General features: G+C 35.6%; 6 protein-coding genes and 1 pseudogene across 7 annotated transcripts; 5 read left to right on the forward strand and 2 right to left on the reverse strand.

Moving 5' to 3' along the window:
- The first annotated feature begins 14688 nt into the window (after nt 1-14688).
- Nucleotides 14689-32473, forward strand: LOC125838885 (uncharacterized; annotated as a pseudogene).
- Nucleotides 32474-53565: 21092 nt separating this feature from the next.
- On the forward strand, nt 53566-55037 carry LOC125838752 (uncharacterized). The gene is made up of 2 exons (XM_049517792.1): nt 53566-53971; nt 54591-55037. The coding sequence occupies exons 1-2, from the start codon at nt 53580-53582 to the stop codon at nt 54913-54915; spliced, it is 717 nt and encodes a 238-aa protein (XP_049373749.1). The 5' UTR covers nt 53566-53579; the 3' UTR covers nt 54916-55037.
- A 2430-nt stretch (nt 55038-57467) lies between these two features.
- Nucleotides 57468-61043, forward strand: LOC125838607 (ultraviolet-B receptor UVR8). Its single transcript, XM_049517662.1, has 5 exons — nt 57468-57583; nt 57665-57832; nt 59316-59351; nt 59467-59582; nt 59652-61043. The coding sequence occupies exons 1-5, from the start codon at nt 57484-57486 to the stop codon at nt 60957-60959; spliced, it is 1728 nt and encodes a 575-aa protein (XP_049373619.1). The 5' UTR covers nt 57468-57483; the 3' UTR covers nt 60960-61043.
- A 1254-nt stretch (nt 61044-62297) lies between these two features.
- Nucleotides 62298-97249, reverse strand: LOC125838546 (nuclear pore complex protein NUP85). The gene is made up of 18 exons (XM_049517591.1): nt 96719-97249; nt 95228-95330; nt 95027-95137; nt 94841-94924; nt 80268-80339; nt 80080-80136; nt 79186-79305; nt 78916-79116; nt 78641-78751; nt 78515-78552; nt 78248-78404; nt 77660-77761; nt 77466-77522; nt 69227-69373; nt 64200-64270; nt 64008-64095; nt 63657-63713; nt 62298-63111 (listed from the first exon to the last, which is right to left on the reverse strand). The coding sequence occupies exons 1-18, from the start codon at nt 97105-97107 to the stop codon at nt 62917-62919; spliced, it is 2160 nt and encodes a 719-aa protein (XP_049373548.1). The 5' UTR covers nt 97108-97249; the 3' UTR covers nt 62298-62916.
- Nucleotides 67972-68815, forward strand: LOC125838547 (uncharacterized). 2 transcript variants are annotated; one of them, XM_049517593.1, is made up of 3 exons: nt 67972-68080; nt 68185-68278; nt 68360-68815. In XM_049517593.1, exons 2-3 carry the CDS (start codon nt 68213-68215, stop codon nt 68807-68809), a joined length of 516 nt encoding a protein of 171 aa, XP_049373550.1. In that variant the 5' UTR covers nt 67972-68080; nt 68185-68212; the 3' UTR covers nt 68810-68815. The 2 variants fall into 2 exon arrangements, with proteins under 2 accessions (XP_049373550.1, XP_049373549.1); XM_049517592.1 differs by having other exon boundaries at nt 67981-68080; nt 68160-68278.
- A 6621-nt stretch (nt 97250-103870) lies between the features above and the next one.
- LOC125838747 (uncharacterized) lies at nt 103871-105701 on the forward strand. The gene is made up of 2 exons (XM_049517787.1): nt 103871-104597; nt 104956-105701. Exons 1-2 carry the CDS (start codon nt 103898-103900, stop codon nt 105699-105701), a joined length of 1446 nt encoding a protein of 481 aa, XP_049373744.1. The 5' UTR covers nt 103871-103897.
- A 777-nt stretch (nt 105702-106478) lies between these two features.
- Nucleotides 106479-113393, reverse strand: LOC125838496 (protein unc-13 homolog). Its single transcript, XM_049517533.1, has 5 exons — nt 112738-113393; nt 110482-111351; nt 109048-109503; nt 107933-108122; nt 106479-107852 (listed from the first exon to the last, which is right to left on the reverse strand). Exons 1-5 carry the CDS (start codon nt 113299-113301, stop codon nt 106930-106932), a joined length of 3003 nt encoding a protein of 1000 aa, XP_049373490.1. The 5' UTR covers nt 113302-113393; the 3' UTR covers nt 106479-106929.
- Nucleotides 113394-127910: the final 14517 nt, after the last annotated feature.

A 127910-nucleotide genomic window follows, 5' to 3' on the forward strand; every position in this document is an offset into this window, starting at 1 on the left:
ACCTTCTTCTTTAAGAAGTAACCAATAACAGTGAAATCCTCAAATGGAGTCAAATATTCATATCAGTACATCCCTACTTGAGGGATATCGGTTACAATATGCAAGTTCTACCTTCCCACTAGCAAGGGCAATATCAGTAATTTTAAGAAAAAAGAATTCTCTAATGGTGTGATTTATGTTTCGTAAAGTAGACACATTTGTTCACAGAGGCGTATCTAAGGAAGGTCACCGAGTTCATATGAACCCATGGTCCCCTTCCGAGGTCATATATAGTAGTGTTATATTTTTAAAAAATATTGAAATATAGATGTGTGAATCTACACTTAAAGTATCACATAATGCGATTATGACTGGGAGTACCTCTCTCGGCGAGGTTAGAAATTTGAATTTTATATTTATCTAGTTGTATTTTTCTTTCTTAAATTAGATAACACTTTTCTAAGTGGTAATTAGTGTGTGTGTGTGTGTATATATATATATATATACACATAAATATTTATAAGAATTAATTTTAGACCTATAATTTTAAAATTTTAACAGTTTTCAATAGTAAAAAACTAAATGTCGAACCGATCAAATTTATATCATAGATCAACCTTTTTATAATAGTGCACCCATCATCTCAAAATCCTAGATACGCCTATGTTTGTTCAATCAATATTTTACTTTATATACAATAATCATATATTTTTATCATATAAAATAAATGCATCGAAGAAAGAAAAAAACTCGATTGTTTGTAGATATTGTCAAATGTTGGGATCGTTCATGGTAGAATCCCAAAGTTAAACAAATAACATTCAATTAACTTATCAAAAAATAAAATCTTGAACAACATTGATAAAATTTCTGGCTCCACCACTGAATAGTCACTCGAATTTTAAGAAATTAATAAATTCATCTATCTCTTTAACCCTTATTTTCTTAAACTTACAATTCCAATTCTATAGTGATGAAATTTACAAATATAAATATTTAAGTTAAGTTCAGAAAAGTTACCTTCCACTTCTATTTCTCCTATTAAAATATCTTCCAACACCTTTAGCTTCACTCGAATGAATGGCAGATCCACGATTTTCGTTCTCCTTCTCGCTTTTGACAAATAGCTGCAGCAACTTCCTTCAACAAAGACTCCAAATAGGGTTAGGACTTTTCCCTTTTTTTGTTTGACGCTAGGTTGCAGCCTTTTCTTTTCATTTTATTTGTTTCTATTTTGAAAAATACTTTTTGGTCAATAAAATAATTTGTCTTCTATTTCTTTTTAATACTAAAATGGCATATATGTCCTTGCTTCAGAATATAATATTACAGTCTTTGACCTTCCTTTCACTCCTTTCATTCTTATCTTCTTCAATACACATTATTTAAGATAACCTTATTATCTGATCTCATTACTTTATTTTTAAATTTTTATATTGATGCAATATCTGAATTATTAGAGAAGTAATTAAAATAAATTAAAGAAGGTGAGCGTAATAATATGATAAACTACATGAAATATAAGCTTTATGAATCCAAAAAGAAGTGTTTGAAATAATTCATATTTTCTATTGTTCTCTTTAAAATACTTTCTAAAATATTTTACATATATGAGGGAGATATGCCTTTCAGAAGTTGGACTGTTGGATTGAGGAAAGTCCCAATCCAGATTTAGGGAAGGGCAAAGTAGTCTTTTCTCTAATTCATTTTTAGGGATTTATTGGGGTAAAAACATAACTTAATTCAGTTTTGGGAAATTAGAATACGCTTAGGGCTTGGAGAAAAGAGAAAATAAGAAACAAAGGGAGAAAAGCCAAGATTTCGCCCAGAACATCAAGCGTTTGGAGTGGAATTCGTCGGGGGTGATCCCTATTAAGGTATGTGAGATCTTTTAGTGATGGATTAGTTCACCCACACACCAACTTTTTTCAATTCAGCGATTTTGAGTTGTTTACATGTAAAAGTGAAGTTCTTGAAGGATATCGTTAAGTTCTTGATTGGTTGTGTTATTAAAGTTTCTTGTTGATTTGATTCGTGTTTCCGGGTGGATTTTCGAGTTAGATCTGTTGTAAATTGAGAGTACTAATGACCCTAACTGCTTGGGAAAGGGATTAGGAAAGATTGTAGGGTTTAGAGATGAAAAACGAAGGAGAAAAGTTGGAGTTTTCTGGGTAAATGGGCGGGGTGCCGCGCGCCCCAAAGCTGTGTCTGACGTTTTGGCCTTGGGGCACCGCGCTAGCCAGCGTTCCCCAGCATGTTCTCTGAGGTTTGGGGCCTGGCACCCCACGCCTCTCAGAGCGCCAAGGACGTCAGTTCACCCCATTCTTCCCCCATCTTTTCGTAGTAGTTCTAAGCGATGTACCTACGTTTTCTAGTTGATTCCAACATTCTAAGGTACATCTAAACATCATGAAATCATCCATAAACATGAGATAATGAGCCTTGAATCCATAATCCAATTCAAGGAAAGTTAAGATCAAACTCAAAGAAGTTAAGAGTCAAGTCTAGAAGTTTAAGAAGCAAGTCAAAGCAAAGTTCTTAAAGTTTTCAAGAGTCTTTATAAAAACGTTTTAACTTCGTTTTAAGGCTCAAGTTTCAAGTTAAGCAAAGAGTAAAGATTTGAGTTCATTTCTCAGAAAACTATTAGGGAGCTAAGTATTCCCAAAGAGTCTATAAATGTTTTCACATTTGAGTAAGAAAAAGGGAACATCGATTCCAAAAGAGCTTTTAAGCTAAGTTTTTGAGTAATTATCTCAAACCAAAGAATGAAGTTATGTTTTTAAAAACATATGAGCTAAAGTATATTTTGGGAGTAGTATTGAGCACCAAATATGGGGATACGAGTTCATATTAACTCAAGTCTCCATAAACCATGTACCCATCATGGGTAGTAAAGGATCATACTTTTAGATGAATCCTTAAGATGCTTTTAGCATAGACTAGTGGATCCACTAAATTAAGTATTCTATATGACGGCAAAGTATAGGACAGTTCTGACAGCGTGGACAAGACGTTGTATCACCACTTAGGCTCATAGTGGTGGTTGTCGGTTAGAGAATCTCCCACTAAAGTTATATTACTTTTATATATAAGTAAAGTTGAGTTTGTTATTACTATATCTTTAACGAACTAAGTTGTTTACACTGTTTTACAAGCTTTATATATATTGCATGTGTCTTATTGCTTTATTTTGAGTTCAGTTATTCATGAGTTAAACAGAGTCAAGGTAAGTGTTCCTTTGTACTCCTTTCAAGCTTAAGTTGTGGTTTAGCATTCCAACTCGCATAATCGTACATTTAATGTACTGATGCCAGTTGACCTGCATCTTATTATGATGCCAGTTGACCTGCATCTTATTATGATGCCAGTTGACCTGCATCTTATTATAATGCTGACGCAGGTAACCAGGATCAGCATCCAGTGCGCCGTTGATCCATTTGAGCACTCCAGAGTCTGTCCCAACATCCATCTCAGTATTATAGAGGCTTCATAGACAGTTAGTTTTGAGTCTCTCACCTATGTATTTGCAGATACTTTGCTTTGAGACATAAGTTGCCATTTTGGCTAAGATGTTATCATTTAAACTATTACATGAGTTTATTTTGTTGAGTTAAGTCTTCCGCTGAGTTAAGTAAGTCAGGCCAAAGGTTCGCTTGGGGCCAGCAATGGTCTTCGAGTGTCGGCCACGTCCAGGCTGTAGGCTCAGGGCGTGACATGAATACTTAGTTCCCATATATCAGTTTAAAGAAAATGAACTTTACACTTACTATTTACTCAACTTCAAAGCTTAAGTCTTAAAACAAAGTTTAAACATTTCTAAAAGACTTCTTAAAATATAGTTCATGCCGAATTAGGGACATGAACAACTCAATGCAAAGTTTCTAATAACCATAGATCGAACTCAACACTTGGAACTCAAGAACTTCAATGATAGTACTCATTTCTAGAATGCTCAACTCAGAGGGTTCATGCGGAATTATGAGCATAAACTACTCAACTCAAGGACTCAAAGATACTTCTCATCTCAAGACTAATAGACTTATAGTGTTCATTGCAGAATTATGGGCATGAAATATTCAACTTAAGGACTTCATGGGTAACATATAATAGTCCCATAATTAAGAATATAATCTCAAAGGGGATTAGGAACTCAATATTCAAGACTTAGAACTTCAAGATACTTCTCCTCTCAAAGGTACTCAACTAATGGAGTTCATGTGGAAGTTATGGGGATAAATGACTCGACTTGAGGGTCTACATAATAGCATGGAACTCAAGTATACAACTCTTCTCATTCTCTTACTTACTTCCTCAAAACTAAGTTCAAATCGATAGTTAATCTCAAAGGATTCACAATTTAACTCAAAGGCTTTTCTTGAACTCTACTCTTAACTATCTCTTGAATATGAATAATGAATTCATGAGTTTTGGTTCATGACATGGAGGATCTCATGATGACAAGGTAGACTCATGAATACATTCTCTTCATCCTCATAGTCACTTGCTCGAGTCTTGAAACAAGTTACTAGAAGTTGTAAAAGACTATGCAAAATCTTAGAGGGACTTTCTTAGAATGTTTGAAATAATTCTCAAAACTTAACTCTTAACTGTACCTTGAATTTGAATTATGAATTCAAGGTTATGATCATGTTAAGAATGATTTTAGGTGTTTAGAAATAGCTTAGAGTAGTTAGAATCGAAAAGGATGAAGGTGCACTTTAAACGAACTCAAACGGGGGAAACTGACGACAAACTAAATGGGGCAGGTGACCCTAGCGCTAAGGGTGACACAGGGTACCAGCCCCTAAACTTCAGAGGAGTGTTTGGGGCGCTCTATCTGGCGCATCGCGCCAGGCCCCAACCAGAAAACGCGACGAATTGCTTTGCTCGTTTTCTCACCCTAACTCGCCTAGAATCAAACGGTTTCTTCCCCAATCACTTAGAATCAATTACTTAACAGAAGTAAACTCTAATCTACTCAATACAGCCCTTAAAACACTCACTTTGATCTCAAGAAATTATCAAAAACCCAACACAACAAGATTTAGAAAGAACTTCAAGGACACCTATCAAGAACTCTAATCTTTCAACTTCAAGAATGAAATTTGCGCTGAAAATAGCATGTTTGGCGTGTGGATGAACAAACCCAACACTATGGAAGCTTACATACCTCTTAGGGATCAAACCCATGGCGAAAATCCACAACACACGCAAGAATCTCGACGAACACTTGATCCTCTCCTCTTTTCTCCTCTTTTCTCCTCTTTTCTCTTCTTTTCTCTTCTTGAATTCTCAACTAAAACCCTAGGCGTATTTTAGGATTAGAAAACTGAACCTAATAGGATTAGACCCTTAAAATATTACAAAAAATGAATTAAATTTGATTGGGTAAGGAACAAACCAAAATACCCCTCTAAAATCTGGTTAACTTTCCTTAACTGGGCAGCCTAACTTCAAAAGGCCATATCTCACTCATCTGACCTGTAAACTTAGCAAACTCGGCAGTGTTGGAAAGATAATTCAAAGATCTTTCCTACAGTATCTGGTAGCACACTTAACTCATTCTGAGCTAGGTGTTATGGTCATTTGAAGTTAACCCAAAACTCATAACTTAATCATTACCTGCAAAATTTCAGATTTTTCTATTTCCAATTTAACTCTTTTTGGAACTCAACGTGCTACATCTAGTGACCTTAACACTTAAGAAAATGTAATTCCTCGGTAAAATACTACTTAAAACAAAGGATGGTTCAAATCTTAGCTCAAAAAAATTCTGGGGTGTTATAATATCTCCCCTTTGGGATCATTCGTCCTCGAATGACGACTGGACTAGGTATGGAGTGGGGTTACTCTTACTAAGGTCTGAGTATAATGGTATACTCTTACTATATTCAATCTTAACCCAAATCCTTAGGTTCGGATTCTATACCTCTTTGTAAGGAATCTCCTCCCTAGACTATTACTCTTTAACACCACATTCCAGCTTAGTATTCTAACAACTTCATGGACTCCTACTAACTAATTCCTTCAGAACCAACTAAGGGCTCTCATTTAACTATTTCTCATACTAAGACCTCATCCTCTTCTTCCTCATTGTTAATAACCTTAGATGGAATTATCACACCATCACTAACACGATAAGAACATCAACCTCCTCTTTTTAACATCACTCCATTACAAAAAGGAGCTCTAAGAAGATATCCCCCAAACTATTTAGAATTCATTACATTTTAATCTCAAACACTTGACTCGATTTCTCATCTTGTCATCTCCCCCTTAGGTCTAAAGCTAATAATTGAAAGATATGGACCTATTTCATCATCTCTAACTGGTGTAGATCCTCTTAATGCTCTTTTTACTCTTGTGACTTAGCCACACTTCACTGCCCTTATCTAAAGGTTAGGGTCTCTTACTTGTACCACTCATATTCATTGGAGTTAACATTTCAATTCCTCACCTACTTTATGCCAAGTCTAGTCTACCAGATCAAATCTGAAGACTAACATCATCAACCTTATGTTGCCATTCTTTTGATCGTGACACTCATCTCGAATTCAAGCTTAATATTTATGACTAAACCCGAATATCAATATGATTGCTCATTTACTATACTAACTTACAACTACTAGATACAAATTCAGAAACACTCATCCACTAGTTACTTATGACAAATAGCCAATTCATCACCTCTTAGTCTTCATACTTACAATTACTATCACATTCGACTTTGCAACATAAGTACTATTCACCCATTCAATATACATCAATGCCTAATTAGTTCTATAACACTTTGAATATTATGGGCTCTCCCTCAAAAATCATAAGCCTAGCTTAGATCTATCACCTCATGTATACTCATGCTCTTCTATCCAACACTTACACTTGGTCATTACCTATACAATGACACTTCATCACAAGCTCCTTTCTAGCTACAACACACTCTACTTCCTATGATGGAGTATTCACAACTCATCACTTCTTAGTCTACCCATAAGGGAAAACTCTTCATTAATAACTTACTAGGTGCATGACTATAATAACATAGCTTGTCTCATCACTATCTCCCTTTCTAAGATTACTAAACCTCTGCATATTTTCCTCTAACTCTGGGCTCTTTCACTACTATTGCTCATGATCTCATAACTCATGTTACCTTTTTGGGTGAAAATACTACTCAAGCTCTAAACATACCTCTTAAAAAGGATCTCAGTTGAAACAAGGCTTAAGGAAAAGACTACAACTCACTTTTAGCTCAAGCGCACGATTCATATGAATATCGATGCATTCCTCTGAAACTGAGCACTTAACTTACTCTTGGACTTCTCTTAAGCCCCTCTGGAGTCTTATGACTTCCTCAAAACTCTTTCTAAGAATATCTCATCGACAAAGAACTGACTCTGCTTTTCAGCCACCACTAGTATGATGGGTAGTCGAATGAATCTGAGAAAGGCAGAAGTATGAATAAATCTCTATGACATAGCTCTATTGCACGATTAAGAGTATGAAAGAAGGGAAACTTTTCTTAAATGTCTGCAGTCCCTCATTTTAGAAGTGGAGACCTCACAACCTTAAATAATATCCAACTTGACACGGCTTCATAGACACCCTAGGACACTTGAACTCTGTGCTCTGATACCAAGTTTGTCATGACCCGAGCCTACACCCTGGACGTGGCCGACACTCGAGAACCATCGATGGTTCCCAAGAGAACCCTCATCCTGGCTGACTACAAGCGGAAGACTAACTCAAGCATACAAAAGCTTAAAAACTAAATAAAAATTCATGAAACTAAACTACAAAACTTTAATTCAAATGAAAAACTCTGAATATAAAAATAATATTCAACTCACCATAAAATAAGCAACTTAAGTCTTTAAAACATTTAATAAAATAAACGAATAATACAAACTTCTCAACTATAATGACTATCTATGAAGTCTCTGACTGAAAAAGATGGAAGTCGGGACAAGACCCACGACATCCTGACTAAACTGAAAAGTAAATAAAATCCTCCGGAAATAAGGAAGCTCACCATAGCTAACTCAAACTTCCATATGTATCAACGGAGCTCATGTCGATGATCATGAATACCTGTGTCTACATCATGAGAAGCTGCAAGTCAAATGGCTGAGTACGTGGAATATACGAGCATGTAAGAGCAATTCTAAAGCATAAACATAAGCTTGAAACTTGATAAAAAGGAAACATACTTACTTCTTTTCAAACTTACTCAACTCAAGGAATACTCAAAACTACTCAAACTTACTCAACTCAGAAGATTAGATACTCAACTCAGAGATAAGATACTCAACTAAAAGATATGATATTCGACTCTAGGCACTCAACTCAATATAAAGCAACAATACACATGAAATATATGGAAAGCTTTATAAAATAGTAAAACAACTTAGTTCATTAAAGAAAATGCAATAACAAACTCAACTTTACTTATATTATAAAGTAATATAGTTTCTGTGGGAGTTTCTCTAACCGACAACCACCACTATGAGCCTATGTGGTGATACAGCGTCTTGTCCACGCTGCCAGAACTGTCCTATACTTTGCCGTCATATACAACGCTTAACTTAGTGGATCCACTAGCTTAACTTATGTGATCATCTAAAAAGTATGACCCATTAATACCCATGATGACTACATGGTTTATGGAGACTTGAGGTAATATGAACTCGCATCCTCATATCGGTGCTTAATACTACCCCAAAAATATACTTAGCTCATATATTTTACAACAACTTCATTCTTTGGTTTGAGATAATTACTCAAAACGTAGCTTAAAAGCTCTCTTGGAATCGATGTTCCCTTTCTTGCTCAAAACTCTTTTGGAAATCTCAGTTTCCTCTCATCTTAAATGTTAAAACATTTACTCTTGGGAATACTTAGTTCCCATTTATCATTTTGAAGAAAATGAACTTTACTCCTACTCTTTACTCAACTTCAAAGCTTAAGTCTTAAAACAAAGTTTAAACATTTCTAAAAGACTTCTTAAAATATGGTTCATGCCGAATTAGGGACATGAACGACTCAATGCAAAGTTTCTAATAACCATAGATCGAACTCAACACTTGGAACTCAAGAACTTCAATGATAGTACTCATTTCTAGAATGCTCAACTCAGAGAGTTCATGCGGAATTATGAGCATAAACTACTCAACTCAAGGACTCAAAGATACTTCTCATCTCAAGACTAATCGGCTTATAGTGTTCATGCAGAATTATGGGCATGAAATATTCAACTCAAGGACTTCATGGGTAACATGTAATAGTCCCATGATTATGAATATAATCTCAAAAGGGATTAGGAATTCAAAACTCAAGACTTAAAACTTGAAGATACTCCTCCTCTCAAAGGTACTCAACTAATGCAGTTCATGCGGAAGTTATGGGGATGAACGACTCGACTTGAGGGTCTACATAATAACATGGAACTCAGGTATACAACTCTTCTCATTCTCTTACTTACTTCCTCAAAACTTAGTTCAAATCGATAGTTGATCTCAAAGGATTCACAATTTAACTCATAGGCTTTTCTTGAACTCTACTCTTAACTCTTTCTTGAATGTGAATTATGAATTCAAGAGTTTTTGTTCATGACATGGAGTATCTCATGATGACAAGGTAGACTCATGAATACATTCTCTTCATCCTCATAGTTACTTGTTCGAGTCTTGAAACAAGTTACTAGAAGTTAAGACTCCGCAAAATGACTCAAAGGGACTTTCTTAGAATGTTTGAAAAAATTCTCAAAACTTAACTCTTAACTGTACCTTGAATTTGAATTATGAATTCAAGGTTATGATCATGTTAGGAATGATTTTAGGTGTTTAGAAATAGCTTAGAGTAGTTAGAATCGAAGAGGAATGAAGGTGCACTTTAAACGAACTCAAACGGGGGAAATCGTCGACAAACTGGATGGGGTAGGCGACCCTAGCGCTATGGGTGACGCGGGGTGCCAGCCCCTAAACTTCAGAGGAGGGTTTGGGGATCTCTGTCTGGCGCATCGCTCCAGGCCCCAACCCAGAAAACGTGACGAATTGCTTTGCTCATTTTCTCACCCTAACTTGCCTAGAATAGAATGGTTTCTTCCCCAATCACTTAGAATCAATTACTTAACATAAGTACACTCTAATCTACTCAATACAGCCCTTAAAAATCTCACTTTGATCTCAAGAAATTATCAAAAACCCAACACAACAAGATTTAGAAAGAACTTCAAGAACACCTATCAAGAACTCTAATCTTTCAACTTCAAGAATGAAATTTGCGCTGAAAATAACATGTTTGTCGTGTGGTTGAACAAACCCAACACTATGGAAGCTTACATACCTCTTAGGGATCAAAACCATGGCAAAAATTTGCAACAACAGGCAAGAATCTCGACGAACGCTTGATCCTCTCCTTTTTCCTCTTTTTTTCTCTTCTTTTCTCTTCTTGAAATTTAAACTAAAACCCTAGGCGTATTTTAGGATTATAAAAACTGAACCTAATAGGATTAGACCCTTAAAATATTACAAAAAATGAATTAAATCTGATTGGGTAAGGAAAAGACCAAAATACCCCTCTAAAATCTGATTAACTTTCCTTAACTGGGCAGCCTAACTTCAAAAGGCCATATCTCACTCATCCGACCTCTAAACTTAGCAAACTCGGGTGGAGTTGGAAATATAATTCAAAGGTCTTTCCTACGGTATCTGGTAGCACACCTAACGCATCCTGAGCTAGGAGTTATGGTCATTTGAAGTTGATCCAAAACTCATAACTTAAGCATAACTTGCAAAATTTCAGATTTTGCTATTTCCAATTTAACTCTTTTTGGAACTCAAGGTGCTACATCTAGTGACCTTAACACTAAAGAAATTTTAATTCCTCGGTAAAATCCTACTCACAACAAAGGATGATTCAAGTCTTAGCTAAAAAAAAAATTGGGGTGTTACAATGACCCTGAACACATGTATCTGCATTATAAAAAGATGCAGGTTGAATGACGTCAGTACATTGAATGTACGAGCATGTAAGGGCAAAGCTGATGTAACATCTCGCAATTTGAAATAACTAGGAAGAAGCTTATAATTGGAAATAGTCATTTTTGGAAAGAATTAAAATCTGGAAATTTGGTTAAGTTGGGAAAAGATGAGTTTTTGGTCAACTTCAAATGGCTATAACTTCTAGATCAAGATGAGTTAGCTGTAATTCCAGTTATGGTTGGAATGATCTTTCCAACGCCGCCGAATTTGCGCAAATCCGAGTTCGTATGAGTGAGTTATGCCCTTTTGAAGTTGGGTTGTTGGATTAAGGAAAGTCCAATCCGGATTTTAAAGGGTAGTTTGGTCTTTTCCTTACCCTTTTATTTTAATTCATTTTTTTGTAATTAATTAGGGGCCTAATCTGAATTATATCAGTTTATGGTTTTGGAAAAAGGGTTAGGGTTTTGAGAGAAGAGAAAAGAAGAGGGGAAAGAAGAAGAATCGCCAAGATCGTTGAAGTTTAACTTGTGGAATTCGTCGAGGTGATCCCTACAAGGTATGTGAGATCACATAGCATTGGGCTCTTTCACCCACGCACCAATCATGATTTATTCAGCGTAATTTCGTTCTGAAACTTAAGGATTTAAGTTCTTGATGAGTTCTTGATAAGTGTTCTTGAAGTTCATTAAGTTTTGATGTAAGATTCTACTTGGGTCAACTTTAAACGACCATATCTCTTAGAATATAAAGAGTTACGTGATCCATAACCTATCCAATTCAAGGTAGTTGAATCTACTTTTCAACGCCACCAATTTTGCGTCAATCCAATAACTGAGTAAAAAGTTATGACTATTTTAGTAACCTATACAGTGCTGTTACGAATTTGCCGACGGGAAAATATAAAAAAGAGTCGTTTTTGTCTTTTTACCTCCAAGAAAATCATAAATGAATTTCTTGACTAATAAAAAGCTCAAAACAATCAGATTTTCATCTTCACTCATGAAAATAATAATTTTTGGCCATAGAGATTTGAAGAAACCAATTCAAAAATCTCAAGAAAGGTCTTCTTGATTGTTTACCTTCAAGCTAGGGTTTCAAGGCTTCTAATCAAGTTCTTCTTCAAGATTCTTCAAAAACCTTGTTTTTTTCAAGTATGTAAGGCTATCATAGTAGTGGACTAGTTCGTCCTCATGCCCTACATCTACTTTCAAATCAGTAAAAGAGAAATCTAAGATTCTTTCCCTAGATTTGAGTATTCTTGAGATAAGTTGATTTTGAGTTCTTGAGTTCGTGTTTCTTTTAAAAGTTCCATTCCTAATTATCGAATTGATATATTGTTATTGAGATCATCCATAAACATGAGATCATGAACCTTGAATCCATAATCCAATTCAAGGAAAGTTAGGATCAAAGTCAAGAGAAGTCAAGAGTAAAGTTAAGGGAAGTCCTTCAAAGTTTTCAAAAGTCTTTTATAATTTGTTTTAAGACTTAAAGTTCAAGTTAAGCAAAGAGTAAAGAGTCGAAGTTCATTTCTTCAAAAGTATATGGGAACTAAGTATTCCCAAAGAGATTGAAAATGTTTGCACATTTAAGTAAGAATGGAAACTGAGATTTTCAAAGAGCCTTCGGGCTAGTTTTCATAAAAGAGAAATAGCTTTCTAAATGAAGCAAGTAGGGAAACTGAGATTTTCAAGATAGCCTTTGAGCTAAGTTTTTGAGCACTCATCTCAAATCACAGAAGAAGTATGTTTTTAAACATAAAGAACTAAGTATATTTTTGGGAGTAGTATTGAGCACCGATATAGGGATGCGAGTTCATATTAATATGGGGATGCGAGTTCATATTAACTCAAGTCTCCATAAACCAGTCATCATGGGTAGAAAAGGGTAATACTTTTTAGATGAATCTTTTTCGCATAGACTAGTGGATCCACTTAGTGAGTTAGCTTCCTATATCATGGCAAGGTATAGGATGGGCCTCGATAGCGTGAGGTAAAGCGATGTATCATCACTATAGTTCTTAAGTGATGGTTGTCGGTTAGAGAAACTCCCACAGCAGTAGTAGCATGGTTCCTAAAGTGGTTCTGCTTAGTGTGAATGTGGGTATGGGACTTCATTCATGCATTGCACAAGTAGACTTTGAGAGGGAGAATGGTTTTTCTTTTTATGATATTATGATTATGAATTGACAGCATGTTTTCAATAGTTTTTCTTTATATTGCACTTGTTTTAAACTGCTTTATAATGAAATGAGTTTATTTAATTATTCAGGAGTTGAGAAGAGCCAAGGTAAGTGTTTCTTTCATAACCTCTTTTGAGCCTACGTTGTTTTAGCATTCCAACTCGCATACTCATACATTCAATGTACTGATGCCAGTTGGCCTGCATCGTATTATGATGCAGACACAGGTAACTAGGATCAGCATTCGGCGCATTCGTTGATCCAGTGAGCAGTTCAGAGTCTGTTGGTGAGCCTCTGCATTCCAGAGGACTCCTTTACATTGCTTTTAGTTTTAGTATTAGTTCATTAGGATGTCGTAGTTCTGTCCCGACATCCATCTCAGTTGTTTAGAGGTTTCATAGATAGTCAAACAGTCAGTTAGTTAATTCAGTTGTCTTTACTTTTCATTTCATATGTTAAAGACTTGAGTTTGCCTTAATGGCCAGTTGAATGTTCCTTTATTACATTCTAGTTACTTCATAAATGTGTATGTGATGAGTTAAGTCTTCTGCTGAGTTAGTAAGCCAGGCCAAGGGTTCGCTTGAGGCAAACAATGGTCTTCGAGTACCTGCCACGTCCAGGGTGTAGGCTCGGGGTGGACAGCTGAAAGTAATAGATAACTGAACGGACAAGGCTGGAAAAATACTCAACTCACCTCAAGTCAACTTAATATGAAAGCAGCAATAAGAGATGAAATACTTAAAGCTTTTAAAATAGTAAATATCAACTCAAAATGTATAAAAATACAATAACAAACTCCTTACTCTTATTTGGGAGATTCTCTAACTGACAACCATCACTATGAGCTACTTGATGATACAACATCTCGCCCACATTGTCAAAGTTGTCATTTACCTTGTCGGGCTATAGAACACCTCAACTAAGTGGATCCACAAAGATATGCTTAAAAACAATAACGAATCATATAAAATGTATGATTCTTTTACCCATGTTGGCATAGGTTTATGAGGATTTTTAGCTGTCTGAACTCATTCTCATATTGGTGATCAACACTACTCTCAATAATATATATAATTCATGCTCAAATGTTTAAAACACAACTCTTTCTCAATTTGAGGTAATTACTCAAAAGATCCTCTTAAAAGAGGTAATACTCTTAAACTCCTCTGAACTTATAAACTCATTTAGAAATCGATGTTACTCTCTTTTAAATGTAAAAGTATTACATATTTGGGAATACATAGTTACCTTATGTTCATTTTTAAACATGAAACTCAACTCTCCCTCATTCTTGTACTCATATACTCAAGACTTAGTTCAAATCTTTATTTAATTTTAGTTCAAATCTTTAGTTAATTGTAAAATGATTCTCAAACTTCACTCAAAAGGACCTCTTAAACATTCCTCTTAACTTTACTTTAATTTGAAATGTAAATTAAGAGATGTGATTAGGATATGCATGATCTCTCAAGGATTAATGAATATTTCAATAGTGAATATCAAGAAGAGAACATAGGTACGATTCGAGGGAACACACACGAAAAGATGGATAAAACGGTAAGGGACTTGGCGACCATGGCGTACTAAGTGGTGGAGGGAGCCAGCCCCCAAACTACTAGCAATATTAGGGGCTGACTGAGTGGCATGGCGCACCAAGACCCAAAGTACTGACCAGTAGTTTGGGCGCTATGGCTAGCGGGACGCCCCATGTGTTGTCTAGAAACCCGATGAATTTTACAGCTCGAATTCAAGTTCTAAGTCATCTAAAATTGAATAATTACCTCCCAACTCTATTTGATTCAAAAACCCAACACAATTTTGATGAAATCCACACAAAATCCACCAAGAAATAACACTCATTCATCAAACCCTCACCTCAAGAACTCAAAAACCTCCATTTTTAATGAACGGGGTTAAAACTCAAGAACTTCTCAAGAATCTCTATATAAACAATCTCATGGATGAATTAGTGAATGAAATTACATGACTGGAGTGAGGGTGAACAAACCCAACACTATGAGAAGCTTACATACCTCGAAAGAACACTTGTTCTCGGCGAAATCATTTGTTCTTGAAAGAACACTTGAAACCCTTCTCTTTTCTTCTCTTGAACTTGCTCTCAAATCCCTAAACATTTTCGGAAAGACTGTCTAAAATATCTTAGAGTCTGATTAGACCCTTAAATTGGGTGTGAAAAACGTCTTAGGCTTAGTGGGGAAAGGAAAAGACCAAAATACTCCTTCAGTTAAACGGATGTAAAGTCTTAGCTAGAGAAGCTTCACTCAAACAGTTATAACTTTTTACTTGGAGCTCGCAATTTAGCAAACTTGACGGTAATGGAAAGAGGACTCAAAGACCTTCGGTTTGATAGACCTCATAGGCCACCTAACTCTTTTCATGCTAAAAGATATGGATGTTTGAAGTTGACCCAAAACTAAAAACTGATCGAAGTCTGAGGTGTTACATAATGTCTCACGAGGCATAAATGTAATTGTTAAAGAGAAAAAAATCATTGACTAGTCAATTCTAATGACAAAACATGCAATTTTATATAATTGGTTCATTAGTATCAGAAAGAAGAAAAATAGTTTCAATATCCAAATATTTATATGTGAAAATATTTATAGGTATTTTTACCCAATCATTTCCCAAAAAGGTTGCAACATCATATAAAAGAAAAGGCACCACATTTGTGTTCACAATAAATAAAAGACTATGAGCGGCCAAAAGTTCTCTGTTGTCACCGGGATTATTCATAAATTTCCTAGTGTTTTCAAGAAAATCTTTTGGCATGATTGCATAAAGCGCTACTACTTCAATTTTGGCGAGACAAAATTGATAAAAAAAAATTGTATCCATTAGCATCATTTAAATAGTTGGTTCCTATGTCATTAAAATAAATGTTGCATATTTCATTGTACTTTTGGAGGGTAACAATTTTTGTTTATTTAGTCAAATTGAAAAAACACATCTGTTAATATTAGAGGAGTAATTTGTGTTTGACCAAGGTTCTAAAAGTGTTGATGGAAGAGGTCATCTCTTTGAGCTATTGAAAAACAAAATTATCAAAATAAAAAAGAAACAAAACATGACCTATAATAGAGTTTTTAGAATTTGAGAAGATAGGAAGCTGACATGTTGTAATGTTGGCGCCTCCCGAAAAATGCCTAAGGAAGTGATATGAACTCCTTATAGACAATCTCATACCACAAAAGAAAAAAAAAATACTGATATTGGAGAAGATTTGTGACTGACTATTAATAGCATCAGGGGTGTGTTTGATATTCGGGTAATAAAGTTGTCTTAAATCTCAGATAATGAGGTTGTCTTAAATCATGTGTATTAAAGAAGATAAGCACAATATGAGTTAAAAATATGGTGAACGAAGTGGGTTAGATTTCTAAATCTCACACAATGACATAAAGAAACTAATTTATTGTTATCTTTATATCATTATGTGAGATTTAAAAAATCTCACCCACTTCTTTCACCATCCTTTTAACTCCTATTTAGGTTATCTTCTTCAATACACAAGATTTAAGACAATCTCATTACCCAAGATTTAAGACAACCACATTACCTCAATATCAAACTCACATTTGATACTAATATTAGTATCACTCACAGTTCTGCTAGATTATCAATACTAGTTGTTCTTTTGACGAACGAGCTCGGTTATAAGAAATTCAAATGACTCTCTTAATCATTTTGTCTGAGCCACCACATTGCGGTTGTTCAACTTCCCTATCTTCTCAAGGTTAGAAAATCCTATTATCTATGTTGTCTCATTCCATTCAGATTATTTCCCGATTTTTATTTTGATAGTTTTGTTTTTCAAAAGTTGCAAAGTTAGTCTCTCCCCGGTAATACTTTTGGAAACTTGGCCAATCACAACTTACTGCTCTAATATTTGTAAATATGTTTTTTTCAAGTTAGACAAATAAAAATTGTTACTCTCCAAAAGTACAATAACATAGGCAATGATTAATTAAATGAACTAAGCAACAATTATTTAAATGATATTTTGACAAATCCATAAGATTTTGCTGATTTTACCCACCCAAGTTAAAGCAGTAGTGCTTTATGCAACCATGCTGAAAAATTTCTGTGAAATCACGAGGAAGTTCATGAATAAGCCGGAGACAACGATGATTTTTTCACAGTCCATACTCTTTTAATTATTGTGAACACAAATGAGATGTTTGCACTTTTGTATGATGATGCAACTTTTTCAGAGATTTAATGGCAACAAATACCTACAAAAAATTTCACATAATAATATTGGAATATTGAAACTATTTATCTTCTTTTGGATACTAATGAGGCAATTATATAAAATAGCATGTTTTGCCATTTGAATGAGTTGTTCTTGAATTCTTTTTAACAATAAATTTTATGCCTCATGAGACATAAGTTCTTCAAAACAACAATCCAAATGAAAGAGATTAGGACGGAAAAAGTAGTTGGTTTTGAAATATATGGGTTGAGTGAGGATATTCTGTTAGACATTTATTACTAATACTATTCTATAAAATTGTATATTAACTTACTAGGCATACATGTGCAACGACCGAAGAACTACTTATAGTAAAACCATCCATAGCAAACCAATTAAAAAAAAGACATTTTCCTATAATAAATAGAGAACAATCACGACAATAGATAGCTATCAATTTAAGAAACTATTTTATTGTTAGCATTATATCATAGTATAAGATTTAAAATATCTCACATGCATTTTTGTCACTACCCAATTTAGGATGATGAGCGGCGCTAAGTGAGAGAATTCCAAAACAAGTCTTAACAAAATTCTACAGAAAATCGGGTAGAGTTTCCTTTATTTTTGGGCTTATCCTAATTTTTCTTGTCTCAAAAATCAACAACACAACTAATAACAACTCTCAAACCAGACATAATACCCATCGATAATTTAATCGCCAACACAAAAATACCAAATCATCTCCAATAATAAAAAGAAGTTCAAGGAAGTCCCATGACTACAAAACGAAGGGATAATCATGACTCTAATAAAGGCAGGGACAAATGGAGCTATTCTAAGATTTTTGAAAGAAAAGAAATCAAAGCCATTCTATAAATATATTTCTACGCGAAGTTACTTGACTCACTAGATTATACTATTTTACACTCTCTAGTTAATGAAATCCTCGTTAATATCAGTTGAGTTCTCTGTAAAAACATTTAGGAAGGAGTGAGACGCTAGCTCAGTTAGTAATAACACTTAACCACAACCATTTTAATGAGGGACAAGTCAAAAAACATGCTAGTTAGATAATCAGAATTATGTAATAAATGTATTTTTAAAGGAAATAATAACCATATTCAATCTTATGTGTCTAATATAAGCAAAATCAATGTAAACATTTAATAGTAAACTCTTAAAAATACTTTCATATCAATCTTATAATTGAGAGGTTTTTAAGAATGAATCAGTTAATCATTGTGAACTCTTCTTTAAGAAGTAACCAATAACAGTGAAATCCTCAAAAGGAGTCAAATATTCATATCAGTACATCCCTACTTGAGGGATATCGGTTACAATACGCAAGTTCTACCTTCCCACTAGCAAGGGCTATATTAGTAATTTTAAGAAAAAAGAATTCTATGATGGTGTGATTTATATTTCGTAAAGTAGACACATTTGTTCACAGAGGTGTATCTAAGGAAGGCCACCGAGTTCATATGAACCTGTAACACCCCAAAAAAAATTTCGAACTAAGACTTGAAACATTCTTCATTGTGAGTAGGATTTTACCGGGGAATTCAAAATTTCTTAAGTGTTAAGTTCACTAGATGTATCACCTTGAGTTCGAAAAAGAACTAAATTGGAAATAGCAAAATCTGAAATTTTGCAAGTTATGCTTAAGTATGAGTTTTGGGTCGACTTCAAACAACCATAAATCCTAGCACATGATGAGTTAGATGTGCTACAAGATACTGTAGGAAAGACCTTTGAATTATCTTTCCAACGACATCGAGTTTTCTAAGTTTCGAGTTCAGATGAGTAAGATATGACCTTTTGAAGTTAGGCTTCCCAGTTAAGGAAAGTTAGCTGGAAATAGTAAGGGGTATTTTGGTCTTTTCCTTACCCAATCAGATTTAATTCATTTTTAGTAATATTTTAGGGGTACAATCTGATTAGGTTCAGTTTTATAATCCTAGTTTACACCTAGGGTTTTAGTTGAGAGTTCAAGAAGAAGAAAAAAATAAGAGAAAAGAGGAGAGGATCAAGCGTTCGTAGAGATTCTTGGGTCTTGTTGCGGATTTTTTGCCATGGGTTTAATCCCTAAGAGGTATGTAAGATTCCATAGTGTTGGTTTAGTTCACCCACACGCCAATTGATATACCGTGAGTTTATGGTATTTCTAATACATTTCACTTACAAGTTGTGTGTGTCTAGGGCCTTTTTATATTGGTTTTTATGTATTCTATCATGTTTTGCAGGAAAGGTGTTCAGGCGCGGAAGTTTAGAGACAGCTGAAGGAAATGCAGAAAAAGGCATCCACGGAGGTCATCTACGGACCGTAGTTCCATTCACGGTCCGTAGGTGATGACCGTAGACCAGCAGGAATGTGTTGAGGATAAATCAGGGAAATCTGACCAAGTGTGGAACCACGGTGCCCATTTACGGTCCGTAGATGGATCTACGGACCGTACTGTTGATCCGTAGGATGAGACTGTGAGGGTTCCAGTACCTGATTTTTGAAGATTCTAAGTATGGAGCTACGGAAGGGATTGACGGACCGTAGATCGATCTACGGTCAGTGCTGTTGGTCCGTCGTTTGCTTCAGCGAAGCTGATTTTTGGATGCCGAAATATTTTCTAAGTCCCGAGTGACGGAAGGGACTTACGGACCATAGATCAATCGACGGTCCGTAAGTCAGTCTCGTGGATCGAAGACGCGTACCTGAACAAAACTTTCCTTAATTTGTTTCCTTTTTTATTTAGGATTTGTTTTCTATAAATAGGACATGTAAACCTCGTTTTTGGGGGTTAGACACTATTATTCTATTGTTGCTGTGTAACTTTGGAGATTAATTTGCAACCCTAGCAATTATTGATTTCCCAAGTTCGTTTTGAAGATTTTGGCTTTGCAATTCAAGTTAATTTTCTGGGTTTACTATTCTCTTTACGTAAGTTCATGATTTCTCCATCTACAATTATGAATTGTGTTCTTGCTAATATGAGTAACTAAATCCACAACTAGGATTGTGGGAACCATGATCGATTAACAAAGTATGAATAGTAAATAAACAATTCTTGACTAGTATTTTGCATGCATTGATAATTCTTTCGTTTAGAAGTCTTTTTAACGGTGGCCAACGTTAGAACTCGCCTTGTTACTACTTGCCGGACCAAGGAGGTAATTAACAAGAAAAGAATTATCAACATAGATTTAGTGTGATACTATCTAATAGGCTAGTGTCGATTGGTGCGAAGTAATAACTAAGCCAAACATCGATTATGATGTCTAATATGAGGTAAAGGTAAGGGTTAGTAAATTATACACACGTAGCCGGACCAAGGTGCGGGGTGAAATTCTCTAGATGCCGGACCAAGGATTTAGAGATACCTAACTTATCACTTTGCATGTAATACACTAGAAGAGGATTGCTATTACTAGAATTACTGCGTTATGAGATTATGGGGAACACGTATACCCTAGTTATTTCTCTTATCTTGATAACAACCAAAGTTGAGTTTAATTATTGATTACAATATTTCGTATTACTATTTGATTTACACAAGCACAACCCCCCTTTTTATTACTTGTTTCTGGAAATAATTTGACTAATCGAATATAATTGTCGGTTAAAAGTAAAGTCTAAACCATTTTCCTCGTGGGATCGATCCCAACCTACAAGTTGGCGCTGCTGCCGGGGGAAATTTTGGCTTTTAGATTTAGTTTTAACTACAATATTGAACGTTAGTCAAATATTTCCTAATTTTATTTTTTTCTTTGATTTTGTCTCTCTCAGGTTCAGACTCTAGTGTATGCCAATTACACGGAGCCAAGGAGAACCACTTACTCCGTACGATCCAGAGTTGAACAGAACTTTGCGAAGAATGAACAATCAAGGACTTCCAGTTCATCCTATCGGAGGAAATCTAGATGAAGCAGTTGAGTTACAGCAGCCAAGAGTAGTTGGTGGAGAAAACCGGGGTCTAGCTGAAAATCAATTGCGAGATGCACTGAGAGTGCATGGTCCACCAGGCCCGCAACACCATGAGAACTATCGGGGCAACGTCGACATAGCAGATTCCGATGGACCCATCATCCTACCTCCTCTACCTCCAGGGCACACATTTGTGGTGACTAGTAGTTTGATGCAGATGCTTACAGCAAGAGGCTTATTTTCAGGATCGCCATCGGAGGATCCACATGCTCACTTAGCCAAGCTCAGGGTGGTTTGCAAAAGTTGTGTAGGCAGACCAGACTTGGATATGAACGTCATTGGGTTACGAGTGTTCCCTCTGTCACTGACAGGCGATGCTGCAGTATGGTTCACTGAGCTTCCTTATAACTCAATTATCACATGGGACCAACTAGCAGAGGTATTTAAAGCAAAGTACTATCCAGTATCTAAGAAGCTCAATCACAAAGATCGGGTCAACAATTTTGTGGCATTACCTGGAGAGTCTGTAAGTAGCTCGTGGGACAGATTCACTGCCTTCGTAAGAAGTGTCCCAAATCACCGTATTGATGATGAGTCACTGAAGGAATATTTCTATCGAGGTCAGGATGATAACAATAAAGCAATACTTGACACTATTGCTGGAGGTTCATATGGTGATTGTACATACGCACAGATTGCTGAAAAATTGGAGAGGATCTCTCGCAATACTAAAGCGTGGAGCACTAGAAGGTCAGATACTGGGAGAAACACATTTGCTGTTCATAATGCTACTGTTAACTTGCAGATGATATTCGTGAGGAGATGGCTCAGATGAGGACAGAGTTAGGGTTAGTATTGAAGCATGTGAGTGGAGGAGCAGAAAAGGTAAATGCTGTAAATTACTTAACTAGAACTCCACCACCAGTTGAGGAGTGTTACTATGAAGAGGACACTTATGCAGTGAATGATCAGACGGGGGGTTTCCGACCAAACGCCCAAGGATCCAACACGGAAAATTGGCGCCAAGGTCGGAACTATGAAAATTACAACCAAGAGGGTCACTATGTCCGAGATGGGAACTTCAATCGTGACAACAACTACAACAGGAACAACTTTGGTAACAGAAACGATCGGGTTGGACCCTATGTTCCCCCTCAAAATCGGGAATCTGGTGCTAGGGAAGTTGGAGGTAATATGACGCGTATTGAAGATATGCTGCAGAAGATGATGAGAAGGTTTGATGCCACTGATGAGAATGTGAAGGAGATGAGAAACGACTTATCTGGTATTGGTCAAAAGGTTGATGCCCATGCAGTGTCAATAAAGCATCTAGAGCAGCAGATGACGCAGTTGTCTACTACAGTGAACCCGCGTCAACCTGGCACTCTTCCTAGCAACACCATCCAGAATCCGAAGAATGATGGGCATTGTATGGCAATTACCACTCGAGGAGGCAAGCAAACCGTAGATCCACCTATGCCGTATATGGTAGAAGTTGAGAATAAAAAGAAGATGATGTGGTGAAAGTTAGAGAGGAGTCAGAGGTTGTGACAGAACAAGAAGTGGAGGTACCTCAGAAAGTGGTTCCCATACCTAGACCTCCACCACCTTTTCCTCAAAGGTTAGTGAAGAAGACTGAAGATGGGAAATATCGCAGATTTATCACTATGTTGAAGCAGCTTTCTATCAATGTCCCTTTGATAGAAGCCTTGGAGCAAATGCCTGGATATGCAAAATTCATGAAAGATATGGTGACAAAGAAAAGGTCTGTGAGTTTTGAAGATGATGATAGATTGCAGCATTGTAGTGCTATTGCTACAAGATCTCTGGTGCAGAAGAAGGAAGACCCTGGTGCTTTCACGATCCCATGTACTATAGGGTTATTACACTTTGCTAAGGCATTGTGTGATCTTGGTGCTAGCATCAACCTCATGCCTTTATCTATTTACAAGAAGTTGGGTCTAGGGGATCCAAAGCCCACAGCGATGCGGTTACTGATGGCTGATCGGACTGTGAAGAGGCCCATAGGTGTGCTCCATGATGTTCTAGTGAAAGTAGAGTCTTTCATCTTTCCGGCGGATTTTGTGATCCTTGACTGTGAGGTTGATTTTGAGGTTCCCATCATCCTTGGGAGACCATTCCTTGCCACAGGGCGTGCGTTAGTTGATATGGAAAAAGGACAGATGAAGTTCAGACTGAACAATGAAGAAGCAACTTTCAATATCTGTAGATCCATGAAGCAGAATGGTGAGCTACAAACAGTATCTGCTATAACTTACAGAGTGGAGAGTGGGTCAGAAGTGCAAATTGAAGAGCGATTAGGTGTTGAGGCACTAGCAGCAGTCATGATGAATTTTGATAGTGATGGTATTGAAGAATATGATGAGTTGGTAGCCGCACTTGATAAGGGTGAATACCGCTCCAAACCAAAGAAGTGTGAGCTAGACATGAAGAATCGCGAGTCCCCACCCACAAGACCATCAATTGTGGAGGCACCGAAATTGGAGCTTAAAGCTCTACCACCACACTTGAGGTATGTATATTTAGGCGAAAAGAATACTTTGCCGGTCATCATTGCAGCAGATTTGAATGCAAGGCAAGTAGAGTGTTTGGTGACTGTATTAAAGAAGTTCAAGCGAGCGATTGGGTGGACTATTGCAGATATTATTGGGATTCCCCCCGGTATCTGTTCTCACAAAATCCAACTCATGCCAGATCATAAGCCCAGTGTTGAGCACCAGAGAAGATTAAATCCACCTATGCAAGAGGTAGTCAAAAAGGAGATCATCAAGTGGCTGGATGCGGGAGTTATTTACCCCATCTCAGATAGTAATTGGGTGTGTCCTGTGCAATGTGTACCAAAAAAGGTGGTATGACTGTGGTTCCAAATGAAAGAAATGAGCTTGTTCCAATGAGGCCTGTCACTGGATGGAGAGTTTGCATGGATTACCGGAAGTTGAATGCGTGGACTGAGAAAGACCACTTCCCTATGCCATTCATGGATCAGATGTTAGATAGACTTGCAGGCAAGGGATGGTATTGTTTTCTCGATGGGTATTCGGGCTACAATCAAATTTCTATAGCTCCAGAAGATCAAGAGAAAACCACCTTCACTTGCCCATATGGGACTTTTGCGTTCAAACGAATGCCATTCGGATTGTGCAATGCTCCAGCGACCTTCCAGAGATGTATGATGTCTATATTTTCTGATATGGTGGAGGACACTATTGAGGTGTTCATGGATGATTTTTCAGTGGTAGGTGATTCGTTTGATCACTGTCTAAAACATCTGGCCGAGGTGCTCAAAAGATGTGAAGACTGCAACTTGGTGCTGAATTGGGAAAAATGTCATTTCATGGTAAAAGAAGGTATAGTGTTGGGTCATCGAATTTCAGAGAAAGGTATTGAGGTTGATAGAGCTAAAGTCGAAGTAATAGAAAAGCTTCCACCACCTATCTCTGTAAAAGGTGTTAGAAGTTTTCTTGGGCATGCAGGTTTCTATAGGAGATTTATCAAAGATTTCTCAAAAATTGCACATCCCTTGTGCAAACTGCTCGAGAAGGAGAATAAGTTTTGCTTTGATGATGCTTGTCTTAGAGCATTTGGAGAGTTGAAGGAAAAGTTGATTACAGCACCTATCATTATTTCACCAGATTGGGAACAACCGTTTGAGGTAATGTGTGATGCGAGTGGAGTGGCGCTTGGTGTGGTATTGGGTCAAAGGCGTGAGAAAATTCTTCATCCTATTTACTATGCTAGCAAAGCTCTGAATGTGGCCCAGAAGAATTATACAGTGATCGAACAAGAACTTCTTGCAGTGGTTTTTGCATTCGAAAAGTTTCGTTCCTACTTGCTTGGTACTAAGGTCATCGTGCATACTGACCATTCTGCATTGAGATATTTGATGGCGAAAAAGGATGCAAAACCACGATTGATCAGATGGGTATTGTTGTTGCAAGAGTTTGATTTTGTGGTAAAAGATAGAAAGGGAACCGAAAATCAAGTTGCCGACCACTTGTCCAGATTAGAGGAAGAGGCCATGCTAAAGCTTGGAGATAGGGCTGAAATTAATGATGCGTTTCCAGATGAACAGGTATTGGCTGCTTCTCATGATTTGATTCATTGGTTCGCAGACTTTGCTAATTATTTGGCAAGCGACATTGTGCCACCCGATTTGTCTTTTCACCAAAGAAAGAAATTTATGCATGATGTGAAGAAATTCTTTTGGGACGAACCTTATTTGTATCGTAGTTGTGCTGATGGGATTATTCGTCGCTGTGTGTCTGAGGTTGAAATGCTGAGTGTACTTGAAGCATGTCATTCATCACCTGTTGGTGGGCATCATAGTGGAATTCGGACTGCATATAAGATTTTGCAGTGTGGGTACTACTGGCCTACCATCCACCAAGATGCTCATGATTTCGCCAAGTCTTGTGATCGGTGCCAAAGAGATGGAGGAATTTCAAAGAGACAAGAGCTCCCTATGAATCCCATATTGGTGATCGAATTGTTTGATATATGGGGCATTGATTTCATGGGGCCATTTGTGAGTTCATATGGGATGAAGTATATTCTGGTCGCGGTTGATTATGTATCGAAGTGGGTAGAAGCTGTAGCACTCCCCAACAACGAAGGTAAAAGTGTCACCGCATTCTTGAAAAAGAATATCTTCTCCAGATTTGGTACACCAAGGGCTATTATTAGCGATGGAGGCTCTCACTTTTGTAACAAGTTGTTCAAAACACTACTTGAGAAGTATGGTGTCCGTCACAATGTAGCCACTCCTTATCATCCACAGACTAGCGGTCAAGTTGAGGTGTCCAACAGAGAAATAAAGCAATATTGGCGAAGACTGTGAACGCCAATCGAACTGATTGGTCAAGGAAGCTTGATGATGCTCTATGGGCATATCGCACTGCATACAAGACCCCCATAGGTATGTCGCCTTACCAACTTGTATATGGGAAATCTTGTCATTTACCAGTAGAGTTAGAACACAAAGCAATGTGGGCAATGAAGAAGTTAAATTTGGATTGGGGCACTGCATCTAATCAAAGGTTGAACGACTTGAACGTGCTTGATGAGTTTCGCCTAAAAGCGTATGAAAGTTCAGCCTTATACAAAGAGAAGATGAAGAGGTATCATGATCAAAGAATTGAAAAGCGAGAATTTGTGGTTGGCGATCGTGTGCTGCTATTCAACTCTAGGTTGCGCTTGTTTCCAGGCAAACTCAAGTCCAAGTGGACTGGGCCATTTTTGCTCACAAAAGTGCTCTCGCATGGAGCGGTTGAGCTTGAAAATAAGGATGGAACAAGGTTTGTGGTGAACGGGCAAAGGATAAAGATCTATCTGGGAAATGCTGAAACTGTGCAAGAAGTGATTGAGGTCTGCAATCTTGATGAAGTTTGAATAATCAAGATACCTGCGTCGTGCCGCGACGTTAAATCAAGCGCTGCTTGGGAGGCAACCCAAGATGTAAAATCTAGCCAACAATAGGGTTCTGTTTTACATTATGTAGTTAGCTTTCTTCGATTACTTGCAAATTTTTTTGTAGCAATGTAGGTAGGGGTTTCAGTATTTTTAGTTCTTAGTGTTGGCTAGAAGTAATATAGGGTCCGTGTCTAAAAAGTGTCCAGAAAATGTAAAAAAATAGCCGATTGGTTGCTTCATGTGCAGGTACAAAATGCAAGAAATCTGCAGAAAATGGTCTGGTGCAGAGGTCTACGGACCCCATCGACGGTCCGTCGTTTGATCTACGGACCGTCAATGGTATCCGTAGATCCCAGGTAAGTCCCTAACATTGTCTTAGTATAATTGAGATCTACGGTCCTGATCTACGGACCGTAGATCGACTCACGGACCGTAGACGGGGTCTCGTGAGTCCACACCTTACAGTTGACTGACCCGACCCGGACCCCCATTACTTAAAACACCCATTGTTTCAAATCATTCCCCTTCCCTCCATTACTCCCACAACCGTTTCTCCCACTCTTTAAACTCCCCAAATCACTCTATAACCACCACAAAATATCCTCCCTTCCATATATTCCCTAAACCCTTTTCATACCATAATCAACCCACTCCATAATCTGATAAAAAGAGTCCGGTGTTTGGTCAGTGACGAAAAGGTGAATCCTTGGTCGTGCTAAATCATAGTACCATCACGCAATCACCCCACTCCTTGTTGCTTGTAAGGTAATAGACTTTCTCTTCACTTTGAATTTCAATTCATAGCTTGAATATAGAGAGTCGGGAGTGGGTCTTAACCTTGGGTAATTGTTAGATGATATTGCATGATAAATTTGAGTAGTACAATGCCCTTGGAATGATAGATAGTGATTGTGTAGCTTTAATTGTGATGTGAACTTATGTATTCATAAATACTATATGCTAGTTTCGACTTAGGGTTCCACATCTAGTCTAAATTGTTGGGTATAATAATCGGTAGGAATCTTAGGAATGACGAACTAGCATGTTTCAATGGTGTATATGCATAACTAGGTTGTGTTAATGTTGAAACCAAATGCCAAAAATGTATGATACCTGGCACTGATTGCTTCCACGATACCCCGTCTACGGACCGTAGATCAATCTACGGACCGTAGATGGGGTTCGTCATTTGATGCACCTGCAAATTTTCACCAAGTGTAAAATCACGGATGTGGACTACGGTCCGTAGATCCATCTACGGACCGTTCTGCACTTCCGTGGTTTTCATCTGCGACCTATATTCCAGGCACCCTGATCCACGGAAGAGATCCACGGACCGTAGATCAGTCTACGGACCGTAGATCTCCTCCGTGGATGACTTCTGTAGCATCTGTCAAAATAATTTTTTGGACATAGTTTGGGTCGTTACCAACTCTACATGAGTTCTTTTGCTGCATATGGTTAGTTTTGGCACTAATGACGTTCCTGCAGGTACGATGGCACCCAAGAAGATGGTCACCTACTCGAAACGGGGCAAGTCCAAATCGGTTGCCCCTAGCTTCCGGTTAATTGATGAGGACACCGAGAACGACTCTGACCCCGCATATGTGCCTCTAAACCCTAGGGCCTCTCGCGCAGCACCCAGGAGCACCCCCCGGAAGGTGATCCCCGACGTAGTCACTGTCTCCCAGTCTGATGAGGAGCACACACTGATCGGGTCACCAACTGGGGCTGCTTCCAGTTCAGAGGGTCCTATGTCCGGCTCCGAATCTATTCATGCATCAGGCTCCCACTCATCACAATCAGAGTCGGTCCATGCTACAGGTTCCAACGCCAAATCGTCCACAGGGTCTGGAGAAAATGACCAAGCAGCCTCGTCTGATGAGGCAACTAGTTCAGAGGCCATTCCTGCACCAAGGAATGATGAACCCGCTCCGGTAGCAGGGGAGCTGAATAGGTGGTGTGTCGAGGGTCAATGGCAGATCTATCGGGATGCAAAGATGGTGAATGACAAACAGAAAATGGCCCGATTAGTACAAGAGGAGCGCAGAGTCCTCACGGGGAGCTTGCATACTGTGCCAGACATTCACCGGCTTTTCAAACTTCACAAGTGTGACTGGATGGCTCGAGACCCAGGGACGTATAGCGAGGAGATTGTCCGGGAGTTCTATGCTTCCTATGCTGCCACTCTCCGCGGGTCCATTTCCAAGCGGTCAAAGCCACTAGCGCAGGCCCCGCTCACTTCCACCTTGGTTCGAGGGTGTCCAGTAGATATATCACCCGCCACCATTAGCCGGTTTCTCTATGGTCCTACCACAGGCCACTCTTGGTCTCCTAACACGTCGGAATTTGATTACCGCTGGGACATCGTGCGGAGTGGCACTTTCCAGAGGAATACTGAGCAGCGAGAGGCTGTGATACTATGGCTGGCCAGGTACATTGCTGCAGATGGCGAGCGTGCAGAATGGGTCGCTAATCCACGGTTGGGCATCCGGAGGGCCACATTGAACTTCGTAGCAAAATTCTTCTGGCTATTAGTACGCAACCGCGTGTCGCCCACAAAAGCCGACAATCAGGTCACTTGGGACAGAGCTGTGATGGTTGCTGCATTGGTGGCGGGAGTAGAGATCGACTTTGCCAAAATGCTGCTGGCAGAGATCCACGAAAGAGCTTTCAGGACCTCAACTACTTACCCTTTCCCCTGTCTGATATTTCACTTGTGCAGGGACTCTGGAGTGCCGATCTGGCATTGTGACAGGCTAGTCCACCCTACAGGGGCATTGGACATCGGCCTTATTCGGGATGACGCGAATGTGGCAGCACCTCGCAGAGAGCCCCAGATTGAGGTACCCCCCTTGAGCTCCGATCTTGCAGACGCTGTGGGGCAGGCACAGGGCGGTGACCCCATTATCCCAGACCACACCGATACTGTCCCAGGCTCCTCTTCTCAGGCAGCGAGTGTGGCTCCTAGTTCTTCCCGGTCCACACCACAGTTAGGAGCGACGGTTGTCCCTATGGCCAGAGTACAAAAGTTAGAGGCGCAGATGGCCACACTACTACATCACATCCAGCCTTGGATGCAAAAGTCGATTGCCGAGTCCGAGGCTAGATTGGAGCGCCGGATGGAAGGGATGATGGACCGTAAGGTCCTGGCGGTTAATAAGCGACTTGACGCCTTTGAGTTGCGAGTACTTGAGCGATCAGTTCCGGCCACAGACTTATCTGCTTTGCAGGCTGACATAGCCAGCCTCCGGACTGATGTGGATGCCATTCTTGCTGCACCTTCAGTTGAGACTCAGGCTGCGCCGACTGCACTGGCTGATGATACAGTGCTAGATGCCCTATTCAGTGGCATCGCCGAGGAGGGGCCTGCACCGACACATGCCAAGGGCAAGCGGCACCGCTCTCATCGAACAGAGGAAGAAAAAGCGCAGAAAAGACAGCGTCGGCAGGAGAAGGAGGCTAGAAGGGCCTCGATTGCAGATGAAGAGTCGCGCCAGCAGAGGGTGCGTGAGAGAGCTGCAGGGGCATCAAGCTCTGCCCCAGTTACAGAGGTTCAGCCTATTGTGAGGGGCGCTGTGAGCACCACTGATGGTGCGGAGCAAGTGATAGCGAGCACTACTGAGAGTGCTAGGATTGTTGAGGTGGGCACTACTGAGGGTGCTCCCACTGATGTTCCAGAGGGCTCCGGGAAACCGGACCCCCCTGTGTGTTGATGATTCGCCGGCGCTTTGCGCCACAGGTTTGCTTCACCCAAATCCATTTTCTTTTACTGCTTATGTATGCATTGTGGACAATCGCATCTATCTTTGTTGGGGGTGGGGTAAATGGATTGTGAGTGATAGGGTAAAGACTGAGTAACCCAAACTCATGAATCCTCTCTTGGGGTTTTCTTGCCTGTGTTCTTTTCCCCCAAGTGACTGTTTAATTTTTTTGTTGAACCGGCATGTCTTAGGAGTGTGTGTATAGAAGCATGATACAGAATGAAGCATGATGGCTTAGAAAAATGATACCCGTCAGATTCTGGGTTGTATGCTAGAAGTAGACTACGAATTGTTGATTGTGTTGGCTCTGAACATGACATAGTAACAATCGACTTGATTGCATGACTAAACCTGAAACTTGAACTGGGTAATCTGATAATCTGATAATGAAACTTGTGCCAAGAGTGGGTGAGAATCATTGACTGTTCAACAGTTTTGTGCAAAACTAGAACTTGCCCGGTTAGTCCTGCTAAGACAATTCAATCCAGAGGATAGGAAGTGATCATAGGCCGTTGTTCTGAAAAATCCATAAAGTGCCTAGAAGGATCAACCAAATGAAATAACTGTTCCCTTTGATCCCACTTTGAGCCTAAAAATAAATCATTTCTTTCTAAAACCCCGAACTCACTTTCCCATAATCTACTATGTTGGCCCCGGTCCCTCCTTGGACATGTGCACTTTGACTTAGGCCAAAAGCCTAAGTTGAGGGTGGCTAATGTAAAAAGTAACTTCAATCTTGGTCCTGACTTGACATCGGGTATTGTGAACCTCAACTAACGGAAAATCCATAAGTTGAGGGTGGCTATGCAAGAGGAAACTGAAAGAAAAATGGGGATGAAAAGAGTGAAAAAAAAAAAAAAAATAAAAAAAAAAAATAAAAAAATGAAAAATAAATAAATAAATTTGGGGGAAACGTAAGGAAAGGATGTGAATTATTCAAAGAGAAAGGAGCAATTAAAAGGAATTGAGCTTCAAAGTTTAAAGTCATTTCCGTGATTGAAGAAAATCAAAGGAAAGCGGTAAAGCAATAACATGACAAGGAGGGCAGAAAGTCACTAAACAGTACCCAAATGTACCACACCTGACCCTGAGCCTACGTTACAAGCCAATAAAGTCCTATAGTGATCCTGGAGTCTAGTTTGAAAAGTCTGAGCAGTGAAAATAAGGGCAAGCTTATGGCAGTAAGCACAAACTGTATTTGAAATTACTTCTGAGCGTGAGTGTTGAATAAATCCTTGTACCATGAATGAAATCGAATTTTTTTACTAAAAGAGGATTTCGTTTGAAGTAAGGGCACTAGTTCCATTGTTGGAAAGTTGGTATCTGGGTGACAGTGAGAAGGTGTCTGTTGTGTGTTAGTTGGTTGGTCTGTGTCATGATGGGATCCACATGAGTTGGCTTATCGAGTCTAAAAGAACGAATGTGCACCCGAACAATGAGGAGGTTGAGAGCCATGTGATTGCTTGAGTTAGAAATTCTTGCTTCTATACAAGTGTCGTTTAGAGTTCTAGTGCGTCGCTTGAGGACAAACAACGAATTTAAGTTGAGGGTGTTGATATACCGTGAGTTTACGGTATTTCTAATACATTTCACTTACAAGTTGTGTGTGTCTAGGGCCTTTTTATATTGGTTTTTATGTATTCTATCATGTTTTGCAGGAAAGGTGTTCAGGCGCGGAAGTTTAGAGACAGCTGAAGGAAATGCAGAAAAAGGCATCCACGGAGGTCATCTACGGACCGTAGTTCCATTCACGGTCCGTAGGTGATGACCGTAGACCAGCAGGAATGTGTTGAGGACAAATCAGGGAAATCTGACCAAGTGTGGAACCACGGTGCCCATTTACGGTCCGTAGATGGATCTACGGACCGTACTGTTGATCCGTAGGATGAGACTGTGAGGGTTCCAGTACCTGATTTTTGAAGATTCTAAGTATGGAGCTACGGAAGGGATTGACGGACCGTAGATCGATCTACGGTCCGTGCTGTTGGTCCGTCGTTTGCTTCAGAGAAGCTGATTTTTGGATGCCGAAATATTTTCTAAGTCCCGAGTGACGGAAGGGACTTACGGACCGTAGATCAATCGACGGTCCGTAAGTCAGTCTCGTGGATCGAAGACGCGTACCTGAACAAAACTTTCCTTAATTTGTTTCCTTTTTTATTTAGGATTTGTTTTCTATAAATAGGACATGTAAACCTCGTTTTTGGGGGTTAGACACTATTATTCTATTTTTGCTGTGTAACTTTGGAGATTAATTTGCAACCCTAGCAATTATTGATTTCCCAAGTTCGTTTTGAAGATTTTGGCTTTGCAATTCAAGTTAATTTTCTGGGTTTACTATTCTCTTTACGTAAGTTCATGATTTCTCCATCTACAATTATGAATTGTGTTCTTGCTAATATGAGTAACTAAATCCACAACTAGGGTTGTGGGAACCATGATCAATTAACAAAGTATGAATAGTAAATAAGCAATTCTTGACTAGTATTTTGCATGCATTGATAATTCTTTCGTTTAGAAGTCTTTTTAACGGTGGCCAACGTTAGAACTCGCCTTGTTACTACTTGCCGGACCAAGGAGGTAATTAACAAGAAAAGAATTATCAACATAGATTTAGTGTGATACTATCTAATAGGCTAGTGTCGATTGGTGCGAAGTAATAACTAAGCCAAACATCGATTATGATGTCTAATATGAGGTAAAGGTAAGGGTTAGTAAATTATACACACGTAGCCGGACCAAGGTGCGGGGTGAAATTCTCTAGATGCCGGACCAAGGATTTAGAGATACCTAACTTATCACTTTGCATGTAATACACTAGAAGAGGATTGCTATTACTAGAATTACTGCGTTATGAGATTATGGGGAACACGTATACCCTAGTTATTTCTCTTATCTTGATAACAACCAAAGTTGAGTTTAATTATTGATTACAATATTTCGTATTACTATTTGATTTACACAAGCACAACCCCCCTTTTTATTACTTGTTTCTGGAAATAATTTGACTAATCGAATATAATTGTCGGTTAAAAGTAAAGTCTAAACCATTTTCCTCGTGGGATCGATCCCAACCTACAAGTTGGGTTCTTTACTTGATAACGATCGCTTATGCTTCTGAAAAGAGGTGTAATTTGAGCGTATCACCAATCATGTTATTTTTCAACGCAAATTTCATTCTTGTAGTTGAAAGATTAGAGTTCTTGATGAATTCTTGAAAGGTGTTCTTGAAGTTCATTCTAAATCTTGTTGTGTTGGGTTTTGGATGATTGCTTGAGATCAAAGTTAGTGTTTTAAGGGATGTATTGAGTAGATTAGAGTGTACTTATGTTAAAAAAAACAATTCTAAGTGATTGGGGAAGAAACCATTCGATTCTAGGCGAAATCGGGTGAGAAAAGAAACTTGTTGAATTTTCTGGGTTGGGGCCTGGCGCGATGCGCCTGCCAGAGCGCCCCAAACACACCTCTAAATTTTAGGGGTTGGCGCCCCGCGCCACCCATAGCGCCAGGTTCGCCTGCCCCATCCAGTTTATCATCGGTTACCCCGTTTGAGTTCGTTTAAAGTGCATCTTCACTCCTTTTCGTTTCTAACTACTCTAAGCTACTTCTAAACACCTAAAATCATTACTAACATGATCATAACCTTGAATTCATAAATCAAATTCAAGGTAGAGTTGAGAGTCAACTTTAAGAGTTCTTTCAAACCTTTTTGATAAAGTCCCTTTGAGTCATTTTGTGGAGTCTTCTACAACTTCTAGTAACCTGTTTCAAGACTCGAGCAAGTGAGTATGAGGATGAGGAGAATGTATTCATGAGCCTTCGTTGTCATCATGAGATCTTTCTTATCATGAACTATAACTCTTGAATTCATAATTCACATTCAAGAGAGAGTTAAGAGTAGAGTTCAAGAAAGCCTTTGAGTTCAATTGTGAATCCTTTGAGACCAACTATCAATTTGAGTTAAGTTTTGAGGAAGTAAGTAAAATAAAGAGAAGAGTTGTATGCATGAGTTCCATAATGTTATGTAGACCTACGAGTCAAGTCGTTCATGCCTATAAATTCCACATAAACTCCAGAAGTTGAGTATCTATGAGAGGAGAAATATCTTCATGTCCTAAGTCTTAAGTATTGAGTTTCTAACCCATTGAGCTTATAATCCTAAACATGGGACTATTACATGTTACCCATGAAGTCCTTGAGTTGGGTTATACATGTCCATAATTCTGCATGAACCCTATAAGTCGAACAGTCTTGAGATGTGAAGTACCTTTGAGTTCTTGAGTTGAGTAGTTCATGCTCATAATTCCGCATGAGCCCTTTTGAGTTAAGCAAATTTCTTAAAGTTTTCAAGAGTCTTTATTAAACGTTTTAACTTCATTTTAAGGCTCAAGTTTCAAGTTAAGCAAAGAGTAAAGAGTTGAGTTCATTTCTCAGAAAACTATTAGGGAACTAAGTATTCCCAAAGAGTCTATAAATGTTTTCACATTTGCAGAAGAAAAGTGAACATCGATTCCAAGAGAGCTTTTAAGCTAAGTTTTTGAGTAATTATCTCAAACCAAAGAATGAAGTTATGTTTTTAAAAACATATGAGCTAAAGTATATTTTAGGAGTAGTATTGAGCACTGATATGGGGATGCGAGTTCATATTAACTCAAGTCTCCAAAAACCATATAGCCATCATGGGTAGTAAAGGATCATACTTTTTAGATGAATCCTTAAGATGCTTTTAGCATAGACTAGTGAATCCACTATGTTAGGCGTTATATATGACAGAAAAGTATAGGACAGTTCTGGCAACGTGGGCAAGACATTGTATCACCACTTAGACTCATAGTGATGGTTGTCGGTTAAAGAATCTCCCACAAAAACTATATTACTTTAATATATAAGTAAAGTTGAGTTTGTTAATGTATTTTCTTTAACGAACTAAGTTGATTTTTTCTATTTTATAAAGCTTTCCATATATTGCATGTATATTGTTGCTTTATATTGAATTGAGTACCGAGAGTCGAGTATCTAATCTCTGAGTTGAGTATCTTATCCTTGAGTACTTCTGAGTTGAGTAAGTTTGAGTAGTTTTGAGTATCCTTGAGTATTCCTTGAGTTGAGTAAGTTCGAGAAGAGGTAAGTATGTTTCCTTTTAATCAAAGTTCAACCGTATGTTTATGCTTTAGAATTCCTCTTACATGCTCGTACATTCCACGTACTGAGCCATTTGGCCTGCATCTTCTCATGATACAAACACAGGTATTTAGGATCATCAACTGGAGTTTCGTTGATACATCCGGAAGTTCGAGTTAGCTATGGTGAGCCTCCTTGTTTCCGCAAGATTTCATTTACTTTTCAGTTTAGTCAGAATGTTGTGGGTCTTGTCCCGACTTCCATCTTTAATAGTTAGAGGCTTCTTAGATAGTCAGTATAGTTGAGAAGTATGTATTATTCATTTATTTTATTAAATGTTTTAAAGACTTAAGTTGCATATTTTATGGCGAGTCGAATATATTATTTTTTTATTTTAAGTTGTTCATTTGAGTTAAAGTTTTGTATTCCAGTTTCATGAATATTTATTCAGTTTTTAAGCTTTTGCATGCTTAAGTTAGTCTTCCGCTTGTAGTCAGCCAGGATGAGGGTTCGCTTGGGGACCAGCAATGGTTCTTGAGTGCCGGCCACATCCAGGGTGTAGACTCGGGTCGTGACAAACTTGGTATCAGAGCACAGAGTTCAAGTGTTCTAGGGAGTCTATGAAGCCGTGTCAAGTAAGATCTTGTTTATGGTTGTGAGGGCCCCACTTCTATAAATGAGGGACTGCAGACATTTAAAAAAAGTTTCCCTTCTTTCATACTCTTAATCGTGCCATAGAGCTATGTCATAGAGATTTATTCATACCCGTGCCTTTCTCATATTCATTTGACTACCTTTCATACTAGAGGTGGTTGAAAAGTAGAGTTAGTTCTTTGTCGATGAGTTGTTCTTAGCAAGAGTCTTGAGAAAGTCATGAGACTCTAGAGGGGCTTGAGAGTAGCCCAAAGAGTAAGTTAAGTGTTCAGAAAGGAATGCACCCATAATTATATGAATCGTGCGTTTGAGTTAAAAGTGAGTTGTACTCTCTTCTTTAAGTCCTGTTTCAGCTGAGATCCTCATGAGAAAGTATGTTTAGAGCTTGGGTAGTATTTTCATCCTAAAAGATGGCATGAATGACGAGATCATGAGCAGTAGTAGGGAAAGAGCCTAGAGTTAGAGGCAAGTATGCAGAGGTTTAATAATCCTAGAAAGGGAGATAGTGATGAGGCAAGCTATGTTATTATAGTCATGCACCTAGTAAGTTATTAATGAAGAGTTTTCCCTTATTGGTAGACTAAGAAGTGATGAGTGGTGAAGATTGCATCATAGAAGGTAGAGTGTGTTTTAGCTAGAAAGGAGTTTGCGATGAAGTGTCATTGTGTAGGTAATGACCAAGTGTATGTGTTGAATAGAAGCATAGAGTATTCATGAAGGGATAGATATAAACTAGTCTTATGATTTGTTTGAGAGGGTCATGATGATCATAAGGTTATAGAACTGATTAAGTAATGAGGTATAGGATAGTAGGCGAGCAATCGTATTGATATTCGGGTCTAGTAATGAATATTAAGCTTGAATTTGAGATGAGTGTCATTATTAAAAGGATGGCAACATGAGGGTGATGAAGTCAGTCTTGAGATTTGATCTTGTAGACTTGGCATAGAGTAGGTCAAGAAATTGAGATCTTAGCAGTACTAAAGATGAGTGGTACATGTAAGAAATCCTAACCTTTAGATAAGGGCAGTGAAGTGTGGCTAAGTCACAAGGGTAACAAGAGCATTAAGAGGTGTACCGAGAGGGTATGTAATCAGAAGATGTTAAGAGGAGAACCTTAGAAAGAGGTCTTAGTACCGCTTATAGAGAGTTTGGTAGGCATGAGATAAATTTCTCCCAGTGTTAGATTAAAAGAAGAGGTAGACCATTTAGAGATGATGGAATATGTCCAGATCTTTCAAGTGTTAGCTTTAGACCTAAGGGGAAGATGACAAGATGAGAAATCGATACAAGTGTTTGAGATTAAGATGGTAATGAATTCAAAAAGTTTGGGGGATATCTTTTTAGAGGTTCTTTTTGTAATGGAGTGGTGTGATAATTCCATCTAAGGTTATTAACAATGAGGAAGAAGAGGATTAGATTTTACTAAGAGAAATAGTTAAATGAGAGCCCTTAGTTGGATCTGAAGGAGTTGGTTAGTAGGAGTTCATAGAGTTGTTCGAGTACTAAGCTTGAATGTAGTGGTACAGAGTAATAGTTTTGGGATGAGATTCCCTATAGAGAGGTATAGAAACTGAACCTAAGGATTTGGGTTAAGCTTTAATATAGTGAGAGTGTACCATTAGCCACAGACCTTAGTAAGAGTAACATATTACATACCTAGTTCAGCCGTCATTCGAGGACGAATGAACCCAAGGGGGAGATATTGTAACACCCCAGAAAAAATTTCGAACGAAGACTTGAATTATCCTTCGTTGTGAGTAGGGTTTTACCAAGGAATACAAAATTTTTTAAGTGTTAAGTTCACTAGATGTATCACCTTGAGTTCGGAAAAGAACTAAATTGGAAATAGCAAAACCTAAAATTTTGCAAGTAATGCTTAAGTATGAGTTTTGGGTCGACTTCAAACGACCATAAATTATAGCACATAATGAGTCAGATGTGATACAAGATACTTTAGGAAATACCTTTGAATTATATTTCCAACACCGCCGAGTTTGCTAAGTTTCGAGTTCAGATGAGTGAGATATGGCCTTTTGAAGTTAGGATGCCCAGTTAAGGAAAGTTAGCCGGAAATAGTAAGGGGTATTTTGGTATTTTCCTTACCTAATCAGATTTATTTCATTTTTAGTAATATTTTAGGGGTATAATCTGATTAGGTTCAGTTTTATAATCCTAGTTCACGACTAGGGTTTTAGTTGAGAGTTCAAGAAGAGAAAAAAACAGAAAAGAGGAGAAAATCCGAGAGGATCAAGCGTTCGTCGAGATTCTTGCGTCTTGTTGCGGATTTTTCACCATGGGTTTAATCCCTAAGGGGTATGTAAGCTTCCATAGTGTTGGGTTAGTTCACCCACACGCCAATCATGTTATTTTTCAGAGCATATTTCATTCTTGAAGTTGAAAGATTAGAATTCTTGATGAGTTCTTGATAGGTGTTCTTGAAGTTCATTCTAAATCTTGTAGTGTTGGCTTTTGGATGATTTCTTGAGAACAAAGTGAGTGTTTTAAGGTATGTATTGAGTAGATTAGAGTGTACTTATGTTAAAAAATCAATTCTAACTGATTGGGGAAGAAACCATTCGATTCTAGGCGAAATAGGGTGAGAAAAGAAACTTGTTGAATTTTCTGGGTTGGGGCCTGGCGCGATGCGCCTGCCAGAGCGCCCCAAACCCAACTCTGAAGTTTCGGGGCTGGCGCCCTGCACCACCCATAGCGCCAGGGTCGCCTGCCCCATCCAGTTTGTCGCTGGTTGCCCCGTTTGAGTTCGTTTAAAGTGCACCTTCACTATTTTTCGATTCTAACTACTCTAAGCTAATTCAAAACACCTAAAATCATTCCTAACATGATCATAACCTTGAATTCATAAATCAAATTCAAGGTAGAGTTGAGAGTCAACTTTGAGAGTTCTTTCAAACCTTTTTGATAAAGTCCCTTTGAGTCATTTTGTGGAGTCTTCTACAACTTCTAGTAACTTGTTTCAAGACTCGAGCAAGTGAGTATGATGATGAGGAGAATGTATTCATGAGTCTTCGTTGTCATGAGATCTTTCTTATCATGAACTATAACTCTTGAATTCATAATTCACATTCAAGAGAGAGTTAAGAGTAGAGTTCAAGAAAGCCTTTGAGTTCAATTGTGAATCCTTTGAGACCAACTATCGATTTGAGTTAAGTTTTGAGGAAGTAAGTAAAATAAAGAGAAGAGTTGTATACATGAGTTCCATAATGTTATGTAGACCTACGAGTCAAGTCGTTCATGCCCATAAATTCCGCATGAACTCCAGAAGTTGAGTATCTATGAGAGGAGTAATATATTCATATCGCAAGTCTTAAGTATTGAGTTTCTAACCTATTTGAGATTATAATCCTAAACATGGGACTATTACATGTTACCCATGAAGTCCTTGAGTTGGGTTATACATGTCCATAATTCTGCATGAACCCTATAAGTCGAGCAATCTTGAGATGTGAAGTACCTTTGAGTCCTTGAGTTGAGTAGTTCATGCTCATAATTCCACATGAACCCTTTTGAGTTAAGCAAAGTTCTTAAAATTTTCAAGAGTCTTTATTAAACGTTTTAACTTCATTTTAAGGCTCAAGTTTCAAGTTAAGCAAAGAGTAAAGAGTTGATTTCATTTCTCAGAAAACTATTAGGGAACTAAGTATTCCCAAAGAGTCTATAAATGTTTTCACATTTGAGTAAGAAAAAGGGAACATCGATTCCAAGAGACTTTTAAGCTAAGTTTTTGAGTAATTATCTCAAACCAAAGAATGAAGTTATGTTTTTAAAAACATATGAGCTAAAGTATATTTTGGGAGTAGTATTGAGCACCGATATGGGGATGCGAGTTCATATTAACTCAAGTCTCCAAAAACCATATAGCCATCATGGGTAGTAAAGGATCATACTTTTTAGATGAATCCTTGAGGTGCTTTTAGCATAGACTAGTGGATCCTTAAGAAGTCTGTATTATTCATTTATTTTTTAAAATGTTTTAAAGACTTAAGTTGCATATTTTATGGCGAGTCGAATATATAATTTTTTTATTCTAAATTGTTCGTTTGAGTTAAAGTTTTGTATTCCAGTTTCATGAATATTTATTCAGTTTTTTAGCTTTTACATGCTTAAGTTAGTCTTCTGCTTGTAGTCAGCCAGGATGAGGGTTCGCTAGGGGACCAGCAATGGTTCTTGAGTGCCGGCCACATCCAGGGTGTAGAGTCGGGTCGTGACAGAATCCATGGTCCCCTTCCGAGGTCATATATAGTAGTGTTATATTTTTTTAAAATATTGAAATATAGATGTGTGAATCCACACTTTAAGTATCACATAATGCGATTATGACTAGGTGCACCTCTCTCAGCGAGGTTAGAAATTTGAATTTTATATTTATCTTGTTGTATTTTTCTTCCTTAAATTAGATAACACTTCTCTAAGTGGTAATTGGTGTGTGTGTGTGTGTGTATATATATATATATATATATATATATATATATATATATATACATATTTATAAGATTTAATTTTAGACCTATAATTTTAAAATTTTAATAGTTTTCAATAGTAAAAAACTAAATGTCGAACCGATCAAATTTATATCATAGATCAACATTTTTATAATAGTGCACCCATCATCTCAAAATCCTAGATACGCCTATGTTTGTTCAATCAATATTTTACTTTATACACAATAATCATATATTTTTATCATATAAAATCAATGCATCGAAAAAGGAAAAAAACTCGATTGTTTGTAGATATTGACAAATGTTGGGATCGTTCATGGTAGAATCCCTAGGTTAAACAAATAACATTCAATTCACTTATCAAAAATAAAATCTTGAACAACCTTGATAAAAAATTTGGCTCCGCCACTGAATAGTCACTCGAATTTTAAGAATTTAATAAATTCATCCATCTCTTTAACCCTTATTTTCTTAAACTTACAATTCCAATTCTACAGTGATGAAATTTACAAATATAAATATTTAAGTTAAGTTCAGAAAAGTTATTCCACTTCTATTTCTCCTATTAAAATATCTTCCAACACCTTTAGGTTCACTCAAATGAATGGCATATCCACGATTTTCGTTCTCCTTCTCACTTTTGACAAATAGCTGCAACAGCTTCCTTCAACAAAGACTCCAAATAGGGTTAGGACTTTTCCCTTTTTTTTGGTTTGCTGCTAGGTTGCAGCCTTTTCTTTTCATTTTATTTGTTTTTCTTTTGAAAAATACTTTTTGGTCAATAAAATAATGTTTCTCCTATTTCTTTTTAATACTAAAATGGCATATATGTCCTTGCTTCAGAATATAATATTACATTCTTTGACCTTCCTTTCACTCCTTTCATTCTTATCTTCTTCAATACACAATATTTAAGATAACCTTATTATCCGATTTCATTACCTTTTTTTTTTTTTACATTGATGCAATATCTGAATTATTAGAGAAGTAATTAAAATAAAATTAAAGAAGGTGAGCGTAAAACTATCATAAACTACATGAAATATAAGCTTTATGAATCCAAAAAGAAGTGTTTGAAATAATTCATATATTTTATTATTCTCTTTAAAATATTTTCTAAAATATTTTACATATTTAGTGCAACCAATTAAGAAAAAGTAAAAATAAATGTCTTCTATTATTGATAGCATATATATAACTTAAACTCTATCAATCACATACCCCTGATGCAATTATTAGTATCACTCACAGTATTGATTCAACTCAAACTCGAATATCATCATTCATCAATATATTTTTTTCAATGGTACGAGCTTGGTTGTAAGGAATTCACATTACTCACGAATTATAGAAATCCAGTACGAATTATACAAATGAGGCAACTTAAACTGTAGCTACAACCCATAAATATGCAAACTATAACTATGAAGCATAATTAAGTTTATTATAGTGGTTATTTACGAAAGTTACTCTAACAAGTATTATTTTTTTATTTTGAAAAGCAAGAGTTGAAAACAAATAGGTGCCTTCTTTACGGGCCGAGACCGATGGACTATATCACGAGTTTTGTGTGTTAGGTAAATTATGTTATTTTGTGTTCTGATATTTCTAGAAATATGCTATTCATCATGCAACAACATCAACATATATTGTTAGAAGAACAATACACAGGAAAACAAAGTTGTTAATTTTGGAAAATACGTGTGGAGGGACAATGTTTGAAATTGACATATTAATCCTCTTTAGAAGTTTAAGTAATAGCACTATATACAACCATGCCAAAAGATGTCCTTAAAATTAGTAGAGAGTAAATGACTAAGTCGGTGACAACATTGAACTTTTATTAGTCCATTGTTTCTTAATTATTGTGAACACAAATGAGGTGTCTGCACTTAGGAATGATGATGCAACTTTTTTTGCGAATTCAATGATGGAAAATACCAATAAAAATTATCACATAAGAATATTTTGATATTCACATTATTTTTCTTCGTTTGGATATTGATGAAGGAATTACATAAGATAGAACTTTTTCCCTTTGAATTGACTGATCTTTGAGTTTTTACCCTTTAACAATTGATTTATGCCTTGTGGTACATAAGTTCTTTGGAAGAAAAACAAATAAAAGAGATTTGAGGAGAACAAAAGGCAATTGGTTTTTGAATGACAACATTTGAAGTTGACATATCTTTCAAATAAATGAATTTTTAGATCACTTAACTTTTACTGAGTTACTGTTAGATATTTACCACTAATATTATTTAATAAAATCGTACAATACACATGCAACACACGTATCGAGAAACTAGTTATAACAATTTTTAATAATATAATCAACTTGAGAAAACATATTTGTAAATATTAGATGGGTAATTTGTGTTTGACCAAGATTCTAAAAGTGTTACTTATCTTTTTTAGCTATTGGAAAACAAAATTGTCAAATAAACAAAAAAAAAATCAATAAGGAATGAAACAAGACAACTAATAAAAATTTTGGACCTTGAGAAGATAGGAAAGTTGAACAACCGCTGCAATAGTGCCTCCCGGAGAATGTTTAAGGGAGTAAATTGAATTCCTTACAGCTAAGTTGTCCTTCTAAAAGAAAAATTAATACTGATATTTGAAAACAATTTTAAGTGATACTGATAGTAGCATCAGGGGTGTGTATTTGATATTTGAATAATAAGGTTATCTTAAATCTCAGATAACGAGGTTGTCTTAAATCTTGCTATTATGAAAGAAGATAAGCATGATAGGTGTGCAAGTATAGTCAAAGAAGCAAGTTAGATTTTTTAAATCTCAAACAATGATATAAAGATAATAGTAAAATAGTTTCTTAAATTGATGGATATCTATAGTCAAGAATTAACTATTGGAAAATGTCTTTTTTTTGAATGATTTGTTATGAAATGTTTCAGTATAACTAAATTCTCTGCACCAGCGTAACACGTTTATGTTGAGTCAAATAATGTACGGTTTTATAGAATAATATTAGTAATAAATGTTTAACGAATCCCAGTAAAAGCATAGTGATCTAATAATTTATTTATTTAGAGAGGATAAATATGTCAACTTCAAATTTTTCCCTCCACTCATGCAATCCTAAATCTTGCTTATTGAAGAAGATAAACATGAAATGAGTGAAAATATGGTCAATGAAGTGGTTGAGAGTTTTAAAATCTCAAAGAATGAAATAAAAAAATGGTAAAATAATTTCTCAAATTGATGGATATCTTCTCTTGAGATTGTTGTCTATTTATTATTAGAATATGTCATTTTTAAGAAAAAAACCATTTTCTATGAGTAGTTTTAGAACAAATAGTTTCTCGGCATGTGCGTTGCACATGTATATCGAGTCAAATAATATATGATTTTATAGAATATATTTTATTAGTAATACATGTGTAACGGAGTCCCACTGAAAAGCTAATTGATTGAAATATTCATTTAATTGAATGGGGATAAATAAGTCAACTTCAAATATTGTCCCTCCACCGGTGTATCCCAAAATCAACTTCTTTTATTTGCATAGTTATTATAAAGATCTTCTGTGTCTCCCCCCGAGCCAACACACTAAACATGGCTGACACTTGAGAACCATCGTTGGTCCCCAAGCGAACTCTTATCCAGACTCACTACTCAGTGGAAGACTTACTCAACAAAACAAGAACTAGTGCAAAGATTAACTCAACTTTGTCTCAACAATAACTCAACTCAGTAAATGTTTGAAATACTTAATTAAACATAAAAGATCATCTCAAGATTTTAAAAACATTAACAAGGAAACAGTGAGACTCCTCAACTACTACTATCTATGAAGCTTCTAAATACTACGATAGATATCAGGACAAGACCCACCACATCTTTAAAAAGCTAAAAATGTAAATGTGGAATCCTCTGGAAAGCGACGAGGCTCAGCTAAGCTAACTGGGATGCAAATGGTATCAACGGGGCGCCTGTTGATGACCTTGAACACCTATATCTGCATTATAAAAAGATACACGTTGAATGACGTCAGTACATTGAATGTACGAGCATGTAAGGGGAAAGTTGAAAGTAATAGATAACTGAACGGAAAAGGCTGGAGGAATACTCACCTCACCTCAAGTCAACTTAATATGAAAGCAACAATAAGAGATGAAATACTTAAAGCTTTTAAAATAGTAAATATCAACTCAAAATGTATAAAAATACAATAACAAACTCTTTACTCTTATTTGGGAGATTTTCTAACAGGCAACCCTCACTATGAGCTACTTGATGATACAACATCTCGCCCACGCTGTCAAAGTTGTCCTTTACCTTGTCGGGCTATAGAACACCTCAACTAAGTGGATCCACTAACATATGCTTAAAAACAATAAGGAATCATATAAAATGTATGATTCTTTTACCCATGTTGGCATACATGGTTTATGAGGATTTTTAGTTGTCTGAACTCATTCTCATATTTGTGATCAATACTACTACCAATAATATATAATTCATGCTCAAATGTTTAAAACACAACTCTTTCTCAATTTGAGGTAATTACTCAAAAGATCCTCTTAAAAGAGGTAATACTCTTAAACTCCTCTGAACTTGTAAACTAATTTAGAAATCGGTGTTACTCTCTTTTCAATGTAAAAGTATTACATATTTGGGAATACTTAGTTACCTTATGTTCATTTTTAAACATGAAACTCAACTCTCCCTCATTCTCGTACTCATATACTCAAGACTTAGTTCAAATCTTTATTTAATTTTAGTTCAAATCTTTAGTTAATTGTAAAATGATTCTCAAACTTCACTCAAAAGGACCTCTTGAATATTCCTCTTAACTTTATTTTAATTTGAAATGTAAATTAAGAGATGTGATTAGGATATGCATGATCTCTCAAGGATTAATGAATATTTTAATAGTGAATATGAAGAAGAGAACATAGGTAAGATTCGAGTGAACACACACGAAAAGAAGGATAAAACGGTAAGGGACCTGGCGACCCTGGCACACTGAGTGGTGCAGGGCACCAACCCCCAACTACTGTCAATATTTGGGGTAGACTGAGTGGCACAGAGCACCAACCCCAAACTATTGACCAGTAGTTTGGGCGCTATGGCTGGCGCAACGCCCCATGCCCTGTCTAGAAACCTGACGAATTTTACTACTCAAATTCAAGTTCTAAGTCATCTAAAATCGAATGATTTCCTCCCAACTCTATTTTATTCAAAAACCCAACACAATTTCAATGATATCCACACAAAATCCACCAAGAAATAACACTCATTCGTAAAACCCTCACCTCAAGAACTCAAAAGCTTCCATTGTTAATGAACGGGGTTAAAACTCAAGAACTTCTCAAGAATCTCTATATAAACAATCTCATGGATGAATTAGTGAATGAAATTACATGATTGGAGTGAGGATGAACAAACCCAACACTATGAGAAGCTTGCATAGCTCGAAAGAACACTAATTCTCGGTGAAATCATTTGTTCTTGCAAGAACGCTTGAAACCCTTCTCTTTTCTTCTCTTGAACTTTCTCTCAAATCCCTAAACGTTTTCGGAAAGAATGTCTAAAATATCTTAGAGTTAGATTAGACCCTTAAATTGGGGGTGAAAAACGTTTTAGGCTTAGTGGGGTAAAGAAAAAACCAAAATACTCCTTCCCTTAAACGGATGAAAAGTCTTAGCTAGAGAAGCTTCACTCAAACAGTCATAACTTTTTACTTGGAGCTCGCAATTTATCAAACTTGGTGGTGTTGGAAAGAGGACTTAAAGACCTTCGGTTGATATACCTCATAGGCCACCTAACTCTTTTCGTACTAAAAGATATGGTTGTTTAAAGTTGACCCAAAACTAAAAACTAATCGGAGTCTGAGGTGTTATATTATGTCTCACGAGGCACAAATGTGATTGTTAAAGAGAAAAAAGCATTGACTAGTCAATTTTAATGACAAAACATGCAATTTTATATAATTGGTTCATTAGTATCATAAAGAAGAAAAATAGTGTCAATATCCAAATATTTATAAGTGAAAATATTTTTAGGTATTTTTAACCAATCAATTCCCAAAAAGGTTGGAACATCATATAAAAGAGAAGGCACCTCATTTGTGTTCACAATAAATAAAAGACTATGAGCTGCCACAAGTTCTCTGTTGTCACCGGGATTATTCATAAATTTCCTCGTGTTTTCAAGAAAATCTTTTGGCATGATTGCATAAAGCGCTACTACTTCGATTTTGGCGAGGCAAAATAGACAAAAAAAAAATTGTATCCATTAGTATCATTTCCTATTTTATTTAAATAATTGGTTCCTATATCATTAAAATAAATGTTGCATATTTCATTGTACTTTTGGAGGGTAACAATTTTTGTTTATCTAATTAAATTGAAAAAAAACACATCTGTTAATATTAGAGGAGTAATTTGTGTTTGACCAAGGTTCTAAAAGTGTTGATGGAAGAGGTCATCTCTTTGAGCTATTGAAAAACAAAATTATCAAAATAAAAAACAAACAAAACATGACCGATAATAGAATTTTTAGAATTTGAGAAGATAGGAAGTTGACATGTCGTAATGTTGGCGCATCCCGAAAAATGGCTAAGGAAGTGATATGAACTCCTTATATACAAGATCATACCACAAAAGAAAAAAAAATACTGATATTTGGAGAAGATTTGTGAGTAACTACTAATAGCATCAGGGGTATGTGCTTGATATTCGGGTAATGAAGTTGTCTTAAATCTCAAATAATGAGGTTGTCTTAAATCATGTGTATTAAAGAAGATAAGCAAAATATGAGTTAAAAATATCATGAAAGAAGTGGGTTAGATTTCTAAATCTCACACAATGACATAAAGAAACTAATTTATTGTTATCTTTATATCACTATGTGAGATTTAAAAAATCTCACCCACTTCTTTCACCATCTTTTTAACTCTTATTTTGGTTATCTTCTTCAATACACAAGATTTAAGACAATCTCATTACCCAATATTTAAGACAACCACATTACCTCAATATCAAACTCACATTTGATACTAATATTAGTATCACTCACAGTTCTGCAAGAATATCAATACTAGTTGTTCTTTCAACGAACGAGTTTGGTTATAAGAAACTCAAATCACTTTCTTAATCATTTTCTCTGAGCCACCATATTGCGGTTGTTCAACTTCCCTATCTTCTCAAGTTAGAAAATCATATTATCTATGTTGTTTCATTCCGTTTAGATTATTACCCGATTTTTATTTGGACAGTTTTGTTTTTCAAAAGTTGAAAAGTTAGTCTCTCCCCGGTAATACTTTTGGAAACTTGGCCAATCACAACTTACTCCTCTAATATTGGTAAATATGTTTTTTTTAAAGTTAGACAAATAAAAATTGTTACTCTCCAAAAGTACAATAACATGGGCAATGATTAATTAAATGAACTAAGCAACAATGATTTAAATGATATTTTGACAAATCCATAAATTTTTGCTGATTTTACCCACCCAAGTTAAAGCAGTAGCACTTTATATAACCATGCTGAATAATTTCCGTGAAATCACGAGGAAGTTCAAGAATAAGCCAGAGACAACGATGATTTTTTCACATTCCGTAGTCTTTTAATTATTGTGAACACAAATGACATGTTTGCACTTTTGTATGATGATGCAACTTTTTCAGAGATTTAATGGCAACAAATACCTACAAAAAATTTCACATAATAATATTTGAATATTGAAACTATTTATCTTCTTTTGGATACTAATGAGGCAATTACATAAAATAGCATGTTTTGCCATTTGAATGAGTTGTTCTTGAATTCTTTTTATTCTTTTTAACAATAAATTTTATGCATCATGAGACAAATTCTTCAAAACAACAATTCAAATGAAACAGATTAGGACGGAAAAAGTAGTTGGTTTTGAAATATATGGGTTGAGTGACGATATTCTGTTAGACATTTATTACTAATATTATTCTATAAAATAGTATATTAACATACTAGGCATGCATGTGCAACGACCAAAGAACAACTTATACTAAAACCATCCATAACAAACAAATTAAAAAAAAGACATTTTCCTATAATAAATAGAGAACAATCACGACTATAGATATTTATCAATTTAAGAAACTATTTTACTGTTAGCTTTATATCATCGTATGAGATTTAAAATATCTCACATGCTTATTTTGTCACTACCCAATTTAGGATGATGAGCGGCGCTAAGTGAGAGAATTCCAAAGCAAGTCTTACCAAAATTCTACAGAAAATCAGGCAGAGTTTCCTTTATTTTTGGGCTTATCCTAATTTTTCTTGTCTCAGAAATCAACAACACAACTAATAACAACTCTCAAACCAGACATAATACCCATCGATAATTTAATCGCAACACAAAAATACCAAATCATCTCCAATAATAAAAAGAAGTTCAAGGAAATCCCATGACTACAAAACGAAGTGATAATCATGACTCTAATAAAGGAAAGGACAAATGGAGCTATTCTAAGATTTTTGAAATAAAAGAAATCAGAGCAATTCTGTAAATATCTTGCTACGCGATGTTACCCGACTCACTAGATTATACTAATTAACACTCTCTAGTTAATGAAATCCTCGTTAATATCAGTTGAGTTCTACGTAAAAACCTTTAGGAAGGAGTGAGACGCTAGCTCACTGAGTAATAACACTTAACCACAACCCTTTTAATGAGGGACAAGTCAAAAAACATGCTAGTTAGATAATCAGAATCATGTAATAAATGTCTTTTTAAAGGAAACAATAACCATATTCAATCTTATATGTCTCATATAAGCAAAATCAATGTAAACATTTAATAGTAAACTCTTAAAAATACATTCATTTCAATCTTATAATTGAGAGGTTTTTAAGAACGAATCATTTAATCATTGTGACCTTCTTCTTTAAGAAGTAACCAATAACAGTGAAATCCTCAAAAGGAGTCAAATATTCATATCAGTACATTCGTACATGAGGGATATCGGTTACAATATGCAAGTTTTACCTTCCCACTAGCAAGGGCTATATCAGTAAATTTAAGAAAAAAGAATTCTCTGATGGTGTGATTTATGTTTCGTAAAGTAGACACATTTGTTCACAGAGTTGTATCTAAGGAAGGTCACCAAGTTCATATAAACCCATGGTCCCCTTCTAAGGTCATATATAGTAGTGTTATATTTTTAAAAAATATTGAGATATAGATGTGTGAATCCACACTTAAAGTATCACATAATGCGATTATGACTGGGTGCACCTCTCTCGGCGAGGTTAGAAATTTGAATTTTATATTTATCTTGTTGTATTTTTCTTTCTTATATTAGATAACACTTTTCTAAGTGGTAATTGGTGTGTGTATGTATATATATATATAAATACATATTTATAAGAATTAATTTTAGACCTATAATTTTAAAATTTTAACAGTTTTCAATAGTAAAAACCTAAATGTCAAATCGATCAAATTTATATCATAGATCAACCTTTTTATATTAGTGCACCCATCATCTCAAAATCCTAGATACGCCTATGTTTGTTCAATCAATATTTTACTTTACATACAATAATCATATATTTTTATCATATAAAATCAATGCATCAAAAAGAAAAAAAAAACCGATTGTTTGTATTTGATATTGACAAATGTTGGGATCGTTCATGGTAGAATCCCTAGGTTAAACAAATAACATTCAGTTCACTTATCAGAAAAAAAATCTTAAACAGTCTTGATAAAATTCTAGCTCCGCCACTGAATGTACCCACTCGAATTTCAAGAATTTAATAGATTCATCTATCTCTTTATCCCTTATTTTCTTAAACTTACAATTCCAATTCTATAGTCATGAAATTTACAAATATAAATCTTTAAGTTAAGTTCAGAAAGTTACCTTCCACTTCTATTTCTCCTATTAAAATATTTTTCAACACCTTTAGCTTCACTCGAATGGAAAGACAGACCCACGAGTTTCGTTCTCCTTCTCGATCTTCACAAATAGTTGCGGCAGCTTCCTTCAACAAAGACTCCAAATAGGGTTAGGACTTCTCTTTTATTTTCTTTCTTTTGTTGCTAGGTTGCAGCCTTTTCTTTTCATTTTATTTTTTTTTATTTTGCCAAAATTCTTTTTGGTCAAATAAAACAATTTATCTCCTATTTCTTTTTAATACTAAAATGGCATATATGCCCTTGCTTTAGAATATATTATCTTCTTCAATACACAATTTAAGAAAACCTTCTCATTACTTTTTTTTTTTTCATTTTTACATTGATGCAGTATCTGAATCATTAGAAAAATAATTAAACCAAAAATAAATATGGTGAGTGTAATAATATCATAAACTACATGAAATATAAGATTTATGAATCCAAAAAAAAAGAATTTGAAATAGTTCATATTTTCTATTATTCTCTTTAAAATATTTTACATATTTAGTGCAATCAAATAAGAAAAATAAAATAAATTTCTTCTACTATTGGCAACGTATATATAACTTAAACTATATCAATCATATACTCATTGTGCAATTATTAGTATCACTCACGGTACTGGTTCAACTCGAACTCAAATATTATCAATATTATTATTTTCAATGAGACGAGCTTGGTTGTAAGGAATTCAAATTACTCTCTTAAGTATGTATTCTCTATGTAATGAGCCGAAAGATCATTTTTGGAAATTTTCATTAAAAAACTATCGTTTTATTCCTCCTGATAGTTTTCCCAGTCAAATTTGAATCAGTCGGTGAAGTCGATTTGGTAATTGTAAACTATTTGATAACTACGGTCATTTAATTGATGAATATTTATTAAATAATTAATTTATTTAGTTGGTGGTTAATGGGTCAAGTCTTTAATTTACTTTATTTAATACCCTATACCACTTGACCCATATATATTAAAATAAGTTAGTAAAATTTGTAACTTTTAATATAAAACTATAGTATATGTGCCCGCACGATGCACGGATAATAGTAAAGTATTATTTCTAATTGTTTTAGATTGCAACGCTAGCTTGATCAAGTATGTTAAATCAATTATCTTCTCTTTTTTTTAAATGCAACTATTTTACGGTTCCACATATGTTTGTGCTAAAAAAAAGCATACCAGAATCATACTTCTTACATGAATAATAGACAACACATATGTTTGTGCTAGAACACATACAATCATGCTAGAGCACATAAAACTTCCTAAAAATTAATTCAAGGATTACCTCTTGAAGCGTGAGCAGGTACCTTCAAGCGAATCCACAAGCTAGTCCACAAATTGGACGGCAGTTCTGCAGTCTTTTACATTGATCCCAAGTTCACTTCCAAACTCTCTCAATACTTGGGTGGGCAATCATCGTATATAAAACTTCACTTTCAAGGGTTAGAAGAATCCTTATTTATAGAGATTTTTTCCTAGTCAAAGGAGGAGAAGGAACACCATGTCTTTCTTTAGAATAGAAAAAGACATGTACTTCTCTATTTCCTTAGAATAGAAAAAGACACATACTTCTCTCTTTCCTTAGAATAGAAAAAGTCATGTACTTCTCATTTTCCTTAGAATAGAAAAAGATATGTACTTCTCTCTTTCCTTAAAATAGAGAAAGACACATACTTCTCTCTTTTCCCCTTAGAATAGATTCTGAGTTCTAGTTAAATATGAACACGGTAGGAACCACATAATTAATTATTACCATGATAAATTATAAATCATTCCACTAGAAATTCGTAATTGCACTTATATTTCGAAATTCCCCATTAAACACATGTAATTCCCCATGTTAAGAATTAATCAATAAATTAAATTACTGACGAATTGAATTCAAATACTAGTTTCCTTTAGAGCGTTGCTTAACTTATTTCATGTGTCGGATTCATAAATCCACTTGTAAGGTTTGACACGATGAAAACTTATAAGCTTCTCAAAAAGGTATATCATCAATCTCTATATCGAGACATGGATTCAGTCAATTAACTTATTATTTCACCAATATATATTATTATCACCCAAACTACCAGGTATATTGACCCATCTCAGAATCTCACCTTTTAATAGATCAAAACGATAATTAACATATACAGATCATAATAGTTATATCAGGATTAAGAATATAAGCACATTTAATAGTTTAGAGAATATGCTTTTGTGAGTCAGTCTAAAGCAATTATTTCTACTCGGTCCCGTTAAATACATTATACAAAATGTACTAGCCCAAGAAGTTGGAACTGTATCATTCCCATAATCAAGATAAACTACATATAATCTTGTGCTACAATTGTACCGATGACATGTCCGATTTCCATCTTAGATTGTGAAAAAAAAATTATACTTATAAAAACCGATGATTTAATCTTATGTGTATAATCTAAAACTCTATACACTAAATCATCTACTATATAAGTAAACAGACACCATAAACGAATATGGTCTATTAAAACTGAATAAATAATTATTCTATAATAAATACTATATCTAAACATATAGTTAAGAGTATATATCCCAACAGAATGCATTGAGGGCTTATTAATCTCAGATCATTCGTATAGATAACCACCCTCCAAACCAACTGAGTCATCCCAAATATCTTATTTTTGTAACTTTTTAATTCTAAGTTTCCACATAACAATTTTAAGTTTCTACTTTATTGATCCACTATTAATTTCACTACAAGAAAAGTTACAAGTCATGTTTTCCTTTTGGATTTGGTACATACATGACGTGCCTTTAACAGAAATAGAAAGAACCAAGTCAAAGGTATCTGATACGTATAACCCTAACTTTTCCTCACAACTCTACAAAGAATATATCTTTATCACACTTTTCACTTTTCCTTTTCCTACAAAATATACCAAATCCAAATTCCATAATTACTTTTCTATAACTTTCCAAAAATGGAATCCATTGGATCTAGTTCCACCCCTTCCAACAACCACCACCACCACCACCATCGCCGCCATTTGATGCCAACACAACCACTCGCCGACAGAATTATCCGTGCAGTCAGCCACCATCTCCGCCTCCTCCACCACTACGACACCACTTTCTTTATCTTAGGTGCAACTGGAAATGTATACACTGTTAACCTCTCCACCACCCCATCATGCAGTTGCCCTGATCGAACCGCCCCATGTAAACACATACTATTCGTGTTCATCCGTGTATTGGGTGTCTCAGTTGATGACATGTGTCTTCTCCGGCGAACTCTCAGGCCATGCGAGCTCCAACGCCTTCTTAGCTTACCTATCTCAATTGAATCACTAGCAAACCCTAATGTTCGAGAAAGGTTAGACATGCAGGAGCAGAATTTTTAATTATTTAATTATATTATGTCTCAACGGGTCTATCATGCTGTCTAGGCATGTTTCTTTTTCATGGACCAAATACGTGAATGTTTTTTTTTCTTTTGAAGTGAGATTTATCAACTTTAGGACCTATATTGTCTGTTTTAATAAAAGGGAAGTCGAGTACACAAAGCATGCATTTCATGTTCATGCAGGATTTCGGGGAATGATCACACACTAAGGGGGTGCAATGCAAGCAATTTGTCCTGACGCAAAAATCAGTGACTAATTTCAGGACTCGAACCAAAAACATATGAATATTCATATGAAATTGCCTCATCAACAACATTTTCAACAGACTTCCCATGGAAAATCCCATATTTTCGACTCTATTTTGATAGGAACGTCCATTGCAAAATTGCATTTTTTTAGTAGTGACGTAACTAATTATAGGTCACACCACACGGATAAATTTTACTATTACTCTAAGACTTCCCTTCTTTTATTTGCTATAATTCCATATCAAATTATAGTATGTGATCATATCATCAAAAAATTTAAGCAATTAGCAATTAATAGCGTGCATAGTTCTAATTTTTTAATTATGTTATGTCTCAACAGGTTTCACCAGTTATTTTTTCAAGAACGGTCAAAATGTTCACCGTTGAAAATAGAGATAGAGAAGGGTGTAACATGTCCAATATGTTTGGAAGAAATGAACAAGGAAGAAAGAGTAGCAGCTTGTGGGACTTGTAGGAATCCATTACATGAAGAATGTTTGATGGCATGGAAGAGAAGTAACAGAAGAAGATCAATTAAGTGTGTGATATGCAGAGCAAGATGGAGGGATGTGAGGGCTAATTCTGAGCAACAAGACAAGTATTTGAATTTATCTGCTTATGATGATATGCAAGGGGAAGATAGGCAAAGCCATTGTGGGAGTTAGGCCCTTTCGATAATTATTTTAGGGTTTGATGATCAGTTGACTTGTAATGTTGTGTTAATTATATATAACTACAAAAGTATGTATATATATTCAAGCAGCAGCGTATCTAAAGACATTCTAAATTTGGTGCTCTATTTGAATCCTCGTTGAATTTTAGTAGTACTGACCATTGTTTGGAGGCGCTGCATTCACTTATCAAGTAGACATGTATGTCCTTGTTGCATGTGGTTGAGTCCATCTGATGATTGGTACATTCTATTTCTTCCGGAGTTGATGAGTTTGGAGTCTTCTTTTTGTTTTGTATAGTTAATGGGTATGTCGGAGTCATGGCTGGACTAGATGTTAGTAGTTTTTGTTGGGTTTTGGGTCTTTTTCCCTTCCTGTGTAGATAAATAAAAGTTTAAGGTTTTGGATCTCTTTCCTTTTCTTTGTGGATAAATTTAGCCCACTTTGTCCATAAGCCTACTATTATTGTGCATATGTAAGACTTTTTTGTTAGGTCTTATTTTGGAAGAATCACAAGAGATAGATCGGCAGCCATTTAGAGAAAAGTGAGAGAGTGCACATTTTCGTACAAGCCCTAGTAGCCAATTTCAAATCGCAATTCTCGCTTTGTTGCTTGTTCGATTGAGCAGATTTTTGGACAGCTTGTTCCTTTCAACTTAATCTATGATTGGAAACTGAGAGAGGGTGATTTAGAGTCCTATAGCTCCAGATTTAGCTCGTGAACAGTAGCTGTGTTTTGGTGATTTTACTCCTTTTGTTTCTCTAGTTTTTGGTGCTATATATCTTGTAGTTGTGTTGCTCATTTTTTGGCACTTTGTTGGTGGTCATTTTGGAGAACACTTTTGTAACTCTTGTTGATATTAGTGGAGCTGTGGCTTTGTAGTTTTTACTCTTCATACCAAAGAGGCTTTCCACGTTAAACTTGACCTCTCGTGTGTTAATTTATTTTGCTTGCTTCGGTTGATTTGTTTGGTGCCTCAAACAATGTTTTTTCTTGCATTATTTTATCTTCTCTTGGTTCAAATAGAAGAAAAAGTTTTGACTTGAGTTTTCTTCCGCTATTGCCCTATCGTCCACATATATTTTGTGCTTGCCTTTCCCAACCGTTTTTCATCTTATAGACTTGTAAAAATAATCTATTGTATGTCTTGTTTAGTTGTGGTCTTATATATTGGTCGTATTGTTACTTGTGAATTTATAGTACTCTCGTTATATTTTGAGTTTTTCGTTGCATTTCTTTTTGTTTGATTTGGCCTTGATGACCCACTTGTGCTGTTTTGGTTCAATTTTAGTCGATTCGCTCGGTTAAGTGGACACCTATATTAATTGCATCTCCAATTTATAAAACAAAAAGATAAGGAACTTTTTCTCCTTGATGATGAAACATTTTCATTAAAAGAATAGATAAAGAACTCGGAGTGGAGGAAATTTGTTAAATAAGTGGATTTATAAAGTAATCGGATATTTAATATTGGAAAATTTAAAGTTGCCACATATTTTTTTCGTCAAAATTAAAGATATTATATCAAAATATAATGCGAGGAATACTTATATATTTAAACCAGAAATTTAATGAAAAATATATTTAAATCCTAAATTAACATTAGATAGAAGATGAATCCCGTACGTCTTGTGTAATTATCAAGTTCGACTTTATCTTACGTGAAATCCTAAATTCAATCTTAATTACTGTAAAAATGAATATAAATTATTGTATCTAATCAACTATACTTCTTCGTGTCCTTATGCCATATTCACACATTAATTAAATAATATTCTAAATTCCTTAATTCCCGTGTCAGTATCATCTACTTCCAAAAAATTACATCATCCTTATCACTTATCAGTCTTATTCTTTTATCTCCTCCTCTTTATTTATTTTGAAAAAAACAAAATTGTCCAAAACATTATGACTTAGATATTGTAATTAAAATCTTTAGAAATGGAAAGGAAAGATTTAATTGAATAAATTATCGTGACTCCTAAGGCCAATGGCCTCTATTGACAAGTGCTTAACATAACCATAATATTAAAGGAGTGAGACATAAAAAGCTTGAATGAGAAATATTTTGGGCATAATACGAATTATTTAACTTGATCTGAGCTGATATTCATGTCTTTCAATATTGTGTATACACAAGTAGATATTTAAATTTATATAAAATTATCCATACTTTTTTTTAAAATCAAGTTTTTTTATCTCATCGCACTTCCTAATGAGTATTTACCACACTCAGAAGGACTCGAATCTAAATTTCTAAATGAGTATTCATCACTCCACCACAATTCTTATAGATAGAAAATCAAGTTTAGAAATATTAAATTTTACACATATATTAAATAATCTTTTTGATTCAATACGTTTATCTTGCGTCCTTTTTAGTGTTTCAAAAAAAAATTAATAACTTTTAAGTTTTAATTTTTCAAGTGAAATATTCAAAATTAGTAAAATGAGTATTTGAATAAAGTAATTTGAGTCCCATATTTGGAAGTATGGGAGTAACAAATCATTGCCCAAAAATCAGAGATAAAAACAGAGTGATATCCTGTTGAGGAGAAGAAATGGCGGAGGAAGTGGAATCATCAGAATCAGGATCCGGCAACTTGTTTAATAAAATCATAGCACTTGCCGCCGGCGAAGCTCATACACTTGCTCTAACTGGTAAACAAACATCTTTTCAACTTACCCTTTTATTCTTAAACCAATATTATCTCAAAATTTAAATTTTTTTGCAAATGGTAGCAAATGGGGATGTCTATTCTTGGGGAAGAGGAACATTCGGTCGACTTGGTACTGCTTCTGAAACTGACCACTTATTCCCTGCCCGAATCAACTTTGATTCTGATGGAGATAAAAGGGTAAAGATTGTTGCTATTGCAGCTGGTGCTTATCACAGTCTTGCCGTTTCAGGTTAACCATTTGAAATGATTTCAATTTGTTCCAACTTTTGCTTTTTCTAAAAATTATTTGATTGGGAAATGAAATCTTGAAGTTCATCTCTGTGGAAATGTGATTTAGGTTGGCTATCCCCATTTCATTTGTCACTAGATTGAAATTGAACTTTCTTGTTGCTTCTAGATATAAAAGCCATGGGATTGTTAAGGCCCATCTTCTACAATTTGCTATTTGTGTATTCTTTCAGAATAAGTTCATTTGATCTATGAAATGTGCATAGATGTAGTGGTGGATCTACATTTTAGACTAGATGTCGGTTCTGAATTACGTGTGTGGTTTTTAAATTTACCTAGTTTTATCTGTACTTGCTTTTAACATACACATATAGGTATATATAGAGGATCGAGCAGATAGTTATGAGTTCTACCGAACACGGGGCATAGTTAATATGGCCCTGTGTTACCATTTACCACAACTCAATAATCTATTAGTGGATCAGAGTTGGCGCTCTTCCATTAATACTATATCAGTTTGGAATACAGATGAAAGAATTGTGTTTTATCTTTCACAGTATCATTTAATTCTTTATGAGATGACACATTAAACCCTTACCACCATAAAATGAAAAGACAGAATTCTCACCGCTACTCATTTAAAATGATATTATTGGCATGTAATTATCATGTCAAAAGTCTTCTTTAGTTTTTTAAACTCTTTGTCCAGTGAAACATTATAACATAAATTTAGACGAAGGGATTAGTATTAGAGTATTCAAGGTTTCTACCATGAATTAGGTAGATAGCTGCTAACTCACTCGTGTTCCTTAAACTGAAAAGATTTACATATTAGGTAAGTTGACATGGCCTATGGATTTAATCTAACTATCTAATCCCTATTGGAGGTTTCAATCGAGTTCACTCTTCTTTAAAGACTCAAATTGGCTAAGTGTTTCCTAGTCAAACGAAGAGAGGGTGATTCAATATGATGTCATGTCATTCCGAAGATAAGGTGATCTTAATTGGAGTAACACCAAAGAGTGCTTCCTGTCATGTTTAGAATGACGGGAGCAGCAAGGGAAAAGAAATCAGGTAACAGAATTTTTGGCTTTCAAGGGTATTGCTGTTTGCAATGATTCGCTTTCGTTCTTTTCTACAGCTACAGGCAGGTAAGATCTCTGTGAATGTTCATCAGTGATACAGTGGGGAATTGAGAGCATTTATATTTTAAGACAATTTTCTCAGAACACTATGCCCTCATCTTCTGATTATTTGCTTGCTTTATCCAAGATGCTAAAATTATGAAACCATGAGATTTGTTCTTATATGTGAAGGTGTAACAATAACATTTTCAGGTAGTTACAATTTTTGGCTTATTAAGAATGCTGATACTAAGAAGAGCAAGAATGTTGTTTACAAGGAACAACGTTAATTATCTTGAACTCCCAGACACTGTTTCCCTTCCTCTTCTTTTTTTTTTTTACTTTTCTTTGTTTTCGCAGATGATGGATCAGTATGGGGCTGGGGATACAATGTCTGTATCCTTGAGAGATCCCTTGATTTATACATTTAGTATTATTTGCTTGAACTTATAAAATTGCAATTGTCTTGTGCATGTGCTATTAATCATTCTTTTCCTTGACTACCTTGTGGATGGACAACTTGGTTTTGATGGAGAAAATTCCTTGGTTCCTCATTTATTGGAGGGATTCCTTGAGTTAGGTTCCCCTAATTCATCAGCTAGTGGCTCAGAGAGAAAGAAACTGATGGTACGAACAAGTTGAAATTAATGAGGAAATACGTTGAAATTCAAGGTCTAATTCTGTTTTCTCCTGTAGATTTCCTCGGTTAAAGGTGGCGGAATGATGTCAGCAGCAATTGATGATCTTGGATCTCTATGGATGTGGGGTAACTTTCCTGAACCACAGAAAGACAAGTCTATTGAGAGTGAATTCTCTCTTACTAGCAGTTGCAGCCCAATACCTATCTGGAATTTCCATGGACACACAGTTGTTAAAGTGGCATGTGGAAATGAGCATGTTGTGGCATTAGTCACTGCTGGGGAAGGTTACAAAGGGAGTGATCTTGTTTGTTATTCTTGGGGTGGCAACAGCCATGGTCAGTTAGGCTTGGGAGACAGGCAGAGCAGACAGTATCCTGAAGTTATTGAGCCCTTCAATTCAGATGCCCCTTGGACAGTGTATGAGGTAGCCTGTGGAGCTTTTCACACTGCTTTACTAGCTCAGAAAAGTCCAAGTGAAACATTAGAAAGTGTGTGCTGGACATTTGGCCAGGGAGATAATGGGCAATTAGGTCAAGGGACAACCCAAAGTATGTTATCTCCTGAACCAGTGAAAGGATTACCGCGGAATGCATTTCTCATTTCTGTTGACTGTGGTTTATTTCACACAAGTGTTGTCTCTTCTGCTGGAGATGTGTGGTCATGGGGAATGGAGAAAGGCCTTGGCCTATGTCCTGAAGCAAGTTATAGTGGACCTGATGCAGGTGATGCAAGTCTTCCTCTGTTGATTCCCTGTGCTGGGCTATATGGGCCTAAATTTCCAGAACCTGTTCAAGTTGTCTGTGGTGCTGCCCATACTATTCTTCTGGCAGATGCTGGATATAAGATGTGGTCTTGGGGTAGAGGATGGAGTGGTGTCCTTGGAAATGGTAAGATGATTGATTGCTACTCTCCAACTATGGCACTCTGGCCACCTCTAGATGCAGATTTTAGAGAACAGAGTGTGAAAGATGGTGGCGATAAAAGTGGTGCAGAAAAGAAACCTGAAGATGTGGTAGAATTGGAGAGGAAACTGTCTATGGCAGCAGAGGATGTAAGGCTTCTTCAGTCAAAACTCTCTCTAATGGAAAGGTATGCTAGCATTCTTCATGGTGCCACCTTTGGGAAACCTTTTGAAGAGCGAGATATACCAGCCTCGTTACGTGGTGGAGGTTCATTTGACATTGCAAAGGAATGGGAAAACATGTTGGAGTCCTTGGATCGTGGAAAGCTTGTCCGACTGGAGATGTTTTATCGTAGTATGCTAGCAGGTGTCAAAGATAAACTGTTGAAGAAACGGATTCAGGAGATTTTACTGGAGTCTCAAAGTTCTTTGCCTTCAGAATCAACTCAACGAAACAAGTAATGTAGAATGCTTTGGTGTCAAATTTAAGTTTGCCTTACCTTGAATCAGGTATTTATTTGGTTGTGCATGTGATTGAAAATGCCTTCATATGTGTAAAACAGAGATGGAAGTTGTGGTTTTATTGGTATAGTTATAATGTCTTGGTGCTTTTCACTTTTCAGTATAGAAAGAACTCCTGAGTATATTAAAAGTAGTGTTAGCTTTTGGACAACAAATTGATTTTTAAAAAAGAGTATTACATAGTGCATGGAATTTCTACACTACTATGCACTTTTAGATCAAATCAAGTACTACTTATTTATACAAATTGACAGAAATCATTTCAGAAAAATGCAGGCGAATCATTTCAAATGGCTGACGACCGTTAGGGTTAGACCATTTGTTCATATAGCGCATGAATTTTCTGCGTAATGTTAGTTGTTGCGACTTCTTTTTACATCATTTAGGTTCTGGACACGCTATTGGGAAGGCGACAAAAGCAACACCAAAAAAAAATTATCAAAATTTTATGACACGATACGCTGGCATTCCTTTTCGGTTTTAAATGTTTTTGATAAATAGTATTAATCGCTAATAAGTGTATTAGACATTTTTGGGTTAATGAGAGAAGAAAACATAAATTTGAGAAAAGAATAAATGTCACTTACCCGAACCGGGTGTATACACCAAACTAATGCAATTTTCATTATTATGTGACTTAATGACGTATGTGATTTAATGAAGTAAAACACATGTTAATTAATTAAGGTTAAGTAAAATAAATTAAAACACATGGCATGCATGTATTGGATTGGTGTAGAGATCGGCGGGTAAGTTTTACCCGTCTTTTTGGTCTAAGAAGTGCTATCTCGCATCTCCTAAGACTATAAAATGCACAATAGAGAAAATTCCATAGATAAATGTGTATTCTCTAAATAATGTTCCACCAAATTTCGAGGTCCTATACTTGGGGATCATTTGGTTCGCTGGGGTTATAATGCAATAATCAACAATAAATGAAATGTTATGCATGAAAGAATTTAGTGGACATGATCAATGAGAATGTATTTGATATTAAAGCGTTGTACATAGTTTTAATATCTATGTTAATGCACATTCTTATTTCATATTTTACCTGCATTTTTAATAATACAATCCATAAGCTCCCACATAATATAATGTATGTGTTATTTGGTACGGCCAACCAAATGTTGTGTAGGTTATATGTCGACTATTTTTTACCTTGCGTCTAACCAAACCTGTATGAACTTGTGCAGGAATGCGTTGGAACTTGGAATTCTTGTTTCAATACCACGACCAAATGACCCTTTAGAATATTGATAGTGCATATGATATAAATGACCAAAACAATTATAGGACATGATTATTACAATTAGCCAACAAACTTTTTACAGAGTTCTATCTCAACACTTTAACCAGGCAACAGGCAGGGGGGACAACTTTCGTGGTGGTTTACAAAAACATATACATCGTAGGCACCCCAACCCCCCCCCCCCCCCCCAACCCCAAATCCAGAAAGAAAAAATAAATAAAAGGATCTCTTGGTAGGAGCAGCACAAGAAACCTTATACTTATAGTCATCTTCACTCTGTCAAGCTACGGTTAGTGTCCCATAGCCCAAAGTTCTCATCCAAATGCTTTCGACGGATTAGCTCTCTGTCTAGGTCTGCAGCATGTAGGTGACAGAAGTGGCTCAGAGGAGGCAAGAGCATTCATTATGCAGTGGCTTCACATATGTAGGCTTTTCAAGTTTACCTCTTCAAGAAAAGAAACAAATAACAAAACGGACATTCTGGATTCCGTTTTCTGCTGCAAGAAAGGGTGTACCATTTTCGTATGTTACTCACACTCCCGAAACACACTACTAGAGAGGAAAGAAGGTACTAATATAACACTTAAGGCATGTCGGAAAGATGCAACCAGTGACCTCTCAAGCAAGAAAACAGGGGTAACAAAGTCACTCTTCAAGGATTGCACGACCCAGGTTAGTGGCAAGTGCGAGCCTGACAGAGCTTAAGGCATCAGATGGCAAGTCAGCTTCAACAAAGTCTGGCCTCAATCTTGCCATGGACAATTCTTGCAGTTTATTCAAGAGAAGCTGAGTTTGAGAAACATTAACCAACGGTCGCTCCTGCCACATTAACAATTTCAACTGCACAGGAAGAAAAGGAGGAAAAGGGAATGAGGTCAAAGATGAAACATGCACCAGCTATTAAATAACATATAAATCTGAAAGCATGATGAACTTTTCAGCCTGAATTAAATAAATAGATGTCAACCCATCCACCATTACAGGTACCCATTTTCCAACCCACTAGGTATATTGTCATTTGAAAGACTTGAGCACAAATGCCCCGCATAATATATCAGTTCCAATTTGATATGAACTAAGATTCATGTGTTAAGCCACAAATAATAGGAGTATTATCTACCCAATCAAATGGTAGAGCAGATACCCACTGGCCAGCTTCTCTTTTCTTTTCTTACTTAAGCAAGAATTTAGCACCTGAGCAGGAGCAAACTAATATAAACCCCCAATGAATCATTATTCAAAACTAGAAAGAAAAAAAAACAAGCTACATCAAACCTATAGCTGCAAACAAAAACAAAAGAAAAGAGTGATTACACCTTCGAATATTTACAAGTGATCTGGCACGTTGAGCAAAGAACTAAATCAATAATCAGAGAGGTACTCACTGAATCATATAGAAGAGGTAACCAAAAGCGTTGCGGCGTGGAAGGATTTTTCATGAGCTGCAGAGTAAACAAAATAAATTGACTCAGAGGAGGCCAAACAGAAAGCTTTTCTTCTTAGGTAATAGATATAAGCACCCTAACAACTATTTCAATCGGAACCTACACAACATTCTGGCTGCCAGGTTTCATTTATGTTAATTTATTTCAGTTTCTTAAGGTAGCCGCTTAAGTTAACATCTTACATTCAACAGGCCTGGATATCAAATGCAAAATCTTAATACACCCAAAAAATGAAATTTTTATATCAATAAAATGTTATTCTTCATTATTATAAAAAGGTGTCAGACATACAGAGACGAGAGCTTCAGCTGCATTACGAGCAGCATCAGTGGGTGTATCACCATGAACCTGCAGTAGGGATCTCCTAAAGTCCCTGTACCTGTGCAGTAGTAAACATAAAAACTTCAAAGATTTGAAATGCTTTGACACCATGTTTACAGGTGACATCCACTAATTCAAAGTGAGCAAGTATTAAGCAATTACTTGTTCAGAAACTCAAGTCCACCAGCAGTTCTAGACTCGGAACCCAGCAACTCTATGAGACCTTCCCATTGCTGTAGAGAAAGAACAATAGAATGATCAAAGAGAATGAGCCAGCTAATACTATGAGATAAGAGATGCTGCTTCAGAGCTAAACTACTAGACTTTGACTTGGAACAAATATCTCCGAAAGCAATCAGATTCATGATAATCAAAATAGATAACTCTAATGGTGAACCAACTCTACCAAATTAACTACGACAAACCATTTTTTGGTTATCTTCCTTCTACTTTACTATTTCTCTTTTTTTCTCTTTGCTGGGGATGGATTCACTTTAACCCAGATCCTAAGAAATACAAGCTTAGCAAGATTGGAATTCTATAGCATTTTGAGGTTTCTAACATTATATGAATCACATCTGGACAATATTTAAGGACTTCATCATGATATTCCACTACCCACATTGCTTAAGCTCCTAATCAAGTACCTGGTCAAGCTTGCACACCACCATCTATACATCCGCACGTAGTGTACCCATATTTGACATATCAAAGGTTCTACATTTCTTCTAAACTTCAATTTCACCCATCAGATAGCATGTTTTTCACAATACACATACTTGGATAACTCGGACTACATGGATACATAAAATGCCTGTGAAGTACTTAAAACAGTTGAACTGTCTACCAAACCAACAGTCTAAAGAATGTATTCCTTTTGGATAAAAGAACTAAGAAACACACTCAGCCAGTGTTCTTAATGGCGCTCGCCATTCGCCAAAGGCGCAAAGGCGAGGCGAGGCGAGCCTATCACGCCATTTCTCAGTGAGGCGCGGCGAGACCAATTAGGCGACGTGAGGCGACGTGAGGCGACGTAATGGCGACCTGAATGGCAGCGCCTTTTAGTTTTAAAATTTTAAAAAGGTCTTGGACTTAATATTAGTCAAAACTAGGGTTTTTTTTTCATATTTCCAAACTTGGGACTCAGTCGCGACTCTCTCTTCAACCTCGTGATTCTCTTCAACCTCGCGATTCTCTCGATTCTCTTCAACCTCGCGATTCTCTCGATTCTCTTCAACCTCGCGATTCTCTTCTTCTCCTTCAGTCGACTCTTCTTCTCTTACTTTCTTCCTCGCGAATTGAAAGGTATGGTCTCTTTTCTTCTCTTCTTCTCTTCTGAAATCTGAAGTTCTGATACTACTGCTTTGCTGCCTTTAATGCTCTGTTTTTTTACTCTGTTTCTTCACTGCTTTCTTTTTAGAGGTACCAAAGATAAAATACAAATGACGTCAAAAGACCCATTTAACTACTATTAGAATTATTTATTTGTTTTTGAAATTTTAATTTAATTTACTTGGAAAATCAGTACTTAAGTATGCAAATTTCATTTACGTTTGGAATTTAGAAAAACATTCAAATTTTTGTTTTGATCTACAGTTCTACACCGTATTTCTCTTTTTTAAAATATATCTTACATTTTTTTATTTTTTATAAAAATGGTATCATTTAAATTACATGTCATGTTAAATCATATATCACTGCTCTGTTTTTTTCCCCTGTTTTTTTTGTTCACTGTAAAATGTTGCTGAATGCTACTGCTTTCACTGTGCTGTCTATTATTTTAAAAAAAAAAAAATTAATTCTTCTATAGTAATTAATATAGTATTTGTTGTATTGTATTTTATAAAAATGGTATCATTTAAATTACATGTCATGTTAAATCATATATCACTGCTCTGTTTTTTTCCTCTGTTTTCTTTGTTCACTGTAAAATGTCTACTGCTTTCACTGTGCTGTCTATTATTTTTTAAAAAAAATTAATTCTTCTATAGTAATTAATATAGTATCTGTTGTATTGTATTTTATAAAAATGGTATCATTTAAATTACATGTCATGTTAAATCATATATCACTGCTCTGTTGTTTTCCTCTGTTTTCTTTGTTCACTGTAAAATGTTGTTGAATGCTACTGCTTTCACTGTGCTGTCTATTATTTAAAAAAAAAAAAATTAATTCTTCTATAGTAATTAATATAGTATCTGTTGTATTGTACAATAGTGAATTAAATGGCGGATGCTAGCAAAAAGAGGGATATTGGATGGAATTATGGTACTCAAGGAGCAACGAAAGATTCGGTTAATTGTAACTTTTGTGGGAGTACTTTTAATGGTGGAATAACTCGACACAAGCAACATTTAGTGGGTGGTTTCAAGAATGTTAAACAATGTACAGCTTGTCCGTCGGCGATTAGAGAAGAAGTAAGGGCTTATATGCAAAATAAAATCGCTAATAATCCCAAATTTCAAGTGAGGCTGCCGGAAGAATATATTGATATTGATGATGTTGATGATATGGATGAGTATGCGGAAATGATACCTCCCTCCAAAACTCCAAAGATATCTTCTAGTGGAGGTGCATCATCCACCGCGCGGAATGTGACAAAAGGCCCTATGAATCTCTATTTTCCGCATAAATCAACAAAAAAAGGAGGCTTTGAAAAAGGAGGAATTGATGAAACAAAGAAAATTCTAAGAGAGCGTGCGGTAAGTGCTTTCGCGATATGGATGTATGATGCGGGGCTCCCTTTTAATTGTGTCAATCACAAATCATTTGATAAATTTATTGAGACAGTAGGACAACATGGCCCCGGAATGAAGCCTCCTACATTTCATGAAGTTAGAGTTACTCACCTAAAAAAAGAGGTGGAGAAAGTGGAAAAAATCGTTGATGAGCATAAAGTGCAATGGACAAAGTTTGGATGCTCCATTATGATGGACAAATGGACGGCACGAAATGGTAAAATGATCATCAATATTTTGGTGAATTCTCCAATCGGTAATGTATTTCTTGGCTCTGTTGATGCTAGCAATGAATCTACCGATTCCACCAAAATGTATAAGTTGTTTGAAAGCACTATTGAAAGAATTGGACCGGAAAATGTTGTACAAATTGTCACTGATAATGCTAGTGAGAATGTTAAAGCGGGAAGCATGATGATGGGTGCATACCCACACATTTATTGGACTCCATGTGCCGCTCATTGCATCAACTTGATGTTTGGTGACATATTCAAGGTTAAGCCATATGCTTCCGGTAATATCACTCTCATATCCTCTAACTTTCTTTATAGTCAATATTTAATACTTATTAGCTACTAATTACTATAATCTTACCTTAACAGTTTTTAAGAAGGCCATCAGAATCCATTCTTACATTAGTCAAAGGCCATTGTTGTTAAACTTGATGAGAAAATTCACCAAGGAAAGAAATTTGGTGAAACCGGCCAAGACAAGATTTGCAACGGCCTTCTTAACTTTGAGAGCTATGTACATACAAAGAAAAAACTTGAGAACTTTAGTCCTCTCAACCGAATGGACTTCAAGTAAATTTGCAAAGGAAACTTTGGGGAAAGATGTTGCCAATCTTATTATTTCTGCCCACTTTTGGGATGATGTTGTTCGAGCACTTACAGTTTGTGGCCCTTTGACAAAAGTGCTTCGTTTGGTGGATGGGGAGAAAAAACCACCAATGGGCTATATTTATGAAGCAATGGATAGAGCCAAAGAAAGTTGAACGGGGTTTTCGTGGAATTAAGAAGCAACATGAGAAAGTGTTTGAAATTATTGATGCAAGGTGGTCAGACCAACTCCATCGGCCTTTGCATGCTGCAGGCCATGTTTTGAACCCAGGATTGTATTATAAAGCTCAAGAAGAGGGAACTTTACGACAGAGTCTGTGGACCGAGTATTATGCATGTGTTGGGAAGATGATCCCCGATACAACAATACAAGATTTACTAGTCGCTGAGCTTCCTAGGTACAAAATGGCGAATGGACTATTTGGTTGTGGTCCGGCTAAAAGAGCTAGAGACACAAGGTCACCGGGTAAGTGAGTTGATTTAGCTCTTACTTAAATTATTCGACTTATTTACACTCATTAACCTCAAAATTTATTTTATTATAGTGGAATGGTGGTCACTATTTGGTAGTGAAACACCAAACTTGCAAAAGTTTGCCATGAAAGTATTAAGCCTAACTTGTAGCTCATCCGGATGTGAGCGAAATTGGAGTGTGTTTGAACACGTAAGTAAAAAAATTATATTCTAATTTCCATATTATATTATTATCAATATCTATTAGTTAATATATGTAACTTATGTGTAGATTCATTCCAAAAAGAGGAATAGGCTTGCACTATCGCGTCTCAATGATCTAGTGTACATTAAGTACAATAGAACATTGAAACGTCGTTATGATGCTCGTGATCTCATTGATCCAATTCGCTTGGATAACATTGATGATTCAAATGAATGGTTAGTTGGATGCCCCGAAGATCAAGAAGATGAACTAGTATATGAGGATGATGATCTTACTTGGGGTAGTGTTGCTACGGCAATTGGAGCTGATGAGAGTATCTATCATCTTAGGGGACTTTCTTCAAGATCAAGAGCACTTGACAAGGGCAAAGGAGTAGAAACTTCATCTACAAGTTCAACTTCAAGTAGGACTCGGACACTAATTGATGAAGACTACGAGGAGGAAGAAGATGAGGAGCAATATAATGATGTAGAGGATGTTGATCTTCAAGAGTTGGATAGTTTTGAAGAAGAATAGACTTTTAGAGTTCTAGTATTATCTTTTGAATTATTGGGTCTTTAAAGTTCTAGACTTTTAGTATCTACTTTTTGTTTTTGAATTGAAATATTTGCTAATATATGTTATTGCTATTGAGATTTTAGATATTTATATATGCAATTAAATATTTTTAATTTTTGGTATTAATTGGCGCCTTGATTCAAAAAGGCGATCGCCTCGCCGCTCGCCTCGCCGCGTGGCGAGGCAGGCCCTTGTCGCCTTTTGTCGCCTCTCGCCGTCCAAAACACTGCGCTCAGCACACATAACATACAAAAAACTGCAATTTAGAGAAATGGGTATAAACATGAACTGTTACAGACAGAAAAATTAACACAGTTATACAAGAATTAAGAAAATATACAAGGCACTCAACCACTATAACCGAGTAATACAAACCTTGAATCCTTCATCAGATACCGACTTCCCCACGAAATCAAATAATTGCTTGGCAATTCTGTTTAAACGAAATTCATCTCGAGCTTGCTGTAGCCAGAAGACACCAGAGCCTTTTCTCCCATGTTTCCAGTGATGCACACCAGCAATCTAATGAAAAATATGAAATGCAAAATGATGAAAATTGCTTAGAGTTACTGCAGCAATTTCTTTAAGCATAATATACTGCTTAGGTTTAGGATTAAATTACTTTTTTGAATTTTAAATTTCTATAGGATAGTGGAATTGCTCCCAGGCACATTTACCAATGACACTCTCTCTCCTACTTTATAGGATTGCAGAACCTCCCTTTTCCAGTAGACTAGCCGGAAATTGACCCCTTTCATTCAAACAACTCAGTTCTTACATCCCGTGATTACTGTTTTACAAAAAATCATCTCCCGTCTTTAGAAATTATGGGGGATAATAGAATATATTTCAACCAAGGTTTTAAATCTTATGACATCACCAGATGGACTTCAAACAATGTTGCATGGTATGACTGGGTGGAAAGAAGCAGAAAAATGATGAGGAGGGTTACGCTTAGTGAGAAGGTGCTAGAATGGATTTGTTTCATTCTCAGAGAAGCATCATCAGACCAAAAAAACCAGGTGAGAAGGTGGAGATTCAAAGATTGGGTGGCAGAATTCTTTGGTACGAGGAAACATAACTCTCATGGGAGATATATGAGTATTCTCTCACTGAAGGGAGAGGACAGAACAGTTATTATTGTACCCGAGTCAGACATAAATGCTGGATGGAAAAGTGTGGCATTTAAGATTCAAAGTTTCATTAAATGCTCGCCACAAAAGGAGAAGACACAAAGCAGGACACATGACTCCAAGATGCCATATGTAAAAGCAGTTACAAACAGAAAATGGCAAAGTAACAGCCCTGATATGGTCACAACCAAAGGCAAAGAGATTGGAGTCAACTGTTAAGCCAAAATCAACGATCAAGGAGTACTGGGAAGATGTATCTTTGGATTTTTTGACAAGGAGAGAGCTGAAAATCCCACCCTGTCTGAGGTGAGATGTTGGTCTTCGATGGTATGGAAAAAGGCTTTTGGGATCAATATCTATGAGATGATGGACAATTGTTACCTCTTCGAGTTCCCAAACAGATACATGGCAGAACAAGTTCTCCAGGGAGAATGGATGTGGAAGAGAAGCATACTCAAGTTAGAGTGGTGGAACCTTACTGCAGGATGTGTACCTATCTCTTACAAGCCCAAATCCACTTGGATTAGGGCTATGGGTATTCCAATGCATCTTTGGACGGAAGAGACCTTCGACGAAATCGGAGAACTCTGTGGAGGATGGCTGGCGACGGAGGAGGAAACAAAGCTAAGAAACCACCTCAAATGGGCTAGGATCAAGACACAAGGGGATGATCGGAGCATGCCGACGGAAGTCACCATCACCAGAGAAGGAATTAACTTCATCATCCCGAAATGGGTGGAAAGGAAAACTCGCTTTGAGTTGTCGCCGGAGAGAGATGGACCAGTTGCCGGAGAAGATGAGGGAGCTCAATCCAGCGGATAATAGAGCCTTCAACCTCTATATCCGAGAATCCTGAACATGATGGTGGGGACAGCTGGAGAATTTTTTAAATTGACTGACAGAGCACGTGATGGGCATGTGCACAATTTTAAAAAAAAAAATTAGGCCTGAAACCTAATGGGCTGTACCATGCAAATATTATTGCTAACAATTTTAACCAGCAGCCCAAGGACAATCTATTCCAGGAGGTCATAGTGGATGAAACCACAGTGACTTATTTTTCAAATTACCACATGCAGAGAAGACAGGAAATACAGGAAGCTACACTTTTCACCTTTGAAGAACAACTAGAAATTGAAGGAGAGGAAGGGGAAAACGAAACTGAGCAACTGTGCATAGCAAGCGAGGAAGTAACTGAAGATAAAGAACATGGGAAAATTGTCACAGGTGATTTTGAAACAAGTCAGGAAATAATGGGGATGGAAAATTCTGGGGAATTATGGGATGTACAGGAGATCGAACCCCTTTGTACACAACAACAAGGAGCTCTTACTGAAACGGAGAGGAAGGCCACAGCCTGGATTCATCAAAACTTACTGAAACTCCATAAGATGTTTGGAGTGGATTTCCAGGGGATGGAAGAGGAAGCACTTGAACTCCTTAAGCAGGTGGATGCAAGCAGGCAAGTAAGAAAAATGGAGAGGTCAATAGAAGTTAAGAGAACAAAACATAAAGGAGCACAAGAGTTAAAGAATCTGATATCCTTTGATGTTAAATTCAAAAGCAATGGAGACGGAGGGAAGGGGAAGGGGAGCTCACAGAATACTCCATGAGGATCAAATTAATCTCATGGAATGTTAGGGGGTTGAAAGATCAGGGGAAGAGAATGGTGGTACAAAATATGATTCAGGATTGGAAAGCAGACATAGTCTGCCTCCAGGAGACAACTAGAAGGCAATGTACAAGAATTAATCAAACAAATTTGGGCAGGGAAATGGATTAAATATGCATATCTGGAGGCCAGTGGAATCCTAACACTATGGGACTCTAGAATTTGGGAAGGGGAAACTTTACAAGTTGGAGCCTATACTCTGTCTTGCAAGTTCAGGGCTCAGTTAAGTAATTTCGAATGTCATATTACTAGTGTGTATGCTCCCAACAGTCAAGTGGAGAGGAGGCTAGTATGGGAGGAATTGGCTGATGTAAGAGGATTGATGGATGGACCATGGGCCATTTGTGGTGACTTCAATGTTTGTAGATTTCCCTCTGAAAAAAGGGATTGTAGCAAGAGAAATTCAGCAATGAGAGAGTTCTCAGACTGCATTGAGGACATGGACCTCGTTGATCCACAGCTAGGTGGTGGAAGATATACTTGGTACAAAGGTGATAACCATACCACTGCATCTAGAATTGACAGGATTCTAGTCTCCATAGGATGGAATAATCTTTTCAATAGCCTAAAGCAGACTACTCTGCAAAGAGTGATTTCAGATCATGTTCCTATAGCTCTATTCTGTGGACACTGGGAACAATCCAAATCCTATTTCAAGTTTGAAAATTGGTGGCTAAACCAAGAAGGTTTTGTTGAAAGAATCAAAGACTGGAGGAATGCTTTTGAATTCTATGGGAAGCCTGATTACATCTTAGTATAAACTCATAGCTCTCAAAGGGAAATTGAAAGAATGGAGCAGAAATGAACAAGGAAATCTGAATTTGCAAAAGAACAACCTTCTCATACAGTTGGCTAAGCTGGATTCACATCTAAACAGTAGAGCTTTAACAGAGGAGGAAATAGCCAAAAAAGCAACACTTTTCATGGAGTATGAGGGGTGCTTAAAGAATGAGGAAGTGGCCTGGAGGCAGAGATCAAGAGCTTTATGGCTCAAGGAAGGGGATAGGAATACAAAGTTTTTTCATCAAACTGCTAATGCCCACAAGAGATATAACCACATTGATCAGCTGGAAGTGCAGGGAGAGACCATATCTGAGCCAAATAGAATCAAGGAAGAAATCATTTCCTTCTACAAGAAGTTATATACAGAACCTGAAGAGTGGAGGCCTTCTGAAAATATTAGCAATCATCCTACCATTACAGCAGATGAGAATGAAGTATTGCAGGCTGCGTTCGAGGAGCAAGAAGTTTTTGAGTGTCTAAAGATGTGTGCTATAGACAAAGCCCCTAGCCCTGATGGTTACACAATGGGGTTTTATTTAAAATGTTGGGACATCATTAAACAAGACATTATGGGGGCATTCCATAATTTTCACTCAACTGGGATGTTTGAAAAAAGCTATAATGCAACTTACATAGCACTGATTCCTAAGAAGACAGGAGCAAAGGAACTCAAAGACTTTAGACCCATCAGCTTAATTGGAAGCTTTTACAAGCTGATTTCCAAGGTACTGATAGAAAGACTCAAGAGAGTTGTGGATAAATTGGTAGACAAGCAACAAATGGCTTTTATCAAAGGCAGGCAAATAATAGATGCAGTGCTCATAGCTAATGAAGCAATTGATTCCAGAGTGACCCAGAAAAATCCCGGTATATTATGCAAACTTCATATTGAGAAAGCACATGACCATGTGAACTGGGAATTCATTTTACGTATGCTAAGTCAAATGGGTTTTGGTGGGAGGTGGACCAGCTGGATCAAGTTCTGTATCTCAATTGTGAAGTTGTCAATACTCATTAATGGGTCACCTGAAGGATTTTTCAATGCACATAGAGGGATCAGGCAAGGGGATCCCCTTTCCTGTTCATCATAGCCATGGAGGGACTCACAACATGCTGAATATAGCTAAGATAGCAGGAAGAATTCAGGGATTTGAAGTCAGCAAGGTTGCTGGAAACAGTGTAGAGATCACACATCTGCAGTATGCTGATGATACACTAATTTTTTGTGGGGCTGAGGAGGAGCAACTCTTGATAATAAGACTTATATTGGTGTACTTTGAAGCCATTTCTGGGCTCCATATAAATTGGAACAAAAGCCACTTGTATCCAATTAATGTGGTTCCCGAAATGGATCACCTTTCTCAGTTCCTGGGAGGTGCGATAGGCACTTTGCCATCAATATACTTGGACATGCCTCTGGGGGTTGAGTATAGGTCCATAGATATTTGGAATCCAATTCTGGAGAAATGTGAAAAGAAATTAACCAGATGGAGATCACAATATCTATCCTTGGGAGGTAGACTAACTTTGATTAACTCAGTTTTAGATGCCCTCCCTACATATATGTTATCTATCTTCCATATACCCCAGTCAGTAGTTCAAAGGTTGGATAAAATCAGAAGAAACTTCTTGTGGCAAGGCAATAAGGAAAGGAAAGGTTTTCATTTGGTCAAATGGAAGAACATTATCATAAGCAAAGAACAAGGTGGACTAGGCATCCAGAACCTTAAATACCAAAGCAAAGCACTCAAGGTCAAGTGGCTATGGAGGTACCATCAGGAGGACCAAGCACTCTGTGTACCAGGGTAATCAAGAGCAAGTATGAGCAACTGAACACATGGGTAACTAAAGAGGTCAACACCCCTTATGGTATTAGCCTCTGGAAATCCATTAGAATATTCTGGCAGTTTCTCAATAATCAATTAATTGTCAAAGTTCGAAATGGTAGAACAACAAGTTTTTGGATTGATAAATGGATGGGTACTGTGAGCCTTAAAGATCTCTTTCCTGACATCTTTGTTTTGGCTCAACACCAAGAGAAAACTGTTGTTGAAATGTGGTCACCACAAGGATGGAATATGATCTTTAGAAGAAACTTGAATGACTGGGAAATTCCCAGAATGATTGAACTCTTCACACTTCTGGAGAGTTTCCAAGGAATCCAAACAGGTGAAGACTATTTATGGTGGCATGGGCACAACAAAGGAAGATACAGGGTGAAGGAAGGATATAAACAAACAAGTCTTAGGGAGAATCAAGACTTCAAATGGCCTTGGAAGCAAATCTGGAGAGTCAAAGTGCCACAAAAAGTGGCATGCTTCACCTGGCTGCTAGCCAATGAAGCAGTTCTGACATTGGACAATGTGGCCAAGAGAGGTATATCTCTATGCAACAGATGCTCCTTATGCGGTAAGGATACAGAGACAGTAAAACACCTCTTTCTACACTGCAATTTCACTGATCAACTGTGGCAGATTTTCCTTAATCTCAGAGGCATTTCCTAGAGCATGCCTAGCAAGATTGATGAGACTTTTATCAGTTGGGAGGAGGCTGGAGTTGGGGCTACAAATAGAGAAAGATGGAGGATGATCCCTGCTTGTATATGGTGGACTATATGGAGAGAGAGAAATGATAGATGTTTTGAAAATAGGGACAACAACCTGCAGGAAGTCAAGCTTAAATGTATTTTGTTGTTCTGTTTTTGGTGTATAAATGTCTACTCCAATGAGACTGAGTCAATCATAGATGTTTTAGGGTCCATCTAGTTCCTGGTTTAGCATTGGAAAGACTAATCTTTTTCTTCTTTTTTGTAAATATGTTTTTCAGTACTACTTAAGTACTGACTGAAATACAAATGTTACTAGTGTCAAAAAAAAAGATACCATCAGAGGAATATGGTCAATCCATCCTTCTTTCCAGAATTTAATTTTGTCCCCATTACCCACACCACCTTGAATTTCAGATATGCTTCCATCAGTGGCCACAAATCCCTAATAGTTCTCCATACTCCAACCCCAAAAGGTTCAATATGACTATTTCTGTGCACCAAGGGTTTAGTTCACCAAACTTTGCCATGATCACCTCCTTCTAGATGGCAATTTACTCCTCATTATATCTCCATAGCCACTTCATCAGAAGACTATTGTCTTTTAAGTCTCAGATTTCTGATTCCCAATCCACATCCCCACCTCTTCCACCAATTTGAAATCCCTTGATCCATCTATTACATAGTACAATTCTTATCATGTTATCATAACCTTCCATTGCCAAAATAAACAGGAAAGAAGATAGACGGCAACCCTGTCTCACCCCCCCCCCCCTCTCAAATGGAAAAAAACCCACAGGTTGTCCAATATCCATTTACAAGAACAGAGAACCTTACAATTTTAATACAATATTCATTCCAACTCAGCCATTTACTGCCAAATCCCATTTGCCTAAGAATATTTAATAAGAATTTCCAGTTTACATGGTCATAGACTTCCTGAATATCAAGTTTGCACATTACACAAGGTGCCACTCCTCTCGTTCTAGAACATTAATCAGTTTCCCTTTAACAGAAGTCATCTGATGCGTGTTGACCAGTTTGCTCACCGCCTTCTATAACCTTTCTGCTAGTAGCTTTGCAATAATCTTGTATACTCAGCCTACAAAACTTATTGGTTTGTAGCCTTTCAAATCAGCTGCACTAGTTTTAGATAACAACACTATGAAGGTGGCATTACAGCTTTTTTCAAAAACCTGATTGGAATGGAAGACTTGTACAGTTCTTATGATATCTTCCTTCAACATAACCACCATACAGTTCTTATGATATCTTCCTTCAACATTTCCTAGAAAGAAAGAAAATCATTGGAAAATCATCTGGTCCAGGAGCCTTCTCCGTAGCACACAATTTGATACAACTCAGAATCTCAATCTCCTCCTCAAATTCTCTGTGTAGCCATACTTGTTCAACTAGAGATTATTGATGTTTCATGTAACTGCAGCTCAGGTCTCCAAGATTCAATCTCCGTGTACAGGTCTTGGTAAAAATTCTAAGCAGCCTCCTCAATTTCCTCAGGATCAATGACAGTGACCCCATCGACTTCTAAAGTATTAATGGAATAAATCTCTTGTGAGCAGTAACAATTCTGTGACCATTGTATCCTGGATCTCTGCTTCCATGCTATCTCTTCATTTTTGCCACCTCCCCAAACACCACAAATTTGTCTTTTGAAATAATTCATCATCAGCAAGGGCTCTCTGATCTTGAATAGCTTCCAAACTAGAAACCTGATTAAGGATGTCCTCCTTCCTCTGCTTCCAATTTCCTCCATTGTTCTTGCTCCACTCTTTCAGCTTTGTATCTAACAGTTTCAGCTCTAAGCTAAGGCATATCCAGGTCAGCCATTAACAATGAAGGAACCCCACCACTCATTCACTTTGCCTTTGAAACCCTCCATTTCCAGCCACCAAGCTTCAAATTTGAAGTAAGAATTCTTCAGCTCCCAATCTCCATTCTCCACAAGTCAACAGAATAGGATTGTGATCTGATCCTAAGGCTCAGTTTGATATGAGTAAATTCCTCCTCCCATTGTGCACAATGAAGGATCTGTCAATCCTTGAAACACTCCTATGAGTATCCTTTCAGTTACTGCCGTGATTTCTTTAAGCATAATAAATTGCTTAGGTTTAGGATTAAACTACTTTTTTTAATTTTAAATATCTATTGGATAGATTAGTTTGTTGAGATATTTTAGTTTTAAATTATGCTGATTTTTTGTTTTAAGTTGGCTATTTAAAGCCCTCTTATGCTTTATAAAATTATTGCGAGACATTTTCAATCAATATTTTCAACTTTTTTGCTGCATCATCTTTTTAAAAAAAGACACAAGTTGAAAGTGAAGCACTTGTATGTTCAAAGAAATCACAAAAATTCAAATTAATTACAGGGAAATCACATCAGAGTCCTTTTTATTGCGCTTAAGAAAGTAATAACACCTTAGAGATTAAAGACAGCCAATGTGAATAAATCATGGCATACCCTCATAATGTTTGAATTTATAGTGTCAAGTTCATACAGGCGGCAGATCTCTATACTCTGCACAGAAAAGCAAAATTAACCAAGCAAGAATGATTTAGGAACCACTAGATTGAAACGAGACTGTAAAGCAAGATAATTGAGAGCAAAACCACAAGGGTGAGGAATCAATAGAAAAGTTACCCTGGAAGCTGTACCTTTAACAGAATTTGGCTATGCTGTACAGGCTGCTTGTACAGCAAATTCTCCAATAATCCAATTCCTTGTTTTATGCATGAAGTCAAGTATATTGGTGCAATCTGAAGGGAAGTGAAAAACAAAGATCCAAAATATATTAGTACAAGAACCAAAATCTGAACTGAGTTTTCAGACACCGGTATTAAACTTTTCCACAGATTGAGCTTCCAGTATACAGGTTCAGCAAAAGCAGCTTATAAAATTCCATGATGTATCCAAACTGTGTAAGGGAATTAATAGGTAAAAGCTCTCTAGCACCTAGATATTGTTTAAAGGTTCAATTGTAGTTGTAAGTTATAGGTTGTCTCCAATCCAGAAACATCAAAATGTTGATTTTTCCCATGCATTTTGGGGGGACCATATTGAATCTCACTCATGTCGTTTGGTTTTCTTTACTTGGGGAGAAAAGCTGAACCTTACACACTTAAAAGGAGATAAATGAAGAGTTTTAAGTATTTTTTATTTTTTTTTGAGAAACAAGTTCTAAACAATAGTGCAAGTACAAGTAAACCAGGCATTCATTTGCCCAAGTTTGCATGCACACATACTTGCCATGTTAATGCATGAGAAGACAGAACTTGCGCATATACAAGTCTATGCAGCTCTTCTATGCTAACTCCCCCAAGTTTGGAATGCTCTTCATGCAAAAGAATTTCTGCATGAGTGCTCCCAGCTGTCAACAACTCTACAGCATGCGCCATCATCCTTGAAAGATGAAAAAAAAGACTTGCATCAGACGAATCAACGGAGAACAAAATGCTGAAGTAGTCAAGTCATCCAAACGAAAAGTACAAAGAAAAAGAAGATTAACAAACCAGGGGCCAAATGATCTTGAGCACTCTGCTAGAACAACCTGAACATATAGGATATGCTCATGAGTTTTCCACTATATTAAACATTAATAACTAAAAGTTACAAATTAAATCTTTAGAGTGGTTCACCTCAGTATTTTCTCCAAGAATTCCAAGTATAAGACCAAACAGCTTATGGGAGATGGAAACTGGCTTTACTTGCATGCACTTCTGAGCTGAATTGTGCATGCTCTCTAGACCCTACACCACAAAAATAGAATGTGTATTTTAAGCACAAACACAACAGCAAAAGAATCTTCTTGCTCTCCACTTTTGGATGATTGTGCGACAAAGTGGCTCAACTTTTGGATGATTGTGCGACAAGTAACCTTAGATGTATAGATTAATTAGAAAGAGGAACTGACCGCAGTAAATGGCCTAATGTATAAGAAATGGGATATAAAAAGCTCCATCCAGTTGAAAGTTGCATTTGATAGAACAGTCGGATTTCCCAACATGATCTGGATCAAATTTTTCAGCCCTTCTCTGGTCTGCCGGTGATCACATTGAAGCCAGTAGGAACTGCAGTCCAGTTTACTTATTTGTGTTCTCCACTTCTCCCAAGCCTAACAGCGAAAAAGGCATCAAATGCTGTCCAGTAAAGGACATTGATCATTAGCAAAGGCCTAAATTACCTTCATGAAGTCGGGCTTGGTTTTGTAACACTCGCCCAAATTGTCTTCTCTCAGACTAGGACGCATTCTAGGCATCTTGGATATAAGAACAGCAACTGCTTCGACCAGTCCGTTCTCTGTCTTTTAAGAGCAAGAATAGAACGGGTTAAAAGAGGAAACAGGAAAGCTGTAATCGTAGTTCAGAGACCCTTTTAAGGGAGACATGAATACTTCAGAAACTATCTGAGAGCAATCAAGTAAAATTCTCATTGCTCTCGCTCCCCAGGGATTCAGTCACCAGCTCCCCAATCAGCAAGTGAGCAGTTGCCTAGACTTAATCTGATGATATTACTGTCACTTGCACAATCATAGAGAGTCCTCTACCCACAGAGTCTCATTATTTGTAATCTCCTTTAACTTGACTAGTTACGAAAAGAAATTATAATGTTGTCAATGCTAAAGATTAGTGATGAAAAGGAGGATATACAGTGATCTCTCAAGCTGTTAATAGGTAGCTTATGCCAACTAGAAGCTAAAGAAAGAACAACGCGATACAAAAAGAACAAGGAAATCCACTTTATCATCAGACATGGCAGCGCATCCTGTAGGCAAAACACGCAAAGAGTGATAGACTTTGGAACTCGATAGAAAAGGTACAAGGCCTAATAATGTGTCAAAGCTCTGAAAAGACAACTCATTGCCCCATGATTAGGTATATCAATATAAGGAAGAGGCAATAACTGCTCCCAAGTTAACTGATGTACAGGTTGTTTACAAGGGAAAAGTAAGCACAGAATATAATGTTACGTGAATATCTAGGTTGAGTTAAGCTATTCTAGACTGCCACTGATCACAAGTTCAAAATTCTTGCCTCTCCTTAGTTTTCTTTTGTCAGGTTAAGTTCAAAATTCTTACCTCTCGACTAGATAATTGATCAAACCGGTAAGAGCCATGCAAGCGCAACAATTTTACCTGCAAAATTGGCAATCATAGACTTATGCATGGTCCTTAAACAAAATCCTGATATACATCACAGTATCACACAAGCAAAAAAACTTGAATGAACAGTTATAATGGTCGATATCCACAAATAATATGCTTACCACAGTTTCCAGCCAGCCAACAGCCAATGCTGATGACATTGCATCCCAGTAGTTAGGATCTTCTTCAACAACCTGTAATGATCAAATAAATTGGAAATGAACACAGAAAGATGGAACGGCTACTCTTTCCATCATAGTTTAGTTATGGCTGAAAACATACATAGACAACCAAAGTTGACACAATTTTTCACATTCAGTATGAAGCTAAAGATGCTAAAGATGCCCAGATTTCAAATTCAGTATGAAGCTAAAGATGCTAAAACAGAAACTTAAAGATTGGAGCAGTGTAACTTTCGGGGAACTTAACAACAAGAAGAACAGCTTGTTAAGTGAGCTAGCTGAGATGGATCTGATCCAGAATGATAGGGTGCTGACAGAGGATGAGATGATGATTAGAGCAACAGTTCTAGTCGAGTTAGAAGAATTAGCGAAGAATGAAGAATCCAGGTGGAGACAAAAGTCCAGAGTGTTGTGGCTGAAACAAGGTGATAATAATACCAAGTTCTTTCAAAGAGTAGCAACAGCTCATAGGAGGTGCAACACCATCGACAGGCTGATTATCAATGGGGAGGAGAATAAAGATCCAAAAGAAATCAAAGATCATATAACAGAGTTCTACAAGCAGCTATACACTGAATCAGAAAGTTGGAGGCCATCATTTGTGATGACAAATTGCCCAAGAATAAGCCAAGAGGAGCAGGAATGGATGCAGAGACCATTTTCAGAAGAGGAAGTGGTACACATTCTCAAATTGTGCGATGGAGACAAAGCCCCTGGTCCAGATGGTTTTACTATGCTTTTTTTCAAGGAGTGTTGGGGGATCATAAAGAGTGATGCGATGCAAACAATCCACAATTTCCATCAGAATGAAGTGTTTGAAAGATCCTTGAATGCCACTTTTGTGGTATTAATCCCCAAGAAGCTCGGAGCTGCGGAACTCAAGGATTTTAGGCCAATAAGTTTGATTGGTGGAATGTACAAAATCATCGCTAAGCTGATCACCGAGAGAATGAAAACAGTGATGGGGAGACTGATTGATGAGCACCAAATGGCTTTTTTGAAGGACAGACAAATAATGGATGCCTCTTTGTTGGCAAATGAGCTGGTGGACTCCAGGGAAAAACAAAAGATACCAGGTATCCTATGCAAATTGGATATAGAGAAGGCATATGATCATGTCAACTGGAACTACCTCTGGAAAGTTCTGAGTGAAATGGGGTTTGGGAGGAAATGGGTGAATTGGATCAAGTTTTGCGTGTCAACAGTGAAGTTCTCAATCATTATAAATGGGAGTCCTGAAGGTTTTTTTCAATCACAAAGGGGATTGAGACAAGGAGATCCCATGTCTCCTTTCTTATTTCTCCTAGCAATGGAGGGACTCAACTACATGGTCAGAAAGGCAAATGAAATGGGGTGGATAAGAGGTTTTGGTGCACACACAAACAGAGCCAATAATATGGAGGTCACACACCTTCTCTATGCGGACGACTCTTTAGTGTTTTGTGGTGCAGAAGTGTCGCAAATTAGACATTTAAGGGCAATACTAACCATTTTTGAAGGCATATCAGGACTACATGTAAACTGGCAGAAGAGTTGTTTGTTCCCGGTTAATCAAGTAAATGACATGCAAGGCCTTGCCGACAACCTGGGCTGCCAAGTAGCTTCTCTTCCCACCAAATACCTGGGGATGCCCCTGGGCGCCAAGAACAAAAAATTGGAAGTATGGAGTGAAGTTCTGGAGAGAAGTGAAAGAAAGCTGACAAGGTGGAAGAGTCAATATATATCCCTGGGAGGTAGATTGACTCTCATAAAATCAGTTCTGGATGCACTTCCGACTTATATGCTAAGTCTTTTCCCACTACCAAAAAGTATTGGAAAGAAACTCAACAAGCTGAGAAGGGTCTTCCTCTGGCAAGGAAATAAAGAGAAGCAAGGATACAACCTGGTTAAATGGGAAGAGGTGACAATGAGCAAAGCACAAGGAGGTCTGGGCATTAAGAAATTGAGTACTCAGAACACTAGCCTGCTGCAAAAATGGTTGTGGAGATTCTGTTGTGAAGATATGGCATTATGGAGGAGGTTTATTGCAGAGAAATATGACCTACAAAGCAACTGGATAACTGAAGAGGTGAATGGCACCTTTGGGTGCTCTGTATGGAAAACCATCAGGAGGATGTGGCCTGATTTCAGTGCAAAGGTGACCTTCAGAGTGGGGAATGGTTTGAAGACCAGTTTCTGGAACGAGACCTGGTTAGGTGACGTAAATCTGAGGATACTTTTTCCCGATCTGTACATTATCAGTCTACAGCAGAATGACACTATAGCGCAAATGTGGACCCCTCAAGGTTGGGACCTTATGTTCAGAAGGGCTCTAAATGATTGGGAGGTTGGAAGAGTAGCAGACCTACTGCATGCTTTAAACTTGTTTCCAGGCACTGTTACAGAGCCGGACAAACCAGTTTGGAGACTGCATAGCAGAGGGGTTTTTACAATTAAATCATGCTATTGGGAGAGGAATACCAATCATCTCCTGACAACAGTTTGGCCTTGGAAATTAATTTGGAAAATTAAGGTTCCTTTAAAAGTTGCATGTTTCACTTGGTTGGTAATTAGAAGAGCTTGTCTCACCCATGAAGTGCTACAAAGAAGAGGTATACAGATCTGTTCAAAGTGCTACATGTGCGGACAGAAGGCTGAAGTAAATGGTCATTTGTTTCTGCATTGCAAGATAGCTACAGATCTGTGGAACATGTTCGTTTGTATACTCAGGGTTAACTGGACAATGCCCAGAACCACTTTTGAGGTCCTAACACACTGGCAAGGAATCGGAAAGAGAGGATCAAAAGAAGACTGGTGGAAAAATATCCCTGCTTGCATATGGTGGACACTATGGAAGGAAAGGAATGGGAGATGTTTTGAAGGAAAGGTTAGCAGCCCAGAGGAGATCAAGATGAAATGCCTTAGTCTTTTGTATTTTTGGTGTAAGCAAAATTTAGTGGGGGAAGTAGATAGCCTTGTGGAGTTTAAAAGCCAATTGTAAAGTTAGTTTTGTCTTTTTGGATTTGAGTATGATGGCACCCCTTGGGGGTTTGTAAATCCCACCTCATCGATTTTGATGAGGTCTTTTGTGTGAATACAAAGTTACCTATTTCAAAAAAAAAATTTCACTTAGACACCTCAACTACGACATGTTTCAATTGAACACTCAACCTTTTCAAAAATTGTCCAATTAGAAACTATTTGACAATCAAAAAAAAAAATAGAGTGTAATACACTAATTGCTGATGTGGCAAAACAGCGAATTAGCTGATTACATGTGACATTCTGAGTTTTTTTTAAAAAAAAAGGAAAAACTATTTTAGAATCTATTTAATAAACAAAATAAAAATAATATCCTCAAAAAAAAAAAATTACACCCAATCTGGGGAAAATCACAGCTTATGAAAAAATTAAAAACAAAAAATCTAGAAAAAAAAAGAGGAAAAATATGTTAAAATCTATTTAATGAACAAAACAAAAATAACATTCTCAAAAAGAAAAAGAAAGACTTTATAAAACTGCAACTTCTGATAAAAACAAAAACAAAAGATCTGGAAAAAAATTTGGAATGGGGTGATTGTGAAATGTGAGAAGAAGTTAGCAAGGTGGAAGTCCCAATATCTCTCCATGGGTAAAGATTGACTTTGATAAACTTTGTGCTTGATGCACTTCCAACGTATATGATGTCATTATTTCCTATCCCACCAGGAATCATCAATAGGTTGGATAGCATTAGGAGGAAATTTCTTACCACCTAGTGATCGATGAGAAAAAATTTGGGGGATTGGGGATCAAAAATCTGAAGAATCAGAGTAAAAGCTTTAAGAATGAGATGGCTATGGAAATATTCAAATGAAAATCAAAGTCTATGGGACAGAGTCATTAAAGCTACATATGAGGAGAATGATAATTGGATGACAAAGGAAGTCACTACTCCTTATGGTGTTAGATTATGGAAATCTTTCAAAATTTTGTGGAATGAATTTAAAGTTAATACCATAGTCAAAGTGGCAGATGGAGTTAAAACTGTCTCCTGGAAGGTTGATTGGCATGAAGCAGGCAACATGGAGACATTATTCCTAGATATTTATAACTTAGTTTTACATCAACAGAGCACAATAGCAGAATTATGGACACCTCAAGGATGGAATTTTGTGTTCAAGAGACACCTCAATGATTGGAAAATACCAAGAGTAGCAGAAATCTTCAGCACCATCGACCAATTCAGTGGTTTGAAGGCCGGACAAGGCATCCTACAGTGGCAGAGAAATAGTAACGGGACTTTTAAAGTAATGCAGCCTATAGGAAGATGAACCAACCAAACCAGCACATACTTCGATGGCCTTGGAAACACATTTGGAAGCCAAAAATGCCACACAAAGTAGCTTGCTTTGTCTGGTTATTGGCTAAGGAAGTAGTGCTGACACAAGATAACTTGATGAAAAAGGGGATCCCTTTATGTTCCCCAGATATTTTCTCCATGGGAAACTGCAGAAACAGTGGTCCATCTATTTATACATTGCAAGGTCACAAGTCAACTATGGAGATTATTCCTAAGTCTCAAAAAACATATCTTGGTCCATGCCAAGGAAAATCACAGAAGCATTACGCAGTTGGGAAGAAGCAGGAGTACACGCTAAGAACAGAAACAACTGGAGAATTGTACCTGCAGCTATATGGTGGACAATATGGAAGGAGAGGAACCTTAGAGTTTTTGAGAATATGGAGAATAATATACAAGTCAAAATGAATTGTATTTTGACTTTATGTTTTTGGTGGAACCAGATATACTCTAATGATATTGTCTCTATCATTGATGTCTTAGACTCATTATAAGGACATGACAGTAGATTTTGAGTTCTTTTGTAAATATGGTTTCAGTACAAGGGTTGTACTGTGTTATAGAAATAGAAACAGTTACCTATGTCAAAAAAAAAATGATCTGGAAAATTTTGAAGAAAAAGATTTGAGGAAAAAAATTTCTGGAATTGTTTCTGCAACTTTAGGCTTAAATGGAAAAAAAATGTGTTCCTTTGGCCTTTTCACGCGCCTGTTTGGTGTGAAATTCATGCAACTTGCCAAGTCAGCAAAAAGTGTTAAAATGGCAAAGTTGGACCCTAGTACATGTGTTTAAAAGGTACAAATCTTAGTTGAGGTGTCTAAGTGAAATTTTGTGCCAACTTTAGATGTCTACATACGCGTTCAGTCTTTAGTTATCCTTCTTGTACTTTGTCTGTTTTTAAAAGGTTAACAATATATTCATCAAATCCATCAATGCTCCCAGGCACTTCTCCCGAGGTCCACCTCTAAGGTCCCTTCTGGATCTTTAGAGTCCTTTTCCGGTGGTATTTGATCACCGGAATCAACCTACTGACCCCCCCCCCCCTTTTTTTTTCTCCTTTCCCAGCAACCTCTTTTTTTCTTTTCAAATATGGATGAAGATGTCATATATTTCGTGATGGGTTTTAAATCATACGATATCACCAGAACGATATCAAGAGCTGAGACGTGGTACGAATGGGTGGAAAGAGGACGTAAGATGATGACAAGAGCGAGTTTCAGCCAAAAGACGATGGAGTGGGTAGGTTTTGTCCTCAGAGAAGCTTCAAAAACCAAAGGAAATTCAGTCAAAAGATGGAAATTTCATGATCATGCCTCAGAATTCTTTTGCTCTAGAAATTTCAACAAATCCGATCGTTACATTAGTATTATCAATATGCAAGGGAAAAAGAAAGCAGTAATCATCATTCCTGAATGGTCATTCAACTCAGGGTGGCTAGACATTGCTTTCAAAATAACAAATTTCATTAATGCTAAGAGGAAAAGGACAGAGACATTAATACATCGAAATACAGAAAAGGGGTTACTATATGCCGATGCAGTCAGAAACAACAAATGGACCACAAGAGAAATGAATGCGGCTAAAACCCACAGACAAGGAAATTCTTTGGTAATCTCTGATGAGGCAGGCAGAGCCCAGAATGAGTTACTGGCTAGGTGTGTGGTTGGCAGTCTACCAGAGGAAATCCCAAATGTCATCTTGTCGGAGATTCGCCAATGGTCAACGAGTACTTGGAAGCATCTTCATGGTGTCAACATCTATGAGATGGGTCGGAATCAGTTTCTCTTTGAACTACCCACAAAGAAGGATGCCAACCATATCGTGAAAGGAACCTGGTTTTGGAAGAACCACAAATTCCTACTCAACTGGTGGTCGTCGACGTCAAATGCGATAACAGAGAATCTGAAGCAAGTGTGGATCAGGTTGGTAGGATTACCATTACAGTTCTGGTCCCAAAAGATTCTCCAAGAAATAGGCGATCTTTGCGGTGGATGGATTCAGACAGAGGAGGAAACTGAGCTTCGGAATCATCTTAAATGGGCAAGACTGAAGGTAAAAGGAGATGAGATATCAGTACCGAAGGTGGTGGAGCTGAAACATGACGGAAAGATTTTCAGGATCCAAGTTTGGATCGAAGCTCCGGCGAGAGTTTTAACTGAAGGTCCAAGAGAAAACCAAATGTTTGTACAACGGTTTATAGAGAAACCCTACAACAAAAGAGGAGGGGGAGGTTTAGTCTGCACAGATGTGACTGGGCACGTGGGAACCTCTGAGTCCCAAGGAAATTTGAATTACACAGCTGTCCAAATTTGTGAATCCACACGTGAAGTAGTGGGGACAGAAGCACATGGGGCTTCACATGGTCTCAACTTAAATGAAGGCAATGTCAAAAGAAAGGGTTTGAAAATTTTGGGCCAGGACCCGATGGCCCAATGGGCAAATAGGTTTGAAAAGGCTTTTGTAATTAAAAGCCTAGGAGACCCTTTAAATGATGAAACTGAAGCAAATCAGATTATCATCGATACTTTTCCTCAACAAAATAGTGGAGAAAAGCAGATCCTTCCCTCAATCAACCTCGACACAAGCGAAGAAGGTGGTGAGGAGGAATTTCAATTTGAGGGTCAAATTGACGAAGATGCCATGTCAATAATACATATTGACGACAGAGGAGATTTAATCAAACAGGTAGATAGAGGAAGAAAAGAAATTGGGGCACTAAATATAGAAGAAGCTATCCCACTGAATTCAACAGATTTAACTGACAGCATGGATGCAGATAATCACGCAGCTGTCTCCTTTTGGGTTAGACAGAATGTTCTCAAATTGGCTGAAGAATTTGGGGTACATTTTAACGGCTCCGAGGAGTTAGCTGAGGAATTGTTCATGAAGATAGATGGGAAGAGGCAAAACCCCATTGAAGTAGTGAAGGCTCTGATTCCGTTGACTCCCAAAAGTAATGGATCAAAGGAACTGAAAAGGTTGGAATCTGGGAACAATTTTTTCAGCTACGGCACGAGAAGCAGGGGGGGACATACCATTGTCCAATTTAATGAAGGTTAACATCATATCTTGGAACGTGAGGGGTCTCAATGATGCCAGGAAGAGACTCCTGATTAAAAGTTTGTTACACAATTGGAAAGCTGATGTTTTCTGCTTTCAGGAGACGAAATTACAAGGGGATATAAGGGAGATCATTAAAGATTTATGGTCGAACAGATGGGTGAAGTACGTGCAACTAGAAGCTAGTGGCACAAGAGGGGGCATAATTCTAATGTGGGATAGCAGACTGTGGGATGGGGAAATATGCGAGACAGGTACATACTGTATAACTTGTAAATTTGTGGGCAAAACTCAGGACTTCAGTTGGCATATGACAGGAGTTTACGCTCCTAATTGTACATTAGAAAGGGAGGAGGTCTGGTGGGAGCTAGGGGCTGTAAGAGGACTTTTCACAGGTCCTTGGGTGGTGGCGGGAGATTTTAACACCGTTAGATTTCCTTCAGAAAAGAAGAACTGTTCAAGATATAATAAAGCCATGAGGGATTTTTCAGAGTTCATCGAGGATATGGAGCTAGTGGACTTACAATTAGCAGGGAACAAGTATACTTGGAAGAAAGGGGAAGGCCATGATGCTGCAGCCAGACTAGACAGATTTTTGATTTCTGAAGCTTGGGAAAACTCTTTTAGGAACATCAAGCAATCAGTCCTACATAGAGTAACATCGGATCACTGTCCCCTAATTCTTGAATGTGGAAATTGGGAGAGATCAATTTCTTTCTTCAAATTCGAGAACTGGTGGCTGCAAACAGAAAATTTCAAGGAGAAAGTAAAGTTATGGTGGAAATCTCACCATTGCAGAGGCAGACCAGATTATATTTTAGCTGACAAACTAAAATATTTGAAAGGCAAGCTAAAAGAGTGGAGTAGGACTAGCCAAGGCAACCTGGGACTACAAAAACAGAGTATCCTAAGTCAGTTGACAGAGCTTGAGGTAATACAAGACCAGAGACAGTTATCTGATGATGAGATCTATCTAAGAACAACTCTCACTGTGGAGTTTGAGGAAAATGCAAAAAAGGAGGAGGTCGCGTGGAGACAAAGGTCCAGAGCTATATGGTTGAAAGAAGGTGACAAGAACACACAGTTTTTTCACAGAACTGCAAACTGTCACAAAAGATATAATAATATAGACAAACTTCTGGTGGATGGTGAGTGTACAGGGGACTCATTAGTGATCAGGGAGGAGATTGTCAAATTTTATCAGAAGTTGTATACAGAATCAGAGATATGGAGACCTCAATTCAATCATAGATCAGGTGTTGTTATCAGCGAAGAAGATAACTTAATGCTAGAAAGTCAATTTAGTGAGGCTGAGATCAAAGAATGTGTGATGGCATGTGCGAGGGACAAGGCACCTGGGCCAGATGGATTCACCATGGCATTCTTCACCAATTGCTGGGAAATAGTAAGCAAAGAAGTAGTGGCAGCAGTTCAGAACTTTCATAATCAGAACATTTTTGAAAGAAGCTTCAATGCCACCTTCATAGCCTTGATCCCAAAAAAATTGGGGGCCAAAGAACTAAAAGACTTTAGACCTATTAGCTTAATAGGTAGCATATATAAGATCATCTCAAAAGTGTTGACTAAGAGGCTGAAAAAAGTTGTTTCAAAACTGGTAGATACACATCAGATGGCATTTATTAAGGGCAGGCAGATCATGGATGCTATTGTGATTGCCAACGAATGTGTAGATGTGAGGCAAATTAGCAAGGTCCCAGGCATTCTTTGTAAGCTGGATATAGAGAAAGCCTATGACCACTTAAATTGGGGTTTCCTATGGAAGACTTTGGAAAACATGGGTTTTGGGGAAAGATGGATAAACTGGATCAAATTTTGCACCACTACAGTGAAATTTTCAGTTTTGATTAATGGCTCTCCCACAGGTTTCTTCTCATCTGAGAGAGGCTTGAGACAAGGGGATCCATTATCTCCTTTTCTCTTTATCTTGGCAATGGAGGGTCTCAATGATATGCTAAGAACAGCCCAGACAAACAGCTGGATAAGGGGTTTCAATGCAAACATGGGGGATAGACAGAGTCTAGCTATCTCACATCTCCATTATGCAGATGACACGCTAATATTCTGTGATGCAGACATCAGTCAACTGAAGTTTTTAAGAATAATATTGATATTGTTTGAGGCAACTTCAGGTCTACACATTAATTGGGGCAAAAGTTACATCTATCCAGTCAATGAGGTACCTAGAATTGACAGTCTGGCAAATATTCTGGGAGGAAAGATAGGGGAGCTGCCCACAATATATTTGGGAATGCCTCTAGGAGATAAGAGCAAATCAAAAGGCATATGGAACAATGTACTGGAGAAAAGCGAGAAGAAGCTTGCCAATTGGAAAAGTCAGTATTTATCCCTGGGTGGCGAGCTACTCTCATCAACAGTGTTCTTGATGCTTTGCCTACCTACATGATGTCGGTGTACCCTATGCCAGCAAGTGTAAGAGACAGATTAGATGCCATTAGAAGAAATTTTCTTTGGCAAGGAAACTGCGATCCAAATAAGCATAAGTTTCACTTGGTCAAGTGGAATGAAGTTTTAGTCAGCAAGAAAGAAGGGGGACTAGGAACAAGGAATCTGAAAATACAAAACCACAGCCTGCTAATGAAATGGCTGTGGAGATTTGCATCACAAGAACAGTCGCTGTGGAAAGACACCATTAAGGCTAGATATGGAATGGAGACAAGGTGGATCAGCAACATAGCAACACAACCATATGGCACCGGAGTGTGGAGGACAATCAGGAATCTATGGCCAAAACTTATAAACAAGTGCACAATCAAGATAGGAGATGGTGGAAAAACTCTATTTTGGGAGGAAGTTTGGGCCGGACAAGCTTCACTCAAAGCTAGTTTCCCTGACCTATTCAGCTTGAGTCTACAGAAAGTGGCCACTGTCAAAAATTTGAGAGATGCTCAAGGTTGGAATTTAAAGTTCAGAAGACCTTTAAATGATTGGGAGGTGAATAGAATGGTTGAATTTCTAAATGTCCTGGAACGATACAAGGAACTCAGTAACAGAGAAGACAAACTGCTATGGGCTCCAGATACACAGGGGAGATTCTCAGTTGGAACAGCTTACAGAAACTCACAGAGGACACACACTCAATCAAGCTACTGGCCATGGAAAATGATCTGGAAAGTTAAGGTGCCCTTCAAGGTGGCCTGTTTTACTTGGCTCTTAGCAAAACAGGTTGTTCTCACGCAGGATAACCGTATGAAGAAGGGCCTCGATTTGTGCTCCAGATGTTTTTTTTGTGAATGTGAGACAGAGACAATAAATCATCTCTTTTTACACTGTAAGGAGACAGTGAAACTTTGGCAAATTTTCATCAATAAAAGGGGCATCAGTTGGTCTATGCCAGGAAACATAAAGGAGGCTTTGGCATGTTGGAATCGGGATGGAAATCAGTCGGGGCACAGGGAGAGATGGAAGATTGTCCCAGCCTGCATTTGGTGGACTATTTGGCTGGAAAGGAATCAAAGATGTTTTGAGAACAAGAGCTGCTCTATGGAGAAGATGAAGCTGAAATGTTTAGCTCTTTTCTATTTTTGGTGTAAACATGAATATCCTCATGAAGATGAGGATATCACTAGTATGTTAGAATCCTTAAGGAGTTCATAGGAAAATAGCAACACTTTTGTATTTCTGATTGTAAGTATTACTGGAATACATCCCGAGTATTCCTGTGTTTATAATACAAGTTACCTTTTCAAAAAAAAAAAATATATATATTCATCAAGGATACTTACACAAGTTGTGTGGGTACCCAGATCAAAAGGGACTACAATAGGAGGAAAAAAAAAACTTTATCTATGTAATCTAGGACATCAAAGTAGATTCTATATTTTCTAGACATTCTAGTTTACACCAAAATTAGTAAAGCACTAAACCCTTCATCTTTAAATTCTCCATAGAGTTTCCTTTGTCTTCAAAGCATCTTTGGTTCCTTTCTTTCCAAAGGGTCCACCAAATACAGGTTGGGACAACTCTCCATCTCTCTTTCTGACTGGATAGCCTTCCTTCTCTATTCCATATAATTAGAACATAAGTTAATTCTAGTGGCATAACCCATCTAATGCTTCTCAAGTTGATGATTTTTTTCCAGAGTTGATCTGTCCATTTGCAGTATATAAAGAGATGATTGATTGTCTTGCTTGCTCTCCACATAAGAACCATCTGGAATATAAGTGGAAACCCCTCCGTGTTAAGTTGTTATGATTAAGGGTCTCATTATTTGCCAGCAACCAAACATAACAAGCTACTCTATAGGGTATCTTGACATTCCATATCAAATTCCATGGCCAAAATTTCAGCAAAACATTTGGCTTGTTGAGCTCTCTAAGGACTGACTTGACTGGGAATATACCTTTACTACTCCCTTTGTCCCAATTTATGCGGCACGTTTTCCTTTTTAATCTGTCCCCAAAAGAATGTCACCTTTCCACCATTGGAAACAATTTAACTTCAAAGTTCCTCTTTTACCCTTATTAAAATGACTTGTAGCCACACAAATAGTCGAGGAGTGTTTTAGACCACATATTTTATAAGTCTTCCTTTGCTTCTTAAATTTTGTGCAAACTCAAATGGTGTCACATAGATTGGAACGGTAGTATCTTTTAACCATACCACGCTGACTTCATTGGTAGAAAACCCATTGAACTGCTCTAGGATGTTCATATAAATTTTGTCATTCTTCTAATCTCCCAGTCATTTCGGTGTCTTCTAAAGCTAAAATTCCACCATTGGATTGACTGTCTCCACAGTTCTTCCAAAGTAGCTTGTTGTTGTTGACAAGAGGCTATAGATATCAGGAAAAGATTGTTTTAAAGGTAAGCGACCTAACCAGTATTCTTCTCAAAAGGAAATTTTCTTTTCCAACTTTGAAGTTGGATCTACTATGAATAATTGGCAAAAGATATCTAATGATTCTCCATACTGAAACCATAAGGGATGTTCACTTGTTTGGTAGTCCAACTGTTCTCCTCCGATGTTTTTCTCTGATCACATCCTTCCAAAGAGATTTCTCTTCTGAAGCCAGTCTCCAGTTCTACTTGCTAAGCAAACTCTGGTTTTGAGCTTAAAGATCGCATATGCTTAGGCTACCACTTTTTGTTGTTTAAGAGACTATCCCATTTCACCAAGTGGATTTTTTTCTTGTCAGAGTTCCCTTGGCATACGAAATTTCTTCTAAAAGCATCAATTCTAACAGCAACATTGGCAGGCATAGAAAATAGGGACATCATATATGCACGCAAAGCATCAAGAACACTTTCGATAAGAATCAGTCTCCCACAAAGAGATAGATGTTGACTTTTCCAATTTGATAGTTTCTTCTCACATTTCTCCAGGACCCCATTCCAAGTACCCATTAACATGCACTTTGCTCCAAGAGGCATTCCTAAATAAATGGTATGAAGCTCACCTACTTTACCACCAAAGATCTCTACTAGAGAGTGAATCTGTGGAACTTCATTGATTGGATATATAAAGTTTTTTGACCAGTTTATATGCATCCTAGAGACAGCTTCAAACAGAATAAGAATCACCCTTACCCTTCAGGGTGGCCAGTGGTTTGGGCTTGGGACTTCCATGTTGGAGGTCTCAAGTTCAAAACCCCTTGCAGCAAAACCAAGGGATTTGCCTTATGGGTCGAGCTCGTCGCACCGGACTTGCCTAGTGCGGGTTACCTCTCCTATGTGGTTTGCGAGTTATTGCATAGTAGCAGGGGTTTTACCTTGTGCGCATCCAAAGGGTAGCGGCTGCGGGTTTCCCGTGTCATCAAAAAAAAAAATAAGAATCACTCTTAGCCTTCTGAGTTGAGAATTGTTTGCATCATATAGGAGCAAAAAATCATCAGCATATTGTAAGTGAGAGATTTCAAGTCCATTGTCAATGTTGAGATTGGCTTTGAAGCCCATAATCCAGTCATTGCTCTTTGCAATCTTCAACATATCATTCAATCCTTCCATTGCTATGATGAATAGAAATGGAGAGAGGGGGTCACCTTGTCTCAGACCTTTTTGTGAGGGAAAATAACCATTGGGGAAGCCATTGATTAGGATTGAAAATCTAATTGTACTAATGGAATGTCTGATCCATTTAATCCACCTAGCTTCAAAGCCCATTCTCTGTAAGCTTTTCAATAAATAGTTCCAGTTGAGATGATCAAAAGCCTTTCGAATGTCCAGTTTGCAAAGACGATTAAGGCATGTGACGAGGAGATGCACAGATACCTCTGTGCGGAGGTGTGAGAGGTTGACTATGGATGGTTTCAGGAGAGGTAGAGGTAGGCCGAAGAAGTATTGGGAGAGGTGACTGGACAGGACATCGAACAGCTTCGTCTTATCGAGGACATGACCTTAGACATGCGGTTATGGAGGGCACAAAATTAGGGTAGAAGGCTAGTCGGTAGTTGAGTGTTGTCTCACTTATCCTTTATGTACTAGTAGTTCCAGCAGTACTCATATAGTTTCTTTTTCTTCAATTTCTATCACTATTTGTTATTTCTTGTACTTCAATTATAGTATCATTTTGTTGTATATATTGTTCCTTTTTTCGAGTGCTTTGTCATTTTTTCATGGCTTCTTCACTTCTGTTATCTCTTTTCCCTTTCCCTGCCTGCTTTGTTATGTTTTATCTTGAGCCGAGGGTCAATCGGAAATACTCCCTACCTCCCAAGGTAGGGGTAATGTTTGCATACATACTACCCTTCTCAGATCCCCACTTGTGGATTACACTAGGTATGTTGTTGTTGTACTATGAAAGAAGTATCATTGACCCACTGTTTCATTCAAGAAAGTTAAAAAAAAATTGAAACTGTTGATATTCACTCTACTTTTGAACTCACACTTGCTTCTTCTTTTTTTGAGAAAGGTAAAGTTAGATTCATCCGCAATGAGGGTATGCTGGCAACTAACCAAAAAATTACAAGGGAAAGTAATCATAATTACAAAGAGCCTAGGATTAAACTCACACCTGCTTAAATACAACTAAATTTTAATTTTTACGTTTATATCTATCTCTAGTCAAATTAGAACACTTAACTGTGACTAATAATTTATCAATTAATAAGCCCAACAAATGTAAAGTTCACAGGGATATCAATTGACAGTTAAACCTGTACTCCAACAAGTTCCTGCTGAAAATCCACAAGCTTTGAGTGAATAGTTGGTAGAGTTCCCGAGAATAAGGAATTGTAGTCCTGTTGAATGAACCATGTATTAAGTTAGAAAAATAGTATTAGATCTGTGACATCTGTTGGAGAAAATCGAGGAAACTTATACAAAATAGAAAAGGAACATACAGCTAACCAATCTAGCAATCGTTCAGGAATCCAAAATTGAGATTGCTTGTCTACGTAAAATATCTCCAATAGCTCCCACGCAGCTTTCAGACACATTGGCGCTGCAATTTCCTAACAGGCATACACAGCAACCAGATAAATACTAAATAATGAAGGGCAGAGTCTGGACAGCCAAACAAAAGTGTGATGACAATTACTCACATTTACTACCGACTTGGGATCTTCAATAATTGATTTAGGAGGCGGTTTTCGATCACTGAGAAGAGAACTTATCTCTTTGCTGTACTCTATGACATGCTCCCACCTAATTACATGTAAAATGTAGTAACTGTCAAATAGTGACCCAATGAAAGGACATAGCCACCCAGGCTGCTATAGTATGGATTAAAATTTAAAACTCTCTCAGGTCCCTAATAGAGAAAGAAATATCAAGTTTCTGGACTTAGAACTCTTTTCTGACAAGTTTATGCGACTTAGAACTCATGTTGTAGAAAGGGAAAAAATGTCCTCTGGATTTCCACCATATTTTTTCCAGCATCACGAGCAATTGGATTGGAAAAAAGGTACTATCGATGAAGCTACCGCGAAGGCTATGAACTTAGAAATGGAGAACAATTTGAACCTGGAAGTTTGCAAGTACATACAAATGAACAAGAGGCACTAAGCTTGCAGCAGCACCTTGCCTTAGGTTTGCAAGGTAAAACAGTCAGATATCTTCAAATTTATTAAAAGAATAATTGATAGATCAAATATCATATTGAGTCTAAAGTTAGATAAGGTTGATAGCTAGATAGAGCTAGTAGGTGTTTGGTCATTGATTCCAAATATTTTTCACTTTATTTGAAATATATGAAGTTGGAGTTTGTGTTTGATTATACTTTTGCAAAGGAGAGAAGAGAGCACTTTTTCCAACTCCAACAACAGCATACTCAGTGTAATCCTACAAGTAGGGTTTGGGGAGGGTAGGAATTAGGATGTACACAGCCTTACCTCTACCTTTGAGGCAAACAGGTTCGGAACACTTCCTTAAATTTGGAATCCAACTCTAAGTTAGATTTGAAAATTTAACAACCAAACACTGATTTTGAAATAATGTGAAAAATTATTCCAGAAAAAAGTAAATAAATTGCATGGCCAAACATCTCTTAGTATTTCACTACAAAGCAAACTCTTTCCATTGAAACTGTATATACATGATGTTGTATGGTTGAATAAATCAGAGTGGTTGAAAGTAAATATTACAGACATTTTCTCTCTTTTGGACGAACACTACAAAGATGATCACATTGAGGAATTTTCCTTTTTTAGGAAAACCATTCTTGCTTACCTTATTGAGGAAGTATCTCAATATTCACAAATCAAATTAAACAATCTCGAAAGTAATAGAAGGGTCGAGAAGGGGGGAAACACTCCTGTTGTACCAACTAAGAAGGACATCGAGAAAATATCTACAAAGCAACGAAGAATCCTTCAATCTCAAACACAAAACAATGGATGAATTTGTTCATTCACATTCCCTGAACTTAGAATTGCTTTGATGTGGTTTAAGCTCGTGAATGTTTTCCTCATACTAAACACGCATATAGATTAAAAGAAACTTCTTGAGGTTGTTTCAGGTCTATTTCAGCTAAATCAAGTTACAGGTTTACCACTCCGCCATTTTACTTATCCGGAAAGAACAGAAAAACTTACCACTCTGCCTTGTAAGGAGGGATATCCAACGACATTCTGGATGCTGCAGACAGAGAATGTTTCCGGCTCTGAAGAAGAGCGAAAGGAGTCACTGAACTGTAGGCCATTCTCCTCCATCTTGCAGCATCAACTTCCTCATCTCCGCTGTTACTAAGCTTCACTTCCACCACTCTTCCGCCAGCCTCGCCGTCTCCGTCCGCCTTCTCCGACGGAGGCTTCCGGAAAACTGAGACTCGGAGAGTATTGCCACACGCCCATGAAAAGGAGAGTCGATGAATTGGGGATTTGAGGCCATGACGGAGAGGGCAGATGACCACGGGTTGTTTTTCCGACTCCGGCGAGACTGGAAGCATTGCAAGGTCATCGGATTCTGACGTCAGCCCTGGCATTTTGCCGGATTGTCGCGAATGCTTCAGAAAATGTTTTTCTTCTGTATCTACTATCTAGGGTTTTAAGAAGGGGTTTATGGCAAAGCGAGGGAATGAGTTCATAATTTCAATTTGGAATCTTTACGGAGAACACATGGAGATTTCACATTTAATACAAGGGTCAAAAATGTCAGTTAATTTTTAGGCAAAGCACATTACCTTAAACTTCTTCTTAAATTTCATTTTGACAATTCAATTTAATTTTATTTCATTTTAATTCTTCAATTTCGATTTTCATATTTCATTTAAACACTTTTGTTCAAGGAAATAACAAAGTGGATGGATTGTTAAATGGCAGTTTCAAAAGCGGATATTTGTACACCTCCTTCAATATAATGCATCATGCACATTCGGCTTAACCAGATTAAAAACCTAAAGCCAAACTTCAAAGTGAGCCCCTATTTATTTATTTTTTTAAAAAAAAAAAAGATCTCCATATATATTTATATTTAAACTTTATTTTTCTAGATTTTTTAGATGTGAAGCCACTAATTATTATTTTATAATTTGTTCTAACAATTACTTTTTAAAGAAAAATCATCATAATTTATAGCATATGAAGTAAGGATGTCAACAATGCAAATTTTCAATGAAAAATATACAATAAAAATAAGAACAATAAAAATGACTCAACAATTTGATGAATTGATATAATGATTTGTGTTGCTTCAATATAATAATTGCTTGTTGCACTACTTAAAATTTTAAAGAAGACACCAAAAAACATTTTTTGATCTTTTTGTAAGCAGACAACAATAGATTTGCAGAATGCAAAATTTTAACCGTTCGAAAGATTTCAGAATTTTCAATAATAATAATAATTTCTACTATATTATAAAAGGAAGTTTAGGGCCAAATATAATATATAATATTCAAGATTGGGACTTTTCCTAATCTTGAATATTATATATTATACTTGTGGGACTTTTAAATTCTACTATATGCCCAAGTATAATATATAATATTCAAGATTGGGACTTTCTTGAATATTATATATTATATTTATTATATAGTAGAACTTGGGCATAAACTCCCTTTTTTTTTAAATAATATATATATATATATGTCACAAATGGAAAAGTCTCAATCAAGGAAGCAAAAAAATATCATTTACAAATGACTTAAAAAGCATTAAAAATTACAATAATTACCAATTTAAAATATTTAAAAGGTATATAATAAAATAGGTTGACTCTCAGAATTCTATCAGGCTCACATATATTGGGACAGAAAAAATAACACATATCATTTTAAAATTACCAAAAAAGTATTATAAATAATAATAATTAACAACTTAAAATATCTGAAAGACATTTTAAAAGGGTTAATTTTGTAATTTTATCTATATCACATAAATTATGACAAAGTGACCAGTAATGTACGTTATTTCAAAGTTACATTAAAATATTATAAATCACAATAATTAATAACTTAAAACATTTTTTAAAAACATATGAAAATTTGGATGACTCTCCAAATTTCATTTAGGTCACATAAATTGAGACTCGATTATTAGCCCCAAAACATATCATTTATATTATTGGGCCCGTGCATAGCACGGACAATATTATCTAGTAATAATAAATAAGAAACAGTGAAAAGGAAAATAAAAAAGAAAAATATAGAAATAATAAATTGATACCCACACAAAAAAAAAATGATACTACAACTATCTAAAAATTATTTCAATCCTCAATTATTACACGATTTCTACATTAAAATTTCGCACTGAAAAATGTTCGATGACTATTCCCACAAATATTTTGACGAATCCAGTAGTGTTTTTTTCGCATGAAATTTTTTTTAAAATCCAATAGTTCAAAAAAAAAGTCGAACCCATCGATGGCCCCCTAAGGTTGGCACTAAGTTTCACTTAGACACCTCAACTGGGTGATGTTCATTTTAGACACTTCATGTAGGGTCCCGTTGTGTCATTTGTCACTTTTTGTTGACATGTCAAAGTGAGTGTGATACACTCAACTTAAAATTACACATGTAATCATTTAATTGGTTGTTTGTCACATCAACGAGTGTATTACACTCTCTTTCAGCTTTTTGCTTATTGTCAAAAAAGTGTCAAAATGACATAGCGAGACCCTACATAAGGTGTCTAAAATAAACATCATCCAGTTGAGGTGTCTAAGTGAAACTTGGTGCCAACTCTAGGGGGACCGATGGGATTGGCAAAAAAAAATAAAAAAAATATTGTTCATCGTTCAAAAAGAAGGAAGGTATACACGCACACTTTGTTATTGCATATTATTAATTTTACATACAAATTATATTATATTGTGTTCATACCTAAGCATAGAAAGAAATACTTAGTACCTATAGGGAATAAAAATAATTTGAGAATTCCAATTATGAATTGTTACAACGTCATATCTATACTTATGCTATTAGCATAAATATAAGAAAAATGAAAAATACACAACAACATTTGCATATAATAAGACGAAGAGCTTGAAAACACCGCATAGCAATGCATCATATTGATAGAGCAATTCCTGAAATGGAAAAAACATACTTAAGTACATGCTTAAGGTCTACAAAACTTATAAAAGTTATTCATGAAATGAAAATGCTTAAAATAAATGAATATTTTGCATATAAAGATGCTAAAAGAATATTAAACAATTATGTGCTTTTTACATCATAAATTCCGCATATATATATTATCTTAAAAGCATGAACGCCTAACTTGAATGTTAAATTACTATAATATCCCTAACTTAGGTTGTGACTTTTTTGATGAGTTATGACTTTTCCAATAAGTTGTGATTTTTTTCAAAGGGTTGTGATTTTTTGATAAGTTGTAACTTTTCCAAAGAGTTGTGACTGTTTCAATAAGTTGTGACTTTTTCAAAGGGTTGTGACTTCTCCGAAAGGTCGTGATTTTTCATATAAGACACAAAAAACACTTGTAATTCATACTACCCTTTGTTGACTATAAATAGAGGGGTTCCTCTCATTTTTCAACCACATTTTTTTTAATCTTCAACTCTTCTTCTTCTTGCATTTAAAAAAACTTCGTGTGATTTATTGTTGTTGAGTGAGTTCGAAATTTAGCGGGATATGAGGTACCACTATTCTAATGAAGTAAATCGTTCTATCCTAAGATGGTATATTTCATAACCTCGAGTACTTGAGAAAAATAATTTTGATGATATAATAATTATTTTTTTGTTTAATATATACATTAGTATGTAATGTTCTAATATATGAAGTTAACATGATGTAGTCTAAATTCATTTGTTTTTCTTAACAATTTTTCTTGTGATGTAGATATACGTTTTTGAATAACTTTTTCCAAAATTATTAAACTTCATAAGAGTTAGAGAATTGTCACGATTTGTTTTTTGATGCTCAAGCAAAATAATTACTTTATTTATCAATGTTTTATGTGAATTAGATTGTCACGAAGTTTGCTTCAAAATAGTTATTACTATACAAACATTGCCCTTTTGTTTCACTTATTTACTATTTCTTAATATTTCAGTATTTTAGACGAAGAAAAGCATTATATATGTCACGATGTATTATCAAGTAAACCAGATCTTCTAACTTCAAAATATATTATTTTAAATTATTCTGAGTTCTTTTTAAAAAAAATAACTCACAACAAATGTGAAAACATATGAATATATATGAATCATTTAAATATCATTTACAAAATAAATTTTATATTCAGTAATATGGAATAAACATTTTCATTTACTCCCTACACTAAATTAAAATCTAATAACTATAAAAAAAAATAGTAACATTAATTAAAAGTCCTATTTATTTATGTAAGTATTAAATTTATTAGAAATTCGGCTATTGCACGTTAATTCTTTAGTTATAACATTATATATTCTCTTAGTTATTACTAATTATTGCAAACATTATTCGCACTCTTTTACATTCTTTAGTTGTAATATTATGAATTCTCATAGTTATTACATTAATTATTACTATCTTTCATCTTTTCTTATATTAACTTTTGACCAATAATTTTTCATATTATTATAACGCTCCTATATATGTGATAACACGGTGTTGTTATTTTTCCTTGGAAGAATCATGCTTTGTTGAATAAATTGAAAATCGTTTACAAGTATATGAACTATATATTTGTTGGGTGTAAGATAAATAAGTGATTATATATATGATCTCACAGATAGAATATATTCTTTAATTTTAATTTTTAGTTTTTTCCGAAAAAAAAGGAAACCTCTCAGTTAACTATGGACAGTCACATAACTATCTTTGATTTATATACACAGTCAATCGAGAAGTCAAATATGAGAGCCAACAACAAGGACATCATCTATTATGTTATAACATATAAAATAAAAATTAATATACAAAAAATAATTCTAAAAAATAAAATGTAGTTGTTTTCTTCACATGTTCATATGACATCTAAATGGTTTAACGTGAAATACACGTGTAAAACACATTTGGTTAGATGACAAGAAAAATACACAACAAATATTATCTATAAGGTAATATTACTGAAATACGACTAATTACATGATTGAACCTCATCAAATTAAAATAAATATATGCATTATTGCATTTAACTAATAAATTTTTTGATTGACCATCTTCATATGTTCGCGTGAATAAGAGATATATATATATATATATAACAATCCACATTGAACATTCACAAAAGAATCTGCAATATTATTTTATGCAAAGTTTATTATTCAAATCTTCGCTTAAATAAGCAATACTATTTACTATAACATATATTTTCTAAATTGGTACTCACGTGCAACACACGTGTCGAAAAACTAGTATATATATATATATATTCTTTTAAGAAAAAATCCTCCAACCATTGCTTTGAAGTAAAAGGTCTACAACTTGTACTGCTATTTGAGTGTAATTTTGGAGGATAAAGGATCCTACATTTACACTTATTTGACTCTATTTGCTTTGTACTTTATTTTAGATAAGTAAACCTTTGTTAGAGGGCTACTTCTCAATCTAATATGACATAAAAATATATTTTTCCATATACGGTTAGTGGATGTTAGAAATTAAAAGAGTATAGGTTTGCCGACACTTTAATTTATTTCCCAAATAAATACTTCCCTAGAAAAGAAGAGAATGAGGAGAAACAGTCAACCACACCTTTGCTTTCTTTAGTAAAACAGACAGCTTAGTTTCGTACAAATTAAATTTATTTAGATGTTGACAAGTTCAAATGCAATATTAAAACCAAAAGTAAGCAAACCACTTGTTCTTAATTTAATAACATATCACATATTTTGAATGGCTTAACAAACCTTCTATACAAAGCAATGATCGACTTCATATTCATACTTGGATTTGTTATTCAAAAGCATAATATAGGAGCAATGAGTTGTCATTACTACCAAAAATGACGAAATGACCAGGAGACCTTTGTACTTGGCTCCATTTGTAAGTTGAACCCTTATACTTGCAATTTCACCAAGTATATATAAGGACCTCCCAGTAGAAGTAAGTTTAATAAACAAGATCATACTTCTCGATCAATCAATAAATTTTCTTATGAAACTTTTGGGATTTCTAACATGTTTTTTTTGTGTCATGTCAACTAATAAGTCTGGTAATTAGTATGATAAACTATTAAGATGGTGATCCAAACAGGTTCTCCACGATTCTAGCTGTGCTAGTTTAGTTTAGAGAAAACAATATTGTCATTAATTTATTCAAAACAAAATTTATAGCCTGTTTGGTCAGTCGAAATCAACTTATTTTGAGAAGTACTATTTGTTATTGAAGGTGTTTTGAGAAAGCAGCAATTGTGTTTTCATAAGTGGTTTTGTTCAATTAATATGTTTTTGGATGATATTCTCAAAAAGTATTTTTATAAGTCAAATTACAAAAAAAGAAGTTGCTATTAATAATTTGGTAAATATGAATATTTCATATGGGTAATCTTTTCGTTTTAAAAAGACAAAAACACTAAAACGTTAAAATTAGCTCTGCTATTATTCAAAAGGACTTGTGTCAAACATCTTCACTCTATGAAACAAGTGTTTTAAAACAAATTATAAGCACTTTTAACCTTTTAGAAGCTTGGCCAAATCAAAATTATTTCCGTAAACCAACTCAATCAACAAGTTTTCATTCTCCAAATTAAATATCGTTTTAAAAATTCAATCCAAAAACACAACATATCTCCAAATTTATTTTTCAAAATCATCAGGCCAAAACCCAAATGCAGAAGTTGAGGCCAAACACGACCTTAAACTGATAACATCATACTGAACATATTTTTGCTTGACTTTTAATTTGGATTGCTGAAACCCAAAGAGAAGCCATGCATTAAGGAACAAGGCATGTTATAACAACCAAGTAGCCATGCATGCATGCTAGATTCAAGGGGCCAAAAAACATATAGAACTCCATTTTAATTTTACATAGAGTTTCAAAAAGTAAATCAGACTTTTTATTGACTTGCAGTCTTAAATTAAAGAGATGTAGAACGTACCAAAATGTTCTTTAATTTTGTGCTCTTAATAAATACTCTATATGTCACGTGGAAAGTTATAATTAGAGACCCAAAAAAAGAGAGACATTTTCTTAAAAAAGAAAAGTAAGACGAACAAAATAAAATGGAGGGAATTAATAGTATGGAATTGTCTTATAATTAGGTACTTTCACTCTTAAGTTTCTAAACCTAACACCTATAAAAGGAGACCATATACATACATTCCAAGTATTACACCCTTGAGAACAACTTCCTATTATTGATTTTCTTAGTTCAATGGCTCAACAAAGTTTTGGGCTTCTCGCCACCGTCCTCCTCCTCCTTCTTGTGGTTTTGGCTGAGGGCGGACCTCCTAAACCTATGAAAGTGAAATGCCAAGACAAGAAATTCCCGAGTTGTTATCACAAAGATCTTTTCTGTCCTGTCAATTGCCCTCACACATGTATAGCTGACTGTGACTCATGTCAACCTATTTGTGTTCCTCAACTTCCACCACCAAAACCTCGTTCACCTAAGAAAGTGAAATGCCAAGACAAGAACTTCCCAAAATGTTATCACAAAGACCTTTTCTGTCCTGTCAATTGTCCGCGTACATGTATAGTTGATTGTGACTCATGTCAATCTATTTGTGTTCCTCCACCACTTCCACCACCAAAACCTCGTTCACCTATGAAAGTGAAATGCCAAGATAAGAAATTCCCAAAATGTTATCACAAGACCTTTGCATGCCCTGCTAATTGTCTGCGTTCATGTATAGCTGACTGTGACTCATGTCAACCTGTCTGTTTACCATTATCGCCTCCTACTCCTCCTTCTACTCCTAACTCACCACCGCCACCAGATCAAGCTGCAGGAGGAAAAAGTGTCTCTTGTAAGAATAAGCTGTACCCTCAATGTTACCGCCAGGAGTATAAATGCCCAAGTGCATGTCCTGATACTTGTGAAGTTGATTGTGTCACTTGCAGCCCTGTTTGTGGTATGATTCCTAAATCTATAAGCTATACTATATATGATATATAATCAGGTTTAATATATTATCCCTGAAGATGGTGCATTTATCATTATGAACAATTTTAAGCGATTAACTAGGGTGTATTTTTATGTTATAGATGACGTACTATGAGAGTTGACTTCTTATATGGTCACTTAATAAAGTATAAACTAACAAATATTATCTCAGAAAGTCACTTTCTTTGTTGAAGAAAATTTGAATCATGAAGAAAGATGACTTTTTGAGATACAGTATTAATTGAGTGACCATCTGAGAAATCAACAACCCTTGACATTTTGTGTTAAATTAAACTTTGACATTTTGACGTTGTCGTGCTGCACAGACTGCAATAGACCAGGGGCAGTTTGTCAAGATCCAAGATTCGTAGGAGCTGATGGACTCACATTCTACTTCCATGGCAAAAAAAACGATGATTTTTGCCTAGTTTCCGATTCAAATCTCCATATCAACGGTCATTTCATTGGTAGGAGGAACGAAAACATGAAGAGAGATTTCACTTGGGTAAAATCTCTTGGAATTCTCTATAACAATCATAAATTGTTCATCAGTGCCAAAAAAACATCAACTTGGAACGATGCATTGGATCGTCTGGACTTAGCCTTCGATGGACAATCAATCACCCTTCCTAATCGCGAAGGGGTCAAGTACTTGGAACCAAATTCAAACACTACAATTACAAGAAATCGCGATACTAACTCTGTTGTGATTGAAGTTGAAGGGAATTTTCAGATAAAAGCTAGAGTGGTACCCATAACTGAAAAGGAATCGAGGATTCATAAGTATGGTATTACTGAGGACGATTGTTTTGCTCATTTGGATTTGGGGTTCAAGTTTTACTCATTGAGTGAGAAGGTAAATGGAGTATTGGGACAGACTTATGGGAGTAATTATGTGAGCAGAGTGAAAATGGGAATTGAAATGCCTGTTTTAGGTGGGAATAAAGAATTTGAATCCTCAAGTATTTTCTCCACTGATTGTGCTGTTTCAAGATTTTCCAGTACTAATAAACAAGAGTTTGATGACTTCAAGTGTTCAAGTGGTATGGATGGAAAAGGAGTTGTGTGCTAATAACAAGTAGTCAAATAACTACTCTACAACATTATTCAAATAAGATTATGATAGTTGTAATGGAAGTTTGCAATATTCATCATTTGTACTGAATTAATAAAAGTGTAATCTAATAAAAGTATCAAGTACTTAGTATATTCTTCTTTGTTTAAATACATACGCTATTGTTTTTTGCATTTTACAATTGTTGTTTTAGTGTTGTTGCTTTTTTTTTTTTAAAGTCGTTGGCTTGGTGGGATCAGTGCAAACTATGAACTGTGTTTTTTGAGACTGTTATAGTTGCTACTGCATTCAAGTTGCTATTTAACCAGAAAGAAAACTAGTTTGTTTTAGTAATAACATATTTGAATTTGCTTCTGCTTGTAATTTGTGCCGACTTTTATGCATTAAGAGGATGTATATAGGAACAGATAAAAATAAGAGGAAGCAAAACAAAATTAGAGGAACATTTTTTTATCGATTAAATCGAACCATTAAGAATTAAAAATCAATAACAAATATCATATTAACCAATACGCACGCAACTGTTGAGGTACAATTTTTTGTCAAGATAGAGAAGGGAAAACTTTCATACTGCTTTACAGTCCTCAGTTTATCCTTTCTTCTTTTTGTAACTTTATAAGTAGTTTCTGCTGCCACTTATCTACTGCTTAATTGATTTAGTTTAATGTGTTTCATATCACTACAATCCTAAGTCATACTGAACAAACACCACACTCATGGTCAATCCTGATGTGTTCAAATTTGGACTTCATCAGAATATAAACTAAGATAGCATACCAATAAATACCAGTGTATATAAATACTATTAACAAAAGCCATCCAAATTTCTGTTGTCTACATAGTGAAATCAGAAGGAATAAATGAATATATATAGATATGTAGAAGACAATGAATCTTGAATCAATTACTCTGTTGATGGGACTTGAAATTCTATAAACAAGCAATATAATAAGATCAAATCTCCACAAACTGTTACCTCCAATAATCACTTACTGCTGCTGCCTTGGATTCCTACCTTCTGAAAGCAATATGCTGAAGAAATCAAAGACCCAAACTTATACTATACAAGAAAATAGTCATTCTTTAAATATGCCCAAAGGCATCCATACCCTTGGCTTGAGGATCTTCTTGGTCAATCTGAAGCATATTACGGAACATCACTAGCATCAGTCACGATTGATCTTTAACAAAGAAGCTGCTTCCCTTGATCAAGCCTTCCAATTAATCACAGTTTCTTAGGCAAGTTGTAAGTCTTTTTAAGGAACTTGGAAGCAGCGTCATCATTTCGGTAGCACAAGACGCGTAACAGGGTGTTTGGTTCAGTTGGATTCCATTGCCCTGAGGTAGGGGGTAAGGGAAGCCTAGATTTTGCAGATGAACCATAAGTTTCCAAAGTTGATCGCCTGAATCTCTCAATGAGGCTCTCTGCATCAGTCCGGAAAAGAGGGAGTACATCCCTTACTGTTGTTGAATATTTGTTTATTATATCCACAGGCAATCCATCCCCATTTGCCCAGAAAACATCTTTCAGGGACTTGAAATCGTCCTCTATAATTTGTGAATCCTGCTGCGTGAAAATTCTAGAAGGTCCTCCAGCAAGCAACACCACCAGGAAACCATCAAAGGATGCTTTCATTATGTCTGCAATAATTCGAGTCCGAACTCTTTCATTAACAGTGTTTGATATGATGGTCAGATTCTTCTCAAGTTCTTGAAGGAAAGGCTCAATGCGAGATGAAGATGGCTCCCCAATATACAGTCCATCCCATAAAACTGGACTTAGATCATGAAAGACAATCCTATAGCCGACTGCCTCGGAGAGCTGTTGGATCCCCTCAATACAAGCAGCAGGTGAGATTTCAAACTTCTTTCCTAACCCATTTGAGAAGTCTTCTACATGAGCTGATTCAGAATTCCTCAAAAGGGTAATAATTCTCTTCTCAAGAACTTCTAGCTCTGTCCGAATTCTGTGGAAAGTATTTATACGTACACACAACTGCAGCACCCCAGATGAGTTATCACCGTTCATCGTAGCAACCTGTGGGTTCCTCTTTGTATTAAGTGTCTTATCCTTCTTCTTCCACAACTTTGTAGCAGTTGTACACCTGGTTAGTGCAGGCATGGTTGGAACATATGTGTTCCTTGATCCTACAAATGACACCACACATTAATGGGCATGCTAGGCTATAAAACTGTTTGTCCTATTCACAAGAAGATTTAGAAATTACCACAGCCAGATTTTGCCTTTGATACGTAATACTGAAGACATCTATCGAGGCCACTCATTAAGTCGGGGAGCAATGCTGGATGCATTGGTATTGGCAGCAAGAAGAATGCGTCTAAAGTTTCATCAATAATCCTAAGGACTTCAACAGCAGAGGGGGCAAATCCTCCTTCATTAGCTTGAGGATTCCAGACCTTTTTAATCACGAAAACAAGATAAGAATGCAACACCAAATATATAAAATAAGCACATTTGAAAGCAAGAATCTAAGTCATGTTTGGAATATAGGCGATGCCAATTAGTTGGAAATTTATCTTAGTCATGTTAATATGTTTACTTGAAATCCTATACTTTCTAGGAGTCTTTTAGCCCTATAAGAGATTCTTGTGCTAAATGGAAATATAGAAAACTTCTACTGCTGCTCATTTTTATTTTTATATTATAAAATGTTGGCTGAGATGATTTTTTGGCGAGGATTCATATAGCCAACCCCAACTTGTTTGGGATTGAGGCATAGTTATTGTTTGTAGTTAAAAACAAAAAATATCAGCTATTTCTACAATCTAAAGGCAGGTTATAATAAATCATCTTTTCTGTTGATCAGGAGCAGAAAGGAATTACAGGAGTGTGGAGTTGCGCCGAACAAGTTCATACAGGACCAATGAGATGAAGACCTCAGTTTTCTACAGGTCTGCAGCTATCTATAATATAATTTGTTGAAGTCTAAGAAATCTGTTGAAGCTTGTATGGGGTTACTTAACCTCTCAAGCAAGAAAAGGTCTGATCAGAATAATTATCTCAATTTTTAAGACTCGCAATCATGTAATAGGGAGGGTTCTGGAAGTGATTTTTTCTTGTGTTTTTCCTAGGTAATGGTGACATTCCAAGCGTTTAACTTGTATACATTCTTGGTTCTTGCAACAAAATCATAAAATATAGTGCTAAGGGTTTTGAGTAAGGTAAATGCACTATAAGCTTATGCAGAGACAAAGTTGCCTTCTGATTGCAGCAGATATTTGCCAAACCATATGATGCAGATATAAATTACTCCTATAAGGTAGTTGCTTCCACCTTGTGTATGGGAAGTTGAAAGCAAATATCAAACTGATGAGTCCATACCTCTTGTTGGAGATTTCTGTCAACCCATTCCTTGAGTCTGTCTATTCTCATCTTAATCCAATCTTTCACCATGTTGGCAATTGCACCTTCAGCTTCAAATGGCGGCATCTCACGGATAATCGCCTTTCCACCATCATCACTGTCCACTGAATCTTCAACAGCAATCTGCACAAGATCTTTCTCCAATTTATCTGCTGCTCTCAGTACTTGTACAGCATCTGGAGTCAATTCTGTTATACTCGAAACAAATTGTTTAAGCTCATTCCCATAGCACACGTGTAGGGTGGCAACGGCTACTCCTGCAGCAAAAGGATGCCATCTCTTTAAGATGGGACTAAAAATCTCCTTCTCTTTAGAAGCCTGCTCACCAACATCCTTTGCAAGGATGGCAAGGACAGGAAGAGGATTTGGTTGGTGTCTTGATGCTCTCCTGCTTGAATCTGCCTTCTCCATTAACTGCAATCAAGATAACCAAATTTCTAGTTTTAAATTGCACTCAGATGGTCATTCTGATGAAATGTTAAGCTGACTTTTTAAGCTACACAATAAGGGACTGCACCAAACACAATCACTGCCCTTTCTATAAGCAACTGGTGACAGTAGAAGCAAATCATTACAAATATACCCCAAAGATGAGAATAGTGGCAAAACTTAGAGAGAACTAAAACTTCATACGAGTTTGAGATGGGTTAGTGAGGATTGAAGAAAATTAGCAGCCTATGTCCTGAAATATGAGAATTTAGGAGAAACTTACAGGGGAAAAAAACTGCATACAACTTAGAGACATGCTGTCAACAAAGGCAGTGGACGGAACATGACCAAGATAGAAAGTATATCATGTAAATTGGACCTGAAAGTAGAATCAGATTGGAACAACCCAAACAAAAGTGGAGTAATTTGAAATAGATGATGTATTTTCAGATAAAGGAGATAGATGCAGTATTTTACCCATATTCACATGCCTTCAGACATACTACACTTATACTTCTGGTTAGTGTCGGAACTCGAAATTTGTGCAAGGGGATTCAGAAAAGTACTAGAATGTCACTTGGGATTTGAACCTGAAACCTGAACCAATTTTTGAATCCCTTTGTCATTACACTAGAATCCTCCCTTATGCAAAGAGGATTTAACAATTTATATATAAAAAAGAAATTAGTTTTTGCCCTACTTGCACAGTATAATTTTCCAATGGAGGGGAGATCCAATTTTAAATGTTTAAAGTATGGCAGACAACAGAAATTACAAAATTTATGAATCCACACCTGAAAATGCTAATTTGGAAATTCACACACTATTGACTTAACGTTATGAAAACAGTTAGTGAAAAGGTATTGCTTGCTGATTAAATCAGCAAGTATAAATTTGTTTAAAAGAAATCAAGCCTAATTACTGGTATGTTCCAAATAAAAGTTAAAAGAAGATGGAACTTGCCTGAGCAAATGCAGTGCGAAGTGATGACCTGATGTAAGTGTCAATTCTACTACGAGCCACATCAACTTCGCCCTTACGCCGCCGCCGATATTCATTAGAAATATCTTCAACAAGAATTTTTGCTGCAGATACCCCTATAGATACAATGGTTGGCATTGATTCAATATTCCCGGTATCAAAAGTGTCATGGTATGCAAGAAGCCTTTTCTCAGCCCATCCCAACATTGCTGTTAATGTAGAATTCAGGATCTTAGCATATGAAGGATCTTTTGTCGTCTTTGCATCTTTTGCGACTTCAGCTAGCTGACTATCAGCAGCCTCTAACAGATCGGTCTCAACTTGACCAGTCGCGACATAACGATAAAATAATACCCATGAAAAGCAAATATTGTGAAGCATTTGATTAAGTCCGAGAATTCCCCAAGTTTTCTTTATGAGGTCCATAAGTTCATCAACTTCCTCTATGATAGACGCTTCGTCATTTACATCAAAGCATGCCTCCAGAAGTATCTCATAGAGTCTGAGATTCAAAGGCAAACCATCAGCCCAGTGGCATGAATCAAAAAGTGATCCATCAGATGACCTATTAGCAAGAGCCATTACAGCTGTCCGGAGAACTTGCATCGACTCATTGTTTCTCCCTGTTTCAATCGGACAATCTAAGGCAGCTTGAATAATTTGCCGCAGCCTCTGCGCAGCAGAATTCGACTTATCCAGTGGCATGTGTGGATGTAAAAGAAGTCCAGCTTCAAGAACTTTTAGATTTCTTTTCTGCCAGGTATCATATTCTCTCTGATCAGTAAAATCTGCAGCTTTGAACTGTTGTAAGAGCTCCAGCGGGAGAACTGTTGACTCGATTCTTCTCCCAACCTGTATCATGCACATTAAAACATGACTTGTTACAGCAAATTGTATCAAAATTAACCATTCATTAAGCATTAACAGATCAGAGATGCTCATGAGAAAGTGCGTAAAATTTACATGAAAACTTGGTTGAAAAGAACAGAGCAGAAAGAAAGTCAATACTTGTAAGTCGAACTGATCAGCATAGCAACAGAAAGATTGATTTTTGTTTCACTCATGGAAAAAATGTCTGAGAATACAAGATTCAAAGAGCAAACAGGACAAAGAGGAAAAACAAAAACACTACAGCAAAAGACAAACATGATGGATATTCAACAAAAATGACATAAGAGAGCAGAAAAATCCATTAAAGAATAATGATCAAGGTTAGTCACTACATTTATGCCTTAGCTGCATTTAACAGGTCCATCATCCGACAAATGATACAGCTGAAACTCCACACATCCTGCTAAATTCAGTCACAGAAGCACAGATTGGCGGATAATATCACACCACCAAATCAATATAATATTGTTAATGAGGATACTGCAAATGCAATAAATAGGGCTCAAATAAAATGCACTACTAGTCAATCTCTAAGGAAGGATTTTTTTTTTGATAGCTACCTTTAAGGAATAATTAAGGACTATTTAATGGACACATTATTCACCTAATGTACCCATGTCAAATGGGTATAACATAACTGTGGGTGATTTGATCCCGTAATTCAAATACCTCGAAACATACTAATCAAAACATACCCATATCTATGCTGGATAGTACCCATACACAAGTCCAAAAAGGAAAGGAGGCTCTGAAGTTGTGTATAAAAGGAAGGTTCGACTCTCAGAAAGAACTGCTTGGATTCATTTAATCCAATATCCTCCAGGAAAAACTCCCGGAAAATTACCTCAGTTCAAACTGAACATTGCATTTTTTGGTCAAAAACTCTAACCCCAGCAAATTGGTACCACAAGGACAGAAATGGTGCTCGGAATTCGCCCCAACTTGAATAATATTGCTGTTCTTAAAGGCAGAAACAAAATTGCCGTTAATGACATTAATTGAGCAGTTTTCCTAACAGATCGAACTTGTAAATTGCAACTCACCACAAGATGAAGACTTTATCAAGAATTAAACATTAATATGCCCAAAAAGCATATAAAAATGGCAAAAACTAGTGTTAAATCCCTAACAGATCAAACATGTAAAATCCAACCCACCAAAAAAAATGCAAACTTAACCGAGAATTACCATTCATTTACCAGAAAAACACACAAAAATGCATAAACCAGTGATAATTCACTCAGATAGCAAATTTGTAAGATGAAACCCCACAAGAAAATTCAAGGTTTATAAAGAATTTACACTAAATAGAGCAAGGGGACTACACATTAGCTCTAATTAAGCTACCTGGCCAGCAGTAATTCTCAAAAGAGCTCTACGAATTCTCGAATCAAAATTCTCAGAAACCTTCATTTGGATCCTCATAAGCTCCCCTATGGTTACAGGCTTCTTGGGTTTTCCACCAGAGCCCGGGCTACCCTCAGTCCGCTTAATTCCCGAACTGGAGCTAGATCGAAGGCCCAAAGCTTTCTTCATTTTAGAAGCAGCAGTAGACGTAAGAGATCTTTGCATAGAAGGTGAAGACGAATTGGAATTAGACGCTGATGGTGACGGTGACGGAGATCGATCGGAGGAATTAGAGGGAATGTAGGTTAAGGCTTTTCCGGTGGAAGTCCGGCAAGAAGCTACAAAGATCTCGTAGGCAGTTTCTCGGAGGTCAGTAGTAGAGAGTGACGGAGTAAGGTCAGGGAATGGTGATGGAAGTGGAGATAAAGCGGAGCTGGAAGTTGAGAAGCGAGAGCTACTGGTAGCTCCGCTGCCCAAAGACATGGTGGACACGGCGGCGGAGGCGGCGGTGGTGGAGTCTCGCCGGGAATAGCCTAAAGTACGGTCTCTGAAGAGAGACGCCATTGTTAGAGAGAGAAAAGGTCTGTAATTTCTACTTGCGATTTTGGGAGAGACGAGTAAAGAGAGAAGAGAATATAGGAGTACTTCTCTTTCCTTTTTTATTTTTTTCCTTTTTGCTTTTCAAATTTCTGACTTTTTCTTTTGGAAATAAAATAATACTGACCTAATTTATATTTTAACAGGAAAAATAATTATGGTAACTAATGACAGTATGTTGAGAAAACTTGCATTAATTATTTTTAACAGGAAAACTAATTATTGGAGTTTATTTATGTAAGGTTTGTAAATGATATTAGTAAAAATAAATTGGTTCCTTTCCTTTGTTCATTTTTACTTATTTATTTTGGGCTTTGCATAATTTAAAAATAAAATAAATTTACATGAATATTTTGTCATTAATACATATTAATTAATATATAGTTTTATATTTTGAAATATAATTAGAAGAATAATTAATTCATGTTAAAGGTAAAAGGGAAAAAGGATACATATACTCCTGAACTATTGTAAATGGTATGCAAATACCCTCCGTCATATTTTTGGGACATTGGTGCCCCTGCCGTCCAAAAACTAGAGCATATATTTCCTCCACTCTAATGGAAGACTAAATAACGTGGCGCAATCTTATCCGTCGATAAATATCGGATCGGAGGATAAGATTATGACACGTATATGTCCGTTAGTATAAATGGTATATATGCTCTAGTTTTTGGACGACAGAGGCACCAATGTCCCAAAAATATGACAGAGATATTTGTATACCATTTACGATAGTTCGAGATATATTTATCCTTTTTCCCAAGGTAAAATATATAAATATTTTAATATATTAAAAATAGAAATATATTTTTAATATAGTAAAAAAGTAAATTGATAAGGTAAGATCTAGTCTCCCGCTTGTACTATTTTTATTGAGGATTTACTAGGTTTATTATTAATAAAAAATACTAGACCAGTAGACCATGTCTAGTGGTATAAATTTAACTTTAAAAAAAGAAAGTAAAAATATACTGAGGTAATAATAGTTAAATGATTTTTGCAATTTAACATTGATGATTAAACAGTCATACATGAGTATTGTAGGAAAATCTAGGAAGAATTCATTAGATATATATCCTCTTAATTTCCAAATTAAATGTATTTCTATAGGAATTTAAGTGATTAATTTACTTATAATTTATTTGGTGGAGGTCAAAAAAAATTATTTTTAAAAAGTAAGATGTTTGATCAAGGTTTTTGATGAAAATATTTTTTTTGGAAAATATAGCTATCAGAGTTATATGTATAGTTTTTCCCTAAAAGTATTTTTGAGAAAAATATACTTAGAAATACATTTTAAAAAGATTTGGTCAAACACTAATTGTCTAGAAGTGTTTATAAGATTTATTAATCAAACATAAATTGTGTTTTGTCAAACATGCTATTTATTAATATTGTTTCAAAAAGAATACACAACTCAAATATTGGATACTTCCTCCGTCTCAAAATAAGTGTCGCTCTAAAAAAAATGATTGTCTCAAAATAAATATCACTATACCTTATTTTAAAGAATTATTTCTTCTTAATAATATTTAGTTCTCAACAAATCCAATAAATAGAAATAACTTGGTAAATTATATTTTACATTTATTACCTTTTTTAATTAACGTAAAACGAATTAAAACGAAGCTTATTTTAGAATAATGTATTAATTACTGACATTTGTTCTTTCGTATATATAGTTTCATACAAATATAAACACCAATCATTTAGAAATTGCATTATTTAACATAAATTTAGTACTTAATAAATTGGGAAAAAAAAGAGTGGAACTATTTCTTCTTAAAAAAATAAAAATTTGGGTGTTCAAACTTTATTTCTTGAAGTGTAAAAAAGAATTTTGAGAACAAATCTGTGAGTGAAGTGAAGAACCTCAACTACTTCCTAATTTAATTTGTATGACTCACACTTTTTTTTTAGTCAGTTTAAAAAAAGATAAATTAATAATAATTTAATTTTAATATATTTATTTTATCTTTAATAAAATAATTTATAGTTATATAAAAATATGTGATTTACTCCGAATCTCTGATCACAAATGTTAAAAAAAAAATTTCCTTTATTAAACTTTAATCATATGAAATTACATCATATAAATCGAAACGAATAAAATAATTTGGGTGAGACTAAACTTGAATATAGTGTATTAGTGTATCATGTATGTAGGACAATTTGCTGGAATGTGAAGGATATTGGTTGGACTTTAAACTAGTTCTTGATATTTGGGACACTAGCCCACATATTTTACAAGAATGTGTGTATTTCCTTTTCTTTTTTTTCTTTTCCTTATTTTGTTTTGTCTAAAAAAAAGAATAATAATTTAAGAGTGTGAAATGACATAGATGATAATTAATTAATATAGTGATAGCGGTGGCAAAAAATATGGGCATGTTCTCATTGTGTTGTAGGACCATTTTTTATTGTTTACTACTATACATGCACATGGCATTATATAAAATCGTTAGTTAAATAATACTAATGGGTTAACAGACAGTTTTACAAATGTTTTTTAGTACTAAAATCTCAATTAATTTGGTGTTGACTTTTTTCTCGTTGTGAAAGCGGTAAATTTGGCTAAATTTTAAACTTAAAAGAGATAATTTTGGTATGTTTTATGGTGGGAAAGGATCAAAGTCATCCTTTAGATTTGAGCTTATAATTAAGCATTGACAAACACAATGACTTGATTAATCAGAGTGGTCTATATTATTTCTTTAGGCAAAATGGCAGTCCATTAAAAGATTATTTATTGGTAATTAAAACATCCATTCCGACAAAAAAAGAAAGACATGTAATAATTCATATCATATGACATAAAGCATTAACGGTCCTTAATATTTATAAAAATGATGCATATTTAGTCAGAATTAACAAAAAAGAAAACAATAACTAACGAAATAGTGTTGGTTAAGGTTAATCTTTAAACCATACACCTATTCTTATTAATTTTGTTTTCATCCATGTAAAACTAAAATTAACTTTAGTTGAAAGGGGTTAAAACAATGGAATAGAACGATACTATTTAATTGTTACATCATAATATAAGCTTAAAAGGTATTTGAATGATCTAAACTATTTAACCCTGAAGTTTAACATCCAATTGTTTCTAATGTTTCTCTCTGAATGAATACTATTTCAAGTAGATCATTCTTTAAAAAGTATTAATATTTGTGAACTTAAAACGAGGTGAAATTTTATTAGGTAGTAAAAATTATATTGTTAATAGGAAGAAGCAATGGTTGTGGTGGAGTGGTAAGTACTCCTTCATCCTTAACCAAGAGGTCTCGGGTTCGAGCCCTCTTGGGTACGGAGTCACCTTTATTTATTACTCCCTCCGTTTAAAAAAGAATGACCCCTTTCCCTTTTTAGTTTGTTTCAAAAAGAATGAACTCTTTCCTTTTTTTGTAACATTTTACTTTCAACTTTCCACGTGGCATGTTTAAGACCACAAGATTAAAGAGCAATTTTGTACATTTGACATAACTTTAATTTAGGGCCACAAGATTCAAAAGTCTTCTTTATTTTCTTAAACTTCGTGTCAAGTCAAACTAGGTCACTCTTTGTGTAACGAAGGGAGTACTATTTATAGCAATATTATAGTAAATCCGCAATATGTATTAAAAGTGAATTATGTATGCAATATATGTATTAATTATAACTGTTTTAAAATATATTATGCTAGTTTGGTAAGAAATTGACTATTATAAGTGTATTAAAATGTGTGATAAATATATTATTCATCAATAAAACTTGTATTATATGTGTTTTATAAATTGGACTATGTAATATGTATTAAAACTGTATAATAAATATATTAAAAGTTATCAAGTGGAAGAAAAATATTATTTCTATAAATAGTAAACATTTTCTTAATATAGTATATTTATGTAAGTTTCCAATAAATTATTAGTAAAGCCCAACAAGAAGCTTTACACAACTTGTATCAAAAGATACACACGAAGGGAGAGGAAGGGATAAATGTTTAAACTATCGTTGGTCCATAAAGAAATTAAAAACTTAAATAAAGTGACATCTATTAAAGATGATTCTCAATAAGTATGTTGACATGAGATAACGAAATCAAATAGATATGAAGAATAGGCTATTTTGATGAATTGGTTAACTCGAATGACAATAATAACATCTGAATCTCCTCATGCATATGTGCATGGTACAAATTTTAATTATGCACACTTCATAAAACTGGGGTTATAGAGATAAAATGTCATGAAAAATATTAGGATCAATAGAAAAGCATGTAGTGGCATTTTTTTTTAAATAAAGAGTTGAAGTAGCATTGTTATTAAGCTATTAAATGGTATACAAAAAAGTAATAGAATATCTAGTGAGGTTGGGAAAAAAAATTTGGATCTCAATTTATAGGACAAAGGAGGTATTTAAAGTTATGCAAATTATTGTGATATTAGACTATGGTCATACAATGACTTTGAGAGAGAGTGATAGGTTGTACATCAATGACTTTGGGAGAGAGTAAATAACTATACCTCGATAACGAGCTATTTGATTAAAAGTTTTGAATTGCAGTCAAATATAAAGAATCGAATTGAGGAACCTATTTCATGCTTAAAAGTCTTTATAGTTGTCAATTCGAGATTTCTTGTATTAGATCGATTATTGAGTTGTACTATTTTCAGCTTTCCTAGAAGCAATTGTTTAGAGATAAACGAAAATAGGAACTTGATTTCAAATTATAGGTAACTTGATAGGGGAAACCACAATCTGTGAAGAGTTTTGCTCTAGGGATTAAAGTTATATAATTTCCGGTTGCAATTATTGTAATATGAATTCTATTGAGGTTCATTGGTTTAGTGAATTTGGGACAAATTATGCAGATGTGCAAGTCGTAGTTTTTACATTTATGAGCCAAATATTTTTCACGTAAAATATTATATTCTTACTTTATTGCAATTCTAACATGTTCCATCATGACTTAGACAAAAATAGACAGAAATCATGTGAGTTTTTAGGACGTGCAAAATATCAAGTTATTTTCTTGCCAATAAAAGTACTGATGAAAATTTATTGCGAAGAAAATGAAAAGAGTTGTTTAAAAAAAAACTTACAATTTCTTCAAACTTAGGTAGACTTGGCCAAAAATAAATAGGACACAAAATGAAAGAATTTTTTTTACGGGAAAGAGTACAAAAGTACATTATCTATCTGAAAGCGAGCACATATACCCTCCATTTATTTTTGGTATAAAAATACCCCTCTCGCCTAATTAAAGGACCACAAATGTCCTTCCTTTTGACGGATCGCCACAAGATCCTAATTAGCATCCAACATGTCAAAAAATTGTCTATACAGTTGTCCACTCAGGCTGTCCAACGTGGCTAAAACGTTATTCCCTCTAAATTGATGTTTTCCTCTTTCATTTGGAATCCTAATTTCATATTTCTAAATTTGAAATTAGGGTTCTAATGAGAGAGAAAGGCATTAATTTAGAGGATGAGGGTGTTTTAGCCACGTTGGATTGCTTAAGTGGACAATCATGTAGACAATTTTTTGACACGTCGGATGCCAAGTAAGATATAATGACACCCCATTAAAAGGAAGAGCATTTGTGGTCTTTTAGCTAGACAAGAGGGACATTTTTTATACCAAAAACAAATGGATGGTATAAGTAATCCATTTCAACTAGTTGTAATTTTGACTTTTTTTTTATACAATTGAGACACCAACCAATTAATAATACGTTTTAGTCATATATAATATGTATATCTAGGAGTTTTTTAACCTTATCATAAATTTATACGTAAGTAAAAAAAAAACTATATACATTATTGATATAATATCAGATAAATTTAAATAGAGAAACATGATCAATAAAAATATAACTGACTTAATTTATTTGATACTGATACATAATTACTACTTATTACTTTCGTGAGCACTTGCAATTTTATACAACTGACTTTAGCTTGTCCTCACTTCTCACCCTAATTTTATAATTGATGAGAACTGAGAAGGCGACTTATTTTTATTCTTTGGAGCAAGTTATTGAAAAATTGGAAAAAATGAATAAAGGCCAATCATATACAGCAAGAATGAAAGTGACTTATGCAATTTTCAAATCACTATTATATTATATTGTTGGCACTTGGTCCTAGCTATTTCAGTTTCAGTATGTACGAGAAAGCATATCATATGGTTTTCTATATTCAACAATTTGCTTCTACCAAAATTTTTGTAACCTTTACTTTGATATTATTGGATGACCTATGATGCCAACATGAGTTATGGTTTGGTGGTGGGATTGATTCACCTTTAATCAGAAATCTCGGATTTAAATTTCGAATATGAAGAAAATTCTCTTGAGAGTGCCACCACCAAATATGTTTTGTAGTGCGCGATTCAAATTTAGTCAGGACTCCAATACGAGCTACGGATACGAGTAGAAAATAAAAAAATAAAAAATTAAATTTGATGACCCATGATAGTATATCATAATATTTAGCATGATAAATAAATAAATTAGTTAAAAGTGACAGTTGGGCCAATGATTAGGACAGCTCCCCACTCTAATGCAAGTGTGATAGAGAAATACCAACAAGACAAAGCACACATGCTTACTCCAACTATTTGTATATAGACTATAGAGAAAGTATAAATGAATAAAAATACCTTAAAAAAATTGAATACACAAATGATTTTCAAATATCAAAAATAAAATTTTCAAATAAAAATATCACAATTTTATTCTTTTGAAAAATATTTGAAAAATATATTAAGTTTTTTTTATCTCATAAAACAAAAGATTATTTATTAAAACATGTCTTTCTAAACAGATAAGGATTTAAGCCTCGTTGTAGAGAAAATTCAACAACTGAGAAATGAGAAAATGTAGTCGTTGCATCATATTGATACTACTAATGTTCTCCAAAAAAAAAAGAAGATATTGATGATGCATGGAAGAAAATGGTTTTGAAACCTTGCAAAAAAATTAATGTGAAAGAATTTCTTCGACTAATGATTGAAAAAACATATTCTTTTGAAATTCTTCCACATTTTTTAAGTAGGATTCAAAACAAATTCCTTACATGCATTATCAAAATCTTCTTTTTCAAATTTTGGAATATAGCACCAATATGATGCAATGACCACATTTTCTCATTTCTCAATAGTTGAATATTCGGTTCGCACAAATAACTTTATTTTCAATTTTTTTTTGAGAAATATTCAAAAAATATATTAAGTTTTTTAATCTCATAAAACAAAAGATTATTTATTAAAACATGCATTTTCAAACAAATAAAGGATTTAAGCCTTGCTGTAAAGAAAATTCAACAACTGAGAGAAATGAGAAAATATAGTCGTTGCATCATATTGATACTACTAATGTTCTCCAAAAATTGGAAAAAAAAATATCGATGATGCATGAAAGAAAATTATTGTGAAACCTTGCATAAAAAAAATGTGAAAGAATTTCTTCGACTAATGATTGAAGAAACATATTCTTTGAAACTCTGCCACATTTTTTAAGTAGGATTCAAAACAAATTCCTCATATGCATTATCAAAATCTTCTTTTCCAATTTTTGGAATACATTGATAGCACCAATATGATGCAATAACAACATTTCCTCATTTCTCAATCATTGAATATTCGGCTCGCACAAATTACTTTAAAATATCAAAAATAATAATTTTCATTTTTTTTAGAAATATCCGAAAATAATATTAAGTTTTTAATCTCATAAAACAAAAGATTATTTATTAAAACATGCATTTTCAAACAAATAAAGGATTTAAGCCTCATAGAGAAAATTCAACAACTGAGAAATGAAAAAATGTAGTCGTTGCATCATATTGATAATGTTAATGTTCTCCAATTTTTTTTTTTTTTTTTTTAAAGATATCAATGATGCATGGACGATTTTTTTTTTGAAACCTTGCAGAAAAATTAATGTGGAAGATTTTCTTCGACTAATGATCGAAGAAACATATTCTTTTGAAACTCTTCCACATTTTTTAAGTAGGATTCAAAACAAATTCCCTACATGCATTATCAAAATCTTATTTTCCAATTTTTGAAATACATTGATAGCATCAATATGAAGCAATGACCACATTTCCTCATTTCCCAATCGTTGAATATTCGGCTCGCACAATGACTTTAAACTATCGAAAATAATAATTTTTTAATTTTTTTTTTGAGAAATATCCGAAAAAATATATTAAGTTTTTTAATTTCATAAAACAAAAGATGGTTTATTAAAACATACATTTTCAAACAAATAAATTATTTCAGTTTCGAGGTAGAGAAAATTCAACAACTGAGAAATGAGAAAATATAGTCTTTGTATCATATTGATACTACTAATATTTTCCAATTTTTTTTTATAAAAAGAAGAAGACATCGATGAAGCATGGAAGAAAATTATTTTGAAACCTTACATAAAAATTAATGTGGAGGAATTTCTTCGACTAATGATTGAAGAAACATATTCTTCTAAAATTCTTTCACATTTTTAAAGTAGGATCCAAAACAAATTCCTTACATGCATTATCAAAATCTTCTTTTCCAATTTTTGGAATACATTGATAGCACCAATATGATGCGATGACCACATTTCCTTATTTTTCAATAGTTGAATATTCGGCTCGGACAAATGACTTTAAAATATTGAAAATAATAATTTTCAAAAAATGAATAACTTTTTTTTTGAGAAATATCCAAAAAATATATTAAGTTTTTTAATTTCATAAAACAAAAGATTATTTATTAAAACATGCATTTTCAAACAAATAAAAGATTTAAGCCTCGCCGTAGAGAAAATTCAACAACTAAGAAATGAAAAAATGTAGTCGTTGCATCTTATTGATAGAACTAATGTTCTCCCAAAATTTTAAAAAAAAGATATCGATGATGCATGGAAGAAAATTGATTTGAAACCTTGCATAAAAATTAATTTGGAAGAATTTCTTCGACTAATGATTGAAGAAACATATTTTTCTGAAATTCTTCCATATTTTTTTTAAGTAGGATTCAAAACAAATTCCTTACATACATTATCAAAATCTTTTTTTTTCCAATTTTTGGAATACATTGAGAAGCAATATGATGCAATGACCACATTTCCTCATTTCTCAATAGTTGAATATTCGGCTCGCACAAATGACTTTAAAATATCGAAAATAATAATTTTCAAAAAAATTTATTTATATCCAAAAAATATATTAAGTATTTTAATCTCATAAAACAAAAGATTATTTATTAAAACATGTATTTCCAAACAAATAAAGGATTTAAACCTCGCTGTAGGAAAAATTCAACAACTGAAAAATGAGAAAATATAGACGTTGCATCATATTGATACTACTAATGTTCTCCAAAAATTAAAAATAAATAAATATTGATGATGCATGGAAGAATATTGTTTTGAAACCTTGCATAAAAATTAATGTGGAAGAATATTTCGACTAATGATTGAAGAAACATATTATTCTGAAATTCTCCCACATTTTTTAAGTAGGATTCAAAACAAAATCCTAACATGCATGATCAAAATCTTTTTTTCAATTTTTGGAATACATTGATAGCACCAATATGATGCAATGACCATATTTCCTCATTTCTCAATTGTTGAATATTCAGCTCGCAAAAATGACTTTAAAATATCAAAAATAATAATTTTCAAAAAAATATTTATTTTTTTTGAGAAATATCCAAAAAATATATTAAATTTTTTAATCTCATTAAACAAAAGATTATTTATTAAAATATACATTTTTAAACAAATAAAGAATTTAAGCCTCATTGTAGAGAAAATTTAACAACTGAGAAATGAGAAAATGTAATTGCATCATATAGATACTACTAATGTTCTCTAAAGATTGAACAAAAAAGAAGATATCGATGATGCCATGGAAGAAAATTGTTTTGAAACCTTGCGTAAAAATTAATGTGGAAGATTTTCTTCAATTAATGATTGAAGAAACATATTTCTTATATTCTTCCACATTTTTTGGGGATTCAAAACAACTTCCTTACATGCATTATTAAAATCTTTTTTTTTTTTTGGAATACATTAATAGCATCAATATGATGCAATGATCAAATTTCTTCATTTCTCAATCGTTGAATATATTATGCTTCAAAGTTTGGTTAAGGAAGAAAGCAAGATTGGCATTTATAGTAATATGTGATTTTGAACTTATTAATTGATATACTAAATTTAGAATAAGTAAATATCTTTTAGGATAAGAATAATTCTTGAAGACGTGTCATAAATTTATTTTAAAAAATTGTGGATCAATAAGTAAATATCTTTTAGGATAAGAACAATTTTTTAACCCTTGATAGATGTGTCAGAAATTAATAGAAGATCGTGAATAATAAATAGATATCTTTTAGGATAAGAATGATTCTTGAAAGCATGATAACCATGTCATAAAATTATTTATCTAGAAGATCGTGAATTAATAAATAGATATCTTCTTGAATAAGAATATTTTTTTATTCACAATAGACGCGTGTCATGAACTTGTATGTCATCGTGGATCGACTATTGTTCCATTAGTTAGTATAATGGTAGATTAGTCTTAATACTTTTATATTTCTTACATATAAATCATTTTGACATACATTCTAAATTAATGACCAGACGTTTGATTTTACATAGATAATTTCACACTTAAGATTGTGAATTTACATCATATTAATCTATATGTAAAATTAAATCTAGTGAAAAGATATGCTTTTAACAATCATTTTTATTTTCAGATAATAATTTTCTCATGGCTTTACTATAAGTCTTATTTAATATTTTATATTAAATAGTGTATAATTATATTATACAATAGTTATTAAGTTACTTATTTTTCGTATTTTCACTAGAAAAATCATTTTTTCTAATTTTTAACGAACTTATTTTCATGAAGAAAATAAAAAATAACAACGAAAGAGATTTAGAGCCTATTTGGATGGGCTAGCGTATGACATTTAAGCCAAAAATCATAACTTAGAGTTCCTAACTCATAGTTTTTTTTGCTTTTTAATTTTGTTATTTTGACTCAAGTATTTAAAAGAACTTTTTAACCTTATCCAAACACTATAAAAGTGTTTTAAGAGATATTTTAGCTTTAAAACACCTAAAATAAGCCAAATAGGCTCTTAACTTGCTGAAATGCAATGTAAATATATGTTGGCTAATTCAAGTATAAATAAATTAGTGTTACGCATGAGGTAAGTTGTTTATTTGAATAATATATTAGTGTTAAATTTAACTTGACGAACTTATAAGCAAGATATAATGTAAACTAACGACGAGTTATCTAAAGTATAAAACTAAATACTATTTTCTATGTTTTGTAAGATTTGCTATAAAAATCGACATTAGATGAGAGAGTGGGGAAATAAAGGCATGGGGCTCATGATTGTATGTGTGTTTTTTGTTGAGTTAATTATTCTAACTTATTAACTAAATGTAATGCAAAGAGACAAATGCAAAATACGTTTTAAAGGAGATATATCCGTTCCAAAAATAAAAGTGATGTGATGGCCTTTAATGCCATTAACCTTGACAATACGTTTCTAAAAATTAAACTTTCCTATTTTCAACTCCCTCTCTTGCAATCCTATATAAGAAGTTGCTTTGGTGAACAAAAAAAATACCACTACCAACACAAACAAAAAGAAGAGAAAAACATTTCCCTCTTTTCTTCTTATCTTATTCTTAGAATATTTTTTGGGCAATTGGTTTGGCAACCTCCAAACTTTCAACCATGAGTGCAGTGTTTGAGAGTAACTGTGGAACCTTGGAGAGCGACCGTCTACAATGATTTGCAACGAAGTCGAACCGAAATCGCTTTCAAGGCAGTGACTTGCCACGTCACAGTGTTCGTCATAAGTTATTTATTACTTTATAATTTCAATCTAATATCAATATTGTAGTATTTTTTTCAACAATTTGAAAGCAATAAAATAATTATTTCTCGTGGAGGAGACTTTGTTAGGAAGGGATATCTTAGTGGAGGATTGTTTGTATTTAACATTGTTCAAGAGATTGTCAATAATGCAAGTATTTCAAATTCTGGTTATATTGTTGAGTCTATTAATTTGTGGCATGGTAGACTAGGTCATGTTAATATTGCTTCTATTAAAAGACTTAGAAAAATGGAATTAATTCCTATGGTAAAAACTAATGATTTTTCTAAATGTCCTGTGTGTGTAGAAGCAAAGCATGCCAAGAAACCTTTCAAATCTGTTACTAGTAGAAAGACCGAATTACTTGAACTAATACATTCAAATTTAGCAGATTTCAAGAACACTGGTAGCAGAGATGAAAAAAAGTATTATATTACTTTTGTTGATGACTTTTCTAGATACACTAAGGTATATCTTCTTAAGTCTAAAGATGAAGCTCAAAACTTGTTTTTGAAATTCAAAGCAGAAGTGGAAAATCAATTAGACAGAAAAATCAAGAGATTTAGATCTGATAGGGACGGTGAATATAGTACTAAAACTCTGGTAGATTTTTGTGAGAAAAATGGTATTATACATGAGGTTAGTGCTCCCTATACTTCCCAACAAAATGGTGTAGCCGAACGGAACTCTTAGAGAAATGATGAATTCTATGCTTTTAAGCTCTAGTCTATCTGACAATATGTGGGGAGAAGCAGTCTTATATGCATGCTATATTCTTAATAGAGTCCCACATAAGAAGTTAGATAAGACCTCATATGAGTTGTGGAAAGAATTTGCTCCTAACTTGAAATTTCTGAAAGTGTGGGGTGTTTGGCTAAGGTTGGTCTACCTAATTTTAAACGAGTAAATGTTGGTTCTAAGACTTCTGATACTGTCTTTATTGGTTATGCTCAAAATGGTGTTGCATATAGATTTATGTCTCTAAGTGATTATTCTATTTGTGAATCTAGCGATGCATAATTTTTTGAGCATATTTTTCCTTTGAAATGTTTCTGCATCTATGTCAAACAATTCTCATGTTGTGCCTTCTTCTAAAGTTATTTCTAATGAGCATGAAAATGAACTCAGAAGGAGTAAAAGACGTAGAACTGAGACAAGTTTTGATCCTGATTTTATCACTACTTTCTTAACTGAAAATTTTGATATTAATGTTTTAAATGATGAATTAGTGTCTATCTATTTAATAGAAGAAGACTCTAAGACTTATGATGAAGCAATGAGATCAATAGATGTTATATTTTGGAAAGAGGCTATTAAAGGTGAATTTGACTCTATAGTTTCTAATCACACTTGGGACTTGTGTGATTTGCCTAAAGGTTGTAAACCCACAAGTAGCAAGTGGATATTTAAGAAGAATTTGAGACCTGATGGTACAATTGATAAATATAAGGCTATACTTGTGATTAGGGGTTTTAACCAAAAGAAATGTGTTGATTACTTTGATACATATTCTCCTGTGACTAAAATAGCGACCATTAGGACTCTTATTGCTTTAGTCGCTATTCATGATTTAGTGGTACATCAAATGGATGTCAAAACAACATTTCTAAATGGTGATTTAGAGGAAGAGATCTATATGACTCAACTAGAGGGTTTTGTGATTCCAAGACAAGAGGATAAAGTATGCAAATTGAGAAAGTCCCTATATGGACTAAAACAAGCACCTAAGCAATGGTATGAAAAATTTAATATCACATTAGTGGATAATGACTTTGTTGTGAATTCATCTGATACCTGTGTTTATTCTAAGATGATAGGTTCATATTGTGTCATTATATGTTTATATGTAGATGACATGTTAATATTTGGTCCTAATGTGAATGTTATTAATGAGACCAAGAACTTTTTGTCTTCTAAATTTGAAATGAAAGACCTTGGTGAAACATATGTGATTTTGGGAGTTAAAATCAAAAGAACTACTAATGATTTCTCTTTGTGTCAGTCTCATTACATTGAAAAAAATTTGATTGTTTTGATGTAGTTTCAATGAGAACTCCTTATGATCCAAGCATACACTTGAGGAAGAATAAAGAATCTAGTGTTTCTTAAACTAAATATGCTAAAGTAATTGGGAGTGTAATGTTTCTCATGAACTATACTCGACCTGATATAGCTTTTGCTGTTAGTAGATTGAGTAGATATACTCATAATCCCAATAGTAAACACTATAATGCTCTTCATTGCTTGCTAAAGTATTTGAGAGGTACTATGAATTGATGTTTGCATTTTAATAAATTTTCTATTGTTTTAGAAGGTTTTTGTGATGCAAACTGGGTAACTGACAATGATGAAGTTAGCTCCACCAGTGGCTATGTGTTTACTTTGGGTGCAAGTGCTATTTCGTGGAAGTCTTCCAAACAGACTTGTATAGCACGTTCTACCATGGAATCAGAATTCATTGCTCTCGAGTTGGCAAGGCAAAAAGCTGAGTGGATGAGAAATCTTTTGGCGAATGTGCCATTGTGGGGAAGACAAGCTTCACCAGTCTCTCTTCATTGTGACTCACAAGCAGCAATTGAAATTGCCAAAAATAGTGTGTACAATGGAAAAATGAGACATATTCGCATCAGACATGGTGCGGTTAAACAATTGTTGAAACTGGGTGTTATATCCTTGAAATGTGT

This window comes from Solanum verrucosum, unplaced genomic scaffold, assembly GCF_900185275.1.
Source record: "Solanum verrucosum unplaced genomic scaffold, falcon-dt-bn FXZP01000182.1, whole genome shotgun sequence".
NCBI lineage: Eukaryota > Viridiplantae > Streptophyta > Magnoliopsida > Solanales > Solanaceae > Solanum > Solanum verrucosum.

Bases quoted from the DNA above. Each gene is read 5' to 3' on its own strand.
- LOC125838752 (XM_049517792.1), top strand. From the start codon at position 53,580: ATGGAATCCATTGGATCTAGTTCCACCCCTTCCAACAACCACCACCAC. The intron at 53,972-54,590 runs GTTAGACATGCA...ATGTCTCAACAG, and splicing joins AACCCTAATGTTCGAGAAAG to GTTTCACCAGTTATTTTTTC.
- LOC125838607 (XM_049517662.1), top strand. From the start codon at position 57,484: ATGGCGGAGGAAGTGGAATCATCAGAATCAGGATCCGGCAACTTGTTT. The intron at 57,833-59,315 runs GTTAACCATTTG...TTGTTTTCGCAG, and splicing joins TCACAGTCTTGCCGTTTCAG to ATGATGGATCAGTATGGGGC. The intron at 59,352-59,466 runs GTATCCTTGAGA...ACTACCTTGTGG, and splicing joins GGGCTGGGGATACAATGTCT to ATGGACAACTTGGTTTTGAT.
- LOC125838547 (XM_049517592.1), top strand. From the start codon at position 68,020: ATGGCGAATGGACTATTTGGTTGTGGTCCGGCTAAAAGAGCTAGAGAC. The intron at 68,081-68,159 runs GTAAGTGAGTTG...ATTTTATTATAG, and splicing joins TAGAGACACAAGGTCACCGG to TGGAATGGTGGTCACTATTT. The intron at 68,279-68,359 runs GTAAGTAAAAAA...ACTTATGTGTAG, and splicing joins ATTGGAGTGTGTTTGAACAC to ATTCATTCCAAAAAGAGGAA.
- LOC125838546 (XM_049517591.1), bottom strand. From the start codon at position 97,107: ATGCCAGGGCTGACGTCAGAATCCGATGACCTTGCAATGCTTCCAGTC. The intron at 95,331-96,718 runs GTAAGTTTTTCT...ACATGTAATTAG, and splicing joins CCTCCTTACAAGGCAGAGTG to GTGGGAGCATGTCATAGAGT. The intron at 63,112-63,656 runs GTGAGTACCTCT...CTTCCTGTGCAG, and splicing joins TACCTCTTCTATATGATTCA to TTGAAATTGTTAATGTGGCA.
- LOC125838747 (XM_049517787.1), top strand. From the start codon at position 103,898: ATGGCTCAACAAAGTTTTGGGCTTCTCGCCACCGTCCTCCTCCTCCTT. The intron at 104,598-104,955 runs GTATGATTCCTA...CGTGCTGCACAG, and splicing joins CACTTGCAGCCCTGTTTGTG to ACTGCAATAGACCAGGGGCA.
- LOC125838496 (XM_049517533.1), bottom strand. From the start codon at position 113,301: ATGGCGTCTCTCTTCAGAGACCGTACTTTAGGCTATTCCCGGCGAGAC. The intron at 109,504-110,481 runs GCAAGTTCCATC...TCTTGATTGCAG, and splicing joins TTCGCACTGCATTTGCTCAG to TTAATGGAGAAGGCAGATTC. The intron at 108,123-109,047 runs GTATGGACTCAT...GTGATTAAAAAG, and splicing joins ACAGAAATCTCCAACAAGAG to GTCTGGAATCCTCAAGCTAA.